General features: G+C 42.5%; 4 protein-coding genes across 12 annotated transcripts in view; 1 reads left to right on the forward strand and 3 right to left on the reverse strand.

The window, feature by feature from the left end:
* Positions 1-8410: 8410 nt before the first annotated feature.
* Positions 8411-34829, reverse strand: wapla (WAPL cohesin release factor a). 4 transcript variants are annotated; one of them, XM_083774430.1, is made up of 20 exons: positions 34693-34829; positions 33109-33477; positions 28256-29021; positions 27493-27803; positions 26248-26351; positions 25080-25175; positions 24121-24282; positions 23292-23428; positions 20410-20521; positions 19479-19709; positions 18639-18750; positions 18033-18130; positions 17777-17853; positions 16838-17016; positions 14648-14763; positions 14318-14545; positions 13440-13674; positions 13150-13238; positions 12109-12204; positions 8411-11281 (listed from the first exon to the last, which is right to left on the reverse strand). In XM_083774430.1, the coding sequence occupies exons 2-20, from the start codon at positions 33449-33451 to the stop codon at positions 11216-11218; spliced, it is 3558 nt and encodes a 1185-aa protein (XP_083630556.1). In that variant the 5' UTR covers positions 33452-33477; positions 34693-34829; the 3' UTR covers positions 8411-11215. The 4 variants fall into 4 exon arrangements, with proteins under 4 accessions (XP_083630556.1, XP_083630553.1, XP_083630554.1 ...); XM_083774427.1 differs by having other exon boundaries at positions 26230-26351; XM_083774428.1 differs by lacking the exon at positions 34693-34829 and adding an exon at positions 34028-34140 and having other exon boundaries at positions 26230-26351.
* A 3489-nt stretch (positions 34830-38318) lies between these two features.
* Positions 38319-73150, reverse strand: LOC310866134 (serine protease HTRA1A-like). Its single transcript, XM_083775536.1, has 9 exons — positions 72487-73150; positions 63310-63409; positions 61763-61967; positions 44679-44873; positions 44543-44575; positions 44298-44412; positions 42732-42789; positions 40850-40945; positions 38319-39026 (listed from the first exon to the last, which is right to left on the reverse strand). The coding sequence occupies exons 1-9, from the start codon at positions 72947-72949 to the stop codon at positions 38858-38860; spliced, it is 1434 nt and encodes a 477-aa protein (XP_083631662.1). The 5' UTR covers positions 72950-73150; the 3' UTR covers positions 38319-38857.
* A 6400-nt stretch (positions 73151-79550) lies between these two features.
* Positions 79551-103939, reverse strand: LOC310865977 (pleckstrin homology domain-containing family A member 1-like). Of its 5 annotated transcripts, XM_083775214.1 has the most exons (14): positions 103819-103939; positions 96262-96524; positions 95183-95239; positions 95027-95072; positions 90598-90695; positions 89516-89647; positions 88487-88627; positions 88034-88102; positions 87037-87101; positions 86788-86851; positions 86514-86603; positions 83679-83752; positions 82605-82679; positions 81304-81673 (listed from the first exon to the last, which is right to left on the reverse strand). In XM_083775214.1, the coding sequence occupies exons 2-14, from the start codon at positions 96400-96402 to the stop codon at positions 81439-81441; spliced, it is 1287 nt and encodes a 428-aa protein (XP_083631340.1). In that variant the 5' UTR covers positions 96403-96524; positions 103819-103939; the 3' UTR covers positions 81304-81438. The 5 variants fall into 5 exon arrangements, with proteins under 5 accessions (XP_083631342.1, XP_083631340.1, XP_083631343.1 ...); XM_083775217.1 differs by lacking the exon at positions 82605-82679; XM_083775215.1 differs by lacking the exon at positions 103819-103939 and having other exon boundaries at positions 96262-96776.
* Positions 103940-105572: 1633 nt separating this feature from the next.
* phactr2 (phosphatase and actin regulator 2) overlaps positions 105573-119316 on the forward strand; it is a gene marked incomplete at its 5' end in the record, with an annotated part of 48010 nt that continues 34266 nt past the window's right edge. For both annotated transcript variants that reach the window (XM_083775402.1, XM_083775404.1), the window contains one exon: positions 105573-105711. In XM_083775402.1, coding sequence (XP_083631528.1) covers positions 105573-105711 — 139 coding nt within the window. The remainder of the gene's footprint in view (positions 105712-119316) is intronic.

A 119316-nucleotide genomic window follows, 5' to 3' on the forward strand; every position in this document is an offset into this window, starting at 1 on the left:
CCTACCAATATTCCAATATGTTTTACAAATGTTAAATCTATAAGATCTTCATGATTATTATAAATATATATGTTCAAATGAATTGAATAGTTAATAGAAATACAAGGTAATATATTATGCAGAAGACATTATAATGCTCAACGTAATTGTATTTGTTTGTTGTTGGTGCTGCTGCATAATTGTAGCCTACCTGTAGCCTTTTTCACTGTGTTAATAGGCGAGTATGTGTCATGCCAGTAGCCTATTAAAAACGCCTCAAATGAGTTTGTGAGATTCTAAGAACTTGGCTAGATTGGCAGGCGTTCTGAAGCTCAGTGTGTAGAAATTCTCAGAATCTATTCAGGCAAAAACAGTCCCAAAAAAAAGTCCCAAATCAATGTATGCTATTCCTTTGTCTGAGGCAATTGCACTAAAAAAACAATTTCCACCCCAGCAAGCTAAACTGAACTAGTTGTGTTGTTTTCTACTGTTTCCAATGTTTCCTGAATCCAAATGAACTAACCCTATGTTTTGATGTGGAGGTCCTTTCATATTGCAGAATGCATGCACATCTCACGTACGCGAGTGCGCGCCAAGCCACAACAGTCAACGAAAAAAAGATAACCAGTTCAAATGCAAACTAGATAAAGGGTCTCCAGTAGGCCAGGTCAGGATTTGGCCTCCTGTTATATAATAGACCTCCTGCTATAATAGACCAATGTGAAAAGGGTGACATTTCTTCTTACGCCTTGGATGGCAATTGGATGATTTGAGGCATTTTGTTCCAAAAATTTGTTTTGCAAAATATATTTAGCAAAACAAAATACCTCCAACCAGGGAAACTCCCCCGTCAGGTGTAAAGGAGCAACTCCATGTCCCCCATATATGGGTACTATGTTGGCGGAGGGTGTGTAGAGCCCAGGATCACATTAGATAATTGACACAGGCAGGGGTGAAAAAATGGTGGCGCTATAACAGGCCAGAGGTTAGCTGGTAACAGACGGACGCACAGTCAGAGACGGAGTGCAAAACATACTCTCTCCCCATAGTCCTTGGGCCAGAGGCCTCTTTTGGGGTTTTGGGTACCACTAAAAGGGACAAAGATTGCATATGATTTTTGTATTGCTATATGTCTGTAGTGTATGAAAATGTACGATAGCAATCTCAAAATAGTAGCTGGGGTTACTTGGTTTTCAGCCCTTATAGCTGATATAAAAATTGGTACATATGGCATAACTTGGCAACTAATGGGCCAATTTGCATGATTCTGCTATCAAAGTATAGGTTTTCTGGGGTGCTGAGTTGATTTCTGAGATAACTGAAGCAATTCAAGTTCAGTCAATGTCACGGTCATTTTCAATCCGAAATGTTAACAAAACTGGCATATCTTGGCCTTGACTTTTATGTTGACTCTGCCCTCAATAATACAATTGAATTACATTTTGTAGCAAATAAACAACAAATAAGCTCAATAGTTTTATTATTTTATTATGCACGATAATCACAAATATCAGCCTAATTTAATGTCAAATGTATTTTCCCATATGTTCTCCCCTTGCCAAGGCCTTTTCAGTCATGTCCTTATTTTAAGGCGAAAATTAGGCCAGGTCGTAAACCTGAAGTTAGCAAAATGGATCAAACAGCAATCTCTATAATTCAACCGAAACGTAACCCCAAGCTAATCGGATGATAATAATTACGGAGACCTTTCTGAATTCATATTACAAAATATTCTGTGGGTCTTGAAAGATTAGTCAAAATGCTGGCAGTGTGTGCAGACTGTTCCAGAGAAACAGTTAATGAGTTCATATTGAACTATGCAACCTCTTCCTCATCAGGACTGTCCTGTTCAACTGTAGGCATTGAATCTTGCTTGGTTGCTTGGTTTGTACAGTTCTGGAGTTTGCAGAGGTCTGTTCATGTCAACCCATTGCTGAGACAACTGCAGTTAGGAAGTTTGCATAGACGTGCACATTTACAGGCCAATAACTCAAGGACATCATCTGGTGCAGCACATCCAGTGAATTGCTAACTGTCCACAATCAGCAGTTGTCCATCCACTCTGTATGTGTTGGGATCTGGTGCAGATGGGTGAGTCTGCAGAGAGCATCTCCATATTAGAGTCTGGTAATTGGCACGAAGGGCATGGAGAAATAATCATTCATGTCACTGGAGGTGGTCCCAGACAGGTAGCAGCTACAAGTGAACTGCCAAGTTGTTTGAATGTCTCCTGAAAATCAATGGTTTTCTTCAGTATCCCCATGCAGCAAAGGCACTCACAGTGTCACATCTTGTAAATGCGTGAGCACAACTAGACTCTCCCAAAGCAAGGCATAGCTTGTCTATGTCCACAAACTGTGTGCGGTTTTGTGTACCACGCTTCTGATAGTGTACTTAAGAAACAATGACTTTTTCGATGCTACTGTAAAAACCAGATATGAGCTTAGATTTAACATCAACCCTGCAGGGACCCCGGCTCCCCTATGTTGGAGGCAGCAACCATGCCTGTGATATTGAATGTTTGTACTTGATTGGGATCTTAGAATGTTCAAACCCCTGGTGTGCTCCCCCCCCCCCCCTCCCCCCCATTCAGAATAACATTAATATTAATTGCCTTTGAATTACTCAAATATTCAAATATGCAAGATAATGCAAATACAATGTCTTTCCGGTCTGTTTGACAACCTCCTCTAAAGACAAACCCCACACAGCTTGAGTTTCCTGAACAACCATTTCTGCTTCTGTGCTGTGCTTTTGCGTTCCGTTTTTTTTATTCTTTATTATTTTTTGTACATCTTGATGTGACATTGGCGCTTAACCCATTCTGAACGAGAACCCATTTTGGTGATAGCGTCATGTTATGCTTTAGCTATTGAAAAATAGCAGATCTACAAGCTCATATCGCGCCACCGAGTGGCGCGATACGAGCTTGTAGGTCTGCCATTTTTGAAAAATCGACTGGCTACTGACATTTTTAGAATCTGATCTCAGGTCAGAATGGGTTCATCAGACCAGTGTGTGTCCAGTGGAAAACCTCATATGAATCTGATCTCAGGTCAGAATGGGTTAAGTGGTTTCATATGATATCTCTCTGCTCTAAGGAAATGTCTCCATAATGCTATAGCCGTTCTATAATGCTATAGAATCTTTGCATGAGATACTGCTAATGCATAAACCAATGAAAAGCTGTTTTCAAATTACTTCAGCTGTGAAGCCTCTTTTGCTTTGTCATCTCTCAGCACCGTGCTCCCAAGGTTTGTTAACCCATTCTGACCTGAGATCAGATTCATAACGAGGTTTCCGCTGGACACACACTGGTCTGATGAACCCATTCTGACCTGAGATCAGATTCTAGAAATGTCAGTCGCTCTTCGATTTTTCAAAAATAGCAGACCTACAAGCTCGTATCGCGCCACTCGGTGGCGCGATATGAGCTTGTAGATCTGCTATTTTTAAATAGCTAAAGCATAACATGATGCCGACACCAAAATGGGTGCCCGTTCAGAATGGGTTAAGCTGAATATTGTCACCATGGGATATATCACAGGGACCATTAGATAGGAAAGTAGGGGTCTCTGAGCTCCAATATAAAGCATGTATTCATGCTTGTCTTTCTAAAGGCACTGAAGCCACATGGGGTTCCTCCAATAGTCACACTGGCAGGCCATCAAACGGTTCAGTCTGGCAGATAATCACTCAGATCTCAGAAAACACAACCAGCCAGGCCAAATAAGAGTAGAATACATCAGTGCAAGACGAGAGCATGACAGAACAAAATATGAGAAATAGAAACAAAAGAGAAAAGGGTTTGAGTGAAAGCAAACAAGACCTTGTTTGATGTTGGTAACTAAAGTAACTTACACTGGAAGGAAAATTGAAAAATACAAATGTGTTTTACAGGCTCTTAGTTAACTACCATGTTAAATGACAAAGACTATTGTGTTGTGCTGAAATTTCAGATTTTTATTACTGAAGTCAAGAATCCTGAGGCAATTTTTGGACGGTTTCGGATTAATCCAAGCATGGTTCTACCTTTGCAGTCATGGATATCCATTTTCGCCATTTGATTACACCTGTCAAAAGATCTATAATCAACTTAAAGTATGTACACCACAGTTCATATTTCAGCTTGCCAAGATCAGGCACTAAGCAAATCTCTGCCATGATGCACAGTGAACACCCCTACCTCCCTACGTTGTTGTCTGTGTGGTGACATTGTTATGCCATTGTATGAAAACAAAGGCACAATACAATGGGAGGAAGGCTATGATAAAGGATGCTGATTGTCACAATTCTCAGTGTCAATTATGTTTCATACAGGGCCAGACTGGGAACACAACTCAGGCTGGGAATGTGAATTACAGCAGCCTGCAATAGTTGGAACAGCCAGCCAAAGTGGGGTAAACAGCTGCTCAGTCAGTCGATGAAAGTAATGCAAACTAAACAATTTAGAGAAATTGCAGTGTGGTTGTCCTGATGCACGTTGTGGGTGGCAGCCATCTGGATCTAGGACGGACATTTGTGGTGCCCCTTATTGGTCCGAAGTTAAAGCGCTTTTGAACTGATAGGCAACATCCAATTACATTTGGCGTTAAGTAGATACTGCATTCATGATGACGCTTTTGTAAAAACTAGAGTGATGGCTGTTTAGAAGTGAACACATGGCCCTCATGTTCGCAATACTCATTGTACAGTACTTAGTGAAGTATCCATTATCAGAGTACTTGGAGGCCAGATTATGATGTTATGTGTTGCAGAACGCAATCCCCTTCAGTTATAAACCCATTGCCGTTCTCTATTGGAGTACTTGCAGGCTAGTCTATAATGTCAGGACTATAACGTCATATTGATGACATCAGCAAGATATGTGCATGGACAACCACTGATCCAACCAACTTTCCATTTGGCACTGCTGATTGCACAGTGCACTCCCACTGGTCCTCTCAGTGATACACATAGCTAGTTTGAAGGGCAGACGGTTCTCAAGATATGCAGTGGACAGACGTACACACAGGGATTTTGCGCATTAATAGATAGGCTGGCCCATATTCCAATCCACAAATTATGGAAGCCAATCACAGCCAAGTGATATGGGATATCAATAAGTTGTTTGACGTTCATTGTCACATGACTCCTCATGAATAAATCATGGTTCTGCACCAACCAGTGAAATTGACGTGGACAGAAACAGACAAAAAAACAAAATCTCCAGCCATTCGGCCAAGCCAAGATAATAAGAGACATACCCATTGAAAAATACCCAATCAATATGCAGACTGTGAAAAAAAAACAAGCAATCAATGGCAATCATGATACAAACCAACTAAGGAGTGGGAATTTGAACTTGGGGGTGCCATCGATGACGAGACCTAGATGGCTAATTGTAAAAGCGTACACAAAATCACTCATTCAAAGTACACGTGGAAAGTCAACAGTAGATATTTCCTAACTCCTGAAAATATAATAAAACTACTATTGAATGCTGTAGACACTTTAATTGAAGCAGTAAATAAACTTATAACGGAATGTGTAGCCTATATTTTAAATTAGAAGACTGCAGAGGCATGACAGAAAATGGTAACCACTTATTTCAATCAATATTGAGTAAGAAGTAAGTATCTTTAATTGAAGCACTATAAAATTGAAGCTGATGAATAGGTTCACGCTCCTGATTGGATGAAATTGGTGAATATGTACATTTTCTGTTTATTAAAGAGATGGGGAGATGAAAGAAACTATTATCAAAATATCGAGCTTTAACATTTTAACAAAAGCCTTTGTTTCAACAAAAGGTTTCACAGCACCTTTAAAAGGCCCTTCACAACAACAAAATATAACTCAAGTGGATGGCAAAGTCATCACAACAACAATAATGAAGACAATTTAAATGGTGAACGATATTAGTTATTACAGTTACAGCGCTTGGTATGAACGGCCCTTAAAGCTCCATTATGTCATTTCTCTTGTGAATAAATGGTATTTTGTCCAATCTAAAGTCTCAAATATTGATATCAGTATGCCATGTCTAGACATATGCTACAGTAGGCCTACGATAGAGTATTAATATAACTTATACAATTGGGGTGGTTGTATTTGGTCCCCCTGCTCTTCTCTTGAATAATTTATCCTGTTAGGTCTAGGTTGGACAAAATCTTTGACACGATCATGTTCCTGGTTTCAAGGTTTGACACAAATCTTGACTCAATTTCTCCCCAGAGCAAGCAGGCAGGCTTTATTAGCTCAGTGGTAAACATTTCTGCAAGTTGCTCAGGACTCAGGAGACCCGGGTTCAAATACGGGGCAGAACACGCAAGTTACATAGTGCAGCTTATAGTAAGTAATTAGCCTCCGTGACCCATAGGTCAGGTCAGGAGCATATCATCTTCTGTAGCCCAGAGGCAGCATCATGTAGTATGATGTAGTACATCCCCTGACATGACCATAGGTCACATGGGACATAGTACCCCGACGTACAATGTAACAATCCAACCCTTGAAGCCAAATGCCAAGCAGGGAGGCATTGGGTGCCATTAATATCATCTTTGGTAAAACTCAGTTGGAGATTGAACCCCGAAATCCCAATCTCAGGGTGGACACTAGCCTCGATACCCAGGCTTTCAAGGTGGACACTAACCAGAAGGCCTCTGAGCTGGTAACGCAGCACCTAAATGATGGCTAAGTAAATACCATCAATTTGCTTTTTAGTTATGCACGCATTCTCCCAGTAGAGCATTATTTTGAAGTCTGCCATTGTCAGACAGATTTAGTGAGGCTACACAGAACTAATTACATAATTGGAGGAGATTAAAGAATGGAATAATTAACATATTTTATCTACTATAATTCTATAAAAGCAACCAGTCGCTCTAATTCTGTACAGACAGCTATGAGGTAAACACTAAATAATCCAAGCTTTGTACAAGATCGACGGCTGCCAGCCTGCAGGATGGGGGCTTCAGTTTGAGCTTTTGTTCTTGTGTTGGTTATAATTCCAGTTCCCAAGACTCAGGTTTACCGTAAGCTCTCGAACTTAAGTCTGTATCAAAATTAGTTGGGAGGGTACTCTCGTGTTTCTTGCACCGCTTTAAGCTCTCAGAATGGTGTTTGTGATGGTCAGCAGAAACAACAAAACTATTGACCTGCTTCATGAATGTTTCAGTACAATTCTCCAGTGAGTGTGTGTTGTTGCTTTAGTGAAGGTGGGGGGCGTTTCTCCAAGGACAGCTGAGTTATAACAGCTTAAGGGGAAAACGGTGAGCAGCACCACTGATGAAGCTTGAGTGTTTACAAGTACACAAACATCTGTTGGGTTCAATTTCTACCACTTGCACTCAGAGGAAAATGGCCAGGGCCTGTGTGCTAACACCACCTAGTGGTGAAAAGGCTCCCCAACATCCTGTCTGTGCATGGGCTAATGAGCGGAAGACACCATTAGGCTGCTCTTTGAAACAAACAAAATGACCTACATGGTCTGTCTGATATCTACCACAGTAGATGCTAGTAGTGGGTTAAATGTAAGGTCGTTACATTTGGAGTCCACAATCTCTTGCCCACAGTGGTGTTTTTTAAACTTTTCCATGCCATGGATGACCGAAATGACTTTCATTCGTCCTTGGAGTAACAATTGTTAATTAACTATGCATCTGGCTGGGGACCTTGGAGCAAAGTTGGCACTTTGTTTTCTTCTTTTAAAGAGGAAAGTAGGGGAAACAGGAGAGAGGTGAAAATAAGAGGACAAGGGATCAAAGACAAGATTTACAGATTGTTAAGCTATACAGGGAAATGTCTGGTCAGATTTTGGGCGCATGAGATAAGAGGGATCTGCTGGTCAAATAGTGAATTTGATAACTGCATGTATGGCAATCTGCATGTTGGGCAGCAATGGAAGACAACATTGGGTTCATTCAACATAGTCAGGTTCTAATCATTTCAAACACGTTTTTTGTGCGTCCGTGTTGGCACAACTGTTGTGCTGGATGGCTGCCAAATACGTTGTGCCAGTCTCCGGGGCACTTTATTTGCTTAAAAAACGGTGGCATCGACATAGATTTCCATTATGCACAGTCAGTCAAGCCGATGGGCTGCATCAGACTGTCAGACATCACAAGTGCAGTCAAGGCTCACTTTGCCTCCGAGTGCATCCTGCAAGTTTGCCAGGGATGGGAGTAAACAAACGGAGGTGTGGAGACATCTTTCACTCATGTACGCACTCAAGGGAGAAGATGCTTGAAAATACAAGATGGAATACAGTCAAGCTAAGCAGTCTACGGCTGTTGCTTACAACATGAATGCCAATACAAGACCAAACAACATTTTTTGGAAGTGTTTACATCCAACAGCATTGAATACACAAAAGGCCAGACAACCACTCTGGAAACCAGAGTGAAGTCATTCCCACTTTTCAAACCATAGAAGAGACAGAGACACAGGGGAGTGTACTCAAAGTAGCAACTTTTTTTTTTTTTTTTTTTTTTTTTCTGAGATAGCTATTTACACAACCAAAGACAAAGTCCTTGAAACTGGTACAAACTTTTTTTTCCTCTCCCTGCAGGTTTGTTTTTCTCTTTTTCCAATGACAACTCAGAAAAATAAAAAATAAAAAAATATCAGCTTCGGGAAAAAAGTAGTCTAAGCATTTTTAAATGTCCGTAATATGTACAGGAGTATATACATTCTAAAATTTCCATCCGAGACCAGATTTTGCAACGGTAAATTCATTTACAGTTAACACATACAGCTGTATGTTTACTGCAGCACTACCCAAAAACAAACAAAAAAACAAACAATGCTTATATTAATCAGGTATGGCTGTCATTCAATCAGTGATCGTACAGGGGACACAGAACAGGACTCAGAGGACAGACAAGTTTGAAAAGGGTACAGCTTAATTGAATGGGAGCTTTAAGTGTGTGTCTGACAGGGGAGAAGGTAAAAGGTCAAGGTTGGGAGTGGCTGAACATAGGCTATAGGCCTGTCACAATTATTACATAATTGTCAAATCGCAAGTATTTGAACTAATCGCAATTATTTGTCATAATTTGTCATCCATGTTGAAATATTTTCATACAGAATAGCAGATCTACAAGCTTACAGCACGCAAGCTTGTAGATCAGCTATTTCTGCTATTTTAAGTATAAAAATGTCTTCTTAGTATATTTCAGTTATATCTGCACTGTGCATTTTTTGATTACCAGGCAAACAAATGTATTCTTTATTAATGTTCCAAATTAATGTTCAATGCCAAAAACACAATTAAATCGTTAACTGCAATTATTTGTGACAATTACTCGTCAACTTAAATTTGTAATGGTGACAGCCCTAAACATACATGGTCATGACGAGGCGTGTCACAGAGCGATAGATAGCCCTAAACATACATGGTCATGACGAGGCGTCAGTCACAGAGCGATAGACAGCCCTAAACATACATGGTCATGACGAGGCGTCAGTCACAGAGCGATAGATAGCCCTAAACATACATGGTCATGACGAGGCGTCAGTCACAGAGCGATAGATAGCCCTAAACATACATGGTCATGACGAGGCGTCAGTCACAGAGCGATAGATAGCCCTAAACATACATGGTCATGACGAGGCGTCAGTCACGGAGCGATAGATAGCCCTAAACATACATGGTCATGACGAGGCGTCAGTCACAGAGCGATAGATAGCCCTAAACATACATGGTCATGACGAGGCGTCAGTCACGGAGCGATAGATAGCCCTAAACATACATGGTCATGACGAGGCGTGTCACAGAGCGATAGATAGCCCTAAACATACATGGTCATGACGAGGCTTCAGTCACGGAGCGATAGATTGGAGACATTCCAATGCAGCGAGTTATGCTGTGCTGTGCGGATTACAGTCCACAGCAATTACACAGCTCTTGTCCAGCCACGTTCTCACACGGAATTGTATGTACGCATTATTAAAAGGTGAATGTGAAATCTTCAGGGAGGAGTGGCATGTTACATCAGTTAAAGACGTTGCATTTACAAAGGAAGCGAAAACATTAAAATTAAATAGCTAAAACCCACAAAGGAGGAAAAAAATAAAATAAAAACTTCATTGCTATAATTCAAAGGGAAACACAAACCTCAATCACTTGAGTAATCTATTACATCCTTTGTACAAAAGGAAAAGCTTAAAAAGTATAATTACATTGTGTCAAATTTATGGGAATTTATTCAGAAAGCCATTTAAAATTAATAATGGGCAAAGAGTCAAACATTCATAAAATCATAACAGCATTTTCAAGTGCCATTATCAGTCAATAAAATATAGACTTGATATCACACAGACCTGCTGATTCCTTTAAAACCATTGCATTAGGAAAAGGGAAAATAACATGCCTCTTAGGAAAATAAAATATCTAATGATCAGAGAATACCTGTCTTTTGACTCACTACCTCACACAGCTTAGCAAGACAATGGGCACAATCATCAGAGCATAGTAAAATCAAAGCTTAAGTTCTTTCCCTTATCTGCAACCATCTCGAGCCAATAGCAAATGTGTAGGTAAATAGATTTATGCATTCAAATTGTTCCTCACGCATGTTAACATAGAGACATCATTCTTACTTCTATGAAAATGATTTGCGTTGTCATTTCATGTTAATCAATGATTTCACCCTTGGCTTCAAATGTGGACACGGAGAGATTAAAAATGCAATGATCCATTGCAATGAATTCCAATTTCAGGAATCACACTCCGACTGGGGGTTGTTGTTGCTGCACACAGGTATCTGGCATTCCAAATGTTTGTAGAGACCAGGCTTTACCTCAAAGAATGAGGCCAATCACCGTGTTGAAGTCAAGGTGGCTAGGGACTCCCCAGATTCTGTCTCTGGTCCAATCCCCCCTCCCCCCCTCATCCTCTGCCTGATTCCTGGTAACCTGAGGACGACTCTAATTGGGGAGGGGTCGTTTTTTATTTTTAATGGAGCAGACTCTGTGTCTCCATGTTGGCTATTATAACTTTGGTTCAGGCTGTGCTCTGGGTGCTGATAGGACATTTGTAGTAACGAGTGTGTGCGAGTATATGTGCATATACACACACACACACACACACACACAGCAGTGAACACCGGTTTGAGTGATGATCAGAGGGGGAGGAGGTCAAAGACACAGTGGAGACTCATGACCGCTTATGTGGTCAAGTGGACACGTTTTGCCGAACCACCCCCACCCCTTGTGGTGTTGAGATAGCACGAGTTAACCATCACACGGCCTGTTAAAGGTGCTCCAGGTAATCGATGACCCGAGAGATAGACTTCTGTCCTGTGGTGCCCACCGAACACTGTGCATGCAGGACAAAGAAGAAAAGACAAACTGTTAAGCTGCCCAAACTTTAGATGGTGTGTGTGTGGGGGGGGGGGGGGGGGGGGGGGGGGGGGGGGGCGCCTTTGGCTGCCCACTTCTAGAAATAGATTTTGTGTTGTATTAAAAGTAGGGTAAGGTTTTTACTGATGTTGTTGACTTGCTGTTATACGTTTATGTTTGTTAAGGTTGGCAGGCAGTGAACTGACGAGTGATATAGGATTCTCCATAGAAAATCCTCCACTTAATAAGCACTACCTCAGCGCATGTGTGCATGCATGCCCTTAAAGCGCTTTTTATTTCGCTTCTGTCACACTCAATATACTTCTTTGGCAACCATATAGCAAATGGTGACATTTAAAAAGGGCTAGAGCTCAGAAGCTTTGGCCAACTTCCCAATTGCTCTTTAAACCAGTTGACACTGTACACTTCCTCAAACCTTTCCTAACGTAAGTAAAAGGGTATAAAAGCTTTCCTCGTCTGTAGAATAGTATAGACACGTTAGACATGTCTGTGAAGGGCTGAAAATTGAAGTAAGATGGGTTTGCAACATTTGATCTAGGAAGAGTTTAAAAGGCTTGGTGTTTTTAAACAAAAAGGTAAAGATGTTCCCATATAGAGATTGCAGTGAGGTACGGCGATTCCGAGTTGAATTACTTGCCTGCAATCTAGGCAATAGTAGGCGTACATGTAAAGATTGTTCCTGTTGAAACTGATAAGATAAAGCTGAATACATTGAAGTGTTGAAACACATCTTCTGTCAGACGGCATGTAGTGATGTGACGACAACAGGAAGATAATACTCACAGTGAGGTTCATGAAGTTCAAGAACTTTTTCAGCATTTCCGTCATAATGGAGAAATCTCCTTTAGGCAGGTGCTCTCTCACAGTAGTGACATTTACCTGGGGAAAAAAGGAGATTAGGGAGACGGAACAAAGGCACACATTTAATCGTCTGTGTTTAGCACAGTCACAATTCCTTTTGCACCTGCTCAGTCAGTAAGTGATATTGCACAAAGTATGGATTCTTTGCAGCGAGGTGTAGAGATAAGTATTCTGGGACTACTTGAAAGGAAACAAATCTGGCAGTGGCAGGGCATGGGCTGCCAATGAAATAGTTCTCCTGACCACTCATTCATGTGTACGTAAACTTGGCAATGGCTAAACCATCGCAGCATAGCAAACTTTTATTTGAATTATCAGATGAAAGACACATATTGTTCATGAGGAAGAGGGCTTGGTGAGAAAAGAAAGAACTCCGCACACCATTTTATGCTCCCAAATATTTATTTTACTGAAGTGTTAACGTTCCGGGCCGCAGCCCTTCCTCAGAGGGCTTGGTGGACTGACTTTTTTTTACCCTTTATAACCTACTCTTTTCCAAACTGATGGTGCAGATAGGCGAAACAGGAGCATCACACACTGTGTGGCATTGTTATCTCAATTTCAGCATACAAATTCAATGTTTTTGAATTATGGTTACATCATGGTTAACAGTAGCTTCCTGCATTTAATAATTACATTTAGTCATAAACTCAAAAAAGTTAAGAAACCGTCATTATTTCTCCCCTTCACCAATACCAAATGGTATTTTATTTTATATTGTTAATTAGTCACCTTAAAACAAGGTATAACTTTACAGTCTTTCTCAGACTACAAACGAGGTGCAATGTTGTCGCTCATGTACAGGTAGTATCAGATAGCAAACCCATCCTTAAATTCCCATTGACAATGAATGCAGAATTTACATCATACAAGCAAAGCGGCTATTTTGTCCCAACACAAACATTACGGAGGAAAATCTGAGATTTATTTACTATGGGTGTATGTGGCTGTGTGTGACCTTACCTGGCTACCCTGACAGAGGCAGCCCAACAGCAGAGCAGTGTAGGAGGCTACGATGCTGTCTTCCATGTGCTTGCCAGCGTGCTGTAGAGCTACAGAAAGATATTTAAAGTTACTTTCAGGGTTTTATTGAGTAATATTTTGTTTTTAATTATGTTTTTAGTTTTTATTTTATTCTCAGGGGAGAGGGATGGTTAAAAGTTATTAAATGTCAAGTTTATCATTCTCATTATGCATCTCACAACAGAAAGAAGGGAAATAAAATAAATCAATGAGAGTTATCATCCTCCTACCTTTGTTCAGGTCCAACTCCTCATCCTCCTCCTCCTTCTTCTCCTCCTCGACTTTTTTCTCATTCTGGTCAGTCTGATCAGTCTCTACTGGCTCTGCCTGCACCCATTGGATCTCCCCGGAGGTTGATTCTTGCCACTCTCCACTCTTGTCCAGTGCCGGCTTGGGTGCCTCGCAAATCAGGTCGTCAGTTTTTGATTCGGCCAGGATGGCGGCCTGCTCCCTCTCCAGTAAGTGCTTGGAAGAGACGGAGGCAAAAGGGTGCCTCTTTTATTAATAATTCAATAGGATGCGTGTCCCTGTAAGCGAGGTCAAAAACCAGCTTGGGGAGTAATACTAATGGGTACTACACATTAGTATTTTACAGTTTCACAGCTGCATATCAAGACGTTCAACTTCAAACTATCCTGACAGACTGCGGTCAACATACATTAAAGCATTCACCACATATCGTCTGTAAGGACACATTGCAAAGTAGTAGACTGTCAAGGACAAGTGAGACAAGTTTGATTCTTTCAGCATTAATCATCATCATCATCATACTATAATTCTAACAATGTCTGTCTGCGTGTGTGTGTCTGTCTGTGTGTCACTGTGACTGCCGTAGCTCCTCATTGCCTGCACCAATCACGCCCACTTTTCACACAGGCATTGACCATATGAATATGGAGGGCGTAACGAAGCTCTTTTTTCGAGACGTCCTTGATACCTGCATATTATAGCAATGTTTTGTATTCCTTAATATGCCAGTGTGAAAACGAAAAATAACTGTTCCATTAACTCACAGCTAAATTATCTTGAAAAAAACCTGAAACAAAAAAGGATTTGCCTACAGCTGTTGAAGATAATTATGATTACAGGCACAGGCACAGCTACCTACCTTTACCAAGGCAGCCAGAGCTCCGGAGGACCTGGGCTTGTCAGTCATGTCTCCTTGGGGTTCAGCTGCGCACAGTGGTGCCGACTCTCCTGCCCCTGGCGTTGTGGGTTCAGAGGGCAGCACTAGACTGTCTTCTAGACAGCTGTCTGTGGTGATGTAGTCCATGTCCACCAGATAGTGCCGGTTCCTGGCACTGTACTCTACCAGATTAATAAGCAGGCCCAAGCCCTGGAGCAAAGGATGGGGTACAGAGAGGGAGATGGAGAAAGAGTGAGGAAAAATGCAAATAGGATAACCTTTCAGCTGTCTTTGTTGCCGTGAGCTTCTTACCAGAACTCGCACGTCGAAGCGCTGCTCCGGGGGAATGTAGCGTGGTACCAGCAGGACACAGTTGAGAGCCGTTACAATCAGCAGGTCCTGTTCACCCGTCTTGGTGCTTCCCCATTCTGCAGACAGAAACAAACCTTGAGCATTAGTTTTACATCATAATAAGTTAAATTACAAATGACCTGAAAGAGACCAACTGAAAATTGCTTAATTATTACTCAAATTGAAGCATTCACTTTTTGTATACCCAATACAAGTATTGTAAAGGTTTTCAAAAAGATACTAAGCAAATGTTTTCACCCCCTAAATGTCATAAGGTTATTAAAAATAAATGTTCACTTACACTAGAGAATACCATAGGCTAGAGGCAAAGCAAAACTACTAAACTAAAAAAGGCATGAAATGCAACCCAAGGGGTTGTATCCAGTTTTTATTTAGGGACAAAGCACTTTGAATATCATGTCCAGAGTGCTACAATGCACATGCATTGCGAGAGGCTTGTGTCTCCAACCCTCTGCATAGTAAATTGGCATTGATGAGCAGCACTCCTATCCCAAAAGTTAACCCGTTTTCTCCCCAAGGCACTGGAGGCAGAGTGCTGAAACACAATGCTCGGTGCTAGGAAGAGGAGCGCTCATAGAAATGAGGGCTGCAACTAACTATTATTTTCATAATAGATTAATTTGCCGAAAACGATTAAACGATTAATCGGATTATGACACTTATTTAGCTATGACCTTAAAAATATATTTTAGGTTATAACTTTATGTTCTAACAAAAAATATAATTAATTAAAATTTTCATTTGATTAGCTGCTATTCAAATAAAAGACAAACTAAATTTAAATGTATTAAAGTCTTTAGGCTTATTCTGACTGCATACATTTGAATAAAGAATAGCTACACATGTGTCAGTCTAGAAGGCACAGTACTCTTTTGAACTCAAATAGGTCATAATAATAATGAATATTGAAGCCATATGTTTTGTTCTTGATACAATAATCGTTATGTGTCATATTTTGCTTTGCAGTCGCTACTGTGCAACTATTATCGCTTTGGATTAAGAGCATCTGCTAAATGCCTAAATTATAAATTGTAATTGTAAATTGTATCATCAGATTGTAAGGGAAGAGAGATGGATCACCCCTCTTTAGTTTAGTTGTTGTCGATTTGATTAATCGATTACTAAATTAGTTGACAACTAATTGAATAATCGATTCGATTACCACAATTAATCGATTAATCGTTGCAGCCCTAATAGAAATGTATGACAGATTAGCGCTGGCCGTTAAATATTGCACAATACATACATGTAGTACCGTAATTTCCGGACTATAAGCCGCACCTGAATATAAGCCGCACCAGCCAAATTTAGGGAAAATCCCATATACAAGCCGCACCGGACTATACGCCGCAGCTACGTTAGCTCAGAGCCTGAGATGGTTCTGCGTTAGCTGTAAAAATCCATAGATTAGCCGCACCGTTGTATAAGCCGCAGGGTTCAAATCATGGGTAAAAAGCCGCGGCTTATAGTCCGGAAATTACGGTACCTACCATGGCACGACTTACTCACTGTTAATAGCATTTTACAGATAATGTAAAATGCTATTAACCCTTGGACTACCAATCCCAATTTTTTTGTTTGGGTAACAAATTGGCATATTTTTAATTCATCATTTTAACATTAATAGAAAGTTGGTTTGAACAGTTGTTTTTTTTTTTTTTTTTCATAGCTAGTGTATTCTCTCGAATTGCCACCAGATGGCGGGAACGCACCATTATGCTGATTTTGGCCAAAATAGACGAATCTTCCTAAGTCACTTCCGGGTCAACGATCGATAACATCCGGTAGTATTTTGACCTTAGTCACTAGCTTGGCTGTTCGGAATGCTAAGCTAATGCTATATTTTTCATAACTAAGTCAAATTAACCTCAAATCAACCCCAAAACATCGCAAAATATCACATTTTTTACAGCGACGCACATACTGACATTGATTGACATTCCGTTAATTCCGTGAACGGGAGGTTTGTATTTTTAGCAATAATCCGTTTTTTCCGCGAACGGTAGGCCAGGGGTTAAGGACCCTGCACGCTGGGTGCATTTTTCAGGAAAAACATCAGAAAAACAACCACCTCATTTGTCAACAGTGGCACAGGTTTAGCGAACAGTGTAAATGCTCGTGACAACATACCGTTGTCGTGAGTGAGGTTGAGCAGGACTCCTATGATGGCCCTCATGCAGTCCTCTACAGCCTTGCCCACATTGCTGGGGCTGCAGTGAGGCAGCGCTGTGCCCGTCGTCAATGACACTGAGCTGTTATTGAGCTCCCTGCTGTAGCGTTGGATCATGTCCTCACAGTGCCGCAAGCCTCTGGAAACAGACAAGACGGACAGAAACACGGAGACGGAGGGTGAGAGAAGGTAAAGGGAGGGTAATTGAAAGAGTCACAGTGGTGGGGAGATCAAGGGTAGGGATGATGGAGAGTGAGGGAGCAGAAAGAAAAGAAATACAGGAGATTGAATGAGTGAGGGGGATGAGATGGAGGGCCAGAACGAAGACAGGAGGGAGATTGAGACAAAGCGCATGAAGGGAGATGGAGGAGATTGGGGGAGACAGAGCAGAGGTTAGATTATCATAGTAACAAGATCAGGCTACGCTACCCCCCCCCCCCCGGAGGTAACGTGACGTGAGGGTATCTGGCCTTGTTAGACACAGACGTGACACATATGCCCAGAGCCGATAAGATGGACTATCTTAATCCATGCCTTGGTTGGCCCACACGAGCCACCATTGTCTGCTAAACAGACGTTATGCTGATATTTGTTTTGCCAAGTCCCTGAAAAGACACGCATGTGCTGTGATTGGCAGTTGTGCCAAACACCGTCGCTCACCCAAAACATAATTTCACTCATGAATTGTCTTTAAATAATAATAAAATGTAAAAACACTTTAGACCACAACAAATAGCGTTAAAAGTGATATGCTTAAGGGGTCCGCTCTATGCTATGAGGGCTGCTGGGGTCTGTTGTGGAGACTGGATGACAGGGGCAATTTTGCACACCCATATTGAATAACAATATTCAGACTTCCATCCGTCTTCTGTATGTATGCTGGCTTGAGTGGTTCTCACCTGGCCGAGGACACAATGAGTTGAGAGTCTTTGTAGGCGATCAGATAGCCCTGGTTCTCCGGGTTCTGAACAGTCACCTGTTGGCAGTGAGGACATCAGTGTACATTGATTAGGTACAGAGACATGGGAAGAAAAAGTACGTCATTGGCATTCTAGTCTTTGAGTCTAAACTTTGCCATTTATTTATTTATGGTCACTTTGCATTAATTTGTTCTTCGGGCAGTGAAAACGCCACCTTCACAGTGCAGTTACTTACACTCTCGAGCACTCTCAGACACCTCTCTGCGCCCCATAAGGAGGCCACCAGACTCTCCTTGTCATCTTCTTGGCTCATGTTCTCCACACACTCTTTTACTATTTACGACACAAGAGACAGAAAATTACAATGCAAAACGACAGGTACTTACAGATGAGAAATATATATATATAAAAAGAAAGTAGTCAGTACTCAATAATGTCATTCCAAAAAGATATTTGCCTCATCGGGACATGAGAAAAACAGTGACTGGGCCTCAACCAACAGGAAAGAAGTGCCGCGGTTGACCCGACATGGCAGGCATTTAGCTTGTAGTTCTTTTTCAGTGAACCAACCACTCCAAGGCAAGTAAACCGAACTACACACCAGACAATGGCCCTGCCCATAACCCGCAAGACAACATTGGAAGGAAAGAAAAAACAGTTTGTGTGGAACTCTTTTAAGACAATCGGCGAAAGCAGAAATTATCCCTTTTCACACAAAAAACTATCATTGTGTATCTGTTTGTATAATATGAAGCATGAAAAAGAGCACTTGTGCTCAGCCAGCGTCCCCTGGTATATAAAAGTAAAAAATGTAATCCTCACACGCATTCCCATTACCCACCTTTGTCTACAATGTGGTCCAGGCCTCCCAGTAGCCGGAGTTCCTCTTTGAACCAGTCGCCTGCTCTCTTGGAGGTCAGAGAGAGCAACGTCTCCATTGCCAAGTGGCACGACTAAAACATAAACATCATCAACATTACCACCAAACTTGCAGGAAGTATCCACAGCACCATCCTATGCCCTCAAACAGGCAATTTAAGCATCTTGAAGCTAGGATCAATAGCCTAGCGATCAGCAGTTAATGTGATTGATGGTGCCGATTATCTGAATTAAACGTTTTTCTTTATTCACCATTTGATTAATCGTTTGATCGTTTTCTCAGTCGACCTGAAGGGTCAGGTCTCTCCAGTTGCTACATGCGTTTCCTGAGCCAGATTGTACAGTAGCTCGGTATGTTTCTGACAAATAAAAACATGCATTTCAATTTCATTATTTGAATGTCATATTTAGCATCGGCATTCCATATGGTAATTTCTTGGGAATTAAAAAAAGAGAAGAACCAGTGTTATGAGTAGTCCATAATCTAGTGATATGGCATGTTAATAGCAAAATTACTTCTTTTTTTTTACATGTGATAATACCCAACCATTCATGTATGCCTGGTCTCTCGGACATGCACCAGGTCGGTTCTATAATATCTCGGAATCAATAAGATCTAAGAACAATTTTAAGGGTTTGGTTGATTTTCTTTTTTTAATGACGGAACTAATCTGGCCTTTCACAGATCAAATTATTAGGGCTGGGGTTGGGCCGATGAAGACCTCAAGTACAGCAACGGCATATACCGTAACAGTAGACGGTAAAGGTCAAGATCACGTAACTTTACAGCGTTTTTCCTCACCGTGATGTTTTCAAGGTCCAGGTGTTTGTTGTGTACCGTCTCACAAAGCTTCCGTATCTTCTCCTTGACCTTGCCCACCTCCTTGGGAGTGAGTTGGTCCTGGTGCACCGAATGGTCCTGCTCCACTTCCAGAAGGTGGATCATCAGCTCCAGACAGGCCCGGTCCAGGTCCATGTTCAGACGGTCCCGACTCAGGATGTACATCAGGGCAGCGGTGCACAACGCCAGGTTCTACAGATATATGTGAGCGTGAGTGAAAAGGTTTTAACCCATTTAGACGCCTTCTTCTAAATCCTGACCCAACTTTTTTCCCTAAAAGATTACAAAGAAAATGTATATTGCTAGTATATACACTGTACATAGCAGCAACAACCCCAAAAGCAGTTCCCGGATTGAAAGGTAGTTACGTATGAAGTTTCCCAGTCTATATGGGTTAATTTAACCTATTTTGAGCTGAGATCAGATTAAAAAAATGTCTTCTACATCCTGACAGTTTTCTGAAAAAGCTATGTTTCTATGTCAGTCGTTCTTTGATTTTTCAAAAATAGCAGACCTACAAGCTTGTAGCGCGCCACTCGGTGGCACGCTATGAGCTTGTAGATCTGCTATTTTTCAATAGCTAAAGCATAGCATAATGCTAACATCAAAAGGGGTTCCCACCCAAAATGGGTTAATGGATTGGACAGATATACACTTGCGATGTGGAAAAAGTCGTCCACATTCAACAACATTATGGGAGAATAATCCCATTTCATCTAAATATAATGAACAAGAATGAATAAATAACAGAACTCATTGGAATCCTGGCAAGCACTTCCACCATCTGTCGCTGTGTTCTTTCAGAAACTCCATCAGGTCCTTTTGGTAATGTACACTGTGATGGAGAGCACCAGAGGCCTACTAGAGCGAACAGTTTCAAAGGATTACTGACCGGGTGCTGTGGAGCGTCACTGAGCATCTTGAAAACTTGTGCCACCTTCCCTCTGGCTCGAAGATGCATTCTGAAGCTGGGCATGGCGCACCGTGTGGCCAAGCTGATTATACTGGGGGAAGGAGATGATGGTGACAAGGGATTAAAACCACAAGCTTTTCAGGCGACAACCGGACAAAATAAATCATATTTGAACTAGGGATGCCCCACCTTGACAAGCACTGTTAAAAGCTTTTTTCTTAGCTTTTAACTCAATCTGTGGCAAATTGTCAATGACACAAATTTCTCATGTTTAGGTACTTTACCCATCTGTGCCAATAACATTCTCATAATTTATTGATTACTATTAATTCAGAATGATTTTGCTGATATGTCGATAATGTCTCCAAAAAGTGGATATCAGCCAATGAAATCAAATCAAGGCTTTTTGAGATGAGATTGTCATCATTCATAGAGGCCAGCACATTATTGTAAATAGCAGTAAGTGATGTCTCAAGAGCGTGGCCTCATTTGTGTAAAACTAGGAAATGCCAACTTGTAATTGTAGTTTATCAATTATGCATGTAAAGAAAAAAAAAACAGCATTGTACTTGTGAAATTGTTAGCAGATAGAAACAGATTTAGAGACAAGCCTACTGGCTACTGCCATGCTTAATTCACACCCATGATGCTTTGCAAGTTTGTAGATCATCTATTTTAGGTGCACGACAGTTGTATGACAATGAAGTGGCTTTAGCCAGCCACAGCCTTGCCAGCAAAAAGGCAAATGGCAATCTTTCTTTATAAATACCTAAGCTACTGTATGTGTAAAAACTAATGTTTTCTAATTTCTGCAAATCTTTGATCAATATAGTTATGGTCAAGCAGTTTATCAACTAAATCATCTTGTGTCAACAAATACATAAAAAATCCAAATATCCCATGGTGCAATTTAATTGCTCAGAAACATCATCTTGGTTCAATAAGTGTCAAGTAATTTTCTCAACATAAAAACTGCCTGCAGAATCAAGCCCTCATTAGAGTCATTAATATGCCAATATTACACACCCCTAGAATCAGTATGCTGAAATCTAGTGCCTGGACTAGTTGTCATTGTTGTCCATTTCAAATACATTTTCAATAGGCTAAACAAGTACATATTATGATTCTTGTTGCTCATCGGTACTAGCAGTGTGTTCAACTGATGCTTTCTCCTTGTTTCTAACTAAAGTCCTAAATCACACCAAAGGGTCAAGAGTCGACAGTCCCTGTGCGGTGTGATATGTCTTGTTGCACATTGACCCACGTTGGCCCTAGTGATTCAACGGCCCAAACCACACCAAAGGGTCAAGACGGTTTTAGCGTTAACTCGTTAACTGGACCCAAGGAGTTGCGTGGTGACGCTTTGGTGCGGTTAGGGCTTAAAGGAAAAACCTTCAGTGACACGCTCACAAACGCCGTTGATCGATCAAGATCGTTTGTTCTCTCGTCTCTGCCTCCTATACCAGAGGACATAACACTGACAGAAACACCCTCAGAATCATTTAGCTACAAAAACAGTTTGGTTCTTGTTAAGCAGGTTTGTTCATAGAGTTGAGTATTTACAAAGATTTCTTAAGTCAATTTATCAAAGGAGACAAGTACCCCAGGCAGACACTCCCATACCATACTAGCTGAAATACCCACAAGCTGCTGGTGGCAACATGGGAGCAGACTGAAAGCACATACCGTATGCTGCTCATCAACTCAATGTGTGTAGACGTGCTGTGGCCGTTTAGTGAAATTAGACATATTCATAATATATAAATGAAATATCCGAAGATTAACAGTAAAACTTCATAATCTACCCACAACAGATGAATTATAAAATGTTAGAGAGATAAATATTTAAAGAAGAAAGAGTCCGGCAGTCAACAGGCTTTGGTATATACTGTATATATATTTATTATTTTGCCTAAATGCTTTAAGTAGCATGTGACGTCTCAAACTAGGGGTTTTTTAACCCAAGGAGTGTCTTTCATGCTAAACTAATGCTTGCAATGGAGTCAGAATCATGAAAACCCTAGTTTGACACATGATACTAACAGCAGAATAAAATATTTTCTGTATATAGGTTGTTAATGGTATGGTCTAGGGGATGTCACGATCACGTTTTTTGCTCCCGATCCCGATCATTTCATTTTGAGTATCTGCCGATACCGATTTGTCCCGTTCCTGATATTTATATATTTTATAGAACAGGTTTATGCCATATCACAATAGTACAGTATCCCAAATCACAGACAATATCCAGTGTAATATCATGATATGGATATATTGTAATTGACTGTTATTAGTAGGCCTAACTAGCCTACAGATATTTGAATGTGCAATAAATAGGATGGACCACAGTACTGTGGTAGTCTCTCAGTTGAAGTTATATATATTTTCGCACAAGTTAAATTGATGTGTTGATATTATGGTATTTACCATAGGCAATATTGTTATTAAAATAAAGTTAAAATGACCAGTGAGCATCTGCAACTGCACCGTTTAATATTTCATGAGGACTTGGTTTCAATAAATGTGGTTTTATTCATTATGATCCGTTTGAAAAGTACAAATATAGGCTGCCTCCTTCCAATAAAAGCCTGGTATCAAATACAGTTGAGACAAATGAAAGCCCGGGCTACTAAAAGAGGATTTACGGTATATACCAGATTTCCCACTCCATGCTGCCGGACTAATAGTCAAGTCGTAGGCTAGCTAAGGGTAGAAAAGAAACTGATAAAAGTAAACTGTGTGGTGTTAGCAGCACATAACGCTATGTGCTCTAAACAGTTAGGATGGGTAAAGATTAAGGATGAATTTCAGGAATGGGCAAAAATGCATTTGACCAGTATCCCTACAACAGCATCTCTTACCTAAGGCATCTTGTGTTGAGTGGTTGGGTGCTCTTCAGCCCCGTCTCCAGGTATTCAAAGTCGTCTGTGAACTCCTGGTTCTCACCGAACTCCACCACGTCATTGAAGTGTTTCACATGCTGCACCACTGTGTATAGCTGGGAAGTGAAGGGGCATTTGACAGATTTGATTGCACAGCTATAGTAAATGTCCATTGTCCAGAGATGGACCCAACGCACGCATGCAAGCTCATCTGCCTGCATGAACACAGCATGAGACAACATCTTGGATTGCGGAGCAATTCTGCCCTATCAGGTTCCATTAGCAGCATTAGCTAACTGAGGTAATACAGCCGTCATCAATATCAGGGTGGCCTCGAGAGCTATGGCCTGATCAGCAGTGTGTGTGCGTGAGCCTGTATGTGTACGCGCTCAGCACATCAGAAGAGTACCCGAGGTTTAGAAACCCCCTATTTGCAGCAACATCGTAGATGCAGAACTACTGCCTCAGGGACTCTGCGGCTAACGGCCTGATCCGGAGCCAACACACCCATCTGCCAATACCATGCACGGCGAGAGAGCTTAAACGAAACGCCACACTCGTCACTGCAACCTCCAGCCCACACTGCGATTCAAATTAATTTTGGCGAGCTGGACCTTATATGAAATGGGTAACAGCAGCTCGAACAGGCAGGGGGTGTGGAAGGGATTCATTTGTAGCAGCATGCAAACAAAAGTACCGAAAACCACAGACAGTCCCAAAACTTTGTCATTCGACTGTGGTAAAGATGGCTTAATAAAAGATGCAGCACGTGCTCGAACAAACAACATCTGCCATACAGCATGCTCACCTCTTTGTGCTCCTTTCTGCATTTGAGTGCCGTGATGATGTCCTGGTTGAGTCGCGTGGGGAGGGTCTCCGACTTGGTGACTTTGGGCGGCGGCGGGGGTGCTTTGAACAGGCCGTCGTCTTTGTGGGAGTTGCTGTCCTTACTGCTGCTCGACAGACTGGCCTGAGGAAGAGGGGGAGGAACAAAAGCCGCACAACATGCTTAACATTGCATCTAAGTATACAGACCAAGACGACCAAAGAGTTAGAGCCCCACCGATACATCAGCTATAATATATTTATTATATTATATTATAGTATAGTATTATATAATATATCGGTACCGGCAATGTGCCAGAGCCAATGCGTCAGGATTTTTAACACTTGTTTTTGAGTAGAACTTAAATATAAATAAAGTTATGTTCGCTTGTTTGTTGTATAAAAGTTAAGTTATTTTAATATATTTGAAGTTTAATTATAAATTACACTATATAAATGGTAAATGGTGCATTTATATAGCGCCTTTAGTCAAGGCGCTTTACATAGATTGTGCATTACATTCACCATTTTTGGCGACCCCCCCCCCCCCCCCCCTATTAATAGAGCAATTTCTAAGTGGAAATAAAGAATATCTAAAAGCATACATTGTTGGCCATATATATATACAAGAATATTTATTAGAAAAAGAAATTAAAGCTGTGATTGCTGTAGATTTGTAGGCCCATCTTATCAATGAAATTATATAAATATTATAGCTCTACCACTGATTTAAATGGTTTTGTTTGCTTACAAGTTAAATGCTCTCATAAAGAAACTTTAATCAAATCTAAAAAGCTAAGATTATGCACCTATTTCATGTTTATTTTTGACAAAATATCAGTAAAAAAAAACTCCGTCATCAAATAATAACAACTCCTGTCGTAAGCAAAATCTCCGTATATGAAGGCAGAAGAAAAACACAAATGGAATCATGAGAATTACCGGAGCAGTGTGAGTGCGAGGCAGGGCAGGCGGAGGCATCTCTTCAAGCTCAGGTTGGTTCCAGTGGCGAGCATTGTATGAAGCCTTAGCAGGAGACTGGGAGACATGAGAGATTTTACATGAGTGTTTGCTAAAGTCAAAATAGGAATGACAAACCAGACTAGAAGAGAGGACTTAACCTACAGTATTACCACACTGATGCGACATTTAACAACATCTAGATCGCATATAGGTTAGTGCAAAGGGAAAGCTGAGTGAGTCCTACATAACCGATTAGAACGTCGGTCTCACACAAGGTTGGTGTAATAGCACAAGCTGGTGCTTATTAGTTATCCACAAGCAAGCCCAGACTTCAGCTTGCATTACTTTGAAAAGCTGTGCTCATTCCTTCGGATCGCTTTGGAATACCCTTTTTACAACATAACAGAGCTTATCAAGTGTTTTAAGAGATGGGTGGGATTTAATAATGACAATCATCTGTTTAGTTGAACAGATTGAACATAAACATTCGAAACACATGCTGCTGCCAGCTTTGTTTTTCATTCGAGGTTGTCTGTGGCACAGACAGAACAATCTCAGAATCTGGAGTGTTCATTAAATTTAACACAATCCACACTTTATACTCTGTAAAGCCAAAGTGCTGTGCTCTTACGCACGCAGCTTGAGAACCCATAAATACTGCATGTCTAGTACTTCATCAAGAGACAGGCTCGACAGCCATAGTGCTGGGCTGTGGTGACGACGCAAAATATTTCTTGGAAATTACATGTCTTGTACAAAACACATATCCACCGGGAATGAACGCAACTTTTCTAGATGTATGCAAAAACAAAATAAATAAAAACCTAAAGAATGCAGGGATAAAGGATAATTGTGGAATGGTTTACAAGCAACTCAAGGACATCGCACAAGATGGTGATATGGGACAAATGATGACATTACACCAAACAACACTAATATCAAGGGTGAGTCATGCAGCCTGACCCTGAGATAACCACCAGACATGACTGCCTGTTCAACAAGGCTGTGTAATTACAAAACACTCACAATAGCAATTACTGTTAGGAAAAACAAGACAAGACAAAAAGAAAAAAACATTCTTGATGCCTCATAAAGGGGAAGACAGGTGACAGGCAGACAAATCACAAACCCTGGCAAGGCCCCAGACCTTTTTGGGTCCACTGAAGATCTTTTTGGTTCCAGCGTCCTTGGATTTATCATTAGGCTTCCCTGAGCGCCCCTGGTTGCAGTCATCAGCAAAGTCAAACCCATCTGTACAGGAACGACAGTGTCATTTATTAGATTGGCCTCAAATTACTTTTTTCATCAATTACTTACTAGCCTTAAATACATGGAAATTGTTTTCACACATTCCTTTACAGTGACTAAAGAATTCCAAATGAGCAGAGAATACTTGACCTGTTGACCGATTGACAATTTGATCAACAGCAGCAAACCACAACACAGCTCTCAGAGTATTATCCAAGTCTCAGTCTTGTATGCAGTCATAGCCTCATTACTTGGAAAAACGCAGCGTTGTGACCGATTATTTTACATTTTAATTGACTTTCAGTTCAAATCGTGTTACGCGTGATAACATTTAATAGCTGATTTATTGCACATTACATAGTTAACTAGAACTGCCCTTTTTTGCACATTTAAAAGCCATGAATCCGTTACATTAAGAGAGAACATATGACAGCTGAGCTGACTGCTTATTTTAATTGACGAAAATCCATGAGATTGCAGGACTACAGTTCTGAGCACCAACACTACTGTATCCAAACAAGAGCTATCCAGTCGATGGTGCAAGGCAAAATAAATAACAGTAAAGAAAATACAGAAGATACAGACCATGGGCGAGTGTTTTATTGGAGCTACAGCTCTGCGCGGGTGTCTTTCCTCTACCGCAAACATGACTTTAGCCAACATAAGCCAGATGAAATGTGGCAAAGTGTGCATAGTGTTTAAGTCACAGAAGCATGGTTTTAATATTGTTAATATGAACTTTGGCCAAAGTTTTATCCATTTTATTTCGACCAGCATCATGACAGCTTGGTTTCACTTTCAACAGAAATGGACTTCCTATTTCAAAATAAGTAATAATAATAATAATAACCTGTCTACTTACAGGAAGTAGATAGACATTTGTAAGTATTTGATACCAGAACCTACTGTAACTGCCACTGTAAATAAATTGTTGATACCGGCAGCAGCATGAAACAGCGCTTCAATTTGTTTGCCGTGACTAACATTTACTTTCATAATTGTGGAATATCGTTTCTGATTTAGACCATAATGTGACGGTACAATTTTGTAATAAAGCCGAAATCTATGGTAAATGCCTAGGTATGGTTTACTCGTGTGACGTGTCATGTGAATCGTGGCTACGTGGTTAGGGAAAGCTGCACACCTGTGTTGCTGCTGGTCTGGCTGTCCTGAGAGTCGCTGGTCTGGGGGCTGTCCACGCTGCTGCTCAGAGCAGCCAGCGCCGCCGCTGCCTCCTTCTTGGCCTTCTTCTTCTCCTTGGCCTGGCTGCTCTCATCGTCGCTGTCGCTCTCGCTCAGGTCGTCAAAACCAAAGTACTTGATTTTGTAGCTACTGCTGCCACCACCAGGTGCGCCGCCCTCCGACCCCTCCTCACCGTCGTGGTCCTCCTTGTCCTCGAAGCCAAAGAAATCTAGCTTGGTCTCCTTCTTGGTCTTGCTTTGGGTGAGCCGGAACCTGATAGAGACACACACAGGTGGGTTTATTGACTCTGCAGGGAGGGATGAGCCAGTCAATCAGGCACAGACACAGGGGAGACACAAGGCACAGCATATGAACCACCATCAGATAAACAAAAGGCTCCAGTGGCGGTGGGTGGACTTCACTGCACACCTCAATATATCATAATATTCAAAGTCACAGATTTGCTGGGGATGGGGGAAACAATGATTCCCTATAAACTGCAGAAAAGGGGGCTCCATTCTAAAATGTTAGATGTAATTGAAAGAAATATAAAAAAAAGAAAAAATACTTTTGTGAAGAAGATGACTATGTACGAAATACTTTATCAATACAGCATATACCAGTCAATATTACAGAAAGGCTGAGTGTCGTGCGACCAAAAGCCTTAAAGCAGATTAGTCTACAAAACAACATGACAAAGAAGAGAGAGACTATGTGCCATTTACCGCGCGGTTTTGGGCAGTGGAGCATCTGACTTCTTCTTCATCTGGCCCGCCGTTCCAAGGTCCGTGGGGGCAGCCGGGGCGGCCAGGTCGTCCATGGTGCGCTCCATGGAGTCCTGGATGGTGACATTGCATACCGACAGACAGGACGGGTGCAAAACTGTGTAGTCCCGCACCCTGCCCCTCCCCTTGACAGCCGGTGCTGGGGCTGGCTTTGCTGCTGTAGCTGGCTTTGCTGCTGCAGCTGGCTTGGCTGCCGTGTTGCTGACGTTGGCAATAGTATTACTTGCACCGGCAGCCGAGACACTGTTGGCTTTTGCGGATACAACTCCGGGGGGCTGGCTGTTGCTGTCTGCTGTGTCTTCGGCTTCGTTGGGCCGACCAGGACGCCGGTACTTCCTGCAGTTGGAGGTCCTGAGGGTGAAGGGGGAAGCAGGGACGGCGTCCACGGGAGGCTCAGCGGGAGATTCTGCTGGAAGCTCCTGCTCTGCGATTTTTAGATCTTCTCTGTAGAGTCCATCCTGGGCGTACGAGGAGGACTGGAAGTCCCTGCTACCTCCAGGCTCCATATTAGCGTCTTTACCCAGGATACTGGAGTCCATACTGAGAGCAGAGGACAGTCGCTGGGTCCTCACTGAGTTCCAGTCATCCGAGGCGGTTGTCTTTGAATTATAGGAGATCATTGTCGTCGGTTTCAAGTTGATGTCAGGTGTGCTTCTGTACGATGTCTGGATGTCCTTTACAACTTTCTGTACAGACGTTTGCTTATCTGTGGGTGGATGGATATTGAAAATAATTACATGGTTATCAAATAGTACACTGAATGCTACACAGATGAACATTATGAACTGGGAAAGGAATTCAACCGCTTTCACATCAAACTACTTCGCCAGCTTCTTCAAACTGTAGTAGCTGTAAAATTGTAATTGTTAAAAAGGTAGAGTATGTGATATTTTTTGGTTAAAACAAAAGGTTTTGTTAAAATCTTAAAGCACTATATGCTGAAAGTAAATACGTGTGTTCAGTCATTTCTCCAGCTCTTTAATAAACAGAAAATAGCTAATTATTTTTCAGGTGGGTCTGCCTTCTGCCATCCTCCAATGGTAAACACTCAAGGGGACCACAATTGCTTATGTGATCTCAAAACCATTATCTTAAATTGCTAACTTCTCTATGTTACCTCTCTCTATTCTCTATGTTTATTCATTTCTATGTAAAGCTTCATTCGTTTTAGAGACCAAATCCTCCTTATTTATTGTAATCACTAAACAGCTACGGTACTCTTCCCCCAAAAGGCTATTTTGCCAGTTAAAAAATCTAAACTGGCAAAATGATTAGCAACTACAGGTGCCAAGACATACATAAACACACATATACATATGGAAGCCTGATAGAGGGATCAGCACTAGGGCAACCGCCAACCTCTAGAGGGGACTGCGAAGTGCCGTACCAGAAAACCGCTTTTGGTAATAACATCCTTTCAGTTCAGGGCTGTTCAATCTGGAATGACCTACCTCGTAACCTCGTAATTTCCTAGTACAATCTAAAAAGAAAAAAAGTTACTCGTCGCAGTCCCGCCCCCTTTCATGATGACGCCAGGCTCAGGAAATAATTCTCAATGCATTTTTTCCCATAGACATTTCAAAACGTATTTATTTAAAGACCTTTTAAGTGTTGTACGAAGCCAACTCGAGTCGTGACAAATCATAAACAATATTTTGGACCAAACAAATAATTACAAAGAAGAAAAACAACAAAGTGTTGTAACCTGCCGTTTTTTTCTACTTTCTAAATTCTTTGTTTGGCCCAAAACATTGCGTTTATTGTCATGATTTGTCACGACAAGAGTTGGCTAATCAGGGCCCGCCCCCTGATTAGTGATTAGACAGAGTTGTCAGAGCATTGGCTTAGGAATGGAACAAAAAGGACAGGAATACATCAGTTATTATGAAGGTACATGGAGAGACAAATATTTTCTGAGGTGGTACTGGTACTTCAGTATAAAAAAGGTTGTGAATCAATGGTCTAGCTAGTGCACTTGACAGCATATCCTGTATTATTTGAAAGCAATACTGCAACTCAGTTACAAATCTGTATCGCACTTAAAAAACACTGCTAAACTAGAAAAAGTGCCCTTCCGGGCACAGGTCTCCACCAGTTTATCCACAGATCCGTGCAGTTAGAGGTAAAAACACTTTTCGGCCAGTTATAGCGCCACCTTGAGGCCGAGTTGAAATTGTTCATGTGGCATTTCGTCCTCGGCCTAGTGGGAATGTGGGTGCACAATTTCACGGAAATCACGCGATGATTTGCAGCATTTTGTTTGAAACTGAGCACTCCTGTGAACTTTGGAAGCCAATCTTAACCAATCAGGATGGAGTCTGATAAATCTGAAAGACCCTTTTCGTTGAATGGCTCTAGAGAGACTGTGTACCAATTTGCGTGATGTTTGGACAAAATCTGTAGGTGTACTGTGCAAAAACTTGTTTTGCACAAAGCGGCCTCCTGGTGGCGCTATAACAGGCCGTTCTGGAAAGTTTGGGGCAGAGGTTCATCGTTGGCATCCAGGGAGTGTGTGTGCAAAATATGGCATCGACCGGGTTAACGGTGGCCGAGATTAGCTGTTCACGGACACACGGACACACGGACACACACACGGACACACGGACACACGGACGGACACGCGGACGGACGGAGTGCAAAACATACTCTCCCCACATGCCTTCGGCCTGGTGGAGACAATTATATAGATGCACTTTACACCTTTGTAATTTCTTGTGTATGTATGTTTTTAAATGCTTCGTTTCCTAAAAAGGTAAGGTACCGTTTTCTTGTTTTGTTTTATGTGGGAAATGCGGATGAAAATTTGCATTTTTGCTAAATCATGTGTATTTACATTGCATTTATGTAAAGTCCATTAATATGCATTGTCTCGTCTAAATAAACAAATAAATATACACGAACACACCTAACAAATATGCCAGGTCAATGGCATAATATAAAAAGGTAACTTCTGCCACTGTGATGCTGTACTCGCTCATATTGTTAAAACAGTACATCGTTAAAGATGGAGTGCCACAATTTTTTTATTTTTCCTGTTTGTCATGCGTCTATGAGGTGACAGTACTTCATTAGACACCCTGGAGTCATTTTTATGTGCAATGATGTATTCCCTTTGTATTTAGGGTTTCTTCCTGGAGGCTGAACCCTTGACAGTCAAAAAAAAAAAAACTGTAATATAGTAATCACATTATGAGCCCTCTCCCCCTTTATCATACAACTACAGATGTGGGTGCAGGTGCGGCTTAAGTTCAGGTGGCTCACCATCCACCAGGAAAAATTAATGAACTGGTGGGGGTGCCCACATAAAAACGACATTTTAACAAAATACTTTTTTGAAAAACTTCTTCCTCCTTATATAACAATAAGACATGACGATCAAGCTCCAACAAACCCTTAATACAGATAGCATTCCTCTACTACAGCTTTGTAAACATAATGATTAGTTTTTGCCTAGCTCTGATCCATAGCTCTAATTTTGCAATAGAGCTATGTTACTATCAACTCCCACCGCTCGCATGAATGTAGACCAGCCTCTCCTCTTTAGCGTAAATAAAAAGAACGCTTTTGCTACTCACCAAAACAAAGGCGAGTTGTCATTAGAAAGCCTACTTTCCTTAGTGGACGCACTCTGAGCCCCCCACCACACGTATAAACTGTACCTTTTGGCCAAAAGGGGATTTTGTTTCCACCGGAAAAAAAAAAAAATTAGTTACTCCGCTGCGCCCTCTACTGATATTGCCCAGAGAACTGCCTCATAGAGAATATTTTTCCTCCGGTGGAAAAAAATTCCTTTCTGGCCAAAAAGTACCGTTTATACGTGTGGTGGGGGGCTCAGAGTGTGTCCACTAAGGAAAGTAGGCTTTCTAATGACACAACCCGCCTTTGTTTTGGTGAGTAGCTAAAACGTTCTTTTTATTTACGCCAAAGAGGAGAGGCTGGTCTGATTTCGATTTGAGATTTAAAACGGAAAGTTCCATAGCCTTTACTGCGCAGGGCAGAATCGTAGAAGCAGTAGAAGGCTATGGACCAGAGCTAGTTTTTGCCTAGACCCTCTCGGAACCCTCCATAAAGCTTTTCTGAAATTTTGATGTTGCTTTATTGTAGGGTCCCTGTTCATAACTATATTTTCGTATGGGAATTTTGGAACGCGGACATAAATATGCTCACTAACATCGTATCTGTGCCGTTTGACGGCCTGTTTTCCTTTGAGGGCTTCTGAAATCGTGAACTATAAGTACCTATACAAACCGCTGCGAATATCTCCTGTGGCGCGGAAGCCGTTAAGTATTTTTAATCTTTGTTTGACCGATTTGGTCGCTTTATTTCTTCTTGTTTGTTTACCGTTTATTGTACCGCCTCCCGGTGTGCGGTTGGCTTGTGCGGCTACGTCCCTGCCTCTGATCTGCTCTGTCATAGCTATAGCGCCACTAGCTAGCCAGATAGGCGGTACAATGAGGTGTCAATAAACAAGGAAGGAAGAGAAGAATCAAAGCGACCAAATCGGTCAAACAAAGATTAAAAATACTTAACGGCTTCCGCGCCACAGGAGATATTCACAGCGGCATGTATAGGTACTTATAGTTCACAGATTCAGAAGCCCTCACACGAGAAAAAAAAGTCGTCAAAGAGCACAGACAGGCCGTAAACACGGTGTTTATGTTTTATTATGTCCGCGTACCAGGTGGCAGGATACTGCTGCAACAGGACCCCATGGTCTGTGTCGTCAAAAATGTCAGAAACTTCAGTACCATTGGGTTCTGCTTGGAGGGCTAGTTTTTGCCTAGACTACTTACTTGTGGCTGTGACCTGTGGTGGAGCCGGGATTGAAGCAGTCCTGATGGCACTTCCCTCATCTGCCTTCGACTGGGGCACACTATGAGAGGTGACCGTTTTGGACTCCTCGTCACTGTCAAACCCAAACGGGTCATCACTATCACTGTCGTCCAGTCTGGGCCTCTTGGGAAGCTCGGGAACGTCAGGTTTCAGCTGGGGCCTCTTTGCTCCCAGCTGAGCCTTGTAGGTGGTCTCCCCCCATTTGGTGCTCAGGGTGGGCTTTTTGTTGGAGAAGACCTCGTCAAATTTAGAGTTGGCCTCTCCTCCTTTGCGGCTGTACGTCTTACTGAATCTGGATGTCATGGTAGTGGCTTTAAGTTACATATTCCCTGCGATCAGAGGGAAAGAATCGTAAAGCATAAGTTTAGGCTAGCTTGCAAGGAGGACAACCATCAATTCACATAACACAATGTTACCAAGATCTCTTTCTACTAGAAACGAAAATGACCACTAAAGCGATTACAACCGCTGCTGAAAGGATGAGTGTGTACAAGCTGCTAGCTAGCTCAGTGAGTGTTGTTAGCCAACATTCGCTTGCCAAACTGATAGCATGTCAATTCAGAAATCATGACCTAGTTATCAGACAGCGTTATCCGCCGGGGCAGAAAAACCACCCAGTAAACCAACTTGAGCTAGCTTTAACTTAAAGTTTGACGCTTGCCAACGCTACACAACACTTGCTAACTAACCCGGTTATTAGCCAACTCTAGCATAGGCCTTCTGTCTGTTGACTGTAAAGTTCCGCTCATGAAGCCGTTAGCCCGGACACGGCTAGGCTACAGCTAACGCTGGATCACATTTCACAGCAACTACAACACCAACCAGTAGAAACACTTCAGTGTGCAAACCACAATTCAGCGAGTTAATATATGTACTAACCGGTGGTGCATGAAGACTGAAATCTAAAACAAAAAGGCTATGAGCAGCAACAACAACACACCTCAACTCGGATGAACAACCGCCTGTTTCTCTAACGTTACTAGCTAGAATCATTCAACCTATACCAAGGACGCATAAGTGATGTCACGCGGAAGTGATTCAAAATAACGAAACTTTACTATTTTTGATTGATTCCATTATATCCATAGACATACATCTATGATTATATCCACCACCACCCCCCCCAACCGTCAATGTTTTAGACTCTCTGAAATTTCAGTCTGAAATAATATAGGCGGCCAAATAAAAACAAAAAAGTACAAAACAAACAATTTATGGTTGTCAATTGTGATGTGGTTTAGTCATGAGGCATTGTGCTTTCTAAATAATATATATATTTATATGTGCGTATTGGTAATGTTCTTTCTGTAATAACAGAGTTGAAATTATGTCTGAATTTTGTACAGAAGTACAAAAAAACGACAGGCTTAAAACCTTCCGATTGTTTGTGACGCTGCTGTCGTGACCCTGGTGCCTTACTGCCTTTACTCGAGCCTGTAACTACCGGCTAGGCCTGTGCGCTTCAGTCCTGCTCGCGATACGAATCAAGCTGATAAAGTCCGTTCAGTAACGTGGAAAAACGCCACTACAAACACTTTACTGACCAGAGTGTGGTCCACAAAGAACGGCAGTGGATGAAGCGGTGTGCCGTAAATGCATTCCTGGTCAGCGTAGTCTAAATTCTGCCAATAATGCGTACTTTTTGTATTTTGTAGTGCCACCGGCGGCCATTAAAATTTCCCCTCCCTCTTCCTTTGCTGCCAAGACCTTTTAGCGTCGTTCTGCAAGACGTGAACCGGCCAATCGGCGAGAGGGATGTTTCCCTGTGCTAAGCGATTTCGACGAGGTGCGTCAGTAAACTTGACTGTGAGTGGGCGCAAATTTCAAACCAAAACAGACGATAGGGGGCAGTAGAGGACTGTGTTGTGCTATGGTTGTGCTCTCGACTTGAACTTGTGCCAGGGGAAGCCAGCACCGTAGTGCGGCGCCGGCGGTGTCGCGCACTGAAAATACAATCAAATACATGAGATCTCAGCTCAACTTATAGCTAAGGCCATTCAGTGCGCAACCCCGGCGCGCAAAAGTTATGTTTAAAAATAAATCATCCTTTCTTTCCCCACTGTAGGCCTATAGCTATTATGCGGTACAATGTGTCTCTTTGTTTATTATTAATATTGATTAATCTCTCTCCCGAATGACCTTAATTACACACAAACTGTGTGTGTGTGTGTGTGTGTGTGTGTGTGTGTGTGTGTGTGTGTGTGTGTGTGTGTGTGTGTGTGTGTGTGTGTGTGTGTGTGTGTGTGTGTGTGTGTGTGTGTGTGTGTGTGTGTGTGTGTGTGTGTGTGTGTGTGTGTGTGTTGCAGAATCCAAGTTCAACTCTTAAGTTATTTGATGGCAATCAAGCTGCACCACAATGCTTCTTGGCAATATCAAGGGACATAACTGTTTGGGAATTAAATAAAAAAGAGAAGGGGGGAGGGTCACAGCCAGGCCCACACCAGAGCTAGCCATTGAGCTAGTGTAGGATGTAAAACAGTCTAAACAGAGGACACCATGTCAGGTCATCAATAACTATTGGCACTGCTCCGGGGTACAGATGTTGTCATACAGTAATAGTTCCAACTACCTACTGTATCAACATTGAAATGGCTGGCCATTACTCATAGCCGCCTACTATAGTAAACATACTCATTCAAGGTTCCGCTGTCATCCTGACTCATCCATGTCACTATGGTGATAAATTGCATAAGCCTAATTAGATGATGATTAGATGAAGTAGGCCTCCTAAAACTAGCAAACTTTTGTTAATTGCATGGGCTTCTTTCTGTTCAATCTATTTTGTTTCTACTGGCATATTGTGTTTTTTATATTGCATTCCTTGGCGGCTTAAATTGGCCCCTGTATTGCTGTTGGGCAGCTGTATTTCTAATTGTATTTGTAAATGTATTTGAATTTGAATACATTTGCTATTCTTTTTTTCTTTTTTTTTTACTATCCTGCTGGAAAGGAAGACAGGTAGATTCTCGTGCGGGATAAATCTGAAAAGTTAAGTTAGGGAACAATTATCCACTCTATCAAAAGACAAGCAAACAAGTCACTAGGCCTATTAGGCTAGGCTGCATTCTTTTTGGATTCCAAGTTATATAAATTGTTGACATTTCTATAATGGCCTGATCACATGAAGCCCATAATGTAAGTGTGTCTTTATTACAATCAACTCAGAATATAGTTGATTGGTATGCTTGCAGGACATCAGTGAATAATAACAGATGGCTAAAGCTTTGCAAATGGTTTTATATTGGTATTCTATTGGTATCCTACTATGAGAAGCATTCCAAGATTTCCAACCTTCATGTTGAAACACAATGCAATCCATCTTGTCAGCCTATAATATATGCACACATAAAACACATACTGGCATCAGTATTAATTGGGCTCACAGAGAGATGGTGAATCCAATACTTAGGGGCGATGAGGTAATCCTGTCATGCCCTAGAAGATGACTGATGGTTAGGGCCCAGGGCTTGGCACTCTGGCTGCTATGATTTCATTAATGGGAACACTTTGGGCTTTACAGCTGAATCCACTGCTAAACAAGTACTCTCACACTGAAGAACCACATCACATGTGTGTGTGTGTGTGTGTGTGTGTGTGTGTGTCTTTGCATCAGTTTGCTGTAACATTTTGCTTTCCCCTATCCTTCATAAGGATACCTCCTTTTAATATAGGCCTATGTGAAGCAAAGCAGCACAATCATCGGTGTCAGCGTTATTGTCACATCACAGGTTTACAGAAGTAAAGAGGTGGGTGAAATTCGTTTTTTTTGTGCATCGTTCCCATCGTATCATTATTTCGTAGAATGTGTAACTCTCGTAGAATGTATTTCTCCGCTGTGTAACTCTGAGTGTACAAATGTAACCCATTTGTGTACTCTCAGTCTCAGGCACCTTTTCCACCAAAAATAACTGGTTCTAGAACTGCATGGTTCCGTTCTTTTTTGTTCCAACTTTTAGGGTTCTGAACCAATTCATTTTCAGTGGAAACACTCTGAACTGGTTCAATATTAGTAGGGGAAGAAATAACTGAAACCGTTCAACCCCAGTGGAAAAGGGGCCTCAGAGTTAAATAAGGACTCAGGGTTTTACAGTGTAGAGGTGTCAGTCTGCAATGTGGGAGAAGAACCATGAGGTGGCAGTAGCAGTAAAATATCTCTGCAGTTTTCAGTGTGAGATGGAAGGAAGATTGTACTGTATATAAGACCTTTGATTGACTTTGAGAGGAAAGGTATACATATTTGTAAGTTAAATATACAGCACTTATGTGATCATGTTCTGTTGACAGAAGACAAAATAATGATGTTCATGTCTGGTAGGGCTGCTGTATGTAGTCAATGTGTGATTATAATGCATGCCTGTGGGCTATTTAGCACAGTGGCAGGAAACTATATGCTATTATACAACTATCATGTGATGTATGGAAATGAGTAGGAGACTGAATGGCCAGCGCCCAGCGGTAACTCAAGGCCCCGTAACACTGTAATTCAAATGTTAGATTAAGGGTAGCAGCATTGGACAACAAAACATGGGATTAGAGACCTTTTCTAAATTTGGGGCCTAAACATTGAGGCCATTCAAAGTTTAGAAGAAGAAGTATCTCAAAGTCTTCCAAATGTATATGATCGACATAATCCTGGACTGAGACTTCAATGTGTGTTCATGGAAGGCCCTCATCTGTGGCCTCCATATCCTGGATCAGATCATGCGTTTGGCCCGTTTTCCTGTCTCTGAGGTCAGCCTGTAGGGCCTCTGGTCCAACAAGAACACCAGGCCACTATCAAACCCGTATGAAGGCAATAACAACTAATTCAAACCAGATCCCAATTGACTTTATGTCCCCCTAGTGGCTGTGTACTTGTGTGTGAGCATGGTTAAGCAAATACTATGCACATGCAAAGCAAATATTCAAATATTTAATATCATCCTCGGTGCAGTCAATTTCTGTTTGTTTGTGTGTGTGTGTGTGTGTGTGTGTGTGTGTGTGTGTGTGTGTGTGTGTGTGTGCGTGCATGCGTGTGTGCGTGCGTGCGAGAAAGTGCATAGTGACCTTTTCATTATGTGTCGTTACATGTAAGCACATACAGTATGTTTGTGTTGACATGTACCCCTCTGTGTGTATGTGACTATGTGAGAGAGTGATGATGGGAGATGAGAAAAGTAAAGAGTGCATGTAAATCAAAAGAAACACCTTTATTTGGTTCTCAGTACAGAACACGTAGTCATCAAAACACATGAAAAACTACAGTACTTGAAATAAAAAGGGGAATAAAAAATATTATACAAATCAGATGTGCTCAGAGAACCTTTTTGGTTATTTTAACACAGGACACAGGACAGGCCTCACCAAAACTCAACACAACTCAAAACAAAAGTTAAATGGGAACATTATGCCAATAACCGTCTTTCTATGTTAATCGGTAAACAGTAGTATAGCTTTGATCAAGCCATATGAGAATAAAACGTAAATACACATTGATTAGAAACTTCAACTCTGCAATAGAGTACCTGTACAGTCATTTCTTTCAAGGCAAAGCCAGAACTTTACTGGATGCACGGCACCATTGGTTGCAGGGCCACGGATCATGGCATCGGGTTGGGAGTCACATTAGAGCACCGTACCCCCTACCCCACACAGCCACGCCCTTACAAGGTCCATTGGTGATGAGAAAAACAAATTAACTCCCGCAAATGCGTCCTATTTGGGGTACGGTCAAGGGTCAATCTCCATGGGGATGATGGTGAGAATGGCGTCCTCGTTCCCCCGGCGCACCACCACTCGGAGTGTGCCACCACTTTTTATTGTGTTGCTGACGTCTGTCGCTGAAGATATCCGCTGACCATTCATGGATATGATGACATCATGCTCTTTTAGGCCGCCACTGGAAGGGAGGCAAGGGCAAAGAATCATGAGTTAATAAGAAACAGCATGCAGAGTCAAATCCTCAATGTTAATTTAACTTTGAGAGTGTACAAATGGAACTAAACGGACTGGTTCAATTTGTACACTGTTAAAGTTAAAATAACACATTATAATATTGTACAGTTAGTATGGCTTAAACACATTAAAATCACATATTAAAGGAATTAATTGGACATTTTCTTTCTAAGATTATTATATACAACCATCCACCTCAATACATTTTCAACTTTAAAATTTGCCTTACACATTGCATTATGTTAAATATGGACTCAAGGCAGACTGTTTCACAATTACAAACATTTGACATTAACCATTTGACATACAGTCACCTGCATAAATGGAAAGCAATCTATCAGATGTTCGTTACATCATTGAAGTTTTACATGTCGTTCATTGTATTAAAACTAAAAGGTTGGATAATAAAACAAATAAAACATTTCTTGTGTGTGTTTCTAGCTGTCAAAGTGCAAATATTGTACATCTAAACTATAGTTCTTCAAAAAAGAAAAAATGATCAGTGTTCATTTACCTAACTCTGAGAGTGTACAAATAGAACGTTCATATATGTTCATATATTCAGAACATATTATAACATTCAGGACTCTTCAGTGTAGGGAATAAATATAGGAATGTGTCAATATTCAGTGTAAGCATTGTGGGGCCTCCTTTTAATCAAAAACAGATCTGAATACATTCATATGAAAGAGAGGGGGGGGGAGAGAGAGAGAGAGAGAAGATTTGGTGGAAACTGACCACAATTATGACTCAATGAGAGCAGAGAAAGGGCATGCTGGAAAACATACAAGACTCACTGAGCAAAGACACACTCAAAATAGAAGGCTAGTAAAGTCTACATCACAGCAGGACTAAGGCCGGTTACCAGAAGTGATATCAAAGCCTGACTCCAAACACAACAAGTACTTAATCACAGACACATGCTAAATGAGGCCACCACACCTTTTCCTGCGTTGCTCTCCTTTAACACGACCACAGTTCCACATTCTCTTCATAGCGCTCACCAACTATGTGTCATGTATTAGGCAAGCATGACTAATGCCCACACCTCCAGTGGGACACAGGACCCTCTTTTCTACGTTTGGGCCAAGCTGTACTCGCAAGGGCCAGTACTAACATAATAGCCTAACAGCATGAGATCAAAAGAACATCTCAGGCAACACAATGTAAAGGGAACCAGATAAATGTCATAGTGACTTGTAGAGTCCATACTTGGAGACCATGCTCACAAGGGCTGGGTAAGTACAGTAGGCCCAGGACAACCACAGAGAAGCTAGTTGCCTCCCTCTTTGAGGGCTGGAGGAAATAGCTGAGCTCGGCATCTCTCTAGCCACACTCTGCTGGAGTTGTGGTGGTGGTTGATTGCATTGGGGGGGCTGGGATTGTGGGTGAACTTTTGTTTTGCTAAGACGGTTGTATAAACCTGTGCAAATGTGTGTGTATATTTCTGTGTGTGCATGAAGTGCACACACACAAGAGATGACGGAACTACTGGAACAAAAGACCGTGAAATATATGAGCATATGCCGTGTGAGTGCGCACCGGAGAACAGTGCCGAGTAGGGGCGTTGAGTGAGTGTCTTGTATATTTATACATTCAATACGTGTACAGCGCAAAGTGCCAAACACAATATCCCGTGGCCCAGGACAAGTGAGCGGTAACCTGTCGCCACATTCCACAGAACTCTGCAACCTTCTGACCAAGTTAAGTTTATATTAATTTGTACGCACGCCTTTTGACCGATACATGCAGAAAGGTTGTTCTTACACTGCAGCTGGCGTCTTGGCAATGACCTCCATTACGTAGGCTCCAGATGTGACGTCAGGGAAGTCTCTGTGTCGACTCTTCAGCTCCTTGGCTAACCTAAGACAGACAGGGGAATGGTCAGTGGGTGGTGGGGTACTATAAGACAGAGACAGCGGAATGGTCAGTGGGTGGTGGGGTACTATAAGACAGAGAAAGGGGAATGGTCAGTGGGTGGTGGGGTACTATGAGACAGAGACAGGGGAATGGTCAGTGGGTGGTGGGGTACTATAAAACAGAGACAGGGGAATGGTCAGTGGGTGGTGGGGTACTATGAGACAGAGACAGGGGAATGAATGGTCAGTGGGTGGTGGGGTACTATAAAACAGAGACAGGGGAATGGTCAGTGGGTGGTGGGGTACTATAAAACAGAGACAGGGGAATGGTCAGTGGGTGGTGGGGTACTATAAGACAGAGACAGGGGAATGGTCAGTGGGTGGTGGGGTACTATGAGACAGAGACAGGGGAATGGTCAGTGGGTGGTGGGGTACTATGAGACAGAGACAGGGGAATGGTCAGTGGGTGGTGGGGTACTATGAGACAGAGACAGGGGAACGGTCAGTGGGTGGTGGGGTACTATAAGACAGAGACAGGGGAATGGTCAGTGGGTGGTGGGGTACTATAAGACAGAGACAGGGGAACGGTCAGTGGGTGGTGGGGTACTATAAGACAGAGACAGGGGAATGGTCAGTGGGTGGTGGGGTACTATAAGACAGAGACAGGGGAACGGTCAGTGGGTGGTGGGGTACTATAAGACAGAGACAGGGGAATGGTCAGTGGGTGGTGGGGTACTATAAGACAGAGACAGGGGAACGGTCAGTGGGTGGTGGGGTACTATAAGACAGAGACAGGGGAATGGTCAGTGGGTGGTGGGGTACTATAAGACAGAGACAGGGGAACGGTCAGTGGGTGGTGGGGTACTATAAGACAGAGACAGGGGAATGGTCAGTGGGTGGTGGGGTACTATGAGACAGAGACAGGGGAATGGTCAGTGGGTGGTGGGGTACTATGAAGGATGGTGTGGCCAACCTGGTGATTATTCCAGTCACCAATCAAAGCAAATAGGTCAGTACTGTCAAATGTTAATAGTCCATGAAAGAGTTTAATAATGTGTGACTTCAGCAGTAACCTGAACCTGTGGGCTTCACTAATTGGCTGAGCTTTGCATCACCAATCACCAATATACAGTAAGTGGCAGCTTGTGAGAAATCGTGAGAGAAGCCTGAGACATGTCAGACAACATGCTACTACTGCGACTACTACATTATTCTATTAGTCTTAGTATAGAGCGTCGCAGTCCCTCCCCCTTTCAGAAAAACGAGTGGCCCAGGAAATGAAAACCCAATGCATTCTCCCATAGGCATTTCTTATTTAATTTATTTAAAGACCTTTTAAGCGCCGTATGAAGCCAACTCTTGTCGTGACAAATCATGACAACACACACAATCTTTCGGGCCAAACAAATAATTACAAAGAAGAAAAACAACAAAAAAAGTGTTGTAACGTACCTGGCGTTTTTTTCTAATTTCTAATTCTTTGTTTGGCCCGAAAAAATTTGTGTGTTGTCATGATTTGTCACGACAAGAGTTGGCTTCGTACGGCGCTTAAAAGGTCTTTAAATAAATTTAATAAGAAATGCCTATGGGAGAATGCATTGGGTTTTCATTTCCTGGGCCACTCGTTTTTCTGAAAGGGGGAGGGACTGCGACGCTCTATAGTACAACGGGTGGGCATGTATTCCCGACTTGCATCGTTCCCAACTTGCATGGTGTCCGAGTAAGCAAATAATAATAATAATAATAACAACTCTATATTACAAAATGGTGGAGTGCATTGCGCAACTTACGCTGGAGTGAGAGTCATCATCCTCACACCAATGTACTTCTTTTTAGATCCAGTCCCCGCTAGTAATGGACACAAATAAAATAAGTATTTATTGATTGATTGATTAGTTCATTTACACATTTGAAAACGGTAGGGCAGTACAGTAAAAGGATAAAAAGATACCATATCTATAATATACCGTATATAAAAAGGAGAAAAAAGGATAACACAAAAAGCCATCCGTTGTACTCATTCATCATCATGACATTTTCTAAAACCATTTATATTTTCTTAAATTTATCCTGTATTCAGTATCCTGTATATGAGTTCACTCTCCCAATCAGATAAAATTGGTATCCAACCTGAAAATGTATTTTCTGTTTACTAAAGAGCTGGAGAGCTAGTAATGATTACTAACAGAATATAGAGGTATGAAACAAATTCCATACCCTACATTTAAATAAGTCCTGGATTGTAACTATTCCACTTCGTCCCTCACCTTCCACAGTCTTAACCCATTCTGACCGGGCACCCATTTTGGTGCCAGCATCATGTTATGCTTTAGCTATTTAAAAATAGCAGATCTACAAGCTCATATCGCGCCACCGAGTGGCGCGATACGAGCTTGTAGGTCTGCTATTTTTTGAAAAAAATCGAACAACGACTGACATTTTTTTAATCTGATCTCAGGTCAGAATGGGTTCATCAGACCAGTGTGTGTCCGGCGGAAACCTCGTATGAATCTGATCTCAGGTCAGAATGGGTTAATAACGGTATCATTCTATTGAATCCATATACATAAGGGATTACGACTGCCCTGCACACAATAGAGCTCTATGAAAAGAGTCTTGTAGACAGAGTAGTTTTGGGTTGCTAGACCATACATTAGTCATCCATAAAATTCAACAGGGGAGCTTTTGTAGTACCACATTAGGGGGAAAGAAATATTACTTTGGATCACTCAATAGAGAGAATTGTTTCAGAATGCTGAAATCATGCCCTGGGCACTTTCTCTTCAGGTACACACTCAAAGTGTGTGTGGGTGTGTGTGTGTGTGTGTGTGTGTGTGTGTGTGTGTGTGTGTGTGTGTGTGCGTGTGTGCATGCGTGCGTGCGTGCGTGTGTGTGCATGCATGCTTGCGTTGGTACATGTTCGGATATTGCACATCCTTTACTACCATACCGTGCTGTGTTCCATCACAGAATTTGATAGCCTTGTTTTCCGCTCATTTTATAATCTATCTCCAAGACTTTTACAATTTCAACATCACAAACCCCATATCAAAGAAGTATGTGAAACCACCTCAAAGTCCTGGCCAGGTGCAGGGGTAAGCGGCAGCCGTAAAAATTAAACAAAGACAGTATAACTAGACATATGTTGGAATCATTTGAGGTCATGCCAGGTAAAGATCCATATTCACATGGCAGCCATTTCTTTCTTACCCTAATGGCTTGCAAATAGCTTGCAAATAGCGCATATCAGCGGTATCACCCCCCCCCCCCCCCTGTGAACGTGAAGCAGGGCCTTTCTGGAAAAGGTAAAAATAACTAAAAACACAATAAACCATGAAGGATGACAGCTCTTATACCTCTGGACAGCCGTTCGTAGGACTCTGCCAGGAACTGACGGATCTTGTCCGAGGGGATGGCGAATGAGATGCCTGCCGTCACTTTCAGCGTGTTAATCCCAATCACATCGCCATCCTGAAAGACAACTCAACTTAATGTCTGGTATGCTACCTCACAGGGGGGGCTAATTATGATCACTGATTTGTATCAAGTTACCGTTAAAAATGCTTCCTTGACTGGCAATTAAATAAAATATGTCTCTTACCAGATTGACCAACGGCCCTCCAGAGTTTCCATACTATAAAAGAAAGCAGACACAATGTGAGCATTCACATTGTGTGTCTGCTGGATTGGATATTGTGTTGGTGAATGATATGCTCTGAACCCTCATATTCACATACATTGATGATGGCGTCCGTCTGGATGTAGTCCATGTCCGAGTTGCGCAGGCCCAGCTCCTTGCCCCCTCGCTGGGTGGTGCTGACTATCCCTGTCGTCACTGTGTTCTGGAGGGAGAACGGGCTGCCAATGGCAACAACAAACTCCCCTGGTCTCAGGTCTGCCGAACGGCCCAGCATCAGCACAGGAAGCTTGATCTGGGCACAAGAGGAAGCACAATGGGGACACATTTAGCTGGAACACATTCTAAATATGTATTGCTTCAAATTAAAAAAGGAAAAAATAAAGTATACTGTAGATCTTTATGCCAAGATATTAACTCGGTTGACCACTTCAATATAACATGCAGGTCAGTTGTTAATAGTCTACAGTTCTATTTCTTCATCCAGAACACATAGAAAAGTAGTTACATAACTCTCCCAGTGCCAACGATAGGATTTTCTATGAGTGGTACAACCTGAACCTACACAGTGCCACGTGGCAACTCCCATACAGAAATGCAATTGTCACTATTCCACAGCTGAGTCAAGTAAGATCTGTCATTTGTAAGAACTCAAAATGCAAAATAAAGACCATTGCATGCATATTTGTTTGTTTAAAACTGTAGCCAAGCTAGTGAATCACATAAGCATTCAGTTATGTTGGCAGCTGTACGTTCACAAAAAATAAAACCCACAGATGTTGGAAAACTGACGTTTTCCCAACATTACAAGTATGGTAAATCATGACTAAGAACGGCTGGCTTAACCTAGTTAATGTAGTGGAAACCAAGCTACTGACGGCTCGCCCAGACATACAGAGAAAGGATATATTTATCCATTCGTGGTGAAGGTTTCTGTTTCTGGAGGGAATCATCTCGGCTGTGCTGCCCGCAGTCAGGGCCCACGCGTCGTCACGTCACGTGGGGCCTTGCATGTGTGCGGCCTGTAAACTATAAACTGCACCCGACGCCCCCGACAACAAGCATGCACAATCTCAGAAGAGGGACCTGACGCGTCTGACCCATTCCTGTATCCATTTTGTTTACCCAAAGATATAAATAGGACTGAGGGGGGAGGCTGTGAGGTGAATTGAGACAGTAAGATGAGCTGGCAACGAGAAGCAAGACAAAAGTATCTATGAGAGAGCTATGTGTACGAACTCACAACCTCATATACAGTCCTACGACTTACTGTTTAGATATTTAGCAGACACTCTTACCTAGAGCAACTTACAAAGTGCATGATCAAAAGTAAATGGCATGAACTCTAGTCAACAAATGACAATGTAACTTAAGTAAGTAAATAGATTAAAATAAAACAAGTGGTATGAAGTAAATACAGGATACCAGGAAACAGCAAATCAGTCTAAACATCATGCTTTCTGAAAGAACATAATATGTTCTTATATATATATATATATATATATATACAAATATATATTATATATTTGTGGACAAGCAAACATTATATGAAATGTCTTTCTCTAAATAAATAATAATAAATAAATAAATCAATAAATAAATAAATAATAATGATGATATATCATCAATCATAGAAGGTTAAAAACAGGGTTATCAAAAAAAGTTCAACATGAAAAAGCCTTCCGAAACAGGAACGTTTTCAGGCCTGTTTTAAAAGATTCCACAGTCTGCGGCACTCTCAAGTCCATGGGGAGGCTGTTCCATAGGCGTATATAACAAATAACATACACAAACATAATATGCAATTCTTATTAAACAGCCCTGATTGGGTTAGACTTTAGAGCTTGGTGTAATGTAAACAGGAGCAGTCTTGATCCTGAAGGTGAAGTTATTTTTAGAAGACAACAAAGATAGTGATAGCCAGTAACTGAGGAGGGATTTCAGCTGCATATAATCACCACTCTCTCTCACTCACACACACACACACACACACACACACACACACACACACACACACACACACCCACGTAAGCACACTCCTTAACGGCATGACCATGTGCAGAAACACGCACGCACGCACGCACGCACACACACACACACACAGTTGACAGTTGCCTAGTAAAGGTCCAGGATTTCCTTTTTCTATTCTCGTGGGGATATTTGGAACCACATAAGAGAGTAAAAAATATGGAGCTCAGCCGCATACAAACAAACACACACACACACACGCACGCACGCACGCACACACACACACACACACACACACACACACACACACACACCCCTGACACGGGAGTCTGCAAATCCCCCCAAAGTCTCCCCCTCTGTGTGAGATAAGAACATAACCAGATGGAGAGAGGAAGTAACACACAGCTGAAACGTCAGGTGGATGTGAGTCAGTGGCAAGGAACTGCTGTCAGCCACAGTGAAGGTGAACAGAACAGAAGTGACAGTGTTACAGATATATCAGTGACAGGTAGCTTGGTGGAATGGATAGATGTTTCAGAAATGAAAACTAGTCTGTGCGACCCGGTGAGAGCTAGGTTCTGCATGTGCACATTGTGCACAGTCCTCACCTCACGTCCATCAATATTCAATAATTTCTCTCAATATATCTACTGTACCACAGTAACCACACCTAGCCATCCAACCCATTCACCCATCCATCCATCCATCCACCCATCCACCCATCCATCCATCCATCCATCCATCTAGAATACATAATTATGCTCATCTCACAAAAGAAAATAACAACCTCCATACTCCCTAACTGCCTAAGAATGTACAGGTTAGTTAAAGGTTTCATGACATTCATTTTCATTTATTTTTCGTTTTTATTTGAGGTTTTATGACCTCAATTACACCCAAAAAACTTGTGGTCTGGAGTTTTCTCTGGGGTTTGGAAGCCTCAAAAGGCTGCAATGAAAACAGGCAAAACAGTGAAAACAGTGACATCTGCTGACAAATCCCATTGACATATATGGGATTTTCTGGCTCATACATCACAAACAGCAGGAAAATCACTTGTTTGAGCCAGAAAACCCCAGACTACAGAAAATCTACTGAATGTTAAAAGTTCAGGTTTTTTGGGTGCAATCGAGCTCAGAAAACCTTAAAAAAAAAAAAAAAAATGCCACAATACATCCTATTAACTGACAAAGGTGAAGAGGAAAGGCTAGGTGACTAAACACTAAACAAACTGGACTGATGGACGTTTCTTTAAAAAAAAAATTGTGGACAACCGCTCCAGATATCATGTGGAGGGACATGTGGAAAATAATCCCGCAATGTGAATCTGTCTCCCCAGTCCCTAGACCTCAGGAGTGACTCACTCCTCTATTTAGGAGGATGGTCTGTCGTCTGAACACATCAAACATTTCACCAGACAACGCAGGCCACACTTAACTTAAGAGGTGAGAGAGGGGAACAGCAAACACCACAGATGCAAGTCATAGGAAAAAAAGGCTTGAGCATGCAAAACGAATGAGTTTAACACTGGGTGAAGGCATCTCACGATAGGATGGTCATTCCTGTAAAAAACTTTTGTAGAGTCAGTTAATCGCTTGTCTCTGTGTGTTTTCTAGATGTTCTGTGTGTTTGTGGATATTTCTTATTTATTGGACTTTTTCTCTGCATTCCTATTATAGGACATTTATATCAGGGTATATCTTGTATGTATTTATATATCGGATATTTTATATGCACAAATATCCATATGTGTCACACACTGCAATAGGGCCTATTGTATTGATCCGTTATCATTGCACACTGCCATACTGGTTATGGCTGGTTTCAAGCTACTCATTTATATACAATTAATTTAATCCCAGACAGCAGACAACGTGCACATTTGCACCAAATGTGCCCGCGCACGTGCACGCACATGCACGTATGCTTGAACACACACACACATGACCAAAGAACGGACAAAGCCCTTTGTCCAGCTCTGTGCCAAGTGCCAACAGGCACACGTATACAGAAGCCTATGGAAGAGGGATAGACGCACGCATATATTCTATAGGGGCGGTCTGTGGTGTATTAGGGCAGAGGTTCCCAACCACTGGTACTAGTACCAGTACTTGAGCCCCCCTCTGGTGGTACTCTCTATACCAGGGGTATTCAACTGGCGGACCGCGGTCCGCGACCGTACCGCGGACCACCTCTTTGCGGACCACCCAAAAAATGTAAGTTAATAATATAAATAAGGCCCAGGCGGTGGCGTAACCGTCTGGGCACCCGACTGGTAATCCAGTCGCAGTGTGCTGCGGGTTCGACTCCCGAGCCCGACACGGCCTTTACTGCATGTCATCCCCCCATCTCTCTCCCGTTTCCTGTCAGCCTACTGTCTGTCCCTTCAAAAACCAATAAAAGGCGTAAGCCGCAAAAAATATCTTAAAAAAAAAATAATAATAATATAAATAACATCAGATGGTATACATTTCTCATGTGAAATTGCTGCAAAAATTCTGGCGCGCGCTACGCGCGCAGTGTGGCCTGCCAGGGCGTATAACTCCCGGCCTGATTTGGAGTTCCACTCCGGGCCTGCACTCTGCACCCCATTATTAGTTGGGTGGAAGGGGATCTGATTTGTATAAGCTTGGCTTGACCATACTAAACGGGCATAGAGCCCCGCTCTCCGATGGACGCCGCGCATGGGACCGGACCTCTGTCTTATTCAAAAAAATATTTGTGGACCTTCATCATTTCTAGTTGAGGACCCCTGCTCTATACCACCCTGCTCTGACCACTGGTGCATTGTCCAAATAAATTGTTAATTTAAGTCAAAACAAGGAGGGTTCGCACTGAGATTGGCCGAGTGGCCTGAGTCAAAAACCAAAACCCTTTCTGCTCTGGAGCTTTGGTTCCCAAACCTTTTAGCTCAAGATCCAAAAAGAGGAATTAGATGTTTGCCCGGGACCCAAACTAGTGAAACCGTAGATCTGCAAGCTCAAATTTTCACTTCTTCTTAAAGTTTTCTTTTATTTATGCATGGGAATTATTCAAAAACGTCCCCCATTATTTATGAAATACTTTAGAAAAATATTGGAATTTATTTTAATTGACGTAAAGTTGTGACTCTTTTTGTTTAAACCCTTTTTTATCTTTTGAAATATGTATATATTTTTTAAATGTATATAGGGAAATTGAGATATTTACTCGTAACCAATAAAAATTGGTCCGTGACCCAAATGTGGGTCTCGACCCACTGTTTGAGAAACACTGTTCTAGTCTAGAAGCACTGTAAATGGCTATCTGCTACTGTTAATATTCTGACATTGATATTAGAAAAAAATTTATCAACATTGTAGAGATTAGAGATTTCTGAGAAGTGTATTGTCAATATTTTGAAGATACAAAATACGTAGTCATTTCAAATACATTCTTTGGCACTGGTATTTGTATTTTCTTCTTTTTTTATATATCTGTACAGTATTTTGTAACAACTTTCATTTTTATGTATTCTTGCCCATCCCTTGGTGCAGCCATGTGCTAGCTTTCACCTAGCCTTGTTTAGATAAGAGAAGTGGGCCACCTCATTTAAGGAGAAAGACGTAAACAACTTTGTCCGCTCCCTGCCTTTCAGAAAAACAGTCATTGCGAGCAAGTTTGGTACGTGAGCTCTGGAATTTGCTTTTTATGTTGTTGTTTTTATCACAGAGCTATAGCTCTGCTGCACAGAGAGATTTTGTCACACACACGTCACCAGGATAGCGGGCAAAGAGACTGAGAGATATACAGATAAGCAGGCATGCCGAGGAGAAGCTTCTTTGCATCAAGGAAGGAAGCATCTTAATCTCTCTGAGCATTCTTACCGGGTGCACGGTCGGGAAAATTACTTTACAAACAAATCTCTAAAAGAGAAAAACTAGCACTCAAGGAGCAGTCCTTTAATGAACTTAAGGCCAAGGAGAAGCACACAGGCGGACAGAGAAATGCCCTGAAGGAGTTGCCATAGCAGTCTGCCATTGTTTAATGTTACGGCCTTGGTCATTTGGAAGCTCGTTTAAAAGCCATTACACTAACTACTGCTTTATTACCTCAAGTCAGGTGCAAACTCGGCAGCACTCAAACTGTGATGGTGAACTATTAATTTCTGAGGCACAGAACGCATATGCACGTACTGCACACACATGCCCGTGACAATGGGTTGTCTTGGCATGACCCCCTGAAAAATGTACTGTATAAATTAAGACCCATACACCTGGTATTAGTTAACTATAGCACAAGCACAAGATTTCAACACACACAGAGTGAGAACTCTACTGTAATCATTTGGCCTCTCCTGCAACTGTCTCCCACAGGGGACGTCAGTGCTGGGAATGTGATATCATAAAAACTAACATGCCAAATTCATATGTACACTACAGTATAGAGCCTACTAGTGTGTGTGTGTGTGTGTGTGTGTGTGTGTGTGTGTGTGTGTGTCAGTGAGAGTGAGTGAGAGAGAGAGAGTGAGTGTGAGAGCGAGAGAGAGAGAAGGTGCTATAACTTGTGAACTTCTGCCCTGAAGGATTGGCTACAGTAGATAAAGTGAGACAGGATTGAGCATGTCCACATCACTTAACATCAGCTCTAGGGATCAGGCTGAGGGATGGGAGACATGGGTTTTGTGTGTGTATGTATAGCATATGCGTGCACCTGCTTTTGTGTGTGAATGTGTGAATCTGTCTTTGTAACTGTGTGTGTGTGTGTGTGTGTGTGTGTGTGTGTGTGTGTGTGCGCGCGTTCGTGCGTGCGTCCGTGTCCCTCTCTCTCTCTCTCTCTCTCTCTCTCTTTGACTACATAGTGTATGTGTGTGCAAGTGTGTCTAACACTGTAGCATGCAATTTTGTGTGAAATAAAAGCAGACTATGAAAACAGAGACATGCCATTCATATACATAGATGTTTCAACAGTGACTTCACAGCACTAACTCATACAGCTGCACTCTAAAGTAAATATACATTCGGAAAAGCGATACACACGAACGAACTGCTTCACGGAAGTGGGCACTAATCAAAGCCACTGCGAGCAAAGAAGCTGACGTTTCACTGCAACGACGGATCATTTAGGTAAGGTAACATCTAAATATTCCAACCGCAATGGGGTCACCATATCCTTATTGACATTGGTACGGAAACCAATATGGCTTCCATGTGTTGTTGTTGGAGGACTTGGGATGTCTAAGAGCAAACACATGTGTGAGTTGCGTCTGTGCGTTCCCCTCAAGGCAACGGCGCTTTTACAGTGAGCTAGGGGCAAGACTGGAGGGCATCTGGGGTGTGGGTAGGTCGGCTTCTTTGAAGTCCATGGGTCACACAGTGATGACAGGAGATGTGGTCATGTTGTGTGGGTGTTTGGGTTTTCTTCTGCTTCTACCGCAACCTTACCAGGGGCGGTCCAGTGTGGCCTCCAGCCTCTCTTTGTTGAAGTCAAGGGGGCCTGCCATCAGAACAGCAAAATCCTTGCTGTGTTCACTTAACTGAAATCTATTTTTACACTCTGTAGTCTCAGTCTGTACAGTATTTGTTGCACCCCACCTACATGCTTTATCTAAGTGGGGAATGGGGGTTACCTGCAGGTGTGTACTCCATTTCACAAAAATGGTACAAAGAACTTCTACGGAAGCCCTTCGGAATGTTCAAATACAGGAACATATCTGTGGTGTATGTGGGGCTCTGTGACAGAAATTGCTCCTCCCTCCCACACCAAAACACAAACATTTGTTTGCTACAAAACCACAATAAACATCTACAATCTCCCTGGGGTCTTCTTATCAGCCTTGTGGTACATAAACATTATGATCTCGTTTTTGCATAAATAATATCTCACAATAACAGTGAAATATTTTTGTTAAAGGAGCATTCAGTGAGATTTGGGTGAGTTAGAAAACCCCCCGGTCCACCCGGGTAACAAGATGTGCACATGCACACGCTCTTCTACAGTGTGGGGACACGCAACAGGCCAACAGCACGTGCACCAAGGCCCGCCCCCACTCGATCATGATTGGAGAAAGGCCCCTCTCTATCCTGATTGGATGAAGTCACCTAGCCAAAAACGAAACCTACGTTTTTTTGACACCAGGTGATAACTGGGGACAGGGAGGAAGTCCTTATGGTCAGCACACTTCTATAGTAGGGAGGATTATCCAAATAAAATGATATTTGAATTAAGTGAAATCACTGAATATACCTTTAAGGAGGCTTACAGTGTCTTTTCAAATTTGCATTTTGAGCATTCATCTTGTCTTGGCATGTTTAGAGGAACATATCAAAGTGACGTCAACCGCCAAGTAAGGCCAGAACCGCCAATGCCACCGGGCTGCCTTCTGCTGAACCAGCTTGTATCTTCATACATTCCAAAGGGACTGCTTAGCAGTACCCGATGGAGGAGGGACACTCAGCAGGCTTTCTTTGGCTGTCTTCCCAACTCGCTGCATCCACAGACATGGGAATCATTTCAGTTACATACATGGAGGGCTGATGGAGAGAGCATGGGGCAGAGGGAGGAGGATGTGATTCGTTTCCCTTCTGCCTGTCTCTGAAGGACGCCATGCGGCGTCTTTCCACCGGCAATGGAGCATTTCCGCTGCATCTTCTCACACGTGAGCTCGTGCTCACACACACATGCCCGTTCCTACAGTAGTCCTCCCCACACAACAAACACACACGAATACAATTCCCATCAAGACACATAAGTGCATACAAGCACACACTCACAGTCCTTCAAGTGAACACAAAAACATACATAATGTAAATTGAATCAACTGAATACCTGTTCATGGTTTTATAGTAATTCTGTATTCATGACCCCTTGCCTTTACCTATTATATGGGACTACAGATTTGAGCATTCAGGAGCATTCAGTAATTTGGGTGATTTGGAAAAAAGCCCGGTCCGCCCCGGTAACAAGATGTGCACATGCACACACTACAGTGGAAGGCCCCTCTCTATCCTGATTGGATGAAGGCTGGGCCACCTAGCCAAAAACTAAACCTAAGGTTTTTTGACCCCCAGGGGTTAACTGGAGGGACTCCTTACATGGTCAGCACACTCTATAGTAGGGAGGATTATCACAACAAAACAAAACAAGAAGTGATATTTGAATTAAGTGAAATCACTGAATATACCTTTCATAAACCAAAGAAATAAACCAATATGCAAAAACACATGATCTGGACACTCTCGGGCATGCAGCAGGCACAGAGACACATACAGAGTCCAATAATAGCCCTAGCCAAACCAGCATGAGGCCAGATACCCAGAGGGACTGGTCTGTCAGACAGCAGTGAGACTTAACGTTAGCTAATGGCTAATGCAGGGATAAACTGTTTCATTGTAACAGATGGGAAACACGAGCTCTGATTTTACTGCCACACTGCTGGAGTAGTCAAACTGACATTAAGTAAATGGTTCATAGATTAAAGTTACATTGCACAGTGCCATACTTGTATTTGAGGCTTAGGGCTCCATTAAGCAATTCATAAAATATGACATATAATATTACAGTTTTATGAGCTGGGGGCGTGTTGTATGTCATATTGCAATTTTGGGCATGTTAAGAAGCGCTTTCGACACCCCGTGGATTGCGCAAAACGGGTTTGAATTAGTCATGGGTGTGTTTAAGGAGTGTTTGAGACGTACCCAATCAACATGTCCGTACTATTCTCTTTACCAGTCAGCTGATGTCACATACGGAATGCGCACTTTGGGGTTCGTGGTATTACATTTCTTCAGGCTGGCACCATAGAAGACATGACATGACTTTGTCACATTTGGGTTAATTATTCCTATTGCACTGCATGCTGTCACCTTTATGCCTCAAAATAATTTGTTTCTATTGAAAAACACCAGTAAAATAACGTTTCGGCTATTATATTTTATTTCATTCAAGTCATGATGAAGGAATGAGTTGAATGCTGCTGCTTAATGCTGTGCCTGTGGCCCCGATGGTATATGGTCTTCGCTCGTAGCATTTTATTGAAGAAGAATCGGGTGTGATACAGCATATGAAAGCAAACTTCCCAAGAATTATGGAAATGTTTTTATTTATTTTTAAGGTTGAGAAATGAAAGAATTATGGCCGTTTCTAATCTCAACATTTTACAAAAAAAAGACGCAAAAAGAGGCTGTTGCCATGTCTCATAGAAACAAGTAAATAGGTCTATAAAAATAAGCGCATATAACAGGGGTCTGTAACCTATTTTAAATGAAGTGCCATGTTTTTATTTTCTAGATAGTGAGTCTGCCATATCCAGATTAATTTTAATGACACCACATTAAAATAAAATTTTTTTTTTTGATTGTCCACATTGTTATAATGATCATTATATATATATCCCCCTGCAGTCAGAGTTCATAGTTTTAATGAATGAATGTGATGCATTGTGAGCTGGTATAGATCTGCTATTTTCAAAAGTAATCTTGGAAATGTTTAATTTAATTTTTGGATTAGCCGTCCTTAGTTGGGCAAATGCATTCATCTGGGGATCCTTGACATGGGAATGTGCTGTGTGAGGATCACTGGTTTAAACAACATTAGGAGAAAAGCCCAAATAACCACTTTAGAAACAAGAAAAGCAACCACAACTAGTAGGCTACAACTACCAATATTTACAAGCAACTTTACAGAAAAAGAAGCCGCTTATAATAAACAGACATGGCAACACTCCAGCAGCCTCCCAGAGCCGCTCAAGTGTAAAATCAAACAGTGCTTTTAGCGTTTATGAGGTGGTCAGACCCACGTCTAATCGTTATGCGCTGAGTGTTTTTAGGTCAAGGGGCTTAATAGCAAATTGCGCAAAGCGAAAATAATTAACATATGGACACTCCCACAATGCTAAAATATTCAGGAACGCCGTATGCCATATGTGTGTGCGTTCAACACAGGCCGATATGCCTTTCATAATACGATTGTGCGCAGAGCGAGGGCAATTTATGTATTACCCCATTGTAAAACGGATCTTCAAAATGGCACCCTTAATGTGCTACTTTGGGTGATGAAATAGGTTTAAAAACATACAGCATAATGATTTTTTTTAAGCTGCCGTGTAAACAGAGTTTCCACTCTGCCTTAACCCAAGGTTACTGCACCGTGTGACAGGCAATGAAATTATCTGGAATGGCTTTAAAAGAACACTCAAAGTACCTCATTCCGATCCAAAGTGATTGCTGCCAAGGCAATGTGAGAGCTTTAAAGTGGATATAAGTGCTTCCAAGTCGACGCAAGATATTTAATAACAAGTGCAATACCATTTTTTAAGTCAAATTTTTCATGACAAATATAATTGTATAACCAATGCATTCAACTACTGACGAATACTGTACCACATAGTGTGATTTCTGTCCGGCAACACCTGAAATATCTAACTCTAACTCACTCGACTGCCTTTTGGCATGTTCTGGTGTCCAACACATATCCATGGACATTACTATTATTCAATCAAGACCGTACAGTCTTGAAAAATAGCAAGGGCCGATTCATACTCCTATTTTACCGCTGTTTCGGCGCTGTAGTGCCGAAATGATTTCGGCTCGTCAGAAATTTTCAGTAGCACCGAAGACCCGACTTTAGGACGGTACACGGCCCCCCAAACCTCAAATGACGTCACATTGTAGGCTCTACAGAGCCGAACCGACTTTTATTCTGCTCTAAAATAGTAGTATGAATCGGCCCTAAGGCCCATGGTTATGTGTTCGAGCACTCCCAATGCAATGAGTGCTGGCAAGTCAGATTGAATCCCTTGAGGTGAATGTTTCCGAGCTGTACATTAGACTACAACGGTGTAAATGATCAGGCTCTCAAACCTGAGCCCTATACCGCTGTGTCTTTATCATATCACTGCCACATCACAGTTGTGCAATTATTAGCTCATTAGTTCACGGCAGCATCATTTATGCTTTGTTGTACGACCACACCGCTTGCTGAAATTATTTCAACAGAATAAATTAGTTATTAGACTGCTTTCCAGACATACAGTATGGAGACATTTTCCAGGCCTTGACCACATCTCTCTCTCTCTCTCTCTCTCTCACACACACACAACCACTTTCACCCCTCTCGTTCACTTCTCATTCTCTCTGAACTCCTCTTCTCCCACAACTCTCTCCCACAACTCTCCCTCTCCCTCTCCCTCTCCCTCTCCCTCTCCCTCTCCCTCTCCCTCTCCCTCTCCCTCTCTCTCTCTCTCTCTCTCAGGGATTGGGTGAGTGCAGCACATTTTCCCCTTTCCTTCTCCTCTGAAGTTCCAGCTGCTGTAGACGGAGTAATGTGTTCCCCAGAGGCATGGTGGGGTAGACCACAGCCCAGGGAAACGTCCCGGGCCCGCCACCAATAAACTCCACATTCTCACACACGGAGGACCAGAGACAGGAGGAAAAAGGAGGAACCGGGCATATCCAGGGAAAAAGGGAAAATTTCAAGGTTCTCGGTCGTGAACATATGCAATTGATTATTGATTATCCCCAGGCCCCTGGCTGGCTGACTGGCTGGCTGGCTGGCCGCGCTAACGGACGGTAGTGACCTAGTTTTTAATGTACTGTACCCCGCGGGGCATGAATGGAGACAAATTTGAGACAAATAGAAGGGGAGGGTGTGGAGGGAGAGAGGGGAGAGAAATGGGGGTGGGTAGGGCAGATGAGGAACATACCATTTGGTTCAGGAATTTATAAATTTGCATATGGTATTCCTATGGCATACAAAGTGACAAAATGGCTTACGGTATTTGTGAAATGTGAAAACCTTTCTCCCAGTGCTCTCCCAGTACAAGAAAAACGAAACTCAGGTCCACAAGCCTGTAACAATATACAGTCTGGAGTCTGTGTTTGTGGACTCACTCATGTGAGGGTTGGTTGGAGTCGGACCTTTGAATCCAATTGAGCTTTAGAGGTTAAAGAGATATGCATAACTAAGTCCTTTAGGGCGAGGCTCTTCCCGCAGAGGAACAGGAATACAACAATTTCCTGCATGGTAATGGTGCCGTTATTTCTAAACCGGAAAACGACAATCATCCTTGGTATATCATCTCTAATTTCAGCACTTACATTTTGTTCTCTAAGGAGCTGTTCGTTGATGGTTTGTCACTGGACCTTTTTTTTTTACACAAAAAGATACAGAATAGTAATTTAACTGAGAGTGTAAAAATGGAGCGGTAGGGTCTGTGTAGCTGTGGTATTAGATGTGCCTTCTCTCTTGGTCCACCTTTTCTCTTTTAATGAGAGAACTTATTAAGAGTGAATCAACGTTAAAACAGTAAAAGCCTCATGCTTTTGTAAGTCTGAGAGTCATCCTTTTGTAACTCTGAGAGCGTAAAACATTTGACCAAATGATTACATTTGTATATGCTCTCAGAGTTAAATTAACACTGAGGATCATGTTACTGTGCAGTAAGTCTTCACTCATAGAAACTGTTTTTACAGTATAGAGGGGAAACGTTTCAAAGCTTAAATGTTTTGTGTTAAGTAGAGAGACCAGATGCCCTGGGGCTGCAGGTTTTGATGACTGTATTTTCCCTCCTGCTTCACATCAGAAATGGCAACTTTCACTATCCATGTCGGCCTCTCATTATCTCTCTCTCTCACGCCATCCTCTAATTTAACATGCATTGATTCTCACCAGCCAACAATTATCGCACTTGCACGCATGCACACACGCACGCACACACACACACGTCTGCTCTCTCTCTATCTCTCTCTCACACACACATACACACACGCACATACGTTCACACACGCACATGCACACACAGACACACAGACACACACACACACACACACACACACACACAGGATGTCAGAACAGAAGACTAAAAACTAACTGAAAAAGCAGTGGAATAGTGCATGATCTAACAGTAACAGTAGTGTGAAAATAGAAACTCTGTCCATGAAACTAGTCTTTTTCACACACACACACACACACACACACACACACACACACACACACACACACACACACACACACACACACACACACACACACACACACACACACACACACACACACACACACACACACACACACACACACACAAATTGAGATGCCAGTACCATTTGAGTCATGAGGCCCTTCCCAAGGGAACGGAGCTCTTCAGGGGGTGGGCCATGGAACCAGGGGCCTGTTCCTAATAGGCACGATGACTAGGATCTCAAACAGCCTTTGGACCTGCGTCAAAACCATAACCACCAAAACCACGAACGCCTGGTGGTGGTGGTGTTAGTGGTTTTTGTACTTACAACGTAACGTATTTACAGATGCTGAATGCATTGTGCACCAAAGTAGAATACCTGTCAATGACAGGATGACTATATCCACTACCTTTCCTCATATAGTAGAGGACTAAGAAGTAATTATTGTGGAAAATCAGGTAAATGTCACACTTTTGCTACTTGTGTTTGCTATTGCCCAAACAAACATTTTACAATGGGAATGTTACAGATCATCTGCCCTTTTGTGTCATAAAAGGAGGGGGTTATTTGTCACATAGCTCCCACAAAAGAAATTATTCTCACAGTGCTTGATACTATCCTATCAGTACCACGGTGCCTGTCAGCTCACTCAACAAACACGTTTTGGAGTCACAGACTTTGTTGTTCTGTACTCAACAAATACAGAGCTACTCGCCATACTCTTGTCAGCACTTATGTTGTGTGGGAATAGCTTACACTGTACAGAGCTGAAAAACAAAATACAAAAAAAGGATTTCTCCTCAACTTGCATCGTGTCACTGTCAAGAGAATCTATTCAGCTGTGTTGCTCAGCCATGAGAACGAGTCCTGCCATGCACTCTGCGACTCTGCTTCGAGTCCTACGCCACAGCCCCTGGCTTTGAACGACAGCCAGGCATTCCTTCGTACATACGACTGTCATGATGGTTGGCTATGATTCATGACTATCTCCCTGGCACAGAAATAAAGAAAGAGACAGACAGACAGATCTGTAGATGACTAGATAGAAGTAATCATCCCACAGTTCTCCAGACACTGAGCATGCGTGCGCAATCATATATCACAACTGACTTGTTAACATTTGAAATGGATCACTGATGTGAGAATCACAAATCATTTTGACATTCAGACAGGTAATATAGACAGACAGACAGACAGACAGACAGACAGACAGACAGACAGACAGACAAGATAAGTTTCACATCAGTGAAGTTTTGCATCAGTGAACACAAAAGCAAGCCTGCCTCTCTGCCATTAACGAGCAACATCTGTCTCTTTGAAAACTTTCTTCTAAATTCAGCAGGGTACAAGTATTCATCTGTCGGTACTAATAAGTAATCGTGTTTTAGTGATTTACTATTTTCAGTCCTCTGATCTTGTGTTGTGTCTCTGAGCGCCAACAGGAAGGTTCCAAAAGCCAAACACACTGTTTTGTTTACCATGGTCAGCTGGATACTTCTGGCACTGGCAGAGGTCTGACACTCTGATGAATCACGCCTGCAGGCCAGGGTGTATTTGTCAGACAACTTTCATGCCAACACATGTAGCCTACACTCTTGCCTATAACTCACAAAGATTTTATTGGAGAGTTGCATAACAGCAACTTAACATATATTTGTTTTGTACTTCTTGCTCTGATACACTAGCATGCAGAGCTGAATTAAGACACCTTTGACTTTAGTGTTGAGACTCACACCTTTCTATAGCATTGGTTCTCAACTAAAGGTTTAGAATGTGCCAGTTGGTCAAAGTCAAAAGAGTGTGGGGACATATCACAACCATATGTGTGATATGTTTCTGTGTGATATGTTTCTGTGGTTTTTGAGGTCGAAAACCAGAGGAAATGAAGCGAAAAGAGAGAAGGGAAAATGAAGGAAGAAAGAACAGAGGGAAAGCGAAGAGAGTACAGTAGGACAGAGAAGGAAATGAGCCCACCCCAACATGACTGTTCCTTGGTTCCCGGCAGCAGCCAGTGGTTAGAAGTTAATCTGAGGCGTGGGTGTTCAGCCACTCTCAATGTCACTCTCGCCAACGCTTGTAGGCACAGCATCAGTTAGAGCAGTCGCCGACACGCGAGGGCTTCTGTGTTCGAAGCCACCACCATCCACCTCTATCCTGCAATTAATGCCTCCTGAAGTATTCACAATCCATGCAGTTTCCATTCGAAACGATTGAAGCATAATATTTATAGAAGCCCAGAGCGACGTGGGTCCAATGTTGGACTGCCATTCTGTACAGTAGTTATTTTCCTATACCTCGAAAATGCTTTCACTGTAAAGTGAGGACATATACTGCACATTTTGTGAAACTGCTTTTCGCTAACAGATGTCACACTTTATCAATATGAAAGACCAACCCACGATAGGCAAGATACCAAAATTGGCTCCAAAATTTGCTCTTAAACAGCTGCTAATGCTGGACCTTTTCATCTTATTCTTGCAAGTTGAGTTTTTTGCTAATCGTTTTCCCTACAGTCATTAGAACCACAAGAAGTTGTATATTGGTTTGACTAAAAACCAATTAATACATGAGTTGATCTCTTTCACACCTAGGCACGTGTAGCTATTCCATTAATGTTTTGTTGTGCAAAGCAGCTTGCGGCATCTCCACTTAGCACCCACAAGACATAATTGCAATGGTGTCAGCTTTCCAACCATATGGCTCGAGACTGGAGCCAGACGGATATCGGTTTGGCCGATATATAGGCCATAATTTCACTTGTTCATGTCATCGTTATTGGCTATTATGCAGCCGTCGTGTCACGATTTTAAACCACTTTCACCCTGGCGGTTCAGATGTCATTATAGGCGAACATCAAAGGTTTAAAAAAATGTTCAAAGATCTACAAGCTCACAACGTGTTGCATCGCAACATGCTGCAAGCTTGTAAATCTACTATATTTTTTACATTTTTGAATAGGGCTTCAGTGGTTAAATAAAATAGTCTGGTCTATGAGTCTATCTGATTCTTTTAAAATATCGACCAAAACATAATTAATCGGTATAAAAAATATGCTATTGTTCAGGCTCTATTGGGACCTGCGTTATTTTGAAAAACATGTTAAAATAGTGAAAACTGACGATCTGCAGCCATAGACACGTTGTGAGTATATAGGTCAGCTAATTGAAATATTTGATCAAAATAGTAAAATGCCAAAAAAGGTTTAAGCATAAAAGATAAAGCAAGATAGGGCCTTTATACTGTTAATGTATACATTTGTAACTCTCAGAGATTTTGCTGTAAAGTCTTGGGAATGACTGACCGGTGCGTCGATCTTGATGAGGGCGATGTCCGACTTCTCGTCCACGTCTTTGATCTTGGCGTCGTACATGGCGCCGCTCTTCAGCTCCACCTTGACCCGGTGCTTGTTGGCGACCACGTGAGCATTGGTCACGATCTGTCCGTCCTCTGACACCATGAAGCCTGAACCGCTGGCCACGGCCACCTCCCGCTTGGAGTACGCCATCCTGGGAGCAGGACGAACAATCAACAGAGAGGAGCAGAGAGGAATAATTAAAAAACATTCACTTTGAAATAATATATATTCAAAGATTTGCGCCACATTTTTTATGATTTTTCAAAAATAGCAGACCTACAAGCTCGTAGCGCGGTGGCGCTATGAGCTTGTAGATCTGCTAATTTTCAATAGCTAAATTATAACATAATGTATGTAACACCAAAAGGGGTTCCCGCTCAAAATGGGTTAAGAATTGTATAATATATAGACAATGCACTACAATATAAAGGGTTGTCAAATTAAATTACAATTTTAATTGGTAACAGATTACCAATTAACATGCATGCACTTGTAATCATTAACATAATAAATGATGTCATTTGATTACTTTCGGTAGTTTGGATTGGATTACTCAAAAACAATATATACGGTCAAACAAATAACATCATCCAGAGGTCACAATTACATGCAGGTCATCTGTAACATCTGTAACTGACTATGTTTTGAGATTTTGAAACTATGCCATACCTCCTACGATACTACTGTACATGTATGGTAATAATAATATACCCCCACATGAAAAACAACTTTTCAAGTCAATCTGACACAGAATCATTAAGAAGTAGAGACTGAGAGACTCATAACATAAGAGAGATGGAGACATTCAAAATGTAATACACAGTAAAATCCTCAATGTTAATGCAACCACACTCAAATGTAGCCAGTTCCAGTTGTCCTAAGGGTCCTAGAGGGGTGATAAAATGGCGCAAGCATTTCACATATGTTGTTGGACCCGGAACCACAGCGGGATATTTGTAGACAGGTAACCTTTTTTCTCATTCTACGAATGAGTGGAATGGAATTTTAGGAATGGTGTAATTTGGTCATATATGTCCAAGTCATCATCTGGCAGCAGGAGCTGTCTACAGGAAACAACGGTGTGTATAAGCCTTTCCAGGTCTTGCTTGGACATTGACATTGACATTTTGTAATTTCACCGGGTTAAAGTGACACTGAGGCTTTTACTGTGTACAACACCATACAGACAGACCGTGCTGATAGACAGAGAGGAGAGGACAAAGGAGAGGAAAAACATGTGGTACGAATAAGCTGCCGATGAAAGAGCATAAGAGAGGGTCGGATAATGAGAAAGAAGAAGATGTGTTGAAAGAGGGAAGCAGAGAGTAAGGTGCTCTCCTGACGAGTGTGGTCTGGTTACGCACGCAGGTGCGGTCATAAATTCTGGTATGTCTCTTAACGACACACACACACACACACACACACACACACACACACACACACACACACACACACACACACACACACACACACACACAGGTGCATGACCTTACTTGCGGTAGAGTTCAATGTGAACCACGGCAGGACCAATTCTCTCCACCACGTCTGCAATGAAGTTGTATTTGTGTCTCGGGCTGTCTGGGTTGTCTTGGGCTGGAATGGTAACACACACACACACACACACACACACACACACACACACACACACACACACACACACACACACACACACACACACACACACAGAGGATGTCAGAACGGAAGACTAAAAACAAACTGAAAAAGCAGTGGAATAGTGCATGATCTAACATTAACAGTAGTGTGAAAATAGAAACTCTGTCCATGAAACTAGTCTTTTTCACAACTGGACAGGGAGAAGAACACACACACACACACACACACACACACAAACATTTGCAAATTGAAAGTTCAGTGCACTCTTTAACCTTTTCATTCCTGGGTACCACCCACTGGCTATACATTCCACAAAACCCTAACCTTTACATATACACTCATAACAACCTCACCCTATAACCTTGACAATAACCCAAATTATAACCCTAAATGTATGAGGAACAGCCACAGGGTATATTTCCTAAAATGTTCTTAAGTCAATTTTGGCCTTGCAAATGTGAACACACACCATCTCATGCTGTTCATGTCTGCGTCTGTGCGTGCGTGCGTGCGTGCGTGCGACAGGCTGAATCACTGGATGACCTGTCCCACCATCGTATCCATCCGCAGCAGCGGCGTAACTCAGGAAACATTGACTGGTTCACCAGGTAATTAAATCCCACTCAAAGTGAGCACTATAAAACCATTCCTTTAACCCAAACCATGAATTAGGACTTCCAAAACTCGCCGTCCATGCATGCTTTGTCTTTCCACACAGTAAAACCCTAATTTTGTCAAGGGCCTCAGACAATTTTGTCTCAACCAGTGACAATTTTCATCCATTACCCCTCCACCCCACCCACGCGCCTGAAATTTGTGAAGCATTTGTCAGAGGCGCCCGTATAAGCCCTCAAGATATCATTGATTACAGTGAAGGGGTAAGAACAAGGACAGGAGACATTCCGCTTGGAGCACAGTTAAACTAACACAAGCGTGGAATGAGCGCTGTCTTGCTGTACTGGATGCCGCTAAATTATACAGTAGTATGGAATCCTCAAAACATTTCTCATGCCGCAGGGGGGAAAAATCTTGGTATTCTGCATGTGCTCTGGGACAAGTCTGTCTCCGACGATGAATTTTGTGTAGCTGTCAATAAATCTGTCTGTCTGTCTGTCAGCCTATATCTAGCTAAGGACATCGCACTTAAATGATATCAAGCCAGTACAATTAGATCTAGATATAGAGCAGGTTTGCTTCCTCTGAATGCTTCTTAAGCGGTGGGTGCACTGCTCAGCTACATAAGCAGAACTAACTGAAAGATAATCACCCACAAGTGGTAACAGCGGCACTCCAAAAATAAATGATGCAAGACATAAAGACTTTGATGCAAAGTATTTTTTAATTCTGCTCTGGTTAGAATAAAAATCACACCTGTGTGAACTGAGTGGTGCAACTCCCCTCTCCCCCTGCCTCTCTCTCTCTCTCTCTCTCTCTCTCTCTCTCTCTCTCTCTCTCTGTAATTAGCACTAGGCAACAGTGCAACACTATGTCTCTCTCTCTCTGTTTCTGGCACAACAGCGCCACTTTTGCCCCTACTGCTACTCATAGTCACATAGCCAGCCACACACATAGCCACATAGTCACATAGGTTAACACGGACATTGCTGTTCCTTGGAGTGGTTGCACCACTCAAAAAAGACTTTATATGAGACTTTACTTCCTGCAAAAAAGGTGCATGTGTGTGTGTGTGTGTGTGTGTGTGTGTGTGTGTGTGTGTGTGTGTGTGTGCGTGCGTGCGAAATAATATCTATCTATAAATGCACTCTGTACGTCTGTCTATCTGTACGTACGTGTGTACGGCTGTAATGCACGTAACTCGAGAACCGTTAGCCCACCGCCTTCAAATTTGACACACACGTTCCACACCCCCACAAGGACTGCAGTGCCCGGGGGCGAGACGGTCGGACCCACGGTTGTCCAGAACCGCCACAAAAAACCTCGGCCCGGGCTCTGGACAGGGCCCCTGCCTATGCTCCATATATGGAGCTGGCCTGTTCTGACATCACAACACTCCATATTCGGGCATGCCTGACACAGTCCATATATAGGAATAAAGGGACAGATACAGAAATCTCCATCAATGGGCATAAAAGGGACACAGACAGATTGGTGGAACGGGTACTCTGACACGGGTACAACGGGTATTGCATAGCAGAGTGGGGCAAGGATCTTCAATTTCCATCGTTGCTCTACAGCCGTATATATATATATATATATTATATATATATATCCAATGGAAACTGTGTAGTCATTTCCCCCTGGGCTAGCTTCACGCTCCAGAGGTCCTGGTCAGTGCGATAGGGTTGGCAGCAGGGCCCAGTGTCCAGGGATGCTGTTGTTTCTGGAGCATCTGCATGGGTCATCCTCCAAACAACTGTCTCCTTCACTTGTCTGTGTTATGATGAGCGCCGGCTCTGGTCACACACACACACACACACACACACATGCACACGTGAGCAAGCAAGCACAGAGACACGCACACCCTGGCTTGCACACACATGCAAGCTAGTAAGCACACATGCAAGTATGCAAGCACACACACACACACACACACACACACACACACACACACACACACACACACACACACATACACCCCCTCTAGCCACAGTTGTACACACATAAAAACACACATTGTATGAATTATGCAAACACACTTGAACACACACGCACAACTTGTGCACACGCTCAGTTCATTTGTTTCCACACACTCACACATTACCATCACAGCAGAGCAAAAAATAATGATTGCTGATTTGGGCCAAGTGGTGACGCCTCTGTGAAACCACAAAAAACAGATGTCACCCAGTTCAGCAACTCAATCTACAAGGTAAAGGGACCAGCCGGGATTTTATTCAGCGGCTTTATGGACTGTGACAGATTCGCTCATAATGAGAAACTTGGACTGAGGCTGGAAAAGGGTTGACGTTCGAGGTCGTGGAATCAAAGCGGATTGAAACGCAGCTGTAAAGGTAGGAAAGTGCACTAATTTGACCTCAGCCGTTAAATCCTGAGTGTCACTGGAATGTGGATGGAGGGTTTTCATGAAGTACAGCTTCAACTAAATTATTTCTGTTATGGGTTGACGGAGAGTGACATCATGTCACAAGAGGCTCAGTATGATAAGGTGAACCAGGTAGCTCTTTTAAAATGTCTGCCCGTCTGTTGAAATACAGTGAACTATACTATAGGTTACTATACAGGACTCTGACTGAGTAAAGTAAAAACTTCAAGAGGATGGACACAGGATGGTGCAAAGACACGCATGTGCACACATGCGTGCGCACACACGGTAGTTTAAGAGACAGTTAAACTGAGATGAACTTGGTTAGGAGTGCTGTGACCCGAGAAAGGCATGCATTGAGACAGAGAAAGGAGCGGGTGGGGGGAGAGAAGCTCTTAAACTGCCACTCAAAACAAAGGCAAACTCAGTAAAAAGTTTTTTATTTCACAGAGAAGCATCAGAAGATCTATATTCCCTGTATCTGTACTCATAACCTGTGCTCAACCAATTCTTACTCTACTACTTTTTCTTAACAGTAAAAATGAACCATTGAAAAAGGACATTTTACTTTCCTTGTGAAGACAATTTGTAACTTATGAGAGTAGAAGTACATACACATGCGCACGCACGCACAAGCACACACAAGCACACACACACACACACACACACACACACACACACACACACACACACACACACACACACACACACACACACAATCAGTCTACATATGCTGACCTCCACTGGAAGTGTCATTGCCCACGCCCCGGCCTCAATAGCCTGTCTCCTCCTCAGCTTTTGTGGGCTTCTGCCCGTTTTATGGGCGGAAGCAACTCTTCCTTAGTACCCCTCCTCGAAGCCCCCCACCCCTTGCTTTCAGATAAACCAGACCGGTCTATCCAGTGAGATCCTCCTTCACTTCTGCTCATTGAAGCTTTGCTTTTTCTACTGCCAGTCGTAGAGGGTCTTAATTGGCGATCGCACCCTGACAAATATTGCTATTGTCGGCAGAAAACAGAATCAAGGAATTGTAGTTTAAGAGTGGGGTTAAACCCCAGCTGAGTGCCACACGGATAAAGTGTAAGCTCTCGTAAGCCCTCTTTGCCCCCAACTGACCCTTTCATGGAAACTACAGTTTCTCAAGCTGGAGATGGAGCTGGGTATTCACGGTCACCGAGCCGTGAGAAAGCTATTATGGAATCCCTGCCAATAGGTCATTGACGTTGGCTCGGCCGCAAAGTAATAGATCTTCAGCAACTTCATAGATGTGTGTGAGCCCCATGGCACTATAGAACAGGGTCATGATCCATTTAGCCTACATGATGCCTGTCTCACTCTTTTCGGCATGACAAATACATACTGTAGGTCTCTATTGAAACAACGGCTGTACTTTAAAGCAACGTCACTAGCAGCTCAATTGAAGTTGTTCAACTGTAATTCTTCATCACCTGCTGTTACCCACACTGATTTGAACCCACTTTCAAATTCTCACCGCTGATGATTCGGCCATCATGACGATAGGAACATAATGTAGTTTGGATTGTAATTTGTTACTGCTGGTAATACTACCCAAATACAATTTAATGAGCAAGGCTCCACCATGTGTCGGTGTCAGGCGTATAATGTACCAAAAGGATCATAATTCATCTCCTGTTCCCTACCGTATCATATTTTCTACTTTAATTACCACTTGACGTCTATAAACGCTAACTGATGACTGTGATGAGTGCAACAGTGTTCATGAACACCAGCTGTTAATGTCGGAAAATGTATATGGCAGGAACAGGAGATTAATTATGACCCTATTCAGAATTCCATATACACATTCATTGTCTAATAAAATGTAAAAGACAGTTAAATGTGTGCCTGTGTCTCTCCCTACCCCCTGACCAGTCCTCCACCGTCCACAACCAGTTCCCACCTGCCCACCACAGAAGGCTTTTATTACAAATCCAACCATCAACACAAAGTTCATTAGGTTTCTTTGTGGCACAGTGTTTGAGCTGGTGAGAGTGATGGCTTAACTGAAATATCAACAGAGGAAAAGGGGGAGTGAGGGTAGAGAGGCTAGAGCGGAGTGGAAGTATAGCGCTGTGACATCAGGTTTTGCCTCTGGCTTATCAGTGTGATCAGGGAACGGATTAAGAGAAGCAAACACGCCTCTCCCGTGCCATGGTGGGAATAAAGAGGGGAGGGGTCCACAATAGAGCCTGTGACTTTAGCGTGAAGCTGAAGGAAGAGATGGGCAGGCAATGGTGGATGGAAAACAGCATGGGAATTATGGGAAATGATAGGGCTGCAAGGAAAAATATTTGGAGAATATACAGAGACAGAGAAGAAAGAAAGAAAGAAAGAAAGAAAGAAAAAAGAAAACCAGGACACAGACATGACAGGCAGAAATAAGAGCAGAAACCATGCAAAGAAATCTACTATTGATGGTGGTAAAGACAAGTCAAGGGGAAAGAATGTGCATACTCAGCGTATTAAAAGTCACTATACTATACTATAAGTAGTATACTGTAAGTAGAGTCACAGAAGGCCCGTATTCATTATGCTGCCAATATAAAAACCATAAAGACCAATCCCAGTCATCCAGTATGACATCCATCCATGCATTCTCTGGATCTTCCTGTACATGGATTACATGCCTAAATGCCACACTCAACATCCTTAAGACGACGTATTAATTACATTGTTACCAAAGATCAACCTCCTTTGAAATTCTATTCAATGTATTTCTACTGCCATACCGTGACACTTTTGTATACATTACAAAATGAATTAGTTACTTGAAATCATGAACATGACCCCAAAGGCAGAAGCAGAAACGGACCCACATTTCCTCTCCAAATCCAACAACTTGCATATTCAACAACTTCACAGGCCAGATGCAGAATGACATCATGCAAAGTGGAACGGCGTGTGTTTTCTTAACACGGGCCCAGGTCACAAGGCCCTGAGGGGCCTCGTGTACTCTGGCTGCAGTTCTTCTGTCTGATGCTGACAGCTAAACCAGGATTATAACGTCTTTATATTATAACAACTACGCCAGGACTATAGCATCTAAAAGCAATACGTTGAGAATTATATTAGAGGATTAATAGCAAACAAAAACAAAATCAATAACCAATGGATTTGAGACTTATTATTAATACTTAATTAATACTTTGCAAACAATACGGTAGTTACCATTTAACAAGCTAAGCTAAAAGGATAGCACAAATAGCCCTACAGCCTACAGGGGCTTGTTTCCATTGTATTGTGGTCCTATGAACTCAACTCACCAAGACATACAATCAATAACACACTTGAATGACCAATACAAAGTAGAGAGACCGCCAGTTTACTGACCAGGGGTTTTCAAAATGGGGGTCGCGACCCCTCGGGGGGTCCTGAAAGTATTTAAAAAAAAACTGAATGGCTGGAAAATGGAAATGTAGAGTTTACATAGAACACATCGTGCATACATAAACTTTCCTTAATGATTATATCTGGTTTCAGTATTTATTTATGATGTAGCCTATGTTCTCCATTATTAAGGTTATTGTGTAGCGGTCAATTTGTATTGGTATTACACACAATGATAGTGTTTGACATTGTAATGGGAATTTTAGAATGCCAACTACAGTGTCAAATATATGCATTATTCCATTAAGTCTCTTTGCTCACCAATGTGCTCAGTCTAATTCATGCAGCTGACTAACAGCTGACTTGACTCCTCCACGCTGTCAGCAAAGGTATACTTATTTGTGTGTCGCCCTTATGTTTAGCGCAGATCCGTATATGGACATTCAGTGTGGCATCTCTGTTAAGACAAGACTATAAGGACTACAGTCTGAGAATGGGGTTGAGGAGGCTTGCGCCCGGAGGGGCTGCTGGAACAGGCAAGGAGGCCTGTTCCTCACTCTCTGTATATTGTTTCTCTGCTGAATCTTCTTAATAAATTCTCAATACTTCACCCTGAAGAACTTTGTCATTCCTTCATCTTTGGAAGATTATTTAATCTACAACATCATAATATGGGAAACGTCACAGAATAAATGTGGGTTATACTAACGTTGTGAACCAGCTCAGTGGACTTGTGGTTAGAGTGTCCTCCCTGAGACTGGGAGGTCGGGGTTCGATCCCCGGCCGGGTCATACCAAAGACTCTAAAAATGGGACCCAGTGCCTCCCTGCTTGACACTCAGCATCAAGGGTTGGATTGGGGGTAAATCCCTAGCGTCATGTCCAGGGGGTGTACTTGTACATCAAGCTGCCTCACACTACAGAGGCAGGAGATAGGCCCTATGGGCCCCATGGCTCGGCAAGGCTACTTACTACTATTACTATACTAACGTTGGGGTTTATAAACTGGCTCTTGCTGTTCCTGTATTTTATACTGTGCTAGTGTGTGTGTGTGTGTGTGTGTGTGTGTGTGTGTGTGTGTGTGTGTGTGTGTGTGTGTGTGTGTGTGTGTGTGTGTGTGTGTGTGTGTGTGTGTGTGTGTGTGTTTGAACAGCAGCCAGTTATTCCCCTCACATGGCTGTCGGCTGTGAATCATGAGTGATGCGGTCCCCTCCGGTCCACAAAGCAAGAATAAGCAAAGAGAGAGAGAGGAGGAGGGGGAGAGATACCTCACTCCATCAGTTAGTTTCTATAAGTTCCTTCAGGGAGGTTTTAAAGTATGTCCCACTTTCACAATATTAAAACACACTATATGGACATAAACATAACACATACATTTGCATAATACACGCAAATGTGTGCTTGTGCACATGTACAACAATGCACTCACAAACAACAACACACACAAACAACAGATGCAGGATGAAGCCATCTATATTCCACCATGTGCCGATGGTGAACTTCAATTTCACGGTTTTCCATTCCAGAATATCTCCTTTCTACTTTCTAAGTCATATTACACAAGCATACAGCATTAATGATGACAAATGACTCACTGATATAAATGGTACACAGCATGCATTCTTGACTGGGCTGTATTATTTCATACACAAAGCATATCTGAAATGGAATGATGGTCTGTTTATTGTTAAGCTCCACTGATTGTGGTAACATTGTTTTCATTTGACATCCCGATTCCCTATTCTGGGGGAACATTCACCAAAAATAGCAGGGGTGAGGTGGGTTCGGGGGGTGAGGCCAAGTAGGAGCCTGACCAGTTTGTTTTGGGAAGTCTGGAGCAGATCTACAAGCTCACATGTGTTTGTACCGTAGTCTATTTTTGGCAAAGATATTTGGTGTAGAGGGGGGAAAGAGCAGGCCATGTACAGAGCCAAGTGCCAACTTTATTATGGATAGGTTTTATGTGGTAGTATACATTTCAAAACTTAATTAATGTTGTGGCCATTAGATTAGCCTAAACCAAACCACTGGAGTAGATTTTAGATTGCATTTTAAGCAATTAAGAGGATTGCCACTATAGCCACGTGATTGCATTGATGTGGATGTGGACTACACATACCATGCTGAACTAATCTGTAAATTCCCAATGTAGCCGCCTATATACTTCGCAGACGATCGTCACGACTCCGTCATACGACGAATTATAGATTGGGCTGAGGCTACATCAAGCTCCAAAACCAAAATTGAGTTCATAACTTTGTTTAACCAAGCAACGTTGAAATTGCTTTCTGGTTTTGCATAATTGTCATGCACGAATAACACAAGAAGGAAACAACACATTTCAATAGTGGCCTTTGTTTTCTAAAACACATGGGGGTTTGTATCAGTGGATGCAGCTGTATGACATCTGTGTCCTTAAGCCCCTTCACTAGACACCCGGTAAGGATTTAAATCCCAAAGGGACATTTGTGGAAGGAACATGCACCAGAGAAATTTAATCCAACGAGTTGAACAGTTGAACTGTGGTTATTGTCGCTTAATTTTTCAGTGAAGGATTCTACAAAGTTAATTAATCAGTCAATTTGTAGCTTTTTAAGTGTACAGATGGAACCAAAATGGACACTTTGTTTATATGTGTAGGCTACACTCTCAGTCTCAAGACTTAAACTAACATAAGTTTATTGTGTCAAAGTAATATTTTTTACCTTTTCCACAAGCTCCTCGCTGAATGAATAGAACAGGTGGCTGCTGGAGTTTCTGCGCCCGGCTGCTGACTCTCTTGAGCTCGCAGATGTTGCGGTATGACACTCCATCGCTGCCGCAGACGGGATCGGTGGCTTTACACACGCAGAGCCCGCTCTTGCTTCTCCTCCTGACCGAAATGGAGTATCCCACGCCACCCGAGACGGAGCACTCCAGTTCCTCTCCGCATAGCGGGTCTCCAGGCTTCCCACTTGCGCCGCACGTCTCGCCCTCTCCTGCCGCGCACACTGTGCAGCAGCCGCATGCGTCCGGCCCCTGTCCCGCCGGGCAGTCCGTGGGCAGCCGGGGACACATGGACTTGTCACATCGCGCAGGACATCCGATAGAATACCTGTTGGCAATCTGTGCGTCTGTTGGCACGATGGACGCGAGGGCGGCGGTTACGCACAACAGTGACCAAAACATCGTTCAAGTTTAATATACGTACATTAAGTTCCTAAAAGGGAAATAAAATAAAAGTATACAAAATGTCCCAGTCCTTCTTTAGGCCTATAGGCTACTTGCAGTGTTATGGGATGTGAGTGAGAGGCTGAGAGCTCAGTAGTTTGGGGAGTAAATCAGTCGCTTCAGCTCAGCTGGCCACTGCGCACCATGACGCGACTGTGGCGTTTTTCTTTTTTTCCTTTTCTTCTTTTTTTTCGCTGGCTCTGCAATTATAAAAGCCTCCCTCCAGTCTAGTAGCAGCCATATAGTCGTCAAGTACTATTAGTGCAGTCTGCACACATGAGATGACGGTGACCCATCGACACACTTTCTAGGCGGTCACCGGTTACGTCATTGATTGATTGATTTAAATATTTATTAACAGTTTGCAGAATTACAGTAGGCTACATTTCAAGCACAAACTCAATACAAAGACTGTTAACTGTGAGTGGACGACCCAATTAAGCATTACACTTGTTTACAAGAGGGTCCACCTTGTTCAATTCATCAAAACATTTACAAATGGACACTTCTATATATAGTCAAAGAACAGAACAGGAATTCATCATAAAGGAGGTAAAAAGGGAAAAGAAACATATACAGTGACTGTCAGTGAGGGGGAAAAGGGGTGGGCGGTGGGATTCAGATTTTACGGGGCCAGTTTCAAATTGCAGCCTCCATAGGTGCCCTTTGAGAGCGGTTTTGAAAGAGCCAAGGGATTTGCATGTCTTAATGACTGTTGGTAGGGCGTTCCACATTTTGGTGGCATAGGAGCGAAAATAATTTTGTCCCTTGTTTGTGCAGAATCTGGGTTGTACATAGTTCGTTGCACTCTGGTGTTGTGGGTGTGGACATTAAGGAATCTTAGACATGGGTAGTAAGTATCTAGACAGGTACATGGGTATCTTGGTGGTGTATCGAATCTTGTGGACCAGACCCATTGCAAGATACTGTACTCTGTCGTCGACCATAAGCCATTCCAGCCTGTCAAAGTGGGCAGGGGTGAGGTGGGTTCGGGGGGGTGAGGCCAAGTAGGAGCCTGACAAGTTTGTTTTGGGAAGTCTGGAGCATAGTTTTAAGGGCCTTTGAGGTGCTGTGGTACCAGGAGGTGCATGCATAGTCAAAGAAACCTTGTACGAGGGCTCCTGTTAAGGTCTTCAAGGTGTTTTTGTTGACCAGTGAGGAGATCCTGTAAAGGAATCTTGTTCTTTGGTTGACTTTTTTGATTATGTTGGTGGCCATTTTATCACCGGAAAGATTAGCCTCCAGGATGGAACCTTGGTGTGGGGTGTATTATTTGGTTGCTTTGTTAACATTTTCCACATTTTGACAATCCTGGAGAGTTCCTCATTTCTCAGGCTGAAAATCCAACACGTACGATTACTGATAGGCTATATAGTTTACTTAAAGGTATATTCAGTGATTTCACTCAAAAAACCTTAGGTTTCGTTTTTGGCTGTGGGACCCAGCCTTTCGTCCAATCAGGATAGAGAGTCAAAAACGAAACCTAAGGTTTTTTGACCCCCAGGGGTTAACTGGGGACAGGGAGGAACTCCTTATATGGCCAGCACACTCTATAGTAGGGAGGATTATCACAACAAAACAAAAAAATAAGTGATATTTGAATTAAGTGAAATCACTGAATATACCTTTAAGTAAACTATCTGGTTAGGAAAAATAGCTATTATCTATTTCCAGTTATTTTAAAGCATTTTCTTTGCCAGGCCTACACCTCACACAATGTACAATGTAATTGTTACCACTTAATTAGGCAAAATCATAAAACACACACGGGGATATGGAGACACCCCGCCCAAATGTTTTATAAACTAAAACTATATGCATTACACCCTGCACTATTTTGGCATCAAGCCTAAATCAGGACAGAGAGAGAGAGGATACTGATTACTGTCAAATTAATTTAATTGAAACATTGCATTCCTCTAATGCTCTCATAAGTCATTAAAAAACCAATGGCACATCTGTGTCAAACTTAAGTGTAATAGGCCAATTAATATAGGACTAATCAGATGAGATGAATATAATACTCTAAAACAAAGACAATCTTGCTTTCTCGAGAGCTACAAGCTATAGTAGCTTATTAAAAATGTTTAATGGTTGAAATTGTTGATATTGCCAGTCTGAGGAGGAAATTCCTGTGCCCTGACTGAGGGGCCTGAATAGAGGCTATAGGCTAGTAGCAGTGATGGAAAAAGTACTCACATGTTTTACTTAAGTAAAAGTATAAATACTGCAATGTAGGAATACTACTCCAGAATAGTCCAGAATTCAAAATTTACTTGAGTAAAAGTACAAAAGTATTGGTATCAAAATGTACCAAAAGTAGAAAGTAGCCTACTCAGTCATTATGCAGAATGTCCCATTTCAAGTAGTTTTCAAATGTTTAAATATGCAACATATTTTGAGCTTGTAGATCGGCTATTTTCAAATGACTGAAATGTGTATAGGGCTGAAGTGGTTAATGTATAGGTTTTGTAATAGCGAATAATCCAAATCGACAAAGTAACTAGTAACTCAAGTTTTCAAATATATGTTGTGGAGTAAAAGTACAATATTTGCCACGGAGATGTAGTGGAGTAGAAGTAAAAGTACTGGAAATTAGAAATACTCAAGTAAAGTACAAATACCTCAAAATTGTAAAAGTAAATGTACTTAGTTACTTTCCACCACTGGCAAGTAGTAGCCTACGTATAGGGAGAAAACAAAACATCTCTGTTAAGACTTAAGATGTCTGTGGTGGGTCGTAAAGAGTCCAGTAAACAGAGGGCCAAAGCATCGCTGTCATAAAGAGCTAGACCTATACAACACAATGTGTTCGCTTATTATGGACTCGGGGGTCTTTTTAATGGCTCTTAGTTTTAATGTGGCGGCTCGATGGAAGAGACCACTTCTTCTCAAGTTCCTCTGCTCCTGCACAGCATCGGGAAATGGAGGAGGGAATTTAAGGCGATGCAGAGCTGGCCTCCTGGGGTGTGTGGTGCTGGGGAGTGTGTGTGTGTGTGTGTGTGTGTGTGTGTGTGTGTGTGTGTGTGTGCGCGTGCGCCATGCAATTTGAATGAGACGCCACACGAGTACAGACGGTGCCCAAGGCAGGAGTCTGTCTGAGGGCACAGTAAACAGTATAGTCAAAGAACGATGGGAAAATAAAGATTAAAAGGACCTCATCTTATAAGGAACACCCACTCTCAAACCGAGACCAAACCATGGACGGACAAGACTGACTGAGGTCTCTGTGATCTCTAAGAGCAAGTCTGCATATTGTATGGGGGTCTATGTTCCCAGGGAGCTACCACCCCAGCCCCAACCACCCTAACCCTAATAGAACTCTGGGAAGATATAGGCACGACTCACGAGTGAGACTGGCGAGTTCACCACTCCAACAGACTTAAATTGTCTTTGAATGAATCCAGACCAAACTGTAATTTTACAAACCTAAACAGTGCCTATAGAGCAGGGGTGCCCACACCTTTTTGACTTGAGAGCTACTTTCACAATGACCAGCTCAACAAGATCTACTCACCCAAAAAAGTATTATCCCATTGCTGAAAACAGCAGCACTGGCATTACATACTATAAGACAAACACACATGGAATGGGAAATAGAGAGAGGAAAATAGAATTCGTAGTTATTTGTAAATTACTTTGTATTTGTATTGTGTGTTTGAGCTGACAGGCTCGTTTAATCAGTCACCTTAATTCAAGTAGTTTTTTTTAATGATATATATTCTGTCATGTGGTCTACCTGCAAAGCCTTTGTGATCTACTGGTAGATGGCGATCTACCTTCTGGGCACCCCTGCTATAGAGCCTCTATGAGACTACAGTGCTCTGTCGGAGTGTCGGCCGACTATCAGAGATGGGCAGTATTTGAAATACTTTTTTTGTATTTTGTAATTTGTATTTCGCTGGGATGGAAGATGTATTTTGTATTTTGTATTTAGATACATTTTTTGACCCAGTATTTGTATTTTGTATCAAAATAAAATTTCAATGTATTTTGCCCATCAGAGATGGGCAGTATTTGAAATACATGTATTTGAAATACGTATTTGAAATACTTTTTTTGTATTTTGTAATTCGCTGGGATGGAAGATGTATTTTGTATTGTGTATTTAGATAAATTTTTTGACCCAGTATTTGTATTTTGTATCAAAATAAAATTTCAATGTATTTTGCCCATCTCTGACGACTATAGGCCTATATCACAGCATAAAATGAGGTTATACATCATATGATCTGTATTGTTAGTGTACACTACAGCATCTATCGCAGCATCTGAGAGATCCTGTTCTGTAGCCTAGAGAAGATCACAGCATCAATTTGTCATATCAGCTTTTGGTCCAAGAAACCAAATAGGGAGGAACCAGCTTCAGGCCCTAAATTGGCTTCCCGCGGCAAGACACAGGGTCAACTTGGCAGGACTGACCAAAGTGACCATGGTCCACAAGATTTGGAAAATGGAAAATAAATAAAAAGTTATTATGAACTGGTCACTCAATACACGTAGGCTACACCAGAGAGCCAGTGTTGCAGATGTGTCTCTTCTCAAATTTAAGGCTCAAACAGGGAAGGGTGCATTCGCGTACATTGGGACTACCCAATGGAAGAATAGGCTGGAGTTGTCAGTCAAGGTGACTTCCGATATACAACAAACATTCAAGGATTTAACAAGGCCTTGGCTATTGGACAAGGTTCCAAAGTACGAGCAGAGTTATAAGGATAACAAATATATATATCATATGTTATGAGATGTATTTAAATGGTGTGCGAATGGGTACTGCCACACTATCAAAAGAGCTGCGCACGTTTTCGGCTGCGGACAGCCGAAAAACCGGGTTTTTAGACAGCTGGTGAATGGAAAAAAAGCTCCACTTCCGCGGACGGCTTGCGGACGACTTGCGCTCTCCTCAGCGTCAATCGTCCGCGGAGGTGGAGCTTAATTCCCATCCACCAGCTGTCTAAAAAGAGCTGCGCACACACCGTAACAGCTTCTTCTGTCCGCAGCGCAAAACCGTTTTCCGCTTAGGTCTGGAAACCCTGTATGAGGACCACAATGGGAGATAAACTGGAATTTATCCATATAATTTATTTATATCAAATAACATGTGTTGAGACTTTTCAAATAAACTAATTGATCAGCATGAGGCTACAGTGATCTGTACACCAAACATCTGAGGCATCTATGAGGATATTACAGCATCTGAGGCTACATGTTGCAAACAGACGCATGCACGCATAGTCAATGTTGACCCTTTAATTACTTTCATGTCCACCTCTTCCAAAAGCCAACTTTCCAGAAATGACAAAAAACAGATTTTCCCACCAAAGGCAGTATATTTTTTCAGTTTCTATTTTCTGCACCAAATCAGTGTCAGCTTTTTGTCCGTTGGCCATTGGATGTTTGTGCATGTCAACGTTTAGTTTATAAACAACTGATGTATTGGTGAAAGGCAATATGCCCATGCCTTGCCTGCACCCAATTCCATCTGTTGAGATAAAAATGCTATCTAAATATCCCAATTGTTCCCACAAGAGGGCAGTGTAAGCTTTGCTGAGTGCTAGAGCAAATACAGTGATAGTGCAACGACTGTAGGCCAACTCCTTGAATTCTATCTTACATTTTACATATAATTAAGACGCTGTTTATTACACCAGTTATTACATTTCCCCATTCACTTTAATGGGAAGACCGAAGACTCCCATTCAAGTATTTATTTACTTGGAGATCGTAAAAGCTAAATTTACAAAACTTGGAGAGGTTCATAAACTAGATAGGTCTCCACCAGGGCAGGTCAGGGCCTGGCCTCCTGGTGGCGCTATAATAGGCCAATCTGAAAAGGGTGTTATTTCTTCTTATGCCTTGGATGGCAATTGGATGATTTCATCCGTTGGTGGCACTATAAAAGGCCAATGTGAAAAGGGTGGATATATTCAGTCTAGTATAGGAAAGTCCATGAAAGATTTCACATAAATTGCACACTGCGTTCATGATTTGAGGCTTTTTGTTCAAAACTGGCCAATCCTGCAAACTTTGAAGACCAATGTTAGCCAATTAGGATGGAATATAAAATATCGATGTGACTATAGAGATGGTGTGTAACGATTTGCGGGATCTTTGGACAGAATCTGGAGGAGTAAAAGTCGACCTCCTGGTGGCACTATAACAGGCCGTTTTGGAAAACTTTGGGCAGAGGTTCATCGTTGCCATCCAGGGAGTGTGTGCAACATTTGGCATCGACCGGGTTAACGGTGCCGGAGATTAGCTGGTAACAGACGGACGGACTCACACACACTCTCACATACACACACGGAGTGCAAAACATACTCTCACCCCATGCCTTCGGCCTGGTGGAGATAATTACGAAAATTAATTGCAAAAGAATTGCATCAGTCGGCTCAAAATTCATACAGTACATCAATACAAGCTATTAAATCTAATTAATTACTCACACTGTACATAATTGTGTTCATATATTCGAACGTTAAGGACTAGTGAGTCCAATTTCTATTCTATTTTTCTTGTGCTCCGGAGAGATTAAAAACTCATCAGTAAGACCCCTAAGCACATTCACAATGTGTTTATTATTTTCCAAGTCATCCACATAATAAATAAAGACAATTCAAACCAATTACACAAGACAGAAAAGGGGTGAAATAGCTTGGCTTTTTGTGTGGTACGGGGCTGACATGAAGCAGGCACTTTATTAATGGCTAGTTATTATTACTTAGCAGGACTACGGTTAGGATTTATTTTTTAAATTAAGTCCATTTAGCAGTAGCCTACTATTGGGGTAACCTTTATTTGGCAACACAGGTAAAGAACAATGCCAGGAAACATCTAAGAGCACACCAACATAATATATCTACAACACACACTCTTGCAACAGAAAGCCAATCCCTGGACATTGTTAAAATTGTAGCATGCAAGGGACAAGTATCTGAGCTAATCTTTGTTAAGTTAAACCCATAACCATTTAAAACATTTAAGTTGTTTGAGGACTTCATGTGTGCCTATTTGCCAAGCTTCTATTAGAGAATGGTGTGGATTGAAGGTAATGTAAGCGTCGAGTCGGCTGAAGAATTAAGCTGTAAAGTGTATGCACAGGCAAATGTCACGCCGGTTTCTTGTCAATGCATGGCTGTTGGATCGGGTTCCATTGTGTGTATGTATTCATATGTGGCTGGGGTTTTTCTTTTTAAGTGTGAATTGATTCTATACTAGAACTGCTACTTAAATGAATGCACATTATGGGATATATATATATATATATTGCACAAGTCATCTGCACAGTTTACTAAGAATTGTTGAATTTTGCCCGATTAAAGTACACATAAGGAGACATTAAATTAATTAAAATAAAAAAGCTGACGAAGTCAGTGGTACCGTTCCTCAATGTGTATGTCAGGGACAATGGAATAACACGCTGTACACCAAGTCATTGTGGCTGCATATATGGTCACAGAGACAGTTTCACATAAAGTCGGTTCTAAAACGCAAACCATGACCTAGCGGTGACTTTGAAATACAAGACATGAAACAGATTTAGTCTTAGACTAGATTTGGGATTTTGGAAATTTGCCTAAAATGCATCACACCAAGTCCAGAGTACTACAATTAAAATGACTGAGCGTATGAAAGCACCGCACAGATTTGGATATTAGTACAGCGATTAGAGAAGCGGTGAACATAGAGTCTTGAATTCAAGTACTCTTTTCAGTCATTAGGAAGTAGCTTGCACCCTTTAAAAGCTCCCTTATTTACTTGGCACAAAATGGTTCGTAAAAATACCGGGCCCCACAAATATTGTCGAGCAAATCTTTGTGCACTTAAGCCAGCTGGTTATGCAGGTTAAAATAAAGTTCTCTCATTGCATTTTAATAGCCACAAGCAAACTAACGTGTCATTACATTTTCCCCCTCTCGGACAACGTTGACTATGGGTAAATAAATAAAATACATTTTAATACAAGGGCAGGCAGGTGGAGAGGGGCTGGGTGAATAGCAGGTTGTCTTTGGCGCACACAACCAGTTAAGTTCAATGCCGGCCCCCGCTGTTTGGCTCACACTAACGGGATCTTGCAGAGAGAACATCTCGGATTAGTGTTCTAGTCTAGTCGTACACTCGGTCCGCCATCAGCTTTGGCTTGAAATCCAGTGCCAGTGCTTTCCTAACACATAGTGTTTTTCCTTGTGGTCTACGTAAGGTTCTACCTGTGCCATGCCAGTCCAGGCCAGGCCAGAGAGTATTTTAAACAATTCTAAGTAGAAATTACGTGAGGAAGGCGAGGGAACTACAAACTGCTGGTCAGACCTGGCTCACCGGCAGGTCGGCATCCTCCAGGTTCAGGGTCGTTTGCAGAGCACAAGGCTCATAGCTGCTGCGCCGGCGCCATGGTGACTCCAAGTCGGTGGCCGTGACGGGGGCGGCGGTGAACAACGGCGGCTCGCAGCTCACTTCGCCAGGCGTGTCTCCTGCAGAGACAGGCGCGCTGGGTTGTGACTGGGCCGTGGCAGCAGGCTCATGAAGTGCTCGCTGTCCCACGCCAGGCTGCGGGCATGTGCTGCCCGCGAGAGCAGGCCCCCGCTCTGGGTAACCGGGTGGCACGGCAGATATGGGCGAGCGAGGGGCGGGGGGCCCCGCTGGGCTGCGGTAAAATGTGGAAGGGGAGGAGCGGCCACCGTGTTCCTGAGGTGGAGGGAGTGAGAGGGATGGAAAAAGAGAAAAGGGAGACATTAGACAATGAGACAAAATAAAAATACATTATCTGTTAGACGAGCAGGTTTTGTTTATTTTTTCAAAGAGCGAGAGATAGTTACAGACTCAGTTTAGCACCAGAGCTGCAGTGTGGAGCCTGACGCAGCTGTAGTAGAGTTGAGTTTTCAAAGTAGTAGTAGGTAGTTTCAGTAGTAGATGCTGAAGAAAGGAGCCACGATAGACTGGTGGTGGTAGTTGTAGTAGTAGTAGTAATAGTAGCAGTAGTAGTAGTAGAAGTAGCAAAGTAGTAATAGTATTAACAGCAGCAGGAAGTAGATTATAGCTTGGTAGTGGCAGAGGATAGCAGAAGAAGAGAGAAGTGTCTTAGGAAGCGGTGGTCAGTTGTTTGCAGGCCTTGTTTTTTCACAGCTTGTCACTGTCAGATTTCACTCTCTGAAAGACAAGATGAGATGGGGGGGTGGGGGGCAGCAGAGATCGGAAATGCATAAAATTAAATAAAAGGGGAAAAAAGGGATTAGCCACTGAGCAGTTTGAGAGAGATGAGTGAGGACAACAAGGCATCAAGTTTGCTGCAAAACATGTAACAGGTAAGTGTGTGCTAGTAAGGGTTCTTCCAAATGTGTGGAAGAATGGCGCTGTGCTCAACAGGATTGACATGTCTGAACCCCCCAGATGTGGTTACAGTATTAGTTAAGTCAGTATTTCAAGACCGTTAAAACTTCACCATTTCTGCATTGCGGTTTTAGTGTTTTTAGTAAAGGAGAAGGGTAGAGGAGAGGAGCAGGGTTATTGTTTCGATGTGTGTGTGTGTGTGTGTGTGTGTGTGTGTGTGTGTGTGAGAGAGTGTGAGTGTGAGTGTGAGTGAGTGAGTGAGTGAGAAGTGAGAGAAGAGTCGACATACAGGCAGCGGACAGGAGGGAGGAGGAGAGACAAGCAGGATGTCACACATCTAAGACAGGTACACAGCTGCAGCAAACTGCAGAGATGGAAAGAACAGGGCCGTGAAGGAGGAATAAGAAACAAAGAAAGATAGAGAGAGTGAAAGACACAAACACCAAGTGATACAGAAAGTGAGAACTGGAAATAGGGAGAGGGAGGAGGGGGGTGTGTGCAACAGATTTCCACAGCCGGGGATGTCCAAGTAGCCAGTGCAGTGTCTGCCCGTTGTGCGCATGTTTGCCACTTGCATACCGTGCACGCCTGTGTGTGCGTGCGTGATCATATTACAGGCTCATATGTAGAACTGTCTTCTCAGTAATGGAAAGAGGGCTGAGGTGAAATAAGCTATGAGGAGCCGGTTGGAGCCAATGACTGCAGAAGGTCCTTCCAGTGGTTACATGACCGTTAGAAAGCTCTGTTCAGCAACTCACATCAGTGCACGGGCAATAATGTGCGTCGAAACGCTTTCATGCATTCGAGAGGCTCGAGGTGCGCTTAATTTCCCTTCGCCATGCTCCTTTTGGCATGTGAGGGAGAAGTCGAATCAAACGCACCTCACTGGTATATGAAATTATGCTTAACGGTGATATTAAAAGCGTAACCTGGCCCAGAGCTGGCTGTGAGGGCGCAGCATGGAATGGAGCAGGAACTGCACTTCATATCCAGAAGTGTAGAAAAGTGTGGAATTAAAAAGAGCTGTAGCGAAAAGGAGAAAGAGAACAGTGGGCAAGAGGAGCAGCGAGGAGAGGAGAGAGGGGTGAAGGAAGGGATTGTTGGGTTCTTTGCAGCCGTAGAGGGTTGCGTTTCTTTTCTTAGGAAAGGAGTGTTGGGACTGGGAAGGGATAAAGCGATCCAACCCACTCTCCCTGTGCTGTCTAAAACAAAACAAAACAAAACTTAACAAAAAAATAAAATATAAACGGCCAGCCAAGTGAGTGGAAACAAAGTATAAAAAAAATAATAATAATAATAATAAAGGGCGAGCTTTTTAGTTTTTTATAAAGGGCAAGGTTGGGAGTGGGGCTTTAGGACGTACGTGCTGCTGCACTCCCCGATTCGGGACGTATACCTCTGTATACAGGGGTTCGACAGCCGTCTGGTCTGCCGCATCTGCAACAACACAGTGCAAAGCTGGATTAGAGCAGAGGGGCCGTCCGCCCACAGGGAAGAGAATGACAGAAGAAAGGAAGGAAAGATAAAAAAAAGAATAAGACTGAGAGGGAAAGGGATGAGAAAAGAGTTGGGGGGGGGGGGGGGGGGGGGTGGGAGTGAGAAAAAATAAAAAAAGAGTCCAAGGTAAAGAAACACAGCAGTAAAGTAGTTACAGGTTACTACCTAACCATGGAGGACAACATACCCTCTGCAGTCAATACTGTGTATCTGGCTTTACCTGTGCCCTGCATTCTACATGAATGCTTAGCTTCCTGTGTGTGTATGCAGGTTGAGTGGCTCTGAACATTAGGAACCTGGGAAGGTTAGGACATAAGGCAGTAGTAGTTTGGGCTGCACCAACTTATCGCAGCACAGATGGAGAAACGACCACAAGCCGTTTCCCGAGGCTAGAAACCGAGACAACAGAAGAGAGTTGGTACCAAAAGGAAGGGGGGGGGAAAGGATGGAGGAGAGGGAACCGGAGCATGCAGTTGCTCCCCTAGTTAGACCCCCGATCATGGAGTGCAGACGCGGGTTGTTGAAGTCACACGGTTCAAGTTTTAAAACAAATCCACAAACAACGTGTGACGTCTAAAATCCCAGATTTGAGTCACAAATAGGATAATCTCATGTCAAGTTTATTTCTAAAGTTTTTTTTTTATGCGAGTTTGCAACAGAGTTGTGCTTCCTAGAACATCCTTTTGATCTGGACTAAACATACCACAAATGGAGCCACCTTTTGTCTGTTGCCATGTACAATGACTGCCATTGACATACGTATATTGTATAACATACTGTACATGTTTTATGAATTAACTCCTCACAAAAAGTTCAGAAACGTTATTTTGGTTGATTATTTCTCCCTTTCAATAACACTCATTTGTATTCCCGAGTAGTCAGCTTTAGAAAGAGGTGCAACTTTAAGGATGGTGCATTCGTGGAAGGAATGAGCAACACAGCGAACCATGCTGGCAGCAGTTGCCCAAACAATGCAATATTCTTCTGTTGATATACAATACCAATTGGTACTATTGAAGGGGAGAAATAATCGACAAAATAATTTGAGGAGACAGCAACTAGACGCACTGATCAAACAGATTTAAACAAGCAAATCGGGATCGACTCCCATGGGAAGCAGGGCAGACACAAAATTAGAGGCCATTTAAGCCAGTGTCATTTCATTACTTCATTTCATTTCATTCTACTCAAACTTTACCCATTCGTAAAAAGACTTGATAGAAGTGGACCAACACATATAGTAGGTCAGTCTTGGGTTTACTTTCGATTATGAAGATTTAATAAAACAAAAGTGAAAAAGACATGTTCTGTCTAACCCGAACCTGATCGTCAGAATTTAACAAATATCCAGATGAAAAAAGCTATCTTGGCAATGAATTGGTCTCAAAAAGTGTGTAATGTATTGACTTAAAAGTGAGCTAGTGGTGCAGGAGTTGTGCAGTTCTATAAAGCACTGGTCAGTGCAGTTTCTTTTTATTTTCTTTAATATTTGAAATTGCTTGGTTGCTTAAATGCCTGTTTAACACCTTATAAGTCTGTACTATAAAAATAAATTACTACATGGACTGGATAGTAGATAGTAGATTTTGGACATATCCTTCTGCATGTTGTACCTAGGCTGCTTGTAAGAACAAAATTGATTAACCTCTTCGTTGACCATGGTTACCTCAAGGGTCTATACTTGTCTTGGTCGTCTCCATTTTCCCCTCTACACGAATATCTTTGCCATCTACAAGCTCACAACATGTTGTGAATGGTTGGGAGTCCGTATATTTGCCATTTTCTTTTTTTTTATCCCACGATTTTGTAACCCAGTTTTTCTTTTTCACCAGTGCCAATTATCTAATGTAATCCTGGGCGCTACACTTCCTCTGCCAACCTGGGGGGCAGCGGACTGACCTCATGCCTCCTTCTATGCATGAGGAGTCCAAGCTGCTTCTTTTCACCTGACAGAGGGGAATTTCCCCGGCCGGACGTAGCGCGTGGAAGGGACACGTTATTCCGACCAGTTCCTTTCCCCTCCCCATTTGCCCCCTCCCCTATTTGCCATTTTCATGTAGTTAACAGATTATAATGAATGACTTATTCTTGCTGCCAATAAATATAACCGTGCCCGTCATGCAAGGCAACAATGACACCACTTCCTTTTTGGAGATTTATAGCCAGTCTAAAAAAACCCTATTCTTCCAGTCAAATATTTCACATCATTATCTGACTCACTGTCTTGCTGATTATGCTGAATACCCAAAATGGCAAGGGACCAACACCCAATTCAGACAGCATCCCCTATACATAATAACTGGTACCCTTATTTGGACTGACTAATTTGGTCCACAATTGTGTTCGAGAATAAGGTCATTTCAAGTCATTGCACCCGAGGTCATGCAGCGAGTCTCAGTGTAAAAAGATAGAAAGTCTGCACACAGCTCTGCTCCAGTGTTTAGTTTTTATTGCCAAAACACTGTCATTTTACAGGCAACAATGTTTTGGCCATTGTTGGTGAGGTGAGGCGATACAAGTCTCCCCTTATGCACGTGTGAGTCCAAGTCAAGTATAAGGAATTAGTCCAGGCTCCTGAATCAGTCTCAAGACTTTGTGAGTCGAGTCCATGTCTGTTATGCTTCTAGTGGACATGGGTATTGTAGTCTGTTATGCTTCTAGTGGACATTGTGGGTATTGTAGTGAAGTGCCAGACACATACCGTAGCAGCAGACCTGCCAGGGCCCCGCTGGGCCACGATAGCCCCCGACACAGCCTTGATCCAGCTGTGCATCTCCTCTGGACTGTCCGCCTGAGACACATGGGACAAAGAGATAGTTTGGGTGGGTGTTGAGTGAGTGAGACGGGACAAAAAGAAAAGAGAGAGAGAGCATTAAGGAAAAGAAGGGAGTATAAACAATATAGAGTTTAGCGTGAGCATCCCAGCACTGTGATGCCTAACAACATGCACGTTGCCTTCAGAATGGACATTCTACCTGTATATAGAAGGTCCTTGAAGTGGTGACCACTTCAAACAGGTTGTCCCTCATCATGATGTCACTACAACAACCGAGGGGGGGAAACAAAAACAAAATCCCATTACAACCATGTCAGAAAATACACCTGAGCTACACTTTAACAAGCAAAGACAAAGGCTAAATTTCTTCAGACAGTAAATCTTTGTGGAGAGTTTTTTTTTTCTCTTTCTTGTAAGATCAGGTGAATGCTGGGACTTGTTAGAACACCTCTGTTTGCACTCCTGGACTTTGTGCACTTCCTTGAGTGGGATCATTCGCAGCGGTTCCTTCTCCTGAAGACAAAAAGAGAAAACACAAATAATAGCATCGCAGTGCATATTTAAAGAGTCCATGAAGAAACTGACTGCATGAACAATGTGCTTTTATCAATAATGCGAGAATGCAAAAAAAAAAAGTAAGGAAAACTGATGAGAATGAGAAACGGGAGTCTGGCCTATTTCGCAACTGAAACATTTTTAATGACAATGTAATGAAAACAAATCACTCATGTGAAGTGAGGGGCACTCTTATCATATATCACATTCCGTGCTCAGCCAATCAAATAATCACAAAAGTCATCCCAGCCAATCACTTTTCTGCCCTCAATTTTATCTTCAATATGTACTTTCTCAGCCAATCAAATCGTTATGAGGTGATCAGCCAATCACAAGCGAATGTTTGTGTTCACACAGACCCACAAAGCTGGGCATAGGAGGGGCTAGTGCCCCTCATAAATAGGCAGCAACATCATTGACAACAATTTATTGACTTAAGGTACACATCACAGTACAGTGGTCCTGCTTAATTAGGGCTCACAAGATAACTTTAACTACTAACTACTCATCTGGTAATTAGAACTTCTAGCCAGTAGCACAGCTAGAGAGGACACTACAGAGTCGAAAGTTGATGGCCTTGCTAATAACCAGGCAGATGGTGTCGAATAAGGACTGGCCCAAATGCGGACAGGAGTAGAGCAGCTAGCTGTTGTGTGTGTGTGTGTGTGTGTGTGTGTGTGTTTGTGTGTGTCAGGACAAGCTAGGACATAAGAAGTGGAGGTTCCAAATTCCATGGTGTAGGGCTGTAACATGTTGGGACTTGCGAGAGTGTGTGTTTGTGCCGTTTCTCCTGGCTTAAGGCTGTGCGGGCGGAATCAAAGCCACTTGTTGCCACCATTGCACGCTGTTGTATTGAAGTCCTCCCAAAATCATGAAAAAAAGTGAATTACCAGATCTGATTTGAAATAACTCATTGCATTTTCTTCCAGCAGGAAATATCGCCTCTTCCAGTTCCTCATCTGGGGAGACAGAAACAAAATGTTAGTATTGACAATTTTGGCTGGCAAAGATGAAAATAGACATTGGATTTGTTGTAAGCAAAATGTATCTTAATTGACTTAGCATGATTGAAGGTTTCTAAAAATGTAGTACAATTTTCTCTTGCCGAGTATTTCGTAATGAGGAGGACACCAGCAAATCCCCCTTTCTAATTAATTTCTACTGGATTTCTTTCTTTGGCCAGCCCACAGGGGCTTTCCCCAACAGAGCCAGGGGCCTAATTTCATGGTGTTGGCCAAGCATAGCCACCCGAGTACAGTAGTAGTAGTATGACCATAGCTCGTTTCCAGAACAAGGTAAAAATGCAGTTTTATGTCTTATGAATGATCCTGAACAGAACTCACCACCGCTCCCTGCTTGACGCAGTAGCCAGATTTGATGACTGTCTGCTCCTGAGACGGTCTTCCCAGGAAGTAGGGCAGCTGGCTGTGGGAGCGGCGCAGGGCCTCGCGCTCTGTCCCCTCTGCACAGTCGCCCCCTTCATGCTGGAGGGGGAGTTGTGCCGTTAGACGCCAACATCAAGTTTGTACAAAATCGGCCCGGGAGGCTACGGTAGCGTGGTCCGGGCACCTCAGCCTACTCAGGAATTATGCCCCGCACGTTTATGCAATACCCATTTCTAAATGTACTTTGCTGTCAGAGTACCCATTATGTTACCCACTATACATCCCAACTAAATATGGAAATTCTGATGTCATCACAAACTGATGACATCCCCCGGACCAAACACACAGAGATTTGGTGCATTCTCCAATCAGACACATATACAAGTTTTTTTGGTTATCAGAAACCGTTGGTCTGACCATATTGCCACATGGCACTGCTTACCCCTGGGTCACCTGGGAGACAGTCGGTTGGACGGCGCCCAGACAGATTTTGTCAATAGATACCGGTAGGTATTTTTGCTCAGATCAGGTTTTTTGGGACAGATCCCGATCACCGGTATCTTTCCTCACGATCGGCCTATACCGATCTTGTGAGTACAGGGAGAATTTGAATATTCCAAAATGATTATGTCAAACCCCACGACAAAACCGTTCCTCCGTGTATGGGGAGGAAGGGGAGAATGTTTAGGCCTGTCACAAAGATGCAAAGCGACTATATAATCTGATTGACTACTTAATCAGATTATACTACTTAAATGATATAAAAGATCGATCAGAGCTACATTGGTGTAGTACAAAAATTATGGTAAATGCTCATGATAAGTTATGATATGGAACCAAGTCAAGCATTTATATTTTGAAATGTTTAATTATTTATTTTGTCAATGGATTCATGGTTTAATCTCTAGTGTACATGTATCCTATAGTTAATTTTGTTGACTGGTTGATGGCATGTGTACAGTATGTGCAGAAATGTATTCCATTTACCTGCGTCTGAGTAATGATTGGGACACCTCCTATGATCTCCGTCTTGTAGGAGACCTGTTTCTTGGGCCCTGCGACATCCAGCGAGGCTTTCTGGTTCTCTGCATTCTGCTGGCTGTCACATGTCTTTGGGACCTGTGGGGAAGAACACACACAGCAATTCAACCAAATATTCAGGCCCTTTCAAGGTTTCCCGTCATAGCACAGGTATGACGCAGAGATGAGACATTCAGTGTGTCTCAACTGGGTTCACATTCACACCATTCTGTCGCTGTACGGACTGAACTTGACGGGCCTGTTCATTTCACAATGCATCCAACCCTCTCTGGTAGTCATTTCCTCAGAGGCCTGCGTGGTAGGACGCATAGAGCACAGTGGAAATACTCCTCTTTCCCGCAAACCGGGGCAACATTCAACAACAATACAAGGCATCCTGTTAGTCATGCTCTGACTCACTATCTGATGGCTCGACGGTCCACTCACTCATTTGTGTATAATAGAAATTAAATAATGGCTGCTCCAAAAGCATTCAACCTAAGCTCAAACCACAAGAGAACAAAAGGAAAGTGTTTTGTGTGGATGAGAGTGTTAAGATGAGTCATGTTATTCTGCATGCATTTGTGCTTGTGCTGTGTGTATTGTGTGTGTGTGTGTGTGTGTGTGTGTGTGTGTGTGTAATAACGGAGAACTCGCCAGTTTACCAAGTCACCACGGCGAAGATTCTTCATCAATGTCTTCATCGTTATGCTAACATGCCGTCTTCATCAGTGTAGTATGTCAAACTCACAGATGTTATAGTTCATTTCCAAAGTGATCAAATTATTTTGTGCAATTAAATGGTCAGCTAGATGATAAAAAAGGTGAGTATGTGAATACCAATGATAAGTAGGCCTGCCATTTCAGTTTCTCTAGTGTTAACTCTAAACAACTATCCCCCCTCTCCCTCAATTCAATGCAATTTAAATTAAGGTGAAGTAAAAACTAAAATGCACTAAATCGCTACGAGTTGGTAAACTGGCAAGTTTTCCGGATACCTGTGTGTGTGTGTGTGTGTGTGTGTGTGTGTGTGTTCGTCTCTCTCTCACAGTGATCTTGGTTGCTTTGTTGAGTGCGTTGACCCAGTCTACCAGGTCCTGCTGGTCGTTGGCTTGCAGGAAGAACTTCCTCATCCCTGCATTGATGACTGTTGCATGACATGAGCACAAACAATAAGAGTAAGCGTCATCACCAGTGGAAGACAAAGTGCCGTAATGTAGAACAGCAGCATTTTATCCACGCCTTCACTCCTGTATCCATTTACTTTCCTGTATCCATTTACACTTGTCAGCAATGGTTCAGTCAATATAAGAAGATTATTACATTTTGACATGAAGATATTGTCCCATACCTAGCATTTTTGCACCTAGATTTGCCATGTTTCCAACAATACAACAATTTAGTGGAGATGTAGTGGTGATAACAAAGGACCCAATTCTCTGGAGGAGTTTTCATTTTTTCCTCTCCAATTTTTTTACCCCATTTTTCACCCGGTACCAGTTGCCTAAGCTGTTGCCTCTGACAACCTAGGCAGAGCCCCAAACTGAGCTCATGCTTCCTTCAATGCATGAGGACTCGGAGTGAGCAGGTTTCCCCGGTAGGATGTAGTGTGTGAAAGGAACACGTTATTTCAACCCTAGGGGAAACAGGGAGAATATGCAAACGCCTGACGAAGACCCGAATGGGTTGGAACGTTGTTTTTCTTCAATTTAATAAAACGTTTGGAGCTCAAGACCGGTGTGCAAACTTCATCTCCTCTCATAAGAATATGCAAACTCCACACAGAAAGTCCCTTTCGACCAACCCCACCTATGGTATATGACATACAGCGTCCCCGGCGGGAATTGAACCCGGGAACTTCTAGCTGTGAGGTGACTGTGCTACCGACTGCACCACCGTCAGTTCATCTTTTCTGATAAACGGAACCAAACTCGAGTGATGAGCTGCAGATTTGAGAGTTGGCCGACTATTACTGCATATGCGGGCTGTCTGACCATCCGCCTGGTGTAGCTAATAGGATGGGGCGTATTGAGATCACGGCTCCATTAACCATGGACAAGTGGAACTGGAAAGTGAGAGAGAAGCCTGGGAGCAAACTCTCTCTCTGCACTAATACTGCCCTCACTTACACTGGATGACCTAGCTGGAGGCAATATCAGCCCGCAGCTTACGACACTCACCCATTAACACCATAAGGGCAAAGACCGTTTAACCACTTTCAGCCTGGCGTGCCTGTTTTGGTAATGTCAATACAGGCCAAGTTCTTTTAATAATATAAAATAGGGTTTAAGTGATTAAGGATAATAGCACATAGCCTGTCTTTCCAGGGCACTATTACATACCAGTTGTGAAAGTTGGCCTGTGCACAGTGCACACATGCTCTCTCTCTCCCCCTCGCACACACACACCATTATCAATCACAAAGAAGTTTTTGGGTCAACCCCCGATTAGCTATGAATCAGTGATTTAGGCACTGAAAGCATCGCTTATGCCTCTCCTCCTCTCTCCAGTCTACATCCTTTCATCCATCCCCCTCTCTTGACCCATCGTCCAAACCCCAAAGTCCCTCTCTGTCTCTCTCCTCCACTGCACGAAGATAAATTACATTAAAGCTTGACTGGTAAGTCAGGGTGAAACGAGCTGCAAATAGCTCAAACTTTGTGACACAATGGAGATAATTCTTTCTAGTTCCCTCAGAGTGTGTGCGTGCATGCAACTCTGTCTGCACCAGCTCTTGGGACACATGCAAAGCCTCACTCTCTCATGCCCTCCTCGTTCTCTCCATCTCATTCAGAGAGGACCAATAAGGAAAATGTAACCGTTAGCCTACTAAGACTATAAAAGTTAGGCTCACCTCACACGTATAATACTGGGGGGGGGGGTAAACTGTACAGAGTAAAAGTAACTCCAGGTGATTAGCTGAAGTGCGGTGGAGGATTAAAAACATGTATTGCAAATGTAATGATGTACTTTGTTAAAGTTAAAAAAGGGACATATTACAAAAACATGTCTTACAATGCCTCTACATTCTGTAAACATCAAAAGTGGACAAGACAATGAAAATAGCCGATCTACAAGCTCACCGCGCTCCATGGTGCGAGCTTGAAGATCACCAGGCCGAAGGCATGGGGAGAGAGTATGTTTTGCACACCGTCCGTCCGTGTGTCCGTTACCAGCTATTATACAACAAGTCGTTTCGAGGAAGCAATCTGATTGGTTGAAACAGCCTTCTAGCCGTGGTTCAAACGAGCACCACTCCACACCTAATCAAAACAAAGAATTCAGCTGCTCTGTTTTCCCAGAGCGCAGCAAACTCAGTGGCTAGGCTAGCTAGTTTATTGGGACATTTGTGGTCGTAGTGAATACATCTGTCATTAAATAAATATGTTTTTTCAGCGATTTTCTTAGTTTTAAGGGTAACTGTTGTATAATTGCAATATTACACTCGAGGGTGTGGTTTAACGTGATTATTGCCACTTCAGTGATGCTTGCGGAACTCGACTACGTCTCGTTCCTGACGGCGTCACTGTTGTGCCAATAATCCCGTTAAACCACACCCACTCGTGTAATATTGCTTAAATCTCCGGCATCATTAATAGTATGGTTTAGTAGCAGGGAGGGTGAGCGAGTGACGCCACCACCGCTGCTGCCTCCTCCACCTCCATATTGTAAACATCGACATGTGCATGTCACCCACGGGAAAAGGAATAAAAAGAAAATGCCCTGAACGTTCTGGGTACCTATGAAGCACTGTTGCAGGACGCCCAACAGCAACGTTTCACCATGGCGTTATTATAGTATGGATGTTGTTGATATGAATACTTCTAGTCCTCTTCGGAAAAACGCCGACATAACACGGTCCTCAGTGGAGGATTGTTGATAGTAGGGGTTGGGACTTAGCGCAAGGTCTATTGGCTAACATTGTCTTTCAAAGTTTGCAGGATTGGCCCATTTTGAACAAAAAGCATGAACGCAGCATGCAATTTACGTGAAATCTTTCACACACTTTCCTACTAGGCTGAGGAATATATCCCACCCTTTTTACATTGGCCTGTTATAGCACCACCAACAGGTGGATTTTTGAAAAACACATTTTTGGAACAAAATGCCTCAAATCATCCAATTGCCATCAAAGGCTTAAGAACAAATGGCACCCTTTTCACATTGGCCATACCGCCACCAGGAGGCCACAACCTGACCTGGTGGAGACCTGTCTCCCAAGGGGCACTTAATCTAGTTCACAATATATTCTTATAAGTTTATGTCCCTTCCTTGAAATGCAATTAAAGTCACATGCTTGCAAAATAATAATAATACTCATACTTGTGTCCAACACTGGTGAACACAAACCTACAGCACAAAATATGTGTGCAGTTGCGTCAGGCACAGGTGAATCACAAAAACACTTGTTTGTCTTGGAAACATTATGCACATATCTGCATGCTGGCTGGCAAACATGTCCGTACACATTCATGATTCACAACCTGCCATTCAGAGAGTTTTATTTCGGTCAGATGACGTCCCATAATACTTTCCCTGAAAACGACCAGTACCATTCCTTCTAAGTCACTGCAGGGAGGTTGTAGCGATCAGTTTAACATGTGGCACGCAAGCCAAGGTTTAAAAATATCCTCTCCTACGTTTCTGAATTGGGTTCCGATTAGGATGTCTGCATCCTGTGGAAATCTCAACATGCGAGCCCACGCAAATTCACACATAGTCAGGGCAGTGCGCACACGCACTGGTTGCTGGTAAACAATAACAGGGGGGGTGAAGGTTTGTGCCTCAATAACCTCCCAATGCTATGGGTTGATGGCTCTTGTTTATGCAACATTCTCCGTTCCATTTGTCGAGACTGCAAAAGCACACAACACAGGGCTGGAGGTCACGTATGAATGACTTTAAGCTGGAGTTATACATTACTTAGTTGTGCATGGGTGTTGTACAGGGCTGTCAACCAATATTCTATATTCAAACCTATATTTGAATACGGAAAAAAAGAAAGAGAAAGAAACTAACAAACGAACCATTGAATGAGAAAATTAACGTTTGAAAAATAAATAATCTACCACTGGCCCCTAAACCTTGCACAGCAGCTGGCCTTGTGAGATCACAGAGCCATCCGTTTGCAGACACTTCAAGTTACATTCCCTTCCTTGTTCAGCGGCCGCAGACAGACAACAGACAACTTGGATCTATGTTTTATCATGGACACTTGGGTCCCGGGTCTGTTTATCATGACATTCTGGATGCGTTTTTAACTGTGTTTTAAATAAATAAAAAGCTTAACCATTATTGACAACCACCCATAAAGTCAGTGTTACCTAAACCTGATCAGCAGAGCGGTGAAAATGTGTGGAATGTCACTCTAGGCTGAAATTGAGGGGTGAGACAAGGACAGTGTGCATTCCTCCCAAAGGCTACAGTGACACACTGACATGCTCCGTGTTTTTGAACATTAATTGTGTGTGTTCTTACCGAAGCAGAACTCTGCCTTAGGCCTCTGCTTCGTGGCATCGCTGACCTACAAGGAAACGGGAGGAGACGTGTGCTCATCAGCCATAGAATACTTAAACACCACGGATGTCAAGTTTACAAACATCGCCTTCTAAAAGCTGCAGGAGCAGGGCTTACCTTTGAGATGTAGGTGAGCTTAAGGGAGCCGACGCAGTCCGTTCCGACGGGCAGGTTCTATGGGCACGAAAAGACTATTAAACCAAACTATTGCATGCCCATTAAATTTAAAAAGGAATCACAATTTGGCATTAAGAGCTTTTTCTCTGGAATGAAACACTTGAATTGTGTGGTGGAAGGGCAAAGGGAACGCTGAATAGCATTTTGTGGCTATGTACATACTGTATGTGTATGTGTATATACTCGCATAAATGCGACTGAATGAGTCTTTCCATAGCTCTGAACTAGATCTAAATTCAATGTGATTAAATTTTCAGATTTTTTTGTAGAGCTATAAAAAGAAGAGGACTGAATTATTCAATATATCGCCTGTCCTACATGATTTATGAACAAGTCATGTACTGTAGCAGAACACTGACAAATAAGTCATCTTTACTCTGAATAATGTGCTATACATATCCAAACAAAGGAGCGAGGCAGTTGATTGAATGTGTGTGCGTGACTGTGTGCGTGTGTGCGCGTGCGCGCGTGCGTGTGCGTGTGTGTGCGCGCGCGTTGCACCCTCACATCACGGTCTCAAGAGTAAACTTGTGTAACTGACTAGATATGTGCATAGGTTTGTAAACTACCCAGAACACTTTGGATCAAAGTATTTAACTTTTCCAGAAGCGCTTACTATCCTGATTGTCAATGAGGCAGCTCACTTTATCAAATAACGGCTATTAACTAGAACATGCTCGCCAGAGTCCCATTTCTGTCAAATTTCAAACAAATTATTGCTGGTTACTTAATGACTTTTCTCCCTCCTTTGCTGGTGGGCCAGCATGCATGAGGCTACTCTTTACCGATTGCAGACAGCCAAGCCACCAGACCGCTAAGCTAACTTTAGCCCTCTGTCGTTACCTGTGTGGTGCCCACCCAGGTCACTGGCAAGTAAGCCAACATCAGCCAGTGTGTAATTACCTGAAAAAGATCACTTTTTAACAGCTAAGCTACCCATTAGCCCCTGCTGTTACCCTGCAGAGACTTTGTGCAGATTGCTAAGGGCTAAGCTAACACCAGCCATGCTGCTGTCTTACCTGTGGGTTGTCCATGAACCAGACAAGGCTGCCCTGCTGAGTGTCCAGGATGAAGTAGCGCCGCAGGAACTTGCCACTGCTCTCATTCTCCTCGATGTCCAGGAAGCCACAGATGCGGTTCTGTCGATCCACGTAAGGCATCTCGACACCGGGACATTCCCTGGCCCGCTGGGGCCGGGACTGGAGAGGATCCGGGTGAGGGGGGTGGGAGCAGTGGTGATGGCGATTGGGAAGTGGATGGCAGCAGGGATCGGGACAAAATCCTGGAGGGAAAGAGAGAAGAAAGTGGAGAGGGGTGTGGGTGTGAGGAGAGCGCGAGGAAATGAGGAGTTTCAGTGTTCGTTGTGGCGAGCTCTGCCAGCTTCCTCCCACCCTCTTTCTCTACCCCTCTCTGGTCTCTCTGCCACCTGGAGCTCACCACAGCACGGCTTGGCAGGCGATCATGTGACACAAACCACAACCCCGCCTTTAGCCCTTTATATCGCCTACTCTGTCTGCAGCTCTTCTGTCTTCTCCCCCTCTCTCTAACATCGCCTCTACCCTCCCTCCCTTTTTTGTTCTCCTCTCTCTTACTGTCTGCTATCTCCTCCCTCTTTCCGCTCACTCTCATCCTATTTGGCGAGCCTCTGGCCAGCCCCCACCATCCCCCTCCCTCCTCCACAGCTGAGAGCAACTTGAGCGTGGCCTAGAATTAATATATCACACACACACACACACACACACACACACACACACACACACACACACACACACACACACACACACACACACACAGAGGAGATGGCTGGCAGGGACTGGGCAATATTTAACCTGCTGAGAAGCGACAATACACACACACCTTACAGAGCAGTTACTCACTGGAAATCCATATAATAGTAAATGATTAATGTGTGTGTATAGGTTGTGTGTGAGAATCTCTCTCAATGTGAAACCAGCGTGGGTGCAACATTGTTGTGAGCATACCGTTACATCAGCCCTGTTTCAGCGGTTGTCATTTTGAAGTCAGTCTAAAAAGAAATTACACTTTGGAAAAAGAAAGATAAAGACTCTCTTTTTCTCCAGGACATTATCAGCCTTGTGTGGGAGGGAAGGGGGCAAAGCCGGGACAAAAGGCCTGCTTGTTGTGGATCGACTCAGGCCTGAGAGTCACTGTAGGCCTGTATCTTCCCAAGTCGTCCCATAATATGAGATACAAATGAGCACATACACATTTATATGCACACGGGTATTCAAAGAAGCAGCAACAGTATAAAAGTTGACTTTGTGACCAGTCCGCTAAACAAACAATTATACGAGTCTGAGAGGTGGCTTGGTAGCATTTGGTCATTTTGTACCAGAGTTCCTTATATGGTGTTCCTTTGCTGATGCACAACCAAATCTAGACGCCTAGACCCTAGAGCTACACAGAAGCCTAGACAGTAAAAATCCTGTTAATGAGTGTACAAAAATGTAACTAAATGCATGGACCAATCATCCAATTGCACTACACTCTCACTCTGGATGAAATAACACTGAGAATATTATTGTGCAGGGTTTCAAGGTAGTAAGGCCAATTTATTTTATAGCCATCTTTTCACCACAGTCTTGTGTAAAAATAATAGACAGGCTAACGCAATGACATGTCGCATCAAGTCCTGCGCCCAACAAATGTCTACTCAAACCCTTTGATTTAGCAGATGCTATTGCAGCTATTCCATGACAGACAAGATTGTGTGTGTGCAGAAGAGAGGGAATGGAATGAACAGCCTGATGTTCCAATGCTACGAGAGTAGCAGAAGACAGTTGGACAGACTGTGAGAGCACTGCAGCAGGTTAAAGGTCAGGCTGAAGAGAAGGTCAGAGGGCATGTAGCGGTCAGAGGGCATGTAGCGCTCACTGACTAGGAGCTGTCTTCCTATTCCTAACTCAAACACAGCTCCAAAAACTCTCACTCTTTCCAGATTGAAGGAAGGCTTTGTCCACCATCACACAACGACCCTTTGGTCACACAGAGCAGAGCAGGTCATAAACAGTACAAAAGGGGTGGTGGTGTGGGAGGGCAGGACAACACCACAGTGGATGGATGCTCATGTTTCTTCATTTATGGACCTGTGTCTGTCTGTCAACAGCAGAGACCAATGTGACCTCTGTAAACAGATAAAATACTCTATGACACTGTACTAGTATTAGATTTGCTTCCTTAGATGAGCACTTAAAGTCCATTCCACTCACATATATGTCATTGCCAAGCGCCCAAGCCACATTTTTTTGGTTCACTCTACATCCTGGTATGTGCAAGATTTACAACAAATGCATGACTTTTTAATTCACTTGAGAACAAACAAGTGAGCAAATCTGAGCGAGCCATTAGTCGATCGAGTGCCCACGCTGAGCAGCCGATAGCCTCGCCCTCACGCATCGCCAAACGTGCCATCCAATTTGGCAAGCTGTGGTGGACACGGGACAGAATAGGGTATCACATGAAGCAAAATGAGTGCTCCCTCCATGCATTACCTGCTCCCTGCCGGCACGTGTCTCTCAGCCGGGTTTTGGCTTGGCAATGGGATACACAGATTTCACTCATATCCAGCTTCATCTGCTACCACCACCACCACACATGAATATGGCAATTTTACTGTCTGGACTACAATTTCAATTTATCTAGTTACACTCATTATTAACCAGGCAGCCAAACTTCCAAATGATGGTTGGTGTCAGCAGCCCCTTGAAAAAGTGATGGCAGTGTTAGCTTACCAGCCAGAAGTATTTGGCTGGTTTATACTGGTGTTAACTTTCCACCAGGGCTCGAGATTAACGGCGTCCCGACGTCCCGGGGACTGTAAAATATCTATTTGGGAGTTTGGGACGTAAATGTATCTCATTCGGGACGGTTTCGGGACGAGAGGAGTTTTTACACTGAAAATGCGCATTTCGTGTGCAGCGATGAGCAGCATGAGAATTTGCCGTGCCGTCAGAGTCAGACAGTTGACAACAGCAACAACAACGCACACACTATACATTCACCCAACGGAATCATAGGAATTATATTGCTTTTGCCCGTGGATGGGACATTTAGATTGAAAAACTATCGGTTGGAAGCGTGCATAAAACCATGGTTGTGTGCCACAGAAAGGTTCCATATGGACATGGGTACTACACCAACGTTTAACGTTAGCTTCCATGCTAGGCTTGCTAGCTGGCATCGGGAGGCATACTATCATCCGACAGAGCAAGGAGCAATGCTCCGAGGTGCGCTGCGGGTCGGGAGAGGGTTGCGGTTAGGTTTAGGTGTCTGCCCCGGGGGAGGAGGTAGGTTGTCGTTCGGACCAATGCTCCGTCGGATGAAAGTACTGCACTCGCTGGCATCGACATTAAATAAGTATATATCCTCTGAAGCAACAGATGTTTTCTAATGCTCAGATTGTTCTGGAATTGCTGCCCCAACACTGTGGAATGCACACCCCAAAACGCTCTCATTCCACAGTTTTTATTGATTGTATTTATTATTATTATTATTTATTGATCCTTCGTCTTAGTATTCCCCCTAATAAAGTTGTTTTTCCTAATAAAGTTGTTTTTATTTGTTTTCTCATGCCAACCATGTAATAGACATTTGAGTATTCATATACCTGCATTGCTGCACGTTATCTGTTGGTCTTGATCAAGTAGCCTACACCAAAGTTTTATAAGCTACTGTAGTCACTATTCATTGATTCACTGGTAGGCTACACCAAAATAACAAAATCCATTTGAAAATAAATATCACTGTTCTCAGGTCGAATATTGATATGCGATTAAAATATGATTAATTAATTACAAAGCCTCTGATTAATTCGATTAACATTTTTAACCAAGCCCTATTTTTCATCTGGGAGCATTTTGACTAAATCAGTGTATCTACAGAAGAAACATGAAGCCAAACAAATAATGTACTGCATGTATTCAATACAGTACATTATTTGTTTGGCTAAATTGTATTTCTATTACAATAGGAATACAGTTATTCATTTCACAATTTGAGTGGTGCTTTTTTGTACTTTTTTTTCCCCGGGACGGTATACATTTACTTCGGGACGGTTCAAATTGTATTTTGGGACGGTTCCGGGACGGTGGTGAAAAAAGTTAGTCTGGAGCCCTGCTTTCCACACTGGAGCCAAGCGAGGGAGGGACAAAATAGTGTGAAAGGAGGAAGAGAGTACAAATCATCTACAAGATAATCTACAACAGAAAGTTGTAGATGGCTAGCGAAGTAAAGAAGAACCTAATTATTCTTAGCTCACTACTTGTACGACACCTGAATATCCTTCAGGATCAATAAAGGTATACATTTACATATATCTATTCTACGTCCGAGCATAGACATAGTAAGGCCCCGCCTGCCTCCGATTGGCCGACCGACACTGCCCGTCTTGCCTGTCCTCCGAGATGCAAGGCTACTCCGTGGTGGGAAATAATACAAGTACAAGAGAATGGCAACACGCGACAGTAACTTGTAACTTTAATTTTTGTAGAAGAGGCAAACTAACATTGTTTGTGCCGTTTGCTTTGATTGAATAATTGATTGAACATGTATGTAAATCTAAGTGTTAGTGTTGATTATCGTGTATCAATCTAATTATAGTAAACCAATACTATTACACTAAAAAAGATAGAGATCAAGGGAAAAGAGACCTTTTTACAGTACAATAATGTTTAAGTTTACAAATGTATACAAATAAACAGGCCAACGGAATAAACAATATTAGTTTGCCTCTTCCACAAAAATAAAAGTTACTGTTGCGCGTGCCAAGCTGTCATTCTCATACTTTTTTTAAATGTATTTATTTCCCACCACGGAGTAACCTCGCGGCAGACTATCCAGCATGTATCTTCCACCTTGGAGGAAACTCTGGTAAGGCCGGCTGTGTCGGTTGGCCAATCAGAGGCAGGCGGGGCTATGCTCGGACGTAGAAATGATATACGCATACATACAGTAGGTTACCATCGCAGTGATGCAAAATAGCCTACATCCTGTGATTCACTAAATTACTGTACAGTGTTTCCTGCAGGAAAAGGCCTTGGCATGGTGCTGGGCGTGGGGGGACCTTCTGGCGCGCGGCCTATGGCCGCGCGGCAAAAAAATTGATTAATTAATTAATTTAATTAATAAATTAAGATTGATTTGTATTATTGCTCTTGTATTGCTATTGGAGACACTGCAGGGGCACTGGGGAGACACTGGGGGACACTGGGGAGGCACTGGGGAGACATGGGGAGGCACTGGGGGGACACTGGGGAGACACTGGGGGGACACTGGGCAGGCACTGGGGAGACATGGGGAGGCACTGGCCAGGCACTGGGGAGGCACTGGGGAGACATGGGGAGACATGGGGAGGCACTGGGGAGGCACTGGGGAGGCATGGGGAGGCACTGGGGAGGCACTGGGGAGGCACTGGGCAGACACTGGGGAGGCACTGGGCAGGCACTGGGGAGGCACTGGGGAGGCACTGGGGAGACACTGGGGAGAAACTGCAGCCACTGGGGAGACATTGGGGAGGCAGTGGGGAGGCACTCAGGGGGACACTGGGGAGCCACTGGGGAGGCACTGGGGAGGTACTGGACATTTCATATCACACACACTATGATTCACTATCCCCCCAAAAAAAAGAAAGAAAAAAAAAATATATATATTATTCTTTTTGGAAGCTTGGCATGGCGCAATTTATTTCAAGCATGGCGCAGCGCCATGCAAACAACATTGTGCAGGAAACCCTGCTGTATCAGTACAGTACTCCAACATTGTTGAAGTACGACTCATAAAATGTCCCTGGAGAGCTGGGACCCATTACATTGAATATGTATTTACATTACTGGTTACTAGTATCTAAGTTTTGAAATAGCCAACACGAAAGTCCACATTGTGTCTACTTTATTCATCACCATATTCCTTCCTCCGTGTCTTATGCCTACATTAAGCAAAAGAAAGAATAAGTCTGCACACCGCTTTGAAAGCTCCCCAAAAACTTTATTTACCAAGACGGGGGAGAAAAAACACACAACGTTTCGGCCTCTGTGGCCTTCGTCAGGTCTATTGGGAGGCCAAAACGTTGTGTTTTTTCCCCCGCCTTGGTAAACAAACGTTTTTTGGGAGCTTTCAAAACGGTGTGCAGACTTATTCTTTCTTTTGCAGTTTTATCCTTTTGTTCGAGCACCTGTTGAATTAGCCTGGGATGTGCGTGCACCTCCTGACCACTTATGCCTACATTACCAAACAGACAGAACAGACAACGTGACGTCACCAGGCAGGCCGCCCCTAGGTAAGCGAGTTTACTGTGAGGGAGGCCCTCATAGTGACAAGCCCTGTCATGCTGCTCCTGGCATGGAATCTCTCCCCTTCACTCCCTCAACCAACACAAACACATTTGTTCTTCTAGCGACCAAATCTGACTAAGCTAACCTCTGACTTAAAGTCTGTTTAACTTATTTATCAATGCACATCTATGTCATGCCAAAGCTACCACATTACACATACAAACAGATTTGTGACAAATAAGAAAGGCACTAGGTTAAACCTCAACCTGGCACAGGAAAATTCTCAGTGTTAACGTCATAACTGAAAATGTACAAATGTAAAGAAATTGAACTATAACTATTACTACTATCTGATTCTGTGAGCTCAATAATTAATTCAAACAGCCGCATATCTGTCCAGACCAGAAAGGATCAACTCCAGCCTGGAGAGCAGGCAGGACTTCTTCAGGTCTGTCAGTTCAAGACGCTTCTGGACAATTTCTGGCTCATAGATGTGCAAACCAGCCAGGCCTGTAGGTTTAGGGGTGTTCTGCAGTGTGTAGACATACTACAGTGACAGTCACGTTTCACAATGAGGCCTGATACTGTCTTGTAAGGCAGCACCATGGTACAGTAGGTTTATTACACAGTAAGAAATCCCTACGAATTAAGACACGACAATTTGCTCCCAAAGTCGACACTAATACTATTTATAATGTTATAAATTCAAACTTCCAAATGACCCACTGGATAACTTGGCTAACGTTAGTATTTTCCAGTAGACTACCGTAGTTAGTAACGTTAATATCAGGGCAACACGAAAGATTATCAAACGACACACACAACACTGTTAGCAGCATCAAATAGCTTTACTTCAGCCATTGTACAGAACCATTTGGTCGTTCATCGGACTAAATTGGTACTGTACGAGGGTTAGCTTTAGCTTAAACACCTAGCTTACGCTATAGCCTGCACTCCACGTTTACCAGCTCTACTTAATGTTCCTACCAAAGAAATGAAAGCTCAATAACAATGGACTTTTCAGTCAGAAATTCTGAATATATCTAATGTCTAACGTTGTGCTTGTTGCACTGTAGTGAACGTTACAAACATGGCCACCTGGTTAGCATTAAGCTAACCTGCCTGTGTGCATCTGCCTGGTAGACAAGTTTTGTCCTAGCTACAAACCAAAGCTATCTACTAGCTCGTCGATCGTTGACAAAGTGAGTTGTTATTTTGACCATTGAATGTATGCTAATGCCTCAAACAGAACGAGATCATTTATGTATGCGTTTCCAACCAACTTACCCCGTTGTCTTCTCGATCGATGGTTTGGTTTGTGTTGCTGAGTCTCCCTGTGCCTCAGCCTCAGCCCATCTCCACTCCCGATCCACTATATATTATCTGAGTGTGAGACTGTGAGTGGCAGACACAGTGCCAGTGCCTCTCTCTGACTCTCTCTATCTCGATTTTCAATTCAAAGGAGCTTTATTGGCATGATCATAAAACATACGTTTGTGGTTTGTATACAAAGCAAAAGTGGAACAAAACAATCAAGATAAAACAATGCATGTACAAATACAGGGCTTGACATTTAGGCAGGCTTGTCTGGGACAAGTAATAAATCTTGCCACAGTGGCCAGGTGCTCCTAATTAATTATTGGGTGGGTGCACATGCAGTGCTACAAGTTTAAATGCCGACGAGGTCAGTCTGCTAACCGTGCACGGATAGGATGGCTGTGTTTGGAATACATGAAATGATCATAGACATTCTAATCTAGGGCTATTAACTATTCATCTAATATTCAAACATGTATACCACCAATTTACAGTTAGTTGAATTAAAATATATGTGTGCGCTCGTGGTCTGGACAAGTGACTTTTGTGCCCGGACAAGTGAATGGGAAATGTACTTGTCCGAAGGATAAGTGCCTCAAAATGTTAATGTCAACTGTCAAGCCCTGAAATACATATTATTGAATATAAACAAGAATAAAATAAAGATGTTTGCAATTTGAAATAACATTGCAATTTCAAATGAAAGTGTTGTAAGTGTTCCCTGCCCAACATTCCTTTGCAAGTCCTTCACAAGAGGGAGTAACTATGCTCCGTAATGTCATTGTTATTATGGCTACACATGTCAATTTGAACATGAAACTGACACATTTAGGATGATGAGACATAGGCTACACAGCTGAAAAGTGGCTGACCATACCAGCAGTATGTGCAAGTACAGCCAGGCAAATCTGTGGGAATGTCAAATTGTCATCACATTTCTGCAACAAACAGTGACATTTGTAGCATCTGTGGTGCCCCCTATCGGGGGTTATTTGTTTGTTGTTTAGAGTAGACTGAGGCCTGTCACAAATCTGTAGGCAGTAGCCCTACTCATGTAGGTGCAAAATGTCCAGGCTACATGAAACAGAAATTCAATGGATACTCAAAAATGTATCCATGATCAAAATAATGTGAGATGAAATCTTGAAAAGGTCTACAGTTACATTTCAACATCATAGATAGTATGAATTTGTGCCTTGCACAGACCAGTAGCACCACTGTGTGTGTGTGTGTGTGTGTGGGGGGGGGGGGGGGGGGGGGGTAGGGGGAGGGCAAAAGTGAAAGAAGACTAGTCTAGACTCTCGAAAAACCAGCGTCGGCTGCACCCTAAACAATCTGTCACTCTGAGTGCGACCCACATACTTTTATAAATGTTGTTGATCTAAGAGGATATCGCACAGAGCACAAGTCAGAGCACAAAAAAAAGAAAACCTGAAATTGTAGTTATTCTATTCATACATTTCAACATCATAGATAGTATGAATTTGTGCCATGCACAGACCAGTAGCATCACTGTGTGGCACACATCTGTTTATATCACAACAAATGCATCAACCCACAACAGAATTCTATCTAGAGACCAACGGAAGTAAAAAGGGGAGGTGCAGTGAGTGACTTCTGTTCAACTTTTTACCACAGTTCCACCTCCTCATAACGAGTCACGACCATAGGTCACGACTCACGACACACATACGGTAGTACAGTATCTACGGACAAAAGCCACGATGGATGAGGAGGCGGTGGATAGTTATCCTGAATTGAGGCATTTCCCTCTGGTGTGGCCACATCCAAGGGTTCGATCCCACAGTGACTCATCTGGTTTCCGCTCCAGAATCCTCTGCAGACTCCGACGTGCACAGTCAGGTAAGCTATTGCCTATTATATTTCATCTAATACATAAAGGTTTATGGTTTATTTGCTGCTGAGAAAACTAGGACATATATACTGTGTAAACCTCAGAGTGAACAGAGTGGGTGTCACTTTCTTCAGCAATGTCACACCATCACTGTCCCTATACCTAAAACCTGAACTAGGCTACTGGCTACTGTACATCTTAGTGATTGAAACCACCATAACCAGCTTTTCGGTCAGGGGATCGGAATTGACATTAAAGAAACAAGTTTTTTCTGTTTTTTGACCGCATCGGTCCTGATTTATTTTGTGGGCTAGAATATTAGAAAAATGATTTGTTCAGAAACAAAAACGTGTTTCTTTAAAGTCAATTCCGCCTGTCAATCAGATTATACTAAGATCCCCAAACTTCCCACTCTTAATTGTCTGAGCGGTTCCCAGCTCTATGTTTATCTTTAATTGCAACAGCAATCTCTCTGTGTTCATATTGTAATGACGGGAAATGGCAGTGTATAGTGGTTTACTCTAGATTTTAAGTTGGATAGCATATCATGTTGCTGGTCCTAGTCGTTACAGTATTTCACCAGCCCTGAATGCTCGGTTTTAGTGAGTGCTTAAAATCAAAGACCTGTGTTTTTATATTTGAAATTTCATTTGCCATTTTCTACCCAAGTTAGTCATCAACATCTCATGTACTGCACTGCAGTCCCTGTCATTGACCTGTGCCCTGCTGACAGCAGGCCTCAGATACGCATGGAGTCACCAGCCAGGCTTTTCACCTAACAGTGATATAGTCCGGCAGCCGACAGGCTTCTTTTGTTTAAAGTGGGAAATTTGGTATGAAGTATTTTTTTATTGGCCTAAAATATTGTCTATATACATGCATTCAGGAATCCACTTGCAAGTGGATTCACGAATATGAGGAGTTTTACCAGGAGTTTTACCAGGAGAGGAGTTTTACCAGGAGAGAGAAATGTGCACAGGGGCTCCTGCTCCTGTACGTGGTTTTCTGGACTCACTGAAAAATCGGCCATTCATTTTTCCCATAGAGATTTGCAAAAATATTGATATCAATTATTTTAAGCCTAGAATCAATCCATCCAGGAGCCTGGTGAGTCATGGCCATAAACCCTTTGATTCTGTGAAAAAAATGAAAATGAAAAACGCTAAACAAAGGGTATTTATTAAATACAATCCGCTGTGCCAATACACACAAAAAACCCAGTGTGCTCAATTCAGTTAGTCATCAACAGCAAACATAATTTCATAAATAAAGCACCAGGGGGAGCTAGCTGACCATAATTATAAAATAAAGACACATGCACTTGGCACACATGCACACGAGTGCCACACACACACACACACACACACACACACACACACACACCATCCATGTGAGTGTTAATTTAGCTAGGAATCTTTTAAACAAGTACACTCAGGGTTAAATCAATGCTCAGGCCTTTGCTGCACACTGCAGTTCCATAATGGTATGTAATTAAGAGATAGGACATGAGATTGGAATCCTAATTGTCTAAAATGCTAGGGATCTGATTTAGTCACAACTCACAAGCACAAGCTGTCGGCACCACTGAGGTCTTCTATTACAGTAGCAAGAGCATCCAGCTGGGTGCTGCAATTTACACATAGTAAAATCAGTGTTTGTTTTTTACTTTGAGAGAGTACTAGTCTATAGTATTAAACTAAAAAAGTTCCAAATTATCTCAGAAAAGCTGAGACCAAGGCTGAATTCAATGAATTGCATACACCGACAATTCAGGTAGATAGGCAATAGGCTACACTACAGTAAACACAAACCAGGGTCTAATAATGGCGTTTCTCTGTGGACAGATATTCTCATGCTGCGCCTGCGACACGTTATGAACTTGTAGATTGGCTATTTTTTGCAAAGAGATTTGGTGTAGACTCAAAACTAAGTACAGTTGAAACTCAGGTCCGTTTCCATAAGAATCGTAGGCTATATCTAAAGTTTTAGTGGCATTTGTTTCCAAAAAATAATGTTCCAAGATGTCTAGTAGCCACATTCGCCAGTTTGACACAGGTTTGAGATGACACGTAATGCACAGGTGGGGCACACTGTATTTGTAAATCCACAGGCAGAAACTGGACCACAGTACTCAAAACAGACTCCACGAGGCAGCACAGATGATGGTAATGGAGTTTAGTGAAAAAAGCAGCAGTATAGAAAATGCGTAAAAAACGAAACAAAAGTAAAGTCCTTTCTTTGCACAGATACAGATAGTCCTTGTTATCACATTATAACCACTTTGGCTCTTACAAAAGTCATTAAAAGATTACAAATTTAAAAGAAATAATTAATTAACATTAAAAGGCACATTTCACAGGTTTGTAGAAGCATATCAAATCATCAATCACCATACATCACATGATACAGCCTGCAAACAGCCAATGACACTACGTTTACAGCCAATGACACTATGTTTACTTACTTACGTAATCCTCTTCGTGCTGGATAGCACATAAGGTCTTCACCAATGAACGCCAATGCTGTCTGTCTACTGCCCAGTGCTGCACTTGGCCCCAGGTCCATTCGAGTTCTTTCATCTCTTTCTCCACAGATCTTCTCCAGGTCTCTTTGGGCCTGCCTCTTTTTCTCTTCCCTGGAGGTGTCCATCTCATGGCTACCCTTGGGATGGCACTTGGGTCCATTCTGCACACGTGACCAATGCAAATCCATCTTGTGAGCTTGATGACGCTTGACAGTGGGGTCAAGCCTGTTCTCCGGTACACACACAATATGTACGGTACAGTATGTACCTGTACACAATATGTAACATTAAAGCACAACCTTGAACCTTCAGGGCTGGTTATGTATCAATATTGTAGGTTGTCTAATATGTCGGTGTCCAGTTGCTCTAACAGAATGTAATATGAGAGACAATCATGACTTTCATAGACAATATTGCTGCGTGTGTGGTCATACTAATAAAACGTAATAGCCAAATTGGATTTGTCACCATATTCACAACTGTTACTTTGATTTTAAAAGAGAATCATGGGTTAATTATAATTCCCATAGTCCCAGATATTCAAATTCATGTAGGCCTACTGATTCAAGTTTAACAGTTCAACAGTTTCTAACAACAGTTACTGAACTTCAGGTTCAGTTCAGCTTGTGCAATGTGTGTTTGGGATAATGTGGTCTTGACTCTTCAATGTCCATAGCTATGCTCCGTTGTTGTCCTCCTGACAACAACTGCTATATTAGTCATGTAATTACACAGGCAGAGGAGAGAGGCAAGAAGAGGAGGAGGAGGAGAAGGAGAGAACGAATGAGAAGAGAGGACAGGATGGAAAAAAGAAACAAATGGAGAAAAGACATGAGAAGACACGTTGAGAGCAGAAGGCCATGGGAATGAACAACAGTGGGCGAGGAGGAAAATTAAAGTAGAGCAGCAGCTGCAACTATCGATTCTATTCTGATAATGAGTCTATCCATTGCTTTTTAGATGAATCGAATAACCAAGAAGCGCACACACACACACACGCACAGATGATTGGCCAACCCGACTCCTTGACTTAACTTATTGGCAGAGCGCTGCTTAACGTTTGTGCTGCATAGCCAATATACAGTAAGTGACAGTGTTTGCAATGGAACAGAAATTAGTCAAAAGCAAATTATGTTTAAGAATGTGAAGAATCTAACTATAAATGCGCCACATCTCTGTATGAGTGCGTGTGTGTGCGTGTGTCTGTGTGTACGGTTGTAATGCACGTAACTCGAGAACCGTTTGCCCCACCGCCCCACACGCGTTCCATACCCCCACAGGGAGTGCAGTGCCCAGTATCAAGTCGGTCGGACCCACGGTTGTCCAGAATCACCACAAAAGGCTCTGGTCAGGCTCTGACAGTGGGCCTAATGAGACCTAGTCCCCTCACCTTTGCAATTTCCAGCCTCTGCCTCAGCCAATTGATTGCCATGGCAACCCCACACCTGACAATTGATTACTTAACCAGTCCACTTTTCACAGTCAGTCAGTTTGCCCTCTTCACACACAGGACGATACAGAGATCTCCATGTAGGACACAGACAGACAGACAGTTAAAACGGGTGCTATGACAAGTTGACAACGGGTATTATTAGGTTCCCAAGTTGCATCGTTCTCAAGTAGGCCGGTGGCCGACGGGCACATACAGGTCTAGTGGTCATGGGCGGAGCTTGAGGGGGTTCAGGGGGTGCACTGCACCCCCTGGCAAAAAAATAATAAAAAAAATAAAGTTTTATTATTTTTTATTTTTATTTTTTTAAACTTATCTTCTGACTGTAGTTTGTAATCATCTCTCTTATCATGATATGATGACTCGCTATATGGCTGTAGTGCATGTGTGTATGTGTGTGAGCTGCTGTACTACCTAAATAACTCATTTTTAGGGGTTAGGGCATTGTAAAAAGGCTAAAATAATAAAATAAAGGTCAAAAAAATCGCGCGCGCACACAAAGCGTGCGCGCGGGTGTCGTTGGCCAAGCAGTCGCACCCCCAGGTGTCAAGTTCAAGCTCCGCCTATGCTAGTGGTATTAATGCATTGACTGCTCCTACTAGAGTCCTCAATGTATTCTTCTTACTGACCAGTGAGGAGATCCTGTACAAAAATCTTAGAACATATGGAAGGCAGTAGATGATTGTAGATGATTATAGGTTTTGATTAGTATTGTCTATGATAAACTTACATCTTATATGAGAAAAAGGTGCACAGCACACCGGTCCTTGTGACGTGCCAGCCAATGGGAGAAAAAAGCTTTTATATCAAAGAAATGGAATCAACGTGAAAAGTGTGTTAAAATGGCGGTTGGTCATGAAAAGTTTGGCACATGGACTAAATCTGATTATGACAAAATAAATGTATTTTGTGGCTCTTTTGTGGCCAATTAATTCCATCCCACAAACCTGCCCCTCCTCCCTCGTTGTAAAAGTAACTCTGCAGTTAATATATAAGCCTTTACTTCTATGTGAACACCTCAGCAACATACAGACAGGATGTTTTCCCATGTCATTATGTCGCATAGTTTCTAATAATAGTGCTCACACAATTGCATCCGCAATGGTGTTTAGGTTGGATGCTTCTGATGGAAATTGAATTTGGACTTTGATCTGAGAGACAGTGGCTGAAAGATGGAAGGAGTCCCTTATCATATCCACATATGAGAGAGAGAGAGAGAGAGAGAGAGAGGGAGAGAGAGAGTTACATATACAGTTTGTGTACATATACCACACAAACGTTTTCCCCTGCTATTTTAGCCTCAAGAGGATGAGAGATAATGTTGACCAGACCAGTTCTGCCTGCTAACCATCTGCAACAGATAAAACATAGCAATGTTGAAGTGTTGAAAGGTATCCTGGCTTGTTATAATTAAGGATTCAACATTAACAACTCCTTTAGAGGGAGAAGGAGGTAGAGGAACTACTGTAGCATTTAAATGGAATAATAGTTGTCAATAGCTTAATAGGCAATAGTCTGTGTGGTCATTCTGCTCAGTGTACAGTTTACTTGCTTTAACGTTGCCTTAAACAACCTTTGTTACGACCCTTGAGCTGTGACCTGACACTGCTCTACTCATTATTGCTATACAGAGTGTCACAAATTAAATGTTAAATGAGGTAAGAATAGATAAAGGTATTAAAGGGGGGGGGGGGGGGGAAATAATTTTTAAGTATTGTACAAATGTACAGTATGTGCTGCTAATGTAGTGTGTGCGTGTGTGTGAGCATGCACCTATGTGCATGCGATTGTGCTCGTTTACATTTGTGAGAGACAGTCCATGTGTCTATTAATACTAAACAGCGGATAGAACATTGAGCACAGATTCTGACTCACCATGCACTGCACAATGTTGCTATACTTATGAAGCCTTGTCTAGCATATATATGACTCACTTTGTATGGATGGCTCCTCCTCAGACCACTTTAGGGACCTGTGATTGTTATTTCTCTGCAGACATAGCAAAGCATGCATGCATGACAGGGTATTGTAATCACTTATCTGTATCTGTTTGTGTATCTGACTGTGAAATTGAATGTGAACTAAATAACTTGGTGAGAATGATCAGTAGGCTGCCCCAAATAAGTTGGGTTGAAAAGGTCAAAGATCAAGCCAGTCAAATCTCAGGAACAGAGAGACATGTTGGTGTGTTGGTGTGATTTGTTGTGTCTACTCTAAAATAGAGAGAAAGAATGAGAGAGCTGCAATACCTGTCTCTCTCTGTGTGTGTGTGTGTGTGTGTGTGTGTGTGTGTGTGTGTGTGTGTGTGTGTGTGTGTGTGTGTGTGTGTGTGTGTGTGTGTGTGTGTGTGTGTGTGTGTTGTCAGTTGATGTGTCTATCTGACTGGCTGCCTATCTGTGAGTATCTGTGTACTGTATGTGTATGTTCACATGTTGCTATCAATATAGCTGCCATTTTTACACTTGCATAAACAAGTTGTTGACATGTTATGACCCCATGCCGCTGCCCTTACTTTCCCTCTTTGTCACTATCCATCTCTCCCTCCTTCACTCTGACTCCCCCTCTATATCTCTTCTCTCCTCTGCCTAGTAACCCTAGTTGGTCCCTGTGAGGCAGATGATTGACCCACCTACGTCACGAACAGAGCAGTTAGGAGCAGGAGGGGCAAATGAGAGCCAAGAGGGAGAGAGAGAGAGAGAGAGAGAGAGAGAGAGAGAGAGGGGTGGAAACAAATATTAACTTTTAATGGAAAGATGGTTGCACAGGGGATAAGCGTGTATAGATGGTGAGATGGGGGTGAGATGAGAGGGATGGTGTGAGACAGAGGGAGGGAGGGAGACGACGAAGATGAGGAGAGACTGTACAAGAGGGAGGGAAACGAGCAAGAGAGAGGGAGAGTGACGAGACAGTGAGAAGGTGGGGAGGGAGGGAGGGAGAGTGTCGGGGAAAAAGGGACGGATCAGCTCACATTGCTGACAGTTTTCTCTGGGTCCAGCCATGGAACATGCTGGTAAGTGTCTCCTTCATAACATGTTCTCTCGCTCTCTCTTTCTTTCGATCTCTCTGTCTGTCTGTCTGTCTCTCTCTCTCTCTCTCTCTCTCTCTCTCTCTCTCTGTCGCCGTCAGTATTTGTGGTTCTATGTTAGTTTATCAGAAGCTAAAACACAGACGTGACAGAGACAATATTTACACTTGCTTCCCTCTTTCCTTGTGGGTGCAGTAGCTACCCGTACTGTATGTGCATCTAACTGGCTCTGTGTTGTGCTGTGGTTACGGTAGCTAGACATTGAAAGCATAAACATCTTTACTGTGCTATCAATCAGAATAGGGTCCATGCCGCTTAGTCTGTCTCCTCATACTTTGTAAATCGCATTGGATAGGAGCCTAAATTGTAAACTGAGTAAAATTGTGTCAAGGCCAATCTGAAAATGAAACCGTGCTTTAAATACTATAATATGAAAGCCCTGCTTGCATTTTGTGTGTCACATCGCCTTTAACCATTGCAAATTAACAGCTTATTATACATGTTCTTTTGCCAAGCTTGTATTTGGTTGGTACAGATAATTTGAATGAGTTTTCATCAAGGTCTCTGGTTTTAAAATTACTGCCTGGATCTGGTTTGTCTAGTTTTCAACAAAAGAAACAAACATATTGCACACATTTGATATAGTACTGTCTATATTATATAAGTATACTTACTTAGTAGTTGAAGTAGTAGTAGTATATGTAGTAGTAGTAGAAGTAGTAGTAGTAGTCGTAACTGTCTATAACGGTTAATGAAGCCTTTATTATCACCGTTTTCATGCAGTATAATACAAGTTCTGGTTTAGCTGATCACAATTTTATTAAAAGATATACTTTAAGCGGTTATGGAGCGGCGGCGATGAGCCTACTTAACTTGAACAGATTTATGGGTTTTGTAAATCTGCCCACAGTTAGGCTACATTAAGGCACATGAGCATCCGGTGAATGACTAAGAGAAAATACATTATTATTATTATTATTATTATTATTATTCTGGACTGTATTATGTTTGCCAATTGATTGAAATCCAATCAATCAACATAATACAGTCCATAATAATAATACAAATATAATAATAAAGACAACCTGCAACTTTAGTTTGATGCTCCAACATTTATCTAGACAGTGACAAATGTAATGGGATCTTCCTCAGTAATACATGTATCACACACACACACACACACACACACACACACACACACACACACACACACACACACACACACACACACACACACACACACACACACACACACACACACACACGCTTGGAAGCCATTTACTTTCATGCATAATTAAGCATACATTTTACAGTTATTTTCCCCCATTAGTGTTTTAGTCTATCAATTTGGCTTTACAGAAATAAACTCTTTCCCTTGACCTCTGGGCAGTGTGTGTGTGTGTGTGTGTGTGTGTGTGTGTGTGTGTGTGTGTGTGTGTGTGTGTGTGTGTGTGTGTGTGCTGTGGTCTGCACCAATGCATATTCTTGAGGGAAACGTTTACAAGTCAAAGCAGCATCTGTCAGTTTGTATAATGTGAATACATACATGAATGTGTGTGTGTGTGTGTGTGTGTGTGTGTGTGTGTGTGTGTGTGTGTGTGTGTGTGTGTGTGTGTGTGTGTGTGTGTGTGTGTGTGTGTGTGTGTGTGTGTGTGTGTGTGTGTGTGTGTGTATGGCCAACTGGCCATGCGTGTTTGAGCAGGGCAGAGGCAATGGAATGTCAGAGTGGATGTCCATATTTGCATATGGTTATTCAACCAAAGTGATTCATAATTGTGCACAAGAATATCTGTTTACATGGGACAGGTTTGTTATAATACTGACACTAAGGTGATTGCCTCTAGTCACTAGAGTGCATGAGAGGAAAGATACATGGTGTAATGATGGGGGGGTGGCAGCTGAGATTGCAGCTGGACATTTATTTCTCATGACTTTAGAAGGTGCCACCGTTCCCACCAATGGATGCAGCTGAAGGTAATAACATATTGTCTTTCATTGATGTGAACTGTAGGCCTACATACACCCACAATTAATGTTATACCTTCAGCTTCGTTTAGGAGTCAATGTGCAAAGTGTCTATAGTGTCTAAAAGTGTATCTCTAAAGCATGTCCACTCTTGTTCAGTTATCAAACAAAAATAAACGCGACAATTCCAAATACAGGTTATTTCCTTTTGCGATGAAACTTTCACCTGGTAGAGCATCACGTTTACGGACGGTTTGACAGGTGTATGTAGCAACTGTGTAAATATCCATAGTTCCATACTACATGCCAAATTGCCAGGTATTGTACATACATAGTTAGTCAGTGAGAGGCAAATATCTTCATGTTTTAACCTATACTCTATAGGGAACGTATAATTGGATTATCATCTGGTCAATCTTAGTTTTGACTGTGTTAAATGTCCTGCTTGCATATATGTTCGACCAATGTGAATGTATGTGACATCGATAAAATAAAATAAACGGTTACCAGTGACTTGTATTGAGTGCTGTTAACTCAAAGACAGCATAAATGTGTCAACTTAAATGCACCAAAAAGAACCTTTGAACCTTTGAGCAGCGATCACGAACAGTACAAACATTTACCAGAGGGAAACGGCTGGATGGGTGCCAAAGTATAGCTATCATCATAATCATCATCATCATAAAAACCAATGGCGCTTGCAGTATGCTTTAAAATCAATGCCCATGTTGAATCTCCACAGCAGTAATAATATGACTAATTGCAGTGTGGCATATCTGACAAAACAGGACGGATAGACTAGCTGTAAGCTGTTGCAGCAGAGGGATAGATGATTTGTTTTGTCTGCACTATTATGACCTTATATAGTGTTAAGTTAATGCACACACGCACGCGCGCGCACACACACACACACACACACACACACACACACACACACACACACACACACACACACACACACACACACACACACACACACACACACACACACACACACACACACACACACACACACTGTTTATCCTTGTGAAGTGTGCAACCTAAGGTTGCTGCTCTGTTCTGCTACTGGCCCAGATTATATTCCCTTAACCTGGCTTTACTTCATCTGTCTGCTGTCTCTCCCTGGCTGGCTGGCAGGATGTCAGCTATTGATTCATACTTGCAACATTTTAGCGGTGATTGCTGCTTATAATGGCAGTACCAAATAGAAGACAACAAACAGGAGAGATCGGGTTTCAGGCGAGCATAGCAACAGTACGAGAAATGACAGCTCCTACATCATCAAAGCAATGCATGACTACATATAGTCACCTTAAGGATGATACCACACAGATGGATGGGTAGATCATAATACTATACTATACTTTGCGTGAAACTGTAGCCAAAATGTTTGAAAATGTTCACATGTAACAACATGCCTAAATTCCAGGTTGAAAGTGGTTAGGTCTGTTGTGGCTTTTATATTTAACCTATGAAAAGTATTAACAACACCCTGAAATAATAACTGCATTGGATGCATTGGAAGTTCACAGCAGTGATGTATGTATAGACATGGAAATGTATGTATACTATATACAGGTAATGTACTTAATATGGATGGAAGGATAATGGATGTATCAGGTTGTACCATCAGGATATACAGTTGTACTGTCAGCATTCCCTATGGGAAGTTTAAGTAGACATTAGAAGAAGTCTTTCTGAATATTGATTCTGTAGCAAACGCCATGCATGCATTACGACAAATGTCGTGTTGTGGCGGTAAAATCATATTTTATTCAAATCTCCTGAATTGAGGCCAAAGCCTATTGCTATTAGGATTAGGAAACATCAATCACATTCTTAAATGTTCTGCACAATTTTCATTTTAGTTTATAAACCCATTTAGACCTGGAACAACTATACGTTGTTGCACCTTTCAAGATGGGAACACCTCTGTGTCACATTAGCTGTTGATGATATATAGCAACATTATTTGTTTAGAATTTTACGAATACGATTTCTTTTCTCCAGAAAACTTAGGTCCGTTTTTCGGCCCTGGTCTAAATGGGATACCAATGTTATTGCCCATTATGCTACTGTGTTTGCCAGTTATGCATACTGATAGTTAGTCTGATAAAAATGACTATAGATAATAAGGTCACAGAAGTTGCTTCTTCTTGTTTCCATTCGATTGGGCTTGCATAAAAGAAGCCTGTTCAACACTTCAGTGTTGTGTTTGTCTGGACTAAGTAGGGCGCCACCCAGTCCCTGTCCTAGCTGGGCTGATGGTAACACTTGTAATGTCACATAAACACAGCTTTACATTTGGGAGATTATTTATGTATGCAAAAAACAACTGCATAGGACAGTCACATTTCTAAAAAGATATAATTAAAGTAAATACATGAAATTAATTATGTAGGTTTACAAGTCAATGTCAAGTGTTAATTTGCAGCTAGTGTAATTGTTTTGCTTGTAGTCAGTTGTTGGGGCAACTCACAGCAAAGTACAATCCAATTCAAATACATCACCTCCCTTATGAATAATGGTTATGGTGATATACAGTAGGTGTCATTTTGTTCACCATAGAAATGTGTCTGATAGAATTGCATTTTAATAACAACATTATTGTGGCCTTCTCTATTCTATTCTCTATTCTTAACCTACTCTATTTTGTATCATTCCCAGTCAATTTGTGTTTCATTCAAAATATTGGCTCAGAAAGTAATATTGTAACCTAAAAAGTTATTTAATTATTATTATTTATCTCCCCAATGTTCTGTCCTTCTACCATGTCTGTCCCATATGTGTATACTATCCCACACCTACTGTTTGGTCTGGGGACTGTGTAGACAACCACATGTCTCTTCCAAAACACTGGGGTTAATTGCCACTGCATTTCACCAGGAGGGCATAATGTCTGCGGGAGAAACACACCATCACTCCTCCTGGACCTAGTACCAGACCAGCAGGCACCCTGACTAACCAGTAGGAGTCACTAATGCAGCATCAGGATTCGAACCTCAGTCTCCATGGTAGGAGTAATGATAATAATGGATTGCATTTTTATAGCGCTTCTCTATGCACTTACGTGCCTACTCAAAGCGCTTTACAATGGTCCATTCATTCATATACATTGGGAGGTGAAGCGGCGAACATTCCCACAGTCACACACCAATGGTGGCAACCACTGGAGGCAATGTAAGGGTTCAGTGTCTTGCCCAAGAACACTTCGACATGTGGACAGGAGAAGCCGGGATTCGAAACGCCGACCCACGGATCATTGGACACAGCCGCCCAGTAGTAGGAACGTTACCCCTGCCCCACCTAACATAAGTACATACACGTAGTACACCTACAGTAGTACACGTAGTACATGTAGTACACCCGGGGTCTGCAACCTTTTGGAAACAAAGTGTCATGTTTGTTTGATGTCAATAAATTAAAAAAAATCATTAATTTTAATGCCACCACATTCCAACATATTTTGATTGTACACAAAATGTGTGTACAATCAAAATATGTTGGAATATAACCTTTCCCCTTCCTTTTATAAATGTTGTCTCACATTGTAATTTATAATGATCATTAGATTCAGAGCAATAACTCGACTCTCTCCCCATGCAGTTCAGAGTTCCGCGTTTTAATGAATGTAGAATTATGTGCAGGATGTAATTTACATACAAATGTGAGGGACTTATTTATTTGACTATGTTTTTTTAAAATAGTTTACCAAAAAGCCTGTCTCTCACTGCCAGTGTGCCAGTGATCACCACCCCTGGTGCCAATGTAGGCACCGGTGCCAAAGGTTGCCTACCCCTGTAGTACACTATACACACACAGTATGTAACACACACACACTCACACACACACACAGTTTATGTAGATTCTGTCAATTTTGTTTGGGAATGTGTTAGGAGACTTTGCCCCCCTCAACAAGCAACAGAGGTTAATAAATAAATCAAGGCGGAGAGGAGGAAGGACTAAAAAGCTGCACTTAAACAATTATTAGCCCCTTGTTCTGCTGAGACCACTGCTTAATATTTGATGAATGTCTTCCCCTTCCCTGGTCATTCTCATCCGCTGCCTATAGCCCTTTGGCTCTCCTGTCAACAAGGTCACAGTCTATAAGGGGATGTCAATTATATTATCTGGGATCTGAAAAAGAGGACTGGTTTTCCCAAACGTAACATCTTTACATTTATTTACCGGTAGTACTGTCCTCTCCAACATACATTTAAGATGTATCCACTTCACCAATGAAGCCCTACTTTGTTGACCGCAAGGCCCTTTCCTTTTTCCCCTCTACACAAATGTTAGCATATCGCCAAATATTCACCTATTATGACATGCAAACATATAGCAAAAGTTATAGAAGAAGAAGGCGCTGGAGCAGCTCGGATTTGCGACTGTAGGTCGCATTTACTATGATTACTATGAAAACCTGCAGTTTCGTCACACCTCCATATATGGTCACGCCTCGTGACATCACGCCTCCATATATGGTCACACCTCGTGAAATCACGCCTCCATATATGGTCACGCCTTGTGACATCACGCCTCGTGACACGCCACACCACCATATATGGCCATCTATGGAGATCACGACACTGACCTAATAACGTCCGCAATCTAACGGACCCACATTGTCCAGAACCGCCACAAAAGGC

The sequence above is a fragment of the Protomyctophum parallelum genome (assembly GCF_964188405.1).
Source record: "Protomyctophum parallelum genome assembly, chromosome: 10".
NCBI classification, from domain to species: domain Eukaryota; kingdom Metazoa; phylum Chordata; class Actinopteri; order Myctophiformes; family Myctophidae; genus Protomyctophum; species Protomyctophum parallelum.

Excerpts from the sequence above, each read along its gene's own strand:
- wapla (XM_083774427.1), bottom strand. The coding sequence starts at position 33,451 with ATGACATCCAGATTCAGTAAGACGTACAGCCGCAAAGGAGGAGAGGCC. Across the intron at positions 13,675-14,317 it reads CTCTGGCTGCCTTGGTAAAG|CACTTACTGGAGAGGGAGCA; the intron begins GTAGGTAGCTGT and ends GTCTCTTCCAAG. Across the intron at positions 13,239-13,439 it reads GGAGTTGGACCTGAACAAAG|CTCTACAGCACGCTGGCAAG; the intron begins GTAGGAGGATGA and ends ATCTTTCTGTAG.
- LOC310865977 (XM_083775214.1), bottom strand. The coding sequence starts at position 96,402 with ATGCCTTACGTGGATCGACAGAACCGCATCTGTGGCTTCCTGGACATC. Across the intron at positions 88,628-89,515 it reads CAATCATTACTCAGACGCAG|CATGAAGGGGGCGACTGTGC; the intron begins GTAAATGGAATA and ends CTCCCCCTCCAG. Across the intron at positions 88,103-88,486 it reads GCGTCAAGCAGGGAGCGGTG|ATGAGGAACTGGAAGAGGCG; the intron begins GTGAGTTCTGTT and ends CTGTCTCCCCAG.
- LOC310866134 (XM_083775536.1), bottom strand. The coding sequence starts at position 72,949 with ATGTTTTGGTCACTGTTGTGCGTAACCGCCGCCCTCGCGTCCATCGTG. Across the intron at positions 44,576-44,678 it reads AGACGGACGCCATCATCAAT|TATGGAAACTCTGGAGGGCC; the intron begins GTATGTGAATAT and ends TTTCTTTTATAG. Across the intron at positions 40,946-42,731 it reads ATGATGACTCTCACTCCAGC|GTTAGCCAAGGAGCTGAAGA; the intron begins GTAAGTTGCGCA and ends TGTCTGTCTTAG.